Source organism: Crocodylus siamensis, chromosome 4, assembly GCF_052110815.1.
Source record: "Crocodylus siamensis isolate JL-2025a chromosome 4, ASM5211081v1, whole genome shotgun sequence".
Taxonomy (NCBI): domain Eukaryota; kingdom Metazoa; phylum Chordata; order Crocodylia; family Crocodylidae; genus Crocodylus; species Crocodylus siamensis.
Window position 1 is genome coordinate 138,922,215 of NC_143398.1, and position 144,179 is coordinate 139,066,393.

The 144,179-nt window shown below is 44.6% G+C and overlaps 1 protein-coding gene across 1 annotated transcript; it reads right to left on the bottom strand.

The window, feature by feature from the left end:
- Positions 1-8,050: 8,050 nt before the first annotated feature.
- PRMT8 (protein arginine methyltransferase 8) lies at positions 8,051-115,200 on the bottom strand. Its single transcript, XM_090041129.1, has 10 exons — positions 115,105-115,200; positions 68,178-68,363; positions 64,423-64,578; positions 52,421-52,484; positions 35,154-35,296; positions 34,641-34,728; positions 29,153-29,268; positions 21,223-21,373; positions 11,877-11,998; positions 8,051-9,656 (listed from the first exon to the last, which is right to left on the bottom strand). Exons 1-10 carry the CDS (start codon positions 115,177-115,179, stop codon positions 9,573-9,575), a joined length of 1,185 nt encoding a protein of 394 aa, XP_089897255.1. The 5' UTR covers positions 115,180-115,200; the 3' UTR covers positions 8,051-9,572.
- Positions 115,201-144,179: the final 28,979 nt, after the last annotated feature.

A 144,179-nucleotide genomic window follows, 5' to 3' on the forward strand; every position in this document is an offset into this window, starting at 1 on the left:
AATCAACTCTGCCTCTGCTTGGCTGCAGGAAAGCTGTGGAGGTGAGGCTGGGGCTGGCAAACCCTGGCTGTAGTCTGCAGTGTTTGCCAGCAGCAGGGTGGGGGAGAGGGGAAGGAGGGATGAATTTGCCTCGGGGGCCAGGGCAGGCCAGTGTCCAGCCACACCCCACCCCAGCTCTGGCTAGAGAGCAGAGGGGAGGGGCCAACCCAGCTCTCTGGAGCAGAGCCCAGCCTGGAGAGCATGCTGGGGGTCTCTGTTTTAACTGAAACCAGCAAGGGGCCTGGGACAGTTCGAGTGAAATCAGTTAAATCTGATGCTATGTTCAGCCAGGTTTATCTCAGACTGATTTCAGCCATTTTCAGACTGGTTTATATGCACTGAATGTTTGTTCTGTTACAGGTTTAAACCAGTTTCTGATCACTTAAACCGGTTTATGTGTAACGTCTGCCCCTAGCGGTTAGGGGAGGACTGCTCACCAATCCCCAGCTGTGGACCAATGTTCCCTCAGGAGCAGCGGTCAGTGAGGGCGCAGCCTTGGTCTGGCGTGGGACGCTTACTGAAGGGGGCTGGGGGCTGGATCTAAGAGGCGAGGGGATGGAGGCTGGGGCCGGGAGCCAGGGGCTGGAACAGGCTCTGCCGGCTCCGGGGAAGTGGCCCATTCCCTCGCATCAGGGCCGGGGAGCGGAGCACTTTCCTGAAGCCGGCGGAGCCCGCGGCACCCCCCGCGCCAGCCTCCATCTCTACCTTGCCTCACGTCGGGAAGGAGCCGCTGCCTGCCCCGAGTGAGGCTCCGCCGGCTCCGGGCCCTGCTCCGCTTCCCGGCCCTGACGCCACATGCCTCCTTGCTCCCCGAGGTGATGCGGGGCAGCGAAGCAGTGCCCCGGAGCCGGCGGAGCCTCACTCGGGGCGGGCAGCGGCTGCTCCCTGACGTGAGGCAAGGCAGGGATGGAGGCTGGCGCGGGCTCGGCCGGCTCCGGGGAAGTGCTGCCCTCCCCGGCCCTGATGCGGGGGAGCGGAGCGCCGTCTAGGACGCGGCTCCAGGCTCCAGTCCCACCTCTCCCGGCGCGCGGCCTTGACAGGGCTGTACGCGGCCGGACTTCTAGTTGTGCGCACGCGCGCCCCGTAGCGGGCCCCTTGCTGTGGAGTGGAACGACACTATCAGGTCTGATGCATTACAAAGCACTTCAGCTGGGAGGAGTCTACCTGTTGGTAGTGTATTAGTACTGTACTGTACTAAAGGATTTCAAATTAGAAGCACCTCAAAATGGAGTGGGATTTGAAGCACTTTGCAGGTAAATCTGCCCATATCCTCAGTTGTGCTAAGCAAAAGCTCTATGCCACCTTTGAGCTTCCTGTGATACTGGGGATAACCAGGAGCTGAACAAGGCCAAGACAGCCAAGATGCATTGCACCACAACCCTGCTGCCTTCTTTCTCGCTCCTACCCACTCCTCACCTCAGCAGGCTGTCTGGACAGAAATACCCCTTTCCTCAGAATTCCCAGTTACTCCTGATAGCACCTTAAACACTTGAACAGCACCCAGAAGCTCTTACCAAACTGAATTATCTTTATATGGTGACGCCATTTCATATATTGGCATTCTTTAAATAGCTGGGAAAGTATTTCAGTGGAAACCAGATACCATATAACATTTTTTCCTTAGTTACTAACATAATCTGCACCTTTCAAAAAGTCAATTTTTAGAAAGTCGAGTCATTTAAGGGATTCATTCAGTCCCCTTCCGCCTATATTTTATCACTCACTGTCATCACGTCTGATTTACACTACCCACCCATCCCTGGCAATACCCACTAAAATTTGAAAACAACGTATGCAAAGGTTAAGAGACCAAATTACTACAAAGCTATACAGTGTTTTCCAGTCAAGGGAAATAAATGCTATGACACTAACATGGATTGCAACATTGCACACAATTAAAAAAAACCTCTCTCCATACATACCTAATTACCTATGTTAGTTGCTGTGTGATATAATTAAATAATGATTGAATAGTATGCCAAATTATAAAAGAGAGGGGAAAGAATCAGTTCATGTTGAACCAAAAGAGAAATATTTCTGGTTTGTTTGTTTGTTGGGGGTTTTTTGTTTTGTTTCATTTTGGGGGTGTTTTTGGGTAGCTGAAATGTTTTGTTTTGGATCATCCTGAACATTTCTTTCTAGCCAAATTCAGAATGCTTGTTTTGCAGTCTGAACCCCTTCTTACTAATTTCTTATTTTAAAAAACTTGGCTTTTAAATAAAGCCAATGTAATTTCAAAGTTAGAGGCTGGGATTTCTTAGGGTGATATCTTTTATTGGACCAAGTATGTCGTTGGCACAGAGTTAGGCAAGCTTTAGAATGCAAGACTTGAGGAAGAATGTCTTGCATTTGCAAGCTTGCCTAACTATCCCAACTACATAGCTGGTCCACTAAAAGATATCACCCCACCCTAAGAAATCCCTGTTTCTCACACAATTTCTGGCCCATCATGGCTATACCATCACTCTTAGACTACAATTTCCAAGTGAAACATTGTAAAGTGTCTTTTTAAACATGTTGAACTGAAATATTTTGTCAATTCTACAATGAAACATTCACTTAAAAATGTGAACTAATGGAATGTTTTTCAACATTTCCCCCATTTTAAAATCAAAACTACCATATTTACTTGAATATAAGATGATCCTGGTTATAAGACAACTCCCTAATAATTGGATTCTATATACAGAAAATTCATATGTTTGTTATAACTTCCCAGGTATAGAATCTAATTATTGGAGGTTTGTCTTAAATTTGTCAACCTCCCACTGCTACAGCAGGGAAAATAAATCTGGGGAGTCAGGTAGCCCTTTTGCTCCTCCAACTTCTTTTCCCTGTACTTCTTTCTCCTCCCCCTTACTGTTAGACACTACTTTCCCTGAGCACAAGGAAGCGAGGAATACATTTGAAAAAACTGACCTTGAAAAAAACATAACTTTAGCGATTTTCATATATTAACCATAAATTTAGTTCACCCAGAAATTATGCATTTTACCTTTTTTTGAAACTGCTCCAAGTTTTAGCATGGGCACTGAATAATGCATTTTTAAATAGCACTTTAACAGTCACTTAATGAGAGTACAAACCATGCATGATATTAGTTTGAAGCTGAAAGATTCATTTTTATGCTATGGTTCATTGTGCTGGGCCCTACTAAAGTCAACAGGATTTTAAGCCTTGGTGACTCAGAGTGTGTGTGTGTGTGTGTGTGTGTGTGTGTGTGTGTGTGTGTGTGTGTGTATTTCAGATCCCCCCAACAAAGTTGCCATGTGATAATTAGTCCCCACTTATGACTGGAACCAGCTGTTCTTTTCATGAGTTCTGGGATCCTCCAAAAGTGGAGATGAGACATAGGGCAACCTGGTCTAGCTTCACTTCACGGAAGGTGGGGCCACACTAGTCATATGTGATAGACTGAGAGAGGAGCTGACAGAGGGATCCTGGGTAAACTTTTGGGTCCCCGTTTGGTAACGTTTGCCAGACATTTAAGGCTGGTGAAGAAACAGGAATCATTGGAAATGGGAAAGGCACAACTTAGCTGTAGGAGTGAAGAGGAAGTAAAAATGTATGCAGTGTAGTGGCTTACCATGACTTAAAGAGTTGATGCTGAGTGGGACTGTGCTTAATGGATACTGCCATATGTTTTACTCAGATGAGTTCCACTAATCTATACTTGTGGTAAGTACTATTTTATAGTCATAAATAGTTGAGTGTATTTAATTTACTTAGTTGGTTTTCATTATTCAGCACATGCTATTCTTAGCAGCAGTTCAAAGATAAACTGTATTTAATGTAGTTTCCTTGTATGCAAGTGCAACACAAGGGACTCTTCCACCCATGTTGGTTGGGGACAAAAAATTGTCTTCTATTTGAGTAAATATGGTATGCACAAAGTGAGCTTCGGGTCACAAAAAATTATTCATCTCTGACTTAACTAATCTATAATAGGCTGGGGACTGACTAGCTAAGCAACAGTTCTGCAGAAAAGGGCCTGGGGGGTTACAGTGGACAATAAGCTGACTACGAGTCAACAGTGTGGCCTTGTTGCCAAGATGGCTAACAACATACTGGGTAGTAGGAGCATTGCCAGCAGATTGAGGGAAGTGATTATTCCCTTCTGTTCAGCACTGGTGAGGCCACATCTGGAGTACTATGTCCAGGTTTGGGGCCCCTACTACAGAAAGGACGTCCACAAATTGGAGAGAGTCCAGCAGAGGGCAACAAAAATGGTTAGGGGGCTGAGGCACGTGCCTTATGAGGAAATGATGAGGGAACTGGGCTTATTCAGTCTGGAGAAGAGAAGACAGAGGGGATTTAATAGCAATGTTCAACTACCTGTTCTCAGTGGAGGCAAATAACAGAACAAAGAGCAATGATCTCAAGTTGCAGTAAGGGAAGCTTAGGTTAGATATTAGGAAAAAATTTCTCATAAGAAGGAAAGTAAAGCACTGGAACAGATTACCCAGGGAGGTGGTGGACTCTCCATCCTTGGAGGTTTTCAAGATCTGGCTAAATAAAGCCTTAACTGCGATCTAGTTGAGGATGGTCCTGCTTCAAGCAGGGGATTGGACTAGATAACTTCCTGCGGTTCCTTCCACCCCTAATTTTCTATGATTCTATAAGGTGTATCTCTGCTCTATTTTTATTATATATACATGCCAGCAAGGGCTGTTATACAATGACACAACCTATACCAATATATATATATATACACAACACCCTTCATACATCAACATAATGTACCATTGAACTGGTCCTGTGGCTGATTTCTTGGGTTTCATTTGTTGTAAAGTCCTTGATAAAGGAGATGTCCTTGATAAACGAAATTCAAGAGCTTGAATCCAGCAGCATAGTTCAGCACAGAAAACAAAGGGTCAGCTTAAGGTTCGGTGGGTGGTGACAGGTAAATGAGAGGAAGTTGAATAATTTCTACAGCTGGGGAGAATATTCAGGAAATGTTAAAGGTGGATTTCCAGACTTCCTAACATGTAGGATATTCTAAAGCTACACAATATTTTTAAAATAAATGTAACATTGGGTTATTTTGGTGACTATATAGCCTCTATTGAAATATATTTTCCTCTTAATTTTTTTTAAGGTCAGTTTCATTTGCAGTTTTGTTTTAATCTTTGTATTTTAGTCCTTTCTGATCAGGAAGAAAACGCTGTAAATTCCCATAATCCATAAACTTAATTATGGTATACGTGTGACAGAAATGATTTTCCTTTCTTACACATTCAGTTTATAGCCATATAACACCACAGGGTCTGATTTTTCATTTAATTAAAGTCCTTGTATATGGTAAATTGAGAATTGAACCCCACTGACTATAACTTATGCCAGGGTAAAAGAGCAGAATTAAATCCAGACTACTGGTGAAATTCCTTTTCATGGCATTTTCAAAAAGAATGCAGAAAATCTACAGGCATTTTATACACATGCTCCTGGAGCGTGTGTGTCGGGGAGAGAGTCAGTTTAATTAGAGCGGCTTCAATACCTGCTCTAATTAAAGTGCCCAGAGAATCACATGTATCAGCATCCCCACACATGAAAAATGGTAGTGGGGGCACTTTAGCTAAAGCTCGGGGAACAAGCATTACTTAAAGTGCCCCCACCACCATTTTTCAGTGCAGGGAAACTGATACACATGATGCTGGAGTCCGCTGGAGAGCGGTAATGCCCACGATCCAGCAGACTCAATTATTTGTGTCTGCTCTGGCACCCTGTAATAACAGCACATCAGAGCAATTCCCAAGTGCACCATAAATGAACTTGGGTGCCTGTGTGCGATTCTTTTCCACTCTGCTCAAGTTCCTGAAAAACTGAATACAAAAGGTGGGTAGGTTTTTCTCTTTCTCACTGTTTCTTTTCTCACAGACTCCTGATAGATGTTCACTTAAAGGTGCAATGATCCCAACAGTCATGCCTCCTGCTATGACGCCATGCATGCGTGGCAGGAAGCACAATTGTGTGAGATCAGATATCAGATCCCAATCGCACCATATACTGAATGCAGAGGAAGTCCATGATTGCGACTCTGGGTTCCCTGGCACTGGCAGATTGGGTGCTTTGACAATCAGCTGTCTCCAGGGAGACATGAGGCCATTTGAACTTCCCTGTGGCTCCCAGAACGAGCCAACATTCAGCTGGTTGTTAGCATATCAGTAGTGCCCCAGTTGAGTCCTGGAGCAGTCTTCATTTGCAGGTGGCTGGAAGGGACAACCCCAGGGGCTTGAGCCCTGCCAGCCACTGATCAACTGATCAGGATAGTCTAGGGGTTAAGCTGGCAGGGACTGCCCTGCGATTCAAAGCCAAGGCCTGTACCTGCCAGTCAACAATCAGGTGATCAAAATGGCCCTGGGGCCATTTCAATCTGCTGTCAGCTGGCAGGGGCTGCCCCAGGGCTCAAAACCCATGGCAGCCACTGCCAGCTGATGCTCAGCAGATTGGGACTACCCCAGAGTACCCCAGGGTTGTGGTATGGAATGCCACAAGTAATACCTTTATGGCTGGTTTGTGATTTTTATGGAGCCATAAATTCTATGAATGTGTGGCCAGTTGCTATTTCTGGTACAATTAACACCTTAATCACACCAGAGACATGATGTGTCCCAGGGGGTCTCGGTCTGAAGGGTCAGTTGATGGAGTGGTCTGTTACAAAACTAGATGGATTCATGGATTTTCCTGGTCTAGAACAGGATGGAATAGTGTCACACTTAAGCACCTAAATCCACTTAGATATCCAACAAGTAGAGTAGAATCTGATTCATAATGTATTTCTTCCAATCCTAATGCATTTGCTTTCTCACTAGAGATTCCTCAACTTTTAAGGATTGGTGAAAACTGCCAAAAGATTCCTTTTCTGGAATAGTAGGCATAATCTAGCTGGTGTTGTACTGGGTACCCTTAAGTTTCTTTGTATTCATTGTGACTTGGGGATGCTCAGCATTTCTCAGGAGATGCTCAGCACCTTGCATTAGAGAGCCCTAAAGAACCTTGAAAGCATGAGGTGGTTAAGATGCCTTTTGGGGCACCATTTCATTGAGTCAGCTTAATGGGACCCTGGCTGTATAGCCTTAGATTTATGCCATTACAGGATAGGAATATCATTAAAGGCTGATCCTGCAACAGTGCAACAACTAGAGATTTACCAGTGGTTTCCGTTGGAACAGAACCAGGCGGGAATAGCAGCATTAGAATAAGGAGGAACTTTTCCATGGTTAATAGTTGGAGAAGGTGGGCAGAAAGGGAAATATGCACCATTCATTAAATTCCATTTCAAAGGCTGCCTAATGGTGTGACTGTGACTAAGTCTTTACAGCTATAGCTGTTCCAATGAGGTCTACAAAGTGACGATGTCACATATTCAAGAGATGCAGGGGAAGTGTTATCAGAGGATTAAAATGTTGTTAGCTACATCACTGCATTTAGTCCACTTCAAAATAGTTCCAAATGCAACACCTGCATTTTAATTTTCTTGTTCATTTTTATTATTTTGCTATTTAAAAAGAAATCCTTCCTGTGTTTGCTTTATGAAACACCCAAATAAAAGGGGACACTGGTTTTGCATGAAGTACTGTCAAGTGCACAAAGGAAAGAAAGGGCAAAAGTATTTTCCCTTTCTATTCTAGTCAGCCCAGCAGTTACTTTTAAAAGAGTGGATTGAAACAATTTAGATAGGAGCATAATATTTATGTTGAGAGGAACTCTGTATATAATGGGAAAAGGGGACATTTTTTGCTATCTTTCCTGCATTCACACTGTAAATAGTCAGTCAGATAAATAGGATTATTTAAAGGGGTAAGGCCCTACCTATTTTGTGAGTAAAAGTATCAGCAACTGACCCAAAGATAACTATAAAAAATGTTTTAAAGGGATAATAATTAACCGCACAATAAAGTATTTGTTTTACTGCCAAATTACAGTTTAATTTCATTCTACATAGATACCATGTACCATGATCCCAAGACCATAATCTTTAGACCATAAGAAAACGGAAGTACTGTACATCTCTCTAACGAAGTGAAAATCAATAGAAATGTCTCTAAAAAGTGAAAGCTAACCATCGTTATATTGGCAAAACTAGAACCTTAAAAAAAAAAAAAAAAAGCTTATGGATGAGTGTACACCTTCAGCACTGTTAGCTTCTCATAACTTCAGGCCCATTTCATTTGCAGCTGAATAAAAAAAATCAGAGAGAAAGCTAATTAATTGTATCCAATCTGTGACAAGAACACAGTTTTGAGCCTAGTATCATTAGTGGTTGTAAGACACAAATAAGGGTGACACAACATTTAATTCATTACGGTATGATTAAATGCCCAACATTTATATATAGTAAAAAATGTTGATACATACATATCAAGGAATATAAATAGTTAAAATATTAACTATAAGCTGAATATATTTAAAGAAAAACGATGAGTGGAGTCAGGGAGGGGAACTACAGACATCTTCATAGTACCAGAAGCTACAGGATTTTTTAAAAAAGCATTGCTCCATTTCAGCAAACAGTTACCACTGCACTCTTGAGACTAAGATTTGCAAGTTAAAGTGACTTATCCAAAACATCACCAAAAAAGTAAACACCAATCCCCCTCCCCCGCTTTTTAGAGAGAAAATGATTTTGTATGATGTTGTTGAGAGGAGAACTAAACTGTGACACGGCCAAAAAGCATGAATTATCTACCATGTTAAAGGCCCTGCGCTCACCACATTCAAATACCAGATGTCAAATTTAAGAGGGTCTCATGCAAAATCCAGCTACAACAACTCATCACAAAATGTTTTAAGATGATGAAAGGTTAGACATTTTTTCCCTAAGTAACTGACAGACTGCCATCTCTGAATGAGATAGAAACAAATATTTAAAATTGAAGGTATATATTTTCCAACTCATACACTAAAAATAGCTGCTGATTTTTCTATTACCTTCTAGCTCACACTCACATTCAGCATGGAATATCCCATAAAGCTACAGTGGAGGGCAGTGAATGAAAGCCTGATCATCTGTCTAGCTAGATTAACACCAGAGCTAATACTGTTACCTTTCCATAGTTGTTTAATGGGAAATAAATACTAATCACAAAACAAATTCCTATTATGAAGCAACAGCATCCTTCTGATGTACAATATATAATTCCAGTAATGCCATCATGACAATGTGTTGTGGTCTTTTGTTGTAAGGAAATTGACCTAATTATCTGTAACATGCAAAGCTTGGAAGAACCAGAAATTCATAGTAAGTTGTACAATTTATATGGGTGTCTTCTGCCATCCTAAAGTTAACCAGCATACTCAAGACAGTTGCTTAGTTTGCCTATATGTTTAACAAAAGATACAGTTCTGTATACTGTACATTCGTTGTAGAGCTCCGTCTCTTGGTGCTACCAGCAGGAGGGATCAAGTTACCGACTTTCCAACCAAGTAAACATTCTAGGGTCTAAGGTAAGAGTCCTGCAAACAATTGTTCTTAGCTTGAAGCGCAGCAGGTCAAGATTTGATACAATTCTGTATTTCCAGAAGCTCTCGTGCTAGCGCATTTTGTAGTCATTAGATACTGACGTTTCACACAGCTGTCCTTTAAAATCCAAGTCTACTGTGAAATCCAGGTCACGCTGTAATGAAAATTTAGACATAAGAGGTAACTAGATAGGTCACTGTATGAATTCAGTTACCTTTATTCCACCTAAGAGAGAGTATAGACTCATCAGCAGATGCACACAGTGGAAATTTGTTTTGCTTTCACTGAAGTAGCAGAACAAATGTTGCCCAATATAATTTATGGTATAATCTACAACTGTGTCATCTTTGCATATGCTTTGTGGCTACTTCTTCATGGGTGGTGTTTACACACAGGAATTTATTGAAATAGCCATTCCAGAAGAATTTGTCTAGTTATTTCAGGCCAAGTCCCCCACTGATACTCGTATTATGCAATAAGAGTGACTGTGCAGGGAGCAATTCCAGAATAGCTGTTTCGCTAAATTTTCAAGTGTAGATAAACCTTTATTTATTATTCATTTTAACTTTTGAGGTTAGTTTCCTAATGGGGAAAGTTTGTGTCTTCCCAGCCATAGAATATGAAGTTCTTGGTCTACAAGCTTTCAAAAGGGTCTGAAGTTTTATAATCATTGAGCGCTTATAACTCCTACTATTGCCAAGAACAGTTAAAGTGCTGAACACTTCCGATAATCAACCCATTGTTCAGGTGCCTAAATTTTAGTGTAATTGACTGTTAGGCTGACATTTCCATTTCTTTCCATCATGAAGGTGCAGTCTCGTAATCTAAATGCATATGCTGACACAGTCCTGTTAACCTAGCTTTGAGGAAACTTATCTAATGATACAGTGCACAATGGTAGCAATTAAGTAGGTAGTGTGCCCTTTTTCTATTGATCTTCCTGTGAGGTATGAACTTCAGACCTTAATGGGATCATTTGAATGACAGTATTACTGAAGCACATATTACTTCTTCCTCCTTCCCCATCACCAGCCATACTATTTCTTTATATGTTGCAAGAAAGAAAGAAATTGCAGTAATTTAAAATATAACTATGTTAAGGATGAACTCTTAAAACTCGCAAAGTTGGAGAATAGAAAAGCTAAAATTCCAGCAGCTATGACAAAAAAAGTCACTGTAGTATAGATATGGACTATTTACTAGTTTGGCTTTTCTGCTTCAGGAACTTGTTGGAATTTATTTCCCCACTTGGAATATTTTATTTTATTTTATTTTCTGAAAATTCAAACTCCAAAATATTTCAGTTCAGAAATGACTTTGCTGAACTGTTGTTTGGGTGCTTCATGTTCCTCTATGAGGAGGGCTCTCTACTTAGATGACCTCTCTCATAATGCACCATGTTCTTCGTTCATAGTGAAGGGAAGCAGTTGCCTCCTGAGAATCCTTGGTTGGTGGCAATGTTGTTTGTGTCAAACTCAGCCTCTAAGGAGGATGGGATCCTGACAAAATGGAACTATAAGCACCACGGCATGTTATCCAAATCAAAATATTTCATTTTTCAGCTGGAATATTTCATTTTGAGGAGTTAGGGGGCCTTTTTTTTTTCCAACCAAATATCAGTGCTTTCTCTTGGAAAAAATAGCTCTGGCAAAAGGTTTTTAACAGCCCCTAGGCAGGGCTAACTCAAAGCCCACTGAATTCAATGGGAGCTTTTCCACTGCTTTTTATGGTTTTGTATTGGTCCCTACAGGGCATATCGAAGAGGCTCAGCATCTACAACTGGGGTCAGACTCCCTGAAAAAAAAGACAATTGTGTTTGTCTCTGAGAAAGAACATGGGAATCTATTTTTCTGAAAGCCTAGCAATTTTGTTAATTGTCTAAATAGGATGTAGATTATTTCTGAAGATGTACTCGCTTATCTGGGAGCTGATGTGGGAGCTGTAGTGCTGTACAGCTGCAGAGTTCTTTTGAAATCTGACCCCAAATATGCAACTGAAGTATTTATTCCTGATTGCCCCCTATTGAGGTCAGCGTACATTTTATCTCTGATTTCAATCATGGCAAAACAAATGGCTTTCCTGCATTTGTCACCAAATGTGAGCTATAAAGAGTGCAGGTTTTGCAGGACATCTGGCTTAATGCAGTAGCTGGAACACTTACTCTTTCCCATCCTAACATTTTTTGCAATTTCAGTCCTACAACAATTAGCATTGTATTAACATAGCCACTTGCATACACATTCACTGAGATTAGGAATGGATTCTGATGACTGAACCTGAGTTTAAGACCACTTAACAGACTTGCTCTGTTTACTGACATCTACAGTACTTCTTCCATTGTGGTTGCAAATGATAAACAGTGAAGTTGGCTCACCACATTTTTTGCATTTGGTTTCATGGATATAGTTCCATAGATTTCTTCACCTCTCCTCACTGTTAGGTAGTCCTCTAAATAGAAGACAGTTTGCTTCCAGTGGGTGTAGGGAGCATCAGGGGCTGCAAAAGAAATGTTGGCATTTATGTGTAGGAATTAGGCTTTGGGATGTATTTTAAAAACAGAACAGTAGGTTTAGAAAGTGCTTAGAAAAATTCTCTTTTCATGCCACATTTCAACTTGAATATTATAGCAACACTTACATGCTCTCATCTACAATGGTGTAATTTTATTGATTTCAGTGGTTTCTTTTCTAACTTACACTGGTATAAGTCAAGGCTGAACTTTTTGAGGGCTTTCATTTTTAAGATCTCAGAGCACTGCTTGAGAAGAGTAGATATCACTATACCCCTGGGTATAAGGAACCACCCTGTCTAAGAACCATTAATATAAGTTGAAACTTCTGGTGGATTTTTTTCCAAATAGAGGTCATTCAGCTACTGGCTCTGCTGTGGCAGAAGTGTATGTAAACATTTTGCTAACCTACTGCACACACATTCACAAACTGTGAAATTCTGGTGGCTGAAAAATGTGGCTGACCTGAAAATCTTCCAAGAGAGGGGCCACTGAGATCATTTCTGAAATCTGTCCCTAGGAATGTCGTTGGTGTCAATTTTGCTGCTTGGTTTTAAGAAGTCTATAATACTGTAGAGGGAATTACTAAGACAATTGCAACTACAGCAAGTAGAGAAACTTTTCATTAGACTAAATTGAAAAAAGCCTCCCTCCTCCCCCACCCCGAAGAAAACTCTTTGCAGGGTACCTAATACAGAGTGTTAGGCTTTTTAAAGGTTGAAGAGAGGCAGAGAAACTTTGAGCCCTCAATCCATTCCAAGTTCTGGCCCCCACTCCCTCCCCCCCATTTATATTCTGTGCCTGTATGCATGGACAACCCTTCGTGAACTCATCTGCATGGCCATATTCAGATCCTACCTAATGCCAGTAAGTAGAGTCTACAAGAATTTAGGCAACTAAAAGAGATGAAGGCGAGGAGTGAATGAGATAATCTATTGTTCAGCGTTTTTGCTGGTGTAATGTCATGTCAATGGATTTAATACCAGCAGGGAATCTGGCCTTTGGACTTATGTATCCCACTTCCAGGAAAAATTAACATGGAGCAAATAGATCATGAAAGAAGCAGTTGCCAAGTTGACCATGCTATGGCAAATCCTAAGATGAGGTATGAATGTATGCTTCTATGAAAGTCCATAGTGGTTTACACCTGCTAAGCATCTGCCCATCTTCCTGCCTACTGTATCACTTCCCCCATCTCTTTCTAATTATTCTTCCACTTCTGTTTGGAAGAATAAGACTGAACAGCATCTGGAGCAGGGATGTTGTTTTCTTTTAAATTAGTATAACAAACAGTATTGTGCATGCTCCTGGAAACAGGAAGGTTAATTATATTATAAACAAATAATTCTCACAGAGAGTAATGTTTTACTTCCCTATAACTTCTTACCTGGAAGAAGGTAAGAAGTTAAGGCTGAAAGAGAAAACTCCACCCAAGGGTGCTGAAAGAATTAGCCAGTGTCATAGCAGAGCCACTGGCATGACTGTTTGAGCACTCATGGTGCTCAGGGGATTTCCCAGAGGACTGGAAAAGGGCCAGTGTGGTCCCTATTTTCAAGAAGGGGAGGAAGGAGGATCCAGGTAACTATAGAACAGTTAGTCTCACATCTATCCTTGGGAAAACCCTTGAAAAAATTATCAAGGATCACATCTGTAGGAGTCCAGTGGATAATATAATGCTGAAGGGCAACCAGCACGGGTTCATAGCAGGTAAATCCTACCTGACTAACCTTAGATGCAGAAGTTGAGGTAGATGTCATCTACTTGGACTTTAAGGAGGCCCTTGATATGGTATCCCATCCTATTCTCATAAACAAATTGAATGGCTGTGCCATAGATGATTACACAGTCATGTGGGTGGCAAATTGGCTTAAGGGTCATACCCAGAGAGTGGTGGTGGATGGGTTGGTATCGACCTGGAAAGATGTGAGCAGTGGGGTCCCCCAAGGCTCGGTCCTTGGGCCGGTGCTGTTCAATACTTCATCAGTGACCTGGATGAGGGCATGGAAAGCACTCTGTCCAAATTTGCAGATGACACAAAACTACGGGGCCAAGTAAACACACTGATGGGAAGAAATCTGTGGCTGTGCACTTGAAGTGCCTGCCACTTTAAGGGCTGAATCAGGCAGCCAGCAGGTGGTTGATTGTAGCAGCCATTTTAGAAAGCTTGCTGCCTATATAAACAGAGCAGGTTGCTGTTGCCAGCCCAGGCAGAAACATCACCTGGCTGAGCTTCGTGGAACATCTAGCAGGTAGGAGTTGGAGGCACTTGGTCCTGGGCATGACCTAAAACTGCATCCTGCCAGGGAATGGTGGCCTAGTGGGGCTTCTGGTGTGGCCATGTCTCACTCCTTTGAATGTTCTCAGAAATTCAAAACACCCTCCCGGTGTCAGGGTAGTGTACACTGCAAGTGCGTCTCTGCCATGGCCTCACTATTCACAGGAAGCATTGCCATCTGGCATGCTCCACCAGCCTGTTCCTGCTCATCTGTGACAAGCCTGGAAATGAGGTTGTAAAGCTTCTCCAGAGGTTCCCCTGCTACTGCTCTTGATATCTGTGTCCCCAGTATGCTTCAGAATATCAGTGCACTTCATGAGTATATTCCTTACTAGGGCAGTAGGTATGTGATGGATTATTCTAGACATTTCAAAAGTTGTTCTTGGTGGTTGTAAGTGAGGGTTCACAGTGGTGATTTTTTTTGGGGGATGCCTTGGGTTAATAATTGCCTGTGAAAGGAGGGGCTGGAATTGATGGCTCAGGAAGTCCCTTTAAGTCCTGTGTTCCTATATAAGTGCTGGATAAGTCCCTTAGTGGAGTCTCTATGACTCAGTTCCCCATCTGTAAAAGGCTTCCTTTCTCTCTTGTCTATATATGTTGTAAAACTTGGAATAGAGATCATCCTTTACTGCCAATTAGTTGTGCAGACATATCCCAACTGAACTATTTTACATCACCTAATTTAATGGAGCCCTGGTCTCAGTTGTGCTACTACTGTAATACAAATAATAAATAAATTAATTCTATGGCTCTTCAGATATGCTACCACATAAAGACCCATTTTCCACTTCTTCCTGGCTAATAAAACAATCAAATCTTATGCTAGAAATCTTTTGTCAATCATGATATAATCTATTTTAGTCTCCCAGTTCTGTGGAACTATAATATAATACCTTGACATCTTCCCACTTAGTTTCCACAGATGATAGGTACTGATCTTTTATCTGGATCTATGAAAAACATGGAGCTGGCTCTTCTGTCTCATACTGCAGTAAACCAAAGTTTTCTAGGGATAGAAATAGACATCGACAAAAGACGAGGATCAGCTGTGCCAGGATGTATCTAAACATAGCTGATCTGCGTCATTAAGAGAAACACGTCACCATTAATGTTGTGGGACAATAGGCAGTGTGTTTTCCCAGGGCTTGAAGAGTCTGGTCCTGTGCACCCCAGAAATTCCCTGCATGATTGGGCCCTTCAAATCCCAGGAGTGCCTGCCTGACTTGCCCTGCTTACCAAGATACGTGCCTGGGATGTCTAGGGCATGTCCTGGGAAGGAAGAAACCCCAACTTTCCCCACACACCAAGATGCACCCCCGAGATCATCATAATCATAAAAACTTATGGTTGCAAGGGGCATCAGGAGGTCATCTAGTCCTACCTCCTGCTCAAAGCAGAGCTAACCCCAAATAGATCACCCCAGCAAAGGCTTTGTCTAGGCAGGTCTTAAAAACCTCCAAGGGTGGAGAGTCCACAACTTCTCTGGGTAACCTGTTGCAGTATTTTAGTACCCTCCTAGTGAGAGAGTTTTTCCTGAGATCTAATCTAAATTTCCCTTGCTGCAACTTGAGACCATTTCTCCTTGTTCTGCCATCTGCCACCACTGAGAACAGTCAAGCTCCATCCTTTTTGTCACCACCCTTCAGGTAGCTGAAGGCTGCTATTAAATCTCCCTCAGCCTTCTCTTCTCCAAACTCAGTAAGTCCCATCAGCCTTTCCTCGTAAATCATGTGCCCCAGCCCCCTAACCATTTTTGTTGCCCTCTACTGGACTCCCTCCAATTTGTGCACATCCTTTCTGCAGTGGGGAGTTCAAAACTGGACACAGCACTCCAGATGTGGCCTCACCAGTATCAAACAGGGAAATGAATACTTCCTGCAATCAGCTGGCAATGCTCCTACAAATGCAGCCCAGCATGCTGTTAGTCTTCTTGGCAGCAAGGGCACGCTGCTGGCTCATATTCAGCTTATTGTCCACTGTAACTCCCAGGTCCTTTTTCCACAGAGTTGCTGCTTAGCCTGTTGGTCCCCAGCCTGTACCAATCCCAGAGATGCATCTTGACAGGTAGGGAAAGCCATGCAGGCATTCTGTCCTAAGGGGATCAATCTAGCCTGGGAATTCACAGGGTGCACAGGATTGGGCCCCTCAAGCTGCTGGAGCATCTGTCTAGGGTGGCTGGAGAGCATGGGTAGATCCAGGCTGCAAATGCTCTCCTGCCATAAAGTAAACAAGTGTCCATTTCTAAATAGCAGCACAAATTGATACCACTTTCATTGGGGCCACAATTTGTGGTGCAACAAATGGTATGAAGACCTGTTTGCTTGGCTTGTGTGTCACCATAAAAAAAAAAAAAAAAGTGTACGTTAGCACAAAGGCAATGAAAGGCAATGCCTCCTCCCACCCTGATATCAGTGGAGATACATTGGTGAAAACTGGTCTGGAAGGACACCACCAGCCCAGGAATGCAAGCAATGAGCACAAATGGGTAAGAAAGTAGGATTAGAATCCAACACAATTCAAGGCTGGCACACTAAACCAAGTAATCTCTTCCTGTTCCTTAACTTTCTTGAGTAGTGTATCAGCAGATGCTACCCCTCAAACACTGACCCTATGCACACATGTTGTTGTTCCCTGTAGCGAGGAGGGCTGATTCCTCCTTCACTTGAACTGGTTTCACCTGGTATGACTCCAGTGATTTCAAACAAATCATTCCTTGTTTATCCTTGGGCAGAAGGATAGCTGGGGGCAGTGGCTTTAAGGAAGTATATAATTATTTTGGACAATGATTTTTCATAAATACTTTTATAATAAACATGGTTCTAGAAAAATGTTTTAAGACTTTTATACAATATTGTGTAGACAGAGAGATTCCCCAAACCTTTCTACTGAAATTCAAAAAACACAAGAATGCCAGAGGAACTATTTACAAATAAACAGATAAGTTTTCCTGCTCTGTTAATCTATCTTCATATTTGTTGGAGAGTCTGGGTCATCGACACCTGACAGAGATTTGAGTCACTTAAGAATTCGGGAGCCTCTTTGCATGTCTATCATTTGGTTTGTACATCCAACCTCTCTCTCCCTGTTACAGAGATCCAATTTAAATTGCTATCATCTGCAGACAGAGATCTGTATTCAGTGTGCTTTTCATAGTAAAAATGCAACAGGCTGTGACAAGCCAAATTGAGTTTCTTCCAATATTATGATCATGCATTCACTCCAATCACATCAATATAATCAGACCTACCGGATGGCAAGAATAATTCTGAGGCTCCATCCACATACAGATGTTGCAGCAATATAAAAATTTCAGTGACAGCTGTGGTATTTTTTCCTGAAACACTTACACTGTTATTTCCCTTGGTGTAGAGACAGTCATGCTAGTGTAAAACTACTTCATATCACCATGTATACTTACTTCCATTCCTTTTGGGAAATAAGGTGCGTGTAGTGGTATAACTGTCTATACAAGGACATTTATATATCTTAACTATTCTGGTAAAGTTTCAACTACAACTGGGTGCAGCAGGAAATCATTTTCCCATTGTATGAGAATTTTGGAGGTTTTGCAAGTTTTCAAGAGGCAAGGCTTTTTTGAAAGTTTTCCTCCTGAATTGGGGCAAAGTTGAATGTTGGAAGAATTTCCACAAGCATCTGGATTTTGGATCAGGTCAATCAAAATCATTAATTTTAATTTCAAACTCTTGAACATAAACTTTCCAAAAAAGATGTATTATTTCAAACCGAATAATCAAACTTTTCCAGTTTGACAATATGTTGAACCAAGATGTTTTGACAATTTTAAAACTTATATTTATTTTCTTTTTTTTTTTTTTAAATCAAGAGATTTATCTAAATTGCCTTTCTCTCTCAATCAAGTTTTGAATTTAGCACATTCTGATTTAAAAAAAAAATGCATTGTCTGAGAATTCCTGACTAGTCTGGTCCTTAAATTATATAATAACTTTCGAAAAGCTCCTGAAACTCAGACAACTAGCATCATACATAGTTTCAGATCCAGAATCCAAAACTGTGCCAAAGAATTTACATTAATCTCTACTTTCAGTTGTTTTCAGTAAAATTTTGAACTGGAAAAATCTTAGGGTCAAATTTAAGCCGAATTAAACCAAGACCAACACTGATGTGCTATGGATTCCAGACATCCCTAAATATGGATTCCAGACATCCCTAAATATTCAATCATAGGTCCTAACATCTGACTATCATCCAACTCTCAGCCTGTGCACTCATTAAAAATCTTATATTAATGATGGTGCCAGGTGTTTTATGGCTCCATTTAATAGAGCTCTGCCCCTTTATACCATATTTTTCACACCTGTGCATTAGGGCTGTGCAAAAGATTACCAGTCCACTTTGACTTCCGTTTCAATGGAACAGTGTTTTGTTTCAAGTCTGGGGTTTTTTTAAAGTACAGTTCTGATTTGTTTCATTGAAACCGTTTTACTGTTTCGATGCTGTTTTCCCCATAGACTGTTCTGCACCCAGCAGTAGCCAGGGCCGTCCCTGGGGGTGTGAATCAGGGTGACTGCCCCAAGCCCTGCGCGTTGGAGGTAGCCTGTGGTGCCAGGCAGAGTGGCTGTGTTGACTCTGCACCACCAGCTTCATATCTGGCCGCTTGCTACTCTTTCCCCCGCCTGCCCCCCCCCCCCAACTGGTGGCACCACCACTGGGCTGGGATCGGTGCTGGGCACAGCCCATGCCAGCAAGATCAGTGGGCCAGCAGCGCCGGTCTCCTGTTATCCAGCAGGCAGATCAAGGAATACCCCACACCCCCGGGAGGGCTGCGGGGGCTCTGCCAGACTCCTCCCTGGGGTGCAGACCCTCAATCTGCCTGCCAGATTACAGGAGGCTGGTGCTGCTGGCTGGGGCCAGTAGCAGCACCAGTCTTCCTGGTCATGGGTGCAGGCTGTGCCCAGTGCTGGTCCCAGCCAGCAGTGCCAGCCTCCTGTCATTCAGCAGGCAGATTGGGGGCCTGCACCCCCAGGAGGAGTCTAGCACAGCCCCACAACCCTCCCAGGAGTGTGGGCAGGCCCCCAATCTGCCTGCTGGATGACAGGAGGCTGTTGCTGCCAGCTGGAACCAGTGCTGAAGCCAACTAAGCGTGGTTTCAAAATTTGAAATGTTTTGAAACTTTTGGAATGTTTCGAGTGCCCTTTTTTTGTTTTGAAGCTGTTTTGGAGGCTCTTGTTTCATTTCAATTTTGCTGTTTTGAGCTTGAAATGCTTTGAAATGAAACACTGGGTGAAATTTCACACAGACCTACTACTGTGCATGCATGTACCCACCCCTCTTTCCTTATTGTTATTCTATTCTCTGTAGGGCTACATTCCCATTTGCATGAAGTCCCGTTTACACAGTTCAGGAATTTAAACATATTTTAAAGAGAATGTAAAAGGCATTTTGTTCACCAGAGTGCCTCAAGGGATGACGAGGTTGAACGGTCACAAACTCCTGCAAGACCATTTCAGGCTGGACATAAGGAAGAATTTCTTTACAGTCTGAGCCCCCAAGGTCTGGAACAGTCTGCCAGTGGAGGTGGTTCAAGCACCTACATTGAACACCTTCAAGAGTAAATTGGATGCTTATCTTGCTGGGATCCTATGACCCCAGCTGACTTCCTGCCCTTTGGGCAGGGGGCTGGACTTGATGATCTCCTGAGGTCCCTTCCAGCCCTAATGTCTATGAAATCTATGAAATTTTTATTATTGGCCAACTTCATGAACAGACAACATCTAACAAAATTGTTTTCTACTGAAAACTGGATTGTTGGCAACATGAAATTTGTAACTGTCTGCTTTCTGTCCAAAATTTCAGTTCTTTTGGGGGGAAAAAAGAGTCTCTAAATACCAAAGGGCACCTATATGCGTGCCTGATGCCTGGCCCAGCACATTCTAATTAGAACACGTCAGAGCAGACTCGATTAATCGAGTTTACTGGAGGCTGCTAATAGCACACTTCAGCAACCTCGGCATTATGTGTATTCAGCATCCCAATGCTTAAAAATGGCAGCCAGGGTGCTCTAACTAAAGGTTATTCAATGAGCTTTATTTAAGGCACCCCTGCTGCCACTTTTGAAGTACAGGATGCCGAATATATGAGACTCTCTCCAGGTGCTTTTAATTACAGTGGCTGTAAGAGCCACTGTAATTAAAGTGCCCCCCCCCCCCACCCTGGACCATGTGTAAAGATGCCCAAAGTGTCTTAGGCTTCAAAATAAAATATTTTGGCACAAGTCTGAAATATGCTAACTTGGATATTGCCATCTGGGCACCTCATGGTTGCTATGGTTTGGGTGCATCACACGTCTAGCCTCTTCTGCTTGGTAGCGTAATTAATTGGGGGTGAGCAGGGAACTAGCCCAAGATGCCAACTTGGACAGGCACAAAAATAACAGTAACTGCCAGTGGCCCGGCCACTGCTCTGCCTCATGTGCTGCTGCTACCCAGGGAGCAAAACTGCCCAGCTGTATCTCTGCCTCTGTTGGTCAAGCCCCTTCGTATCCCATGATGAGGCACCATGACCAGTACATTTCTCTGACATACTACCTCCCCTCCACAAGAGAGGAATCCAAGAGATTTAGGATGGCAAGGGAGCTAGGTTCTTGGGAAGTTCGGGGATCTGTAGCACCCAAATTACAACTCCCCAGAGGCTCTGTAGTGAGATTTCAGACTCAAACAAATTTTTCTGAACAAAACATTTTGATCTTTGATTATTTTTTCCATTGAAAAGGTGAATTTTTTTTTTTATGAAGAAAATAGTTACTCCCAGGAAGCTGATGACTCCATTACATGCCTGATTCTGCCCTTCTGCTTTATTTATCAGCATAAAAAAAAGGTTCACATGCTGGCCATCAGGATCACTAGACATAATTATATACCTGGCAATGTAAGACTAGGGAGAAGAGGTACTGATTACCTGTAGAAAATCCCATTTTCTTGTGGCACTTCGTAAATTCAATATTAAAATAGGTGACCAAGGCATGAATGTAATCGTTACGCTGAATTTGGAGGCAAAATGCAGATGTGAATGCCAGTTCTTCAGTCTTCACGGTATAAATATCCACTTCCTGTGTTTAGAGGGAAGACAAAGAACAAGCCCTTTTCATAACAAGTTTGCATGGATTTAGTAGATGAGGCGATCTGATCTGTTTATACATGCTAAGGGATGTATTTAAGCATATTATTTATTATTCAGCAATGTTGGTACCTTGTAGCTCTAAGACAGCAGTGGCATGTTCTAGAAAAGTAGCATCCATGTAATCGGCAAATAACCCAGATGAGTGATTTTAAAGTAGGCAGCCAGTCAATTAACTCTGTAGCTCAGCAGAGAACAATGGACGGGCCACTCATTAAAAGGGAAGTTTGCCTTTGAGAGTGACAGTCCTTAGAAATAAATTATAAAAATATACTTGATAACAGAGAGTAAAAGTAGAAGCGGAGTTAAAGACCAATTTTGGTGCGAGTAGGAAAGTAGAAACGGAGTTTAAGACCGATTCATAATTACTTACTTGAGTAACACCTACTCACATAAGTAACTATGGCAGAATCAGATACTTAATTACTAATCCAGGACAGTTAACATGGCTGCCTCTGGGGTTAGGCAGGAATGGATCCAGGGAGGGCAGTGTTGCAGACGGACTCCCATTTCAGTCGACCACATCAGGGAAGCAGCAGCTGGGGACTTTTATCTAAATCTCTGAAGCAAGTAAAAATCCATCCCTCCCTCCCTCTCTGTGCTCAGCACCACCTTACCCTGTCCCACTTCTCCTCTCCCCCACCCACTGCTGCCACTGTCTCTGGCTGCCCTGGGGGCAGGGACAGGGATGGGGGTGCAGGCAGGGATGGAGAGAGCTCTAGAGCCACTCCTGTCTACTCCAGCTGGTGTCTGCATGGAGCCAGGCTCAGCCCAGGACAGAAGCAGTAGTGGGATGGTTACTCCTCCTTCCTGGTCCTCCTGTGTTCCCTGCCAGCCCAGGAGCAGGCATGGGGGAAGGAAACCTGTCCACTGCCACTGCTGTCTCTAGCCAAGTCTGGCTCCACATGCAGCCCAGCCAGAGCAGGACAGGAGCGACTCTGGAGATCCCACCCCAGTTCAGCTGGGGACAGCAGCAGCAACAGATGGGGGAGCAGAGGGATGGGAGCATAAGGGAAGGAACATGCCACTGAGCACAGATGGGAAAGGAGTTGGGGGGAGGAAGGAAGGTTCTTACCTGCTTGAGGGAATTCAAAAAAGTCCCCCACTGTAGCCACCCTCACCTGCTCAGTACAGGTCACAGTTACTGCACCCCCTTTCTGAAATTCTGGATCCACCCACAGGAGAAATCAGATGCTGGACTGAAAGGAAGCAGGCCATGAAAGCTGGCAGCAGCAACAGTGAGAAAATTAAGGTGTAAGACATCTGTTTACCTGTGTCAGGCCTGATAGAAGATGTAGGGATTTTTCATCACTTGTATGAACTGCACACAGATATATAGCTGGATGAATAATGCAGAAATATGACATGAATATTCATTTGGATTTTTAAATTAGCTTGCTTCGGCCAGGTCTGGAAATATCGCAATGAATAACCCAGCCTTAGTAGCAATGAGGGTAAGATGAGTTCATAAACCTTTGTCTAATTTCTGGTTAAGAACATTTGTCAAGTTGGTTAATACCTAAGACCACTTCTGTCCACTTTGATTTATGTGGGCACTTCTTTTTTTCCCTCAGAAGAGAAAATGTAATATCTGTGTTGGGCTAAACAAACAGAACATTCAAAGTATGAAATGACCTCACGTCTCTTGGCCCTGCTTTCTGGTCTTGTATTAAATAATGGATTCCAAATATGAAGCAGAGGGATTTTTTTTTTTATGACCACAGAAGCAAATTATGTAGTTTCAATAAATCTTGAATATTGTGTTTAGCCACAGATGCAGACTCCAAGACAATTTACTTATGCTGATACTCAGCTCTCATGTTTCAGGGCATCAGTTTATAGACTTAAGAATTAGAAGACCTCTCCCCATCTATGTACAGCATTGCACAGTCGACAAGGTGGTGTAATATACATGTTATTAGCCTCAGAATACTGGACACTGTAAGAGGTGGGATACCAAGCTCATTCTTATCTGGATGGTATAGGTACTCTAACATTCCTAATGGTGCATTTCACGGTACAGTTTAAAATAAACCCATTTTCACTTCCTTTTATGTTGATAGCTAGGTGTAAGCACTGGGCAACAAACTGAATATACCATGTATTATTCTTTCTTTATCAAAAGCAGGAACACCAATTTTTAAAAAGCCCTGTTCTTGCCTAGTGTGGCATAAAAGTTTTATTCTATAGTACAGAAATCTAAAAATGAAACATGGGCCAGATGCTCCTCTTCATTAAACCGGTTTAAATCTGGAGTCATTCTACTGCAGTGGTTCTCAATCTTTTTAGATTCAAGACATCCCACCGAAAAGAACAGCTCTTAGCTTTCACTCATATTGACCACAGAAAAATAGAGCAATTCTTCTGTTGCAAAGAACTCAGAAAGGTCACAACAGGGCAGAATGTTATTTGACACTATGGCATCCCATTTGAAATTTCTGGGTTTATCTTGTGCATCATGTGTAGGAATGTAGGTAATGCTAATATTACATGGCACCCTTAAAAAGATCTCACAGCACCCAGGGGGTGTGGTTGAGAATCACTCTTTTACTGACTTCATTGGAGTCTCTCCAGAGCTATACCAGTGCAACAGAGATTAAAACATACATAAACATATAATACAATTCTAGATGTTGATAACTGCAGGCAATAATAAAAGACATACAAAGAGAAAAATAGACATGCAACTATAATCTGGCAGTTGATTTCCTTTCATAGATAACACAATTCATGTGTGTTTTGTTTTGTTTTTAGAAGATAAAGATATCGGGCAAGATGGCCTTATTTTTAACAAGAGTCTTGTTTTGGCATGAGATCGGAGATGTATTGTTCAAGAACAGTTTCCCATGATGAAAATGATTTTATTGTTGCCAAAGTCACCGTGCCTTACCTGTCATGCTGAGTCACTGAATTATCTGTTATACATTTATAAGTGGTCCAACTTAAAACCACTTGGATTGCTTTAAAGTGCTGTTCACTAGCAAAAAGTGATTCTGAATAAAAAGTGATGCAGGGGCTCTGTTTATTATTTTACAATGATATCCTAAAAAGTATGCACATTTTACAAGTAAAACAGAAAAAGATTACCTTATTTACTTGAATCTAAGACAAGGCCGTCCCCCCATCCAACATGGGGGAAGCACCCCTCATGTTAGATTCAAGTAAAAGCCAGGAGGGGAGGAGTAGCAAACCCAAACCTGAGGTCAAAGTTGCAGCTACAAGTGCTGCCCCCCTGCCACCTACCCCCCAGAGCCTTTGCTCCCCACTGCAACCTCAACCTATCTTCTCCTTGCAGCTCCAGCTTTGACTGGGGCCTACTTCAGCTGGGGGCAGGGAACATGCAAAACAAAATAAAAATAGTTACTTAGCCAAGATTTGGCAAGCCAAATCATATCTGTGGTAACAGCTGCACAATGCCATTGTCTTCAGTGCATTTTCACAGATGTCATTGAATCAAATATAAAGAATATATTTATATTTGATTCAATGAGAAGGTAAACTGGGGGGGGCAGCCACTTGAATACCCTGCTGCCTGCCGTCCCCACTTGCACAACTCCTGCCTGCTTCCCCTGGTGCCAGCATCTCCTGCTTGACCCTGACCCACCACTTGCCCCCCTTCTATCAGTACTCCTGAAGGTAGAAGAAGGAAATTTGTTGTTTTTGGGTTTTTTTGTTTTTTTTTTTTGGGGGGGGGCGGGGCAGGGAGGGGGCAGATTTAAGATGACCCTCCCTTAATTAGATTCTAGACATGGAGAACTATGAACAATTAAAAAGAATTGATAGTCCACATCTGGAATGTAATATTGGAGGCTCATCTTGGATTTTTTTTTAAAAAGTACTGTATTTATTCAACTCTATTGTACAAAATTAGCTTGAAATTTCCTTTTTTACCCCAAACAGTAAGAAGGACTTTCATGCAAAAGCAGCGATTTGGGGAGCTCCAAATGTGGATACATTTTGAAGGGGTCTGATTTCCACTGATCATGTGAAAAATCAAATTGCTTTATGATGATTCTAGTTAGGGGGACCCAAAGCAAAACAAAACAAAAACGGTTACTTAGTCAAGATTTGGCAAGCCAAATCATATCTCTGGTAACAGCTGCACAATGCCATTGTCTTCAGTGCATTTTCACAGATGTCATTGAATCAAATATAAAGAAAAAATCAGTTGGTGAGGCACTGTAGGGAAGAGAATCCAGCTCCCTCTTGCTGTAGGGAAGATAATTCAACTTCCTTGGGTTGGTTCTGCACAGTGATACAAAATCAAAAGCAGTAAAAAGTTCCTTTCACCAGCAAAGTCAGCAGGATAGTCTCAGGAAATGTATAGGGAGCAGCAGTGTTGGTCACAAAAGTAGCATTCTGTAGAGCAGAACCACTCTCTAATTTTCCTTCCCAAGAAGGAGATTAATTTTTTTTTATTGATTAAACAGTACATTTTCAGAACTGACTCAATCTTTGTTCCTAATGTTCCTCCATTCCATTTTGCCTGCTAGGCATTCCTATACCAGATATGTGTTCTGCTACTCAGTCAAAATCCCAGGTGGCTAAATGATAATTTTGCATAAAATTAGACAGAAAAGCCATGCTCCACCACATTTTTCTAAATTATGTAAAAATTGGGCATAATTGAGCATAAGTCTGGTCAAAATAGAGTCCCTAATTTAAAAAGAAGGAGAAAAAGAAAGTGTTAAGCTGAGAAACAATAAGAGTCGTAAAAATAGCAACTAAATACATAGGACCAGATTGCAAATGGAGCCTGAGCAGAAGCACAAAGTGGGATATGCATGTCGAGAGCCTCCCCCGCATGTACAGAGGCAGAGACAATGATGCTTTTTGTTGTTGGGGGAGTAGAGGGCCTGCCTCTGTCCTGGGCTCCAAGTGGTACTAGTCATTTTAAGAGTATATGAATGTCACAGGAGGGATTAAAGGAAGGGAATGGGACTTTTCCTCTCAAATTTCAACAGTGAGAGCAAAGGGATAGCAGCCTTACTTATGCTTAAGACTTTCCTGAATGATGGGATTTCATCCAGGGCTCAGGCCAGCTTGGTCTTGATAAGACAATCCCTAGTCCTCTCTCAAAAGTCTGCCTTGCCCAAAGCTCTCCAGTTGGCTGCCTGCCACAATTTCCTGCCTCTTTGGTTAAAGCAGGTGATCAGGGCCACTTAGGAAGCATTCACAGCTCACCTCCTTCTCCTTGCTACCCACTGTAAAACTCTGACAAGAGGGAATTGGGGAAGGGGAGTAGGAAGATACTTAATACTTGGAACAGCTCTGTCTCCTCTGGCCCATTCCTGTGAAGAACCAGGGAAGTTCTTCTGCTCCTTCCACCTATTCTCCCTGAAGCATCTGGCTGAGGATGGCAGACAGGAAGCAGGAAGGGAATAAGATGACCCTGCTGCAGTTGTGCTCCTGGTCCTTGAGAGGTGGTACAGAGCCCGAGGAGCAGCCCAAGCAAGATGGTGGAGGGGAGGCAGAACTGGTGGGGAACACAGCTGGGGAACACTGGGAAGACAAGTCTAGGGGCCAGTCAGAACTGGTATAGGTGGTGGTGTTGTCAGGAGTCGGCCTTGACTAGTCCTAGTTGTCCCTGATTTATCTAAGCGGACCTAACTGCCAGCAGCCAGCTACTTCAGTTGGCCCTAGTTACTTGCAGGGTTGTGGCTGTGCTTTTAACCAGCAGCCCTCTCAGTGTCCAGCAGGTTACTCAACAGGATATTCTTCTATCTAGTTCCTGGCACTTGGACCTGGCTTAAATCCTTGTTTCTAGTCTTTGACCACCCTTACTCTGCTGGTGGTCTCAGAATTATAGGAGTGGCCCCAAACTTTTTTATATTGCAACATGGAACTGGATTGTAGAGAACGATGTTTTTAGACTATTGGCTTTGTGTTGGCTTAGCTGGGCTTTCCTACAATTTTCTGTTGTACATTTTGTCTAGGGCAATGTGAATAAATTATTTGGGGGTCCACTGGTTGAGCCACAGCTTTTTAAAAAATGGGTTTGGATCGACCCAATACTGGATTTTAAAAAGATTTTTTTTTTTTTTGGTTAATTGAGAAAAAATATTTCAGGCATTTAACTCATGGGGTGTTGACTGTAGATAACTTGAGCTGAAGCAGCTCTGAAGACAAGTCCTGAAGTAGTGGACTTTATGCTAATACTTGGATTGCCTATTTTTTTGATGCTAGCTTGCATAGTGCATGGTAAGAATCATTTCTAAAGATTCAGTCCATGGATATGACTGAGAGTATTTTTTAATTTAATTTTTAGATGTGGACTATGTATTTTTAAAGGGACCAGGGAAATCAAACTATTCTACCATTTGTTCTTCCATTATCCATCTCTCTCTTGCTTACTCCATTTTTAAAGTATATTTAGAGTTATAGATCTGTTCAGCTATCCTATTTGTGTAGGGCATATTTAACTCTGGAACTGCTTGCTTTCTATGGACTCTGTGAGCTTTTAATCACAAAGGTATGAGGTCTCTCTAAAATCAGCCAGTCATTTTGTGTTCAGCTGAATATGAACAAAACTTATGCGCGCACATACTTTGTGGTGTCTCATAAAATGTCTACAGTTGTTTTTTCTTTTATAACCTGAAATAAGAATCGCTCATCGTGGAAGAATTTATTTGCTCTTTGGTTACTCATGTAGACACATGTTTTTATTTGTGGCTGGCAGGCACAAGTAAGAGTAGAACAGGCTTATTTGAAAAGAAAGGTACATTTCAGCTTCATGAATAAGATCCTACAAACCATTACACATGCAAATAGGCTTTTTCATGATGGCAATTCTGTTGACTTCAGTGGGATTATCCATGTAACTAATGGCTATACAATTTAGCTATGAAAGAAGGGAAATCTGTGAAGCCTCTCATGCTCTCTATGCCATGGCTTCTCAGCCTGGTGGTAAGAAGAGTTGTCAAGGCACAGTGAGCACCCTGTTGTTGGTTGTTTTTTTTTTGTTTTTTTTTTGTATATTGCTAAATAGGACCAAGGTCATATCTTGACCCTAGCTGGACAGAAGAAGGGCACTGAAGGATGCCAGAAAGGGAAAAGAATAGGTTACAAAAATCATGTTGAGGATTTAGGGCCAAATTCCGATCTCATATTTGAGAAGGAAGCTGAAGGCATTCCATCAGAATCAGAAGCTTATGGGTAAGTCTCTTTTGCTGTAACCAGAATTCATTTAACAACTCTCCCCAGTAACTTCCCATTATAAATCTGTAATGTCTGTTTGAAAGGAGGAAGAACAATAAAAATACATATCTAAATATACTGAGTCTTCATTTTCCAGTATTTGAACTGATTACTCAAAAAAAAAAAAAAAAAAAAAGATTTATTTTTAGTTTGTGAGTGTCTGAAATTGCATTTAGAAATCCACTTATAGCAGCAACCAGATGAGCACAAATTCCCACTCTTGGGTACCATCTTGCAGTTTGGGTATCACCATATGTGACCAAGGTATTAGTATTCATGTTTAGCAGAGAGGATAACATTTGACATGTGCAACATGCTAGAACTAGATGTTTTGAAAACAGAAATTATTTTCCTCCTTAATTTTACAGCAGTTTGTAATGATGTCTGTAGATTGAAAGGCACAGAAGGACCGTGCTAAAGAAAAAAACCCCCAGCCCATCTTCAAAAAGTGCCACAGTAAATGTAAATATTCCTATTTAGGCACATTCCAAACCTTAATCAAGAATTGCCAAACCTTAATCAAGCAGGAGTTGGTCACCACTTGCTTTGGATCTACTATGTCGACCAAGGGCTCCTTCATGGCCACGTCTCTAATACAGGTCATGTCAAAGCCGTACACATTCTCCCACCCTGTCAATGCAAAAAAAACATGTCAAAGGGTAGTAGTAACAAAAATGCACACAAGATTTTTTTCCAGGTCTTAAACAACTCACTTTTACCTCCCCCCCCGACCTCATTCCCAGTGAAAAAGGCAAGTGGTCCATCCCTATGTTAAAGATGATATAACCTGGGCACCTTAGGAATAAGACCCACAGTTTCAAAAGCAGGTTCTAAGTTTGAGTATCTCACTTTTTGCCTCATTCATAAACTAGGATGCCTGACTTAAGTTGACACTTTTGAAGACTTTGGTTGAAGGTACCTGAAGTAAATACATGGGGTAATTGACACTGATTTGCAGATCGTTGTAAATTACAGTGGTGTCTGGATAGGACAAAAACCAGCTCTTCAGCTGTCCCTAGTAGGTGTTTTATAGTGCCTCCTCACTGGGTGGAACAGGATTGGTAATATCCTTTGTGTGTTAAGAAAATGGCTACCATAGGATGACATTTACTGGAACTATGCATACATGACCCCCACACCTGCATAACTTACACTGGAGTATAGTTACTCCTGACTTCCTGACTTAATCCTAGAGTGGTGTGATTGACACTGATGCATCCTGTGTCCACTCTGCATTTTACACCTGTGTAAAGGCAGTATAAATGTGTTTTGTCCACACCTTTTAGGTATTTAAGTGAACTGCTCAAAATCAGATGGCAAATCAGCCTAACTCTTGAAGTTCTTTCCAACCCTGTAGTATAATGATTGTATAAGACAGAGGTTCTCGATCTTTCTTTTTTTTTTTTTTCTTGCTCTGACCTCTAGATTCCACTTCCAGGCAACATGTTCTCCTTCTCAAAGGCTTGCAAACTGAGTTGAGCATCCTGGGTATTACAACTCTTCTGATGATTGTACCAGTAAGTGCCTTTTGTCTTGCTGAGTTTCTTTTCTTGAACAAGCAGTCCCCTAGGGAAAAGTACACTGGCTGTGCTCTTGTGCTTGACATTTCTTTGTGATAAAGCGCCAGGAACTGTTAGCTTAAAAAGGGGGGAAAAAAGCCCTCCAAAAAAGTAAAATCTTTTACATGCTCCTGAACTGGATGAGTCAAATCCCATTAAACCTGAGTGCCCTATTTTAAAAAAAAAAAAAAAAAAAATCTAATCTGAAAGTTAGAAGTTATGTAGGCTACAGTATGTGCTGAGGAGAAGAATGGTTAGAAAAGTACTATGAGCATTTAAAAAATCTTATTATGCATGAGAACAAACAAGGTAAATTGACAAAATACAGTAGGGAGCAAATTTGCAAATGCTTTTTCTTCTCAGAACACAGTGGTTGAGTTCTTGGCGTCCCCAGCAGGGTCAAAATTGCCGGCAGTAACAAAAGGTCACTGTTTCTAAACTGAATGTATTCAGCAAAGATTTGTTCTTTGCTAATATTATCCATTGCCTGGGTTGTCAGCTCACACACATTTGATGGGAGGGAGGTGACTCTCAACATAATGTTTTTATCCCAGGTTATCCAATCTTTGGGGTGTTTTTTTGTTTCCCTGAAAGCCCCAATTCCTGGGGTTCTGTGACTTGCAAGAGAATCTCAGCTTTCATTTTTAAACAGCCAAGTTCTCAATCCTTTATGGAGAGAAAAGAGAGAAAAGAAAAGAGCTAAAATAAAAGCACCTAAAAGGGAATATTTACCCCAGGGAGCAGTGGGATCTCCATCATATGAAGTATTTAAATTGACATAGGATGCCTTTCTAAAAGAATATACTGGAGCTCGGCCATAAGATAAGAGCTTAACGCAAGTAGTACTAGATGAAATTCTATGGCGGTATTATGCAGGGGGTCACACTAGATGAGTACAATGGTCTTTTCTGGATGCAAAGCTATGTGAATCTATTGAAAATCTTAAGACTTATTTCAAAACACTGTATATTTCATAATGCTTTGAAACAGTCTCATGCATTTTGAGTATCCTCTAGAATAGCCTTGCATTTGGAATGTGAACAACGTTCTTGTACCCCCTCCCAAGAGGAATGAGAGAGGAAGAATGAAATAGCAGGATGGAATAGGAGTGAAAGAAATAGAGGGCAAAGAAGGACAAATGCCAAAGGTGCAAATAGTTTGGGGAAAATATGAAATTAACAAAAAAAAAGAACATCCTGCAAGAAAACAGTAAGGTTGGAATGTTGTTGTTCCCCTGGCAGTCCCTTCGCTTCTTCTTAAATTAAATATAGGTGTATCAATTTGCATATTGTACCCATGCACTTAGTTCCCTTCAAGGTTATTGTTTGCAGATTTACTCCTCACTTTCATGGGCTCAGGAAGAGCAGGGTCCAACAGTAGGAAGAAGGGAAAGGGGTTGTTGCCAGAGGATTAATGTGGGGAGAAGCTAAGAGCAAAGGGGCTATCTGACCCCCACACACACATTTATTTTCCCTGCTGTAGCAGTAGGAGGGGGGGAAATTCAAGGCAAACCTCCAATAATTAGATTCTATACCTAGGAAATTACAACAAATTTATCAGTTTTCCATATATAGAATCTAATTATTGTTGGGGGGGGGGAGGTTGTCTTATAATCAGGGTTGTCTTCTATTTGAATAAAGATGGTAATTGGGGAAAATACATGCATGGAATATAATGGAAGGAAAGTAATCAAGATATAGGAGGGTAAGTAGAAAACAGCCAGGGAAAGAGAGTGAAAAGATACAAGTGTGCGCTTCTTCAGTGCAGGAAGTGGGATGTGTTACTCTGAGAAACGTGCTTCATAAAACATTACGGCTCTCTGATGATTTCTTTGTAAGAGACCGGCTGTTTCTGACACACAGGAAATAGGTGGACATATTCCTGATTATGGACAAGAGGAAGACACAATTTCCTGTAGATATTATAGACGACCTTTATAATTATCCTAAACTGGGGCCAAAGTATTCCCTTGAATGTTGCGGGGGAGGGGGGTGCTTTTATCTTCTAATGGAATAGCAAAGCTAATATTGACTCCAATTGGAGTAGGATCAAGCCTTTTCTTATTGTGAAATTGTCAAGTCCTTAGGCTGAAACTAGCTGCTTGAGAAAAGGGAAACTGAGCTTGTGCCTGAAGAGAGACTGACCCCAGGATTTGTGTTCCAAGCCCATGCCGACCATCATAGCATATGTTCGTAATAAGAAGAGTTGCTTGAATTTTTTTTTAATGAAGCTTTTATTTACACAGAAAATGCCTTGTCTTTTCTATACCTTTTTGAGTCAAAACATTTTTGTGTAACTCCTGGAAAAGCATTGTTTTGATCAAGTAAACATTCTATCGAGTGAGGGGAGAGGGGCATTTAAAAAAAGAAAAGAGACAGTAGTTCTTTTCCCACCAAAGGGAATTAAGAAAAAACATATAAAATTTTTACTGAAAAAAAAAAAAAAATTCAGAGAAAATGTTGAAGAAAACTAATAAAGGTTAATGATGTCAAATTTTAAGGAGTTGCCATTTTGACAAGTTCTATTAATAAACTATGGTACGGTTAAAGTGATGTTGGAGTCATGGTGATCTAGGACAGTGATTCTCAAAGAGGCTGCCAACAACCCCCTGGGGTGTCTTCAGATCCTTTGAAGGGTGTTGTGTAGGGTGCCACACAATGTTAGCACTGTTAGGTCTGCAAACATGATTCACAGCACAAACCTAGAAATTTTAAATAGGAGTCCATAGTGTCAAAACCAGTTTGACATTCATATGGTTTTTCTGAGTTCTTTGCAACAGAAGAATTGTTCCCTTATTTTTATGTAGCCAAAAAACAAGTAAAAACTAACAGCTGATGCTTTCCGAGGGGTACCTTGAATCTAAAGAGGTTGAGAGCCACACGTCTGGGAATTACACAAAAGGCAAGGATTACTTTAGGTGATTATCTTTGGGTACAGTTGGTGCAATAAAAGGTATCATGCAAAGAAATCATTGCATCTAATAATAAACTATTGCACTTCACTGCTTAACCTCTTGACAGTATCTTTTGTAACCTGCGTAAATTCAGTAGTACAGCTAAGGTGGGGTGACAAGAGTATCAGTCCTGGGCCTGTGTTGAAGTGGCTAGTATTCGCTTTGGATTTGGATTTGAATCACTGTCCCAAATTGATTCGGCCAAATCTCCAAATTAGCCAGGCCCATCCCCCACCTGCTCTCCCAGCCCTGGTAATGGCTGCCCTGCCTGCCCCAGCTCCTGGCACTTTGAAAAAAAAAAAAAGCCTCGACTCACCGGGTGCTGCTGGGCGGTGGGGGGAGCAATCCCCACAGCCCCAGACTGCATGGGGGGGCTCTGCATGAGGCCCCCCCCCGCTGCCCCAACCCCCCCCATGGCTTTCCACCCTTCCCAGCTCTGGTCCTTTAAGAAAAAAAGAGTGGACGATCCCCGTGCCACATGGGGAGCTCTCTACAAGCCCTCCAGAGCCCAAAGGCTGCTGCAAGAGTTGGTGAATCCAAGAGTTTTTTTGGTTTTGGGGGAGCAGGTGGGGGTTGGAAGGTGCTCAGGGGGCCTGGGGGAGCAAGTGGGGGATGGGGCCTGCAACGGTCCCCTCCATGGTCCCCTCCCCCATCCTCCAGTCCCTCCCCTCCCCCTACTTACCAGCTCCACATCTGGCTCCAGCTCCCTGCTGCAGTGGGCAGGGACTGCCTGAATCGTTGAAGCTTTCCAAATCTTTTCCCAATTGATTCGGAGAGCTTCAAATCAATTTGGACCTTTTTTATTGGTCCCGATTCAATTCAGATTCAGAGATTCGGCCACCAAATCAGGCTGAATCTCCTCCGAATCAAATCAGCACCCGAAGCTTTGCATAGCCCTACTGGGCAACAACATAAGGAGGCTGCAAAAACAGCAGCTGCTACCATTGCCCTCTCAGCCAGTGCACAGGGCACAAAACTGCCAGTTATGCCTCTACTCAAATTACTGCTATACTTGCTGGTTTAAAAACAGAAAATAGTACAAATGCCATCTGAATGCTTTCTCTATGCAAAGTAAAAAGTATAGACTTTTATGCTATCCATTCCAAATAGCACTAAGGAATGATGCAGTAAATGAAAACTCTCTCTAACATGCATGGAATTCCACGTTTAGGTTAGCATTAAAAAATTATTTAGGGTGCAACAGTTTGTTTAAAAAAAAAAAAAATCTACCACACATTCATGAATATTCCCGGAACAGTTGTCTTGTCCAACTATTTGATTTCATAATGAACAAGACTGATTCTCTCCTCAGCTATACCATTGTAAATCAGAACTAAGGGCATAAAAGTTGCTCTGGTATAAAACCAGGCTTTATGACTCAAACCCAAAGCATCCAGTAGGAATAACCTGGGAGACCACTCTCTTGCAACAAATCAAATATCTTCATGGAGATGATTACATAGGAGGAATGCTATTAAACACATACTTACAGTGAATTTTGAAGTCCTTATACTGTCTGTCTTCAATTGCTATCACGTACAAAGCAGCCCGGTCTGGAAACATAAGCCCTCCAGGTTTCTGTTGATGAATTGTGGGGAAATGGATCTCGTAATCTATTCACCTGACAAAGACATCACATTTTGAACTGCACATACAAAAACCAGACAAGCACCCCCTTGCATGCCTTTATTGTTTTCCTTCAGAGTGTCACATCAGCTTTAATATCTCAGAAATTTTGGCATCCTGTGGCAATGTCATTAGATAAATGGTGTCTATCTGAATTGCACCAGCTGTCACTCAAAGGCAAAGCTTTTTAAAATGCGAGGCCTCTCAGATTACTGAAATGCCCATGCTAATCTTTCCATTTAAAGCCTACAACACAGCACTTGGAGGTGTCACTGTGTTGGGCAGTAGTGGTGATGATGCGGGGGGAAGGGAAAGCTTGCAGTCAGGAAATAAACAACCATTCCTCCAGTGAGGAGTGTGACATGCAGAGCACCTACCAGCCACTTGTCCCGGGCAAAGATGACCGTGTTTAACATTGATTCATAGAAAAGACAGTAACCCATCCATTCGCTGATGATGATGTCTACTTTATCCACAGGCAATTCAACTTCTTCCACTTTACCCTTAAATATTGTGATTACTGAAAAAAGAACCCAAAAGATACACATTTCACATAATAAAATGCCCGACTGGATGCACCTCACTGATGAATATTAGTATAATTCAATTGTCGTTCTCCTGTAGCTCTCAAGTGACTCCACACAAGCCAGTGGAGTTAAACAAGTATAAAACCAGGATCAGTCAGAAGAAGATTCTGTCTATACTGCATATAGCAGTGAAAAAGCCTTATCAGCTGTTTAAAGTGATAGCGATACTATCAAGATAAAAAAAAAAAAGAAAAACCATGTTTAAAAACCATTCCTTACCTGATCGCTTGCAGCATCTTAGATTATGAACTCTTTGGGACCTGGCATCTCTCTAGATATTCAATAGAGGGATGCAAAGTATTTAGATAATACCCTGAGCCCACCTAACTTGGTACTTTGTTCAGATTCCAGAACTATTCAAGAACTTAACAGGAACATCTCCTAATGTATTTGGTGTGTGTGTGAAAGCTCAGTTGTGCAAAACACAGGTTGCACCACCTAAGACCATACTCTGTGCCTTCTCTGAATTCATTGCTTATTCCAATGCCAGTCTTTCCCTAGCTGCCTCCTCCCAAAACCTTCCCAGGTTTTTCATGACTGGTTTAGAGATACACAAGAAGCCTTCTACACTTGTACACTTACACTTGTATCTTTAGGTAGACTAGTAGGTCACTTCTTCTTTCCCCTCCAAATTTCCCTTTTTGATGGATAGATCCCCTCCTGATTTCCCTTGACCCATTTTGCATTTTTGTAATTTCATTGAATTCAGTAGGCTTAACTGATGTGAAATTTTTCCCAGTGCCAATGAGAATTGAACAAATTAGCACTTTTTTCTGATGAAGAAATATGAAAAATGCATTCTGGGCACTACAGTGCCTCATTGCAATGAAACAAATTTGCTGCAGAACAAATTCTTTGAGGATTTTTTGTCCCCACATACAACAGTTTAAAGGTCTGAAATACTAGTCTTTTTTCTGGAAAAAAAACTTTTAATTTTTATTAATAACTTAAATCATTCAGCCTGTAGCCTAGAGCTTCTAGGCTGAGCTGTCTGCATCATATTTTCATGGCATCAGGCCAAATTCTGATGTCATTTAGATGAGTATAATTTTGAAGTCATATCAATGACTTTCTCCACTTAACCATGTATGCACCTAATATCTCTCGATGCATGAACAGTGCATGCTCCTGCCAGCTGGAGGGGTATGGCTGTGCTGCCGGTGGCAGGAGCCCGGCGGCAGTAAGCAGGGAGTTCCCACAGATGCTGCCAGCACTGTTGGCAGTGGGGGGTGGGGTGGGGAGCACCAACCACGGGTTAACAACCACCTGCAGGCACTGCCGGCAGCAGATAGGAGCAATCATGGACTGCCTGCCAACACTGCCAGTGGTGCCAGCAGTGGAGTGGTGAGCAGCAACCACCCATGGGTGCTGTGAAGTGTCGGCAGTGCCTTTTTGCAGGGTGTGTACCGCCACGCGCAGGAGGTGCGCTTGCACCCACGTGTAGCCCCTACACATCACCCCTGTCTCAATACCTACATTTTTTGCTGGTAAAGTCCCCAAGACAAGTAGGTCCCATGTATCCTGGTGCATCCTACTGGTTTATTCAGGCAATTCCTCACTAGATTTTGTAAATCCCATTCTTAAGGATCTGACTGTCCCTAGGCATTGCTTATAGGTGCTGAGGAGTCTAACTCAGCATAGCCATCTCCATCTGACAACATGGCACCAACGTTGTTGTTGCTGAGATCTGCTTGTTGACCTATGCCATTGTGTTCTCACTAGTTTTGCCCCTACCTCCACACCAGTTTGTTCTCTTGGTTTCCTATTAGTTTATTCAATTTATTCTCAGCTTGCCTGTCCTCGAGCAACTAACCAACAAGATATAGCAGGTCATGCAGGGGCTGGAAAATGATGCAGGAGATCAAAATGTGGAAAGTGTGTAGGTTAATCTGAGGGGTAAATGTTGTAGCTGTGTTGGTCTAAAAAGCAAAAATAGTAAGTGTGGTAGAGGCAATATCTTTTATTAGACCAACTAGATAGTTGCAAAAGAAAATTCTTTATTTGCAAGGTTTTGGGCTCAGATGTAGGGCTGTGCAAAACAGGCCCTATTCAATTCAGATTTGGTCTGAATTGGGGACAGTGATTCGATCCATTGCTTTGGATCACTTCCCCTGATTTGATTTGACTGAATCCAGATCTGAAGCTTTGATGCTGATTTGGTGAATCGGCAATTCGGACACAGGCACAGCTTTAAAAGTCTTTTTCTACATGCCTTGAGGTAGCAGGCACAGCTCATGATCACTCTGGTGCTGGGGTGGATGGAGCATCCCACAGGAGCACGGGAGGCTCTCCAGCATGCTCAGCAGTGAACCCAGAAGTAGACCGGAAGTACTTCTGGTCCACTAACAGTTGGTTCTGCCAGGGACCGCATAGGCCTCCCCATCATGCCCCCCGGCTCAGTGATTGGCCACAGGGGGACCCTGGGTACATCCCCAGACCCAGGAGGCACCAGTTGCCAAGCCAGGGGATGTGGGGAGGCCCCCGCCTGTGTGCTCCCTGGTGGACCAGGAAGTGGACTGTAAGTGCTTCTGGTCCACTTCCGAGTCTGCTGCTGAGCACGCTGGGGAGCCCCCCATGCTCCTGTAGGATGCTGCATCTGCCCCAGCACTGCAGTATTCAGAGCCTCTGCTACCTAGGGTTATGTAGAAAAAACTTTTAAAGCTGTGTCTATGTCCAAATTGCCAAATCTGTCCAAACCTCTCTGAATCGATTTGGAGGGTTCCAAATCAATTCAGAGAAAATAAAGAGTCCTCTGATTCAGTTTGGATTCAGAGATTCGGCCACCAAATCGGGCTGAATCTCCACTGAATTGAATCAGAGACCAAAGCTTCGCACAGCCCTACTCACGTGTCCTTCTTCAGGCAAAGGGGACTACAAAGATTGTAAAAATTTTCCCATGTAGAAATGAAGATGAATATTGCACAGGAGAGCTGGAGCATTGTGTAATTTCTCTTGGCTGGAAAAGTTCATTTTATGGAAATTAGGCTCAGATAAAAGTTGGAGCAGTCTATTTACCTCAAAGGTGTCTGATAGTGAGCATAGTGTTGAATTATGCTTCTTTCTTGTTAAGATGGTTCATATTTCACAGGAGTACTGGTAGTGGAAAAGTTCTCCTGAGCAAGGCTCTTGTGTTCAGGCTACAAGCATGCAAATTTAGCTTGAAACAAAAGGCTGGAGGAGGAGTGTTAGCTTCCATGTCTCAGGGTGTTGAATTTTGCTTTCTTCTTGTAAAATTATGAAGTTTTCATTTCAAAATGGCTAATTACAATACCTTCCATGTTTCAGGGATAAAGGTTGTGGTCGTGTTGGTCTAAAAAGCAAAAGCAGGCAGTGGTAGAGGTGGTATCTTTTATTAGACCAACTAGATAGTTGCAAAAGAAGCATAATTCAACATCCTGCTTGCCATCAGACACCTTTGAGGTAAACAGACTGCTCCAACTTTTATCTGAACCTAATTTGCATAAAATGAACGTTTCCAGCCAGGAGAACTTATACCACCCTCCATCTCTCCTGTGCAATATGAAGTTTCATTTCTACCTGGGAAAAAATGTTAGAATCTTTGCATTCTCCTTTGCTTGAGGAAGGGTGTGTGAGCCTTAAAGCTTGCAAATAAAGACATTTTTTTTTTACAACTATTACTTGGTCTAATAAAAGATATTGCCTGTACCACACTGACTGCTTACATTAATCTGATGGATGTGGCACAGGAAAAGACATGTTAGGATGTCAGTTTCTCTTTTTAATGGAAGCCCTTTGGCCTGAAGGCCTGAGGCTCTAGAGGAACAGCTTTCAAACTAGGGGTCACAAACTATTGGTAAATTCCAAGCCACCATAAATGGGAGTTGCAACAAAAAATGATAGTGAGCTGCTTCTCTAGAAAGTATCCAGTTCACTATTGACACTTACTGTAGAACAGGGGAAAAGCAGACCAGTGCCGCTGTTTCAGAGTGCCAGAAAAACAGAGGCCCCAGAAGTAGGAAACTGTGCTGGCATCTGCTAGTGGGCAAGGAGAAATACATGAATGGGCCAGACCTTATTTCCATTTCATTTGTATGAAGCAGGATGTGGGGGGGATTTTTGTTAAAATGTGGTTAAGCTTTGTGTGGCAGGGCACTGTGTGCCTGCCACTTTAAGGGCCTGAAGCTAGGAGCCGGCAGGTGTCTGATGAGGGCAGCCATTTTGGATCCAGGGCTGCCCATATAAACAGGGCATTTTTGCTGCTGAAGGGGTAGGTAATAATACTGTCTGGCTGCAGGTATCATCTGGAGGTAAGAGAGGAGCTTTAGGGGATGGTCTGGAGGTTCCTGGTCCTTGGCATGACCTAAAACTGCACCCTGCTGGGAGTGGGTGGCCTGGTGGGGCTCTCAGTGGTGCAGGAGCCCCCTAGGAAATGCAAGGCCAGTTACCACCCCAGTGAAAGGCAGGTAGGGGTGTCTTAACCCTAACCCTCACCTTCGGGTGGGTTTATGTACCATCAGAGCTACTTGGGGCCAGGCATGGCTGAGGCCAGCTGAGCCCTGAAGGGGTTTAAGACCTGAGAAATCTGGGGACAGGCACAGCTATAGCCACCTGAGCCCACTGGAGAGCAAACCCCTGTGGCCCTGAGGGAGGAGGTGGTCTAGAGCCCCAAATGAGGGGCCAGAAATTAGGACCTCAGTGAAGGAGGCCAAGATATGGGGCCACCATACCACACCTCACTTGGGGCTACAAGTGAGAGGGCAGAGTTGGGGCTCCAGATCTCTGCCCCTTACTTGGGGCTACCCCCCCTCACTGGGGCTCCACAAATGAGGGGGGAAATGTGGAGCCCCAAGCAAGGGAAGTAGGTCCAGGTAAGTCTTTGGATGCCTGAGGCCAAGGTTTTTGCCAGGGGTTGAGTCAAAGGGGCTTAGCCCTAGAGTGAGAGAAGTGAATCCTGACCTTGGTAAGTCCTCCACTGCTGGGAGGCCGGGTGTGGGTTGAATGTAAGATTTGAAGTAATGCCATGACCTGCTGCCCCAGAGTGGGGGAGTGAGAGTCCCCTGTGAGACCCTTGGGGCACTATTTGCGGTGTGAGGTACCCCAGCTCCCTATATCCAGGAAAGTACTCCCAGCCTCACTAGCCCCCCCACAATCTCTCCCTCTCCCTCTCTCTCCAGACTGCCCCCCTCGGGCTAGGACCAAGTGGGCACCTGGAGTCACAGGCCTGGAACCCCACCTGGCCTTGGAGGCAAGGCCAGGGCCTGTATATGGCCAAAGGGCCTGAGTGGGGACCATGCCTGAGAGGGGAGCCAGCTGCAAGGAGCTCAGCAGCCCAGATGAAGGCAGCGTAGGCTGAGCAGAGGGATTAAAGGAGGGTCCTACCAGAAAGATTCTGGACCCTAGTGTGGGGCTGGTGTGACAGTTAATATCTGGATGCCATCTGTGAGGCTTGGGCTGCAGTGTAGGGGGCAACAGAGCCACAGATAGTGCCCCCAGGCATTGGGGCAAGAAATGGGCAGCCCTCCCACCTTTATTTAACAAGTTATTGACTCCCCCCCCACCAAGTCATTGTGGGCAAAACAGGCGAGCAGCATGCCCGGAGGCAGGTGGGAGGCTGGCATCGGCTGGCCTGAGGAAAACCCACTTTGTCACACTTTGACTTGAAATGTAATGGAACTCGATTACCTGTGGTAGGCCCATTTAGGAAAAGCAAACAAGACAAAATGTGCCCAGGGCAATGGTTCACCCTAAAAAGAACCATTGTCTACCATGGTTGGGTAAGGGAGACTGGACAAAAGAAAGAGAGTTTCCATTAAGTGTGCCTGTCTGATGGTAAGAATTCTTGTCAAAGTCCTGCAAGCTTTTCATTCTTCTCTTACAATATAAGGTGGAGCTGGAATGGCTTGGGCTGAAGCTGCCAAGAAGAACAGCCTAGCAGAGGGGATCTAACAGTGGCTGTCTCTTCAGCTGGGAAGGGTGGCAGAGCTCTTGGAGGACCCCAAGCAGTGCTTCCCTCAGGGGCTAGATGAACCTTCCTGTTCATAGATCAAAGTGGACAGAGGGAGAAGTAATATAGAGTTCACCCTTAGGGACAAGACAGCGACTGAAAATGGAGTACAAGTGTAACAACTTTTTAAGGAAGTTCTTCAGATAACAGTGAATCTGATTTCTTTCTGAGCAGTATGCACTTTCCTAGAGTGGGTTGTTTATCCTTCTCCTTTAGCCAGGTTCTTTCACTCTGAACTCAGTTTCTTTGCATTTATTGTATCTAACATAATGTTTTCTGCGTTTTAGCTTCTAGGAAATGCAAGAAATAAAACTTGAAAATTACTAGAGATGTACTTGGAGTGCATACAGCCACTTCCCTCTTAAAGTATGTCTACGTGACAAAATGCAGTGGCATGAAGAGATACCTGAACTGGCTCAAAGCCCTGTTCATCAAACAGGCCAACTAGCCTAGGGAAACGTGGTTAGATTACTTCGAATGGACTTCCAGTGCGCACAGAACTAGCTTGTATATTTTACATAGCATAGCATAGTGCCAGGTAGACCTACCATAATGCTATCTTCTATATCAAGAGTGCTCAATCTCTGGCCCACAGGCCAAATGTGGGTGTGGAGGTATGGCATCTGGCCTGCAGGACTCCCCAGAGGTCAGAAGACTTGGTGGCAGGGGAGCAGTGGTCATTAATACCACCATCTTCCCTGGCTGCCAAATTTCTACATCTCCTCTCCCTGCACAGCCAGTTGAGGTGGGGCCAGGTCCCTTTCTCCTCACATGGTTGAATTGGGGCCAGGCCATGCCTCCTCAACCCCATGTGGCTTAGTTGGGGCTGAACCAAGCCACCTTCTCCCATGCACGGCTGAATCAGGGCCAGGAGGCCCCCTCTGCACAGTTAGATGGGGCCTCGCTGCACCTGCTGCAGACATTGGATTGAGGCCACAGACTGCATCTAACCTGCAAAGGGACCAGGCACTGCCCATCTGGCCTGCTGTTTTTTGTTTTTAAAGAAAAGTTGAGCATCGCTGCTCTAGATCATATCTCTTCTTTCTGATTTGTAGGCCTGACCTACAGAAAATTGGTCAGGGAAGATAAAGTTCATCTGTCTTTTGTTGACAAACTCCCTAGTTCCTTTCAGGAGAACCTATTCATGCTTTCTAATCCCTACAAAAGACATGTTTTAATTCCGTGTTGATTTCAGCTTCCAAGGTATATGTATATATTTTTAAATAAACAGTATGAAAACCTCTTTTGACAACACTGGTGGACAACTTCAGGGTGTGCAGAATTTTAGGCTGAATTACTTGCAGCAAAAAAAAAAAATTAAGGATCTACAAAAGCAATATGAATCAAGGTTATCAGGCTTAATTCTCCACCTACTGAGGCAACACATTTTCTCTTTTTCTCCCCCCCCCCCCCCCCCCCCCCATACAGCTCACTTTTTTTAAAATGGTAATTAAGACTTGAGTCTGCACAGGCAGCCCTGGCATAGGTATGTTTTGTAGCTTCTTTTCTGCAGTATACTTCATTCTGTTTCATGTATTCTCTCACCCTTGCTGTATAGACTACTTTATTACTTTTTGAGTTGAGGAGGACTGCAAGATAACCAAGTGAGAAGATTGATTTATCAGTATATGTGTCCCTTATTCCTTCTCCAGGATGGAGTCCTCTACAGGCAGAAAAATGATTTCTGTTGCCTGCTAATGGGTAGAAGGTCACAGTGGGCACATCTACACATGAAATTTAATGCACCCAAATAAACTTCAGGACAGTTTGCACCTGAATGTATTGCTTCTGGGTGCTGCATTTACATGTGCATTGGAGTTCGCAACACATTGAGCCAGGGCAGTGCAGCCCCAGCTGGCAGGGGGCCTAGGGAGTCAGTCTACCAGCCCAGAGCAGCTCCCCCCTGGCTCAACATGCTGTGGAGGGGCTGGCTGGGGTACAAGGGTGCTATACTGTGGGGACAGCTGGCAGGCAGCTCCTGCACTGTAGCATCTCTGTACCCCAGCCAGCCCCAGTCACTGACTATGCATGCAGTGGAGTAAATAACTTCTCCATAGGATAGTACTGTTATGCCTCACTTTTTAGGTTTAATTCTTCAAAGCATAACTGGGGGAGAGCCAGCAGCTAGGAGGCAAGCTAAGTAGTATGAATAACTTCTAGACCAGGAAAGTTTAGAGATTGGAGATCCAAGTTTACATTCACTTTCTGTCTAATTCAGAGCAACTGTCTGAAGCAAGGTCTTCTACAGAGTTACCCTGATCTTAAACTGTGTTGTGGTGACTCTTTTCTTGCCTTTTGATTTCCTGACTTGGATCACTTGTGGACTCCACTCATTTGTCGGTTTACTGGTTTTCTGATCTGGCTCATCCCTCAACTTTGGCTTGTCCTCTCCACCTCTGGCTTGGACCCCAGTCCAGTACCCTGACTCCCTGGTTTGGCTACCCACATCCTGGCACTGACATCTACTTTGCAGACAATCTGAAAATACTCTCTATTGAGTGAGAGAGTGGTAGGCTGTGTAGCTGGGGTTGTGAGCACCTGGGTTCCTGTCCCCACTCCAGTGAATGACTGCTTATGCAGAGTGGAACATTATTGGCAGGAATGAGGAAAAGTATTTGACTCTCAGGTAACCTGTTGCCTAGAAGTTAAGACACTGAAGGCTAAGAGATGTTCCTGTCAATCACTTCAGGCACAGGAGATGGATGAACCTGGGTCATCTCTTTCTTGGGTGAATGTCCTAATTCCTTGGGTCTTTGGATGAAAAAGAGACACTATCATCATTTCTGCTTCCTACTCTGCTCATTTTAGAATCTAGCCCAGTGATTCTCAAATGTGTTATGGCACCCTGGGGTGCCTTGCACCTTTCAAGGGTGCTACGGGGTGCTGCACAGTGTTGGTACTATTGGGTGTGCAAACAGGATTTACAAGATGAACCCAGAGACTTTAAATAGGAATCCATAGTGTCAAAAACAGCCTGTGTGTGGTCTTTCTAAGTTCTTTGCAATAGTGAAATTGCTCTATTTTTCTGTACTCAAAAATGAGCGAGAGAGAGAGAAGAGCTGGCATCTCCTGGAGGGGTGCCTTGAGTTCAAACAAGGGGTGTCTTGAGTCTAAGAAGACTGAGAACTACTGATCTATCCCTTCATTTTAATTTTTTTTTTTTTTTTTTTCCATTCCATTCCCCAGTCCTTCCTGTAACACAGACAGATGCCACCTAATGGTGCCCTTGCTTGCATCAGCTATACAGTGGCTTAACTCTGACTGTAGTGGAGCTGTTTCTGGTCTGCCCTGGTGGAACTGCAGTTGTTTCAACTGCAGCCTGCCAGGTTCACCCAGAGGAGAATCGGGCTCATTTGCTTTATAAATTCTGGACACATCACTTAAGGGAGGGGGGGAGAGAGAATTTTATCTTGCTGGTACACAAACATGAAAGTAGGCAGACACCTGCTCGCCTTTCAAAGATTGCATTTTTTTTTTTTTTTTTTTTTTTCCCCTTCTGCTTCTTGACTGGAGATTTCACAACATGCTGGCACCCTCCACTCAATCTGTTATCAGTTTTGAACCCGGATGCCTCTTCCCTAGTTACCTTAAACAACCATGTTGAAAAGCATTTGTCAGGTAATTTGTCAGCACATTGGTTTCAAGGAGCTGAAAAGGCTGCTAGGTTTAGTATAGCTGTAGACTTGACTCACAGATGACATACAGCTTAATAAATGTCTGGCAATGTTACATGCTAGACACTGAAACTTAAAAAAAAAAAAAAAAAAAAAAAAGGCTCGCCTGGATTAACAAAGAATGCTGATAACAGGCCTATCCTTCCTGTGGAGCAGTCTGTGAAGAGAGAGAGAGTTGCCTTCAGGAGATACCTATGTTTGTCCTCGTGACGGTACTAGCTGCAGGTTGCACAAACTCCACACATATATGAGAAGTTAGGTCAATCTGAATGGAGACTCCATGAGCATGTCTACATCACCTCTGTACCATGCAAGGGAGCACTGTGGGGAACTGGCATGGCCACCCCAAACATATCAAACTCTGAAAAATACCTAATATAGTCATCCTTAAGACCTCACTGGAGACGTGCCACAACACAAGCTTATGATGCATGCCCAGAGCTGCTCAAAAAGCAACATTATGCTACATTTACAAGCATGTGACAGACCTAACTTAGGCAAGCTGTGGTAGGTGGCTGTTCTCTATAGTGCAGTCCAGAGGTGGTGTATGCCTGTGTCTCCACATGAGTATGAATGAAGAATGGCACCAATCTAGTAATTCACATGAAGAGAAAAACCAGTTTCTGTGGACTTAAAACCAAGGCTAATATTTATGTACAGAGCTTGTTCTCCTTTTGTGTACACTGGGATGAGTAAAGTGGCCCCTTTATACTGTCATACATGCTTTGCACAGTCACCACAAGCAAAATCAGTTGAAGTAGTCCTACATTTCCAATTATGGTACTTACACTACCTTGTAAGTGAGTTTAAAAAAAAAAAAGGGGGTGTAAGTTGCATGTAGTGTAAGTCATGTTCTGTAATGAGCACAGTACAAGGATTGGGTTTTGCTCCTGCAAGGTATTCAAGGCACAAAGAACATGCATGGACCATGTCTAGTTTAGGACAAATATATTCCCTGCACAGTCCTTCCGTCATATCTTCCTTTTACTGTCATCACTATAGGGAACCTCAGGGAGCTGCACTCACTCATATGAGCTCTTCATGTGACCCCATTTTTGCAAGTTGGTGGCATTCAGTCTGGTAGAAAATCATGTCATTTTTTTTTAATGCAGGCTGAACTTTAAATCTTAAGAAACAATTAGGGAGATATCATGTAGAAATACATATTAAGTACATTTTCCACCTAAGCTTATGGTTTAATATACCTACCTCCATGTATGAGTGCTAAAAAACCAAAATAACTTGTTCATTTTTTCCCACTGTACCTTCTAATTTGAAGGTCTTCTCTTGTCTAAATACTGTCTCCCACTCTCTCTTACTTTTTTTAACCAAGGAGGGAAACAACTAGATGTTATGAAGTGAATAACACTTCATATCATCTGGGGGATGAAGATCAAAGCCCTGAGGTAAGTGGGGAAGCAGATGACCTGGAGGAAGAGAAGCAGGAGGGGACAACAGGGGAGGTGTTCTCATTCTTCCTGAGAAATCTGAACAATTGACTAGTTACCTGAGGTGCCTGTACAAGAATGCACAGAGCCTGGGAAATGAACAGGAAGAATTGGAAGTCCTTGCACAATTATGGAACTATGAAGTGATTGGGATAACAGAGACTTGGTGGAATAGCTCATATGACTGAAGCATGGTCATGGATGGGCACAAACTGTTCAGAAAGGTCAGGCAGGGGAGAAGAGAAGGGGAAGTTGCACTTTATGTAAAAGAAGCATATGATTGCTCAGAGCTCCAGTATGAAACTGAATATAGACCTGTTGAAAGTCCCTGGGTTAAGGTTAGAGGGGAGAGTAATAAGGGTGATGATGTGGTGGGTGTCTGCTGAAGACCACCAGACCACGAGGAAGTGGTGGATGAGGCTTTCTTCAAACAGCTAGCACAAGGTTCCCCATCACAAGCCCTGGTTCTCATGGGGGACTTCAATCACCCTGACATCTGCTGGGAGGGCAATACAGCAGTGTGCAAGAAATCCAGGAAGCTTTTGGAGAGTTTTGGGGATAACTTCCTGGTGCAAGTGCTGGAGAGGCTAACTAGGGGCTGTGCTCTTCTTGACTTGCTGCTCGCAAACAGTGATGAATTGGTGGGGAATGTAGTAGTGGATGGCAACCTAGGCAGCCGTGACCATGAGGATCCTGAGGAAAGAAAGGATAGAGAGCAGCAGAGTCAGGATCCTGGACTTTGACTTGCTTAGGGACCTCTTGGGCAGGATCTCCTGGGAGGCCAGACTGAGGGGGAGAGGAGTCCAGGAGAGCTGGCTATGCTTTAAAGAAGCCTTACTGAGAGCATGAGCACAAACCATCCTTATATGCAGGAAGACTAACAAGTATGGCAGAAGACCAGCTTGGCTTAGTAGGGAACTCTTCAGTAAACTAAGTCACAAAAAGGAAGCTTATAAGAAGTGAAAACTTGGACAAATAAATAGGGAGGAGTATAAGATCATTGCTCAGGCATGGAGGAATGAAGCCAGGAAGGTCAAAGCACAATTGGAGTTGCAGCTAACAAGGGACATGAAGGGTTTCTGCAAGTATGTTGGTAGCAAGAGGAGGATCAAGGAAAGTGTGGGTCCCTTACTGAATAGGGGAGGCAACCTAGTGACACAGGATGCAGAAAAGGCTGAAGCGCTCAATACCTTCTTTGCCTCAGTTTTCACAGGCAAGATCAGTTCCCAGACTACTGCACCAGGCAGCACAGTTTGGGAAGGAGGTGAGCAGCCAACAGTGTCAAAAGAACAGGTTAGGGATTATTTAGAAAAGTGGGCATATAATAGTAATATATGGATGCACCCAAGCATGAAAGATGCGTGTCCCTGGAGGCTGGGGGCGCACAGCAACTGCCCATACGCACTACTGCCAGCATCGGCGGCATTTCTTTCAGGAAGTTCACCGCTAATCTCAGGGGGTTAACGTATGCCTGCATGCACCCCCTATGCATCACCAATGCACCCAAGGGTGCTGAAAGAGTTGGCTGGTGAGATTGCAGAGCCATTGGCCATCACCTTTTAAAATTCATGGCAATCAGAAGGGGTCCTGGATGATTGGAAAAAGGCAAACATAGTGCCCAGATTTAATAAAAGGAAAAAGGAGGATCCAGGGAACTACAGGCCAGTCATCCTCACCTCAGTCCCTGGAAAAACCATGGAGCAGGTTATTGAGGAATCCATTTCTAAGTACTTGGAGGAGAAGAAGGTGATTAGGAACAGTCAGCATGGATTCATCAAGGGCAAGTCATGACTGAGCAATCTGATTGCCTTCTATGATGAGATGACTGGCTCCCTGGATGCGGGGAGACCAGTGGATGTAGTAGACCTTGATTTTTAGCAAGGCTTTTGATATGGTCTCCCACAACATTTTCACAGGCTAGCTAAATGAATAGACTGTAAGGTTGATAGAAAACTGAGAGGAGCATTGGGCTTAGAGGGTGGTAATCAGTGGCTTGATGTCTAGTTGGCAGCTGGTATCAAGTGGAGTGCCCCTGGGGTCAGTCTTGGGGCCAGTTTTGTTAAATGTCTTCATCAGTGACCTGGAGGTTGGCATAGAATGCACCCTCAGCAAATTTGCAGATGGCCCCAAGCTGGGGAGAGTAGTAGATATACTAGAGAGTGGGGCTAGGATTCAAAGTTACCTAGAAAAATTGGAGGATTGGGCCAAAAGAACTTTCATGAAGTTCTACAAGGACAAGTACAAAGCCCTGCACTTAGGACAGAACAATCCCATGCACCAGTACAGGCTGGGGGCTGACTGCCTGGGCAGCAGCTCTGCAGAAAAGGACTTGGGAAGCTTTATAGGAACCAAGAGTGTACTCTTGTTGCAAAGAACACTAATGGCATACTGAGCTGCATTGGTAAGAGTGTTGCTAGTAGGTTAGGGGAAGTGGTTATTTCCCTCTATTCAGCACTGGTGAGGCCACACCTGGAGTACTGTATTCAGTTTTGGGCCCCCCACTACAGAAAGGATGTGGACAAATTGGAGAGAGTCCAGCAGAGGGCAACAAAATGGTGAGGGGGTTGTGGGACATGACTTATGAGGAAAGACTGAGGAAACTGGGCTTATTTAGTTTAGAGAAGAGGAGACTGAGGGGATTTAATAGCAGCCTTCAACTACCTGAACTGTGGTTCAAAAGAAGATGGAGCTGGACTGTACTCAGTGGTGGCAAATGACAGAACAAGGTGCAGTGGTCTCAAGTTGCAGCAAGGGAAGTTTAGGTTAAATATTAGGAAGAATTTTCTCACCAAGAGAATAGTAAAACACTGGAGCAGGTTACCCAGGGAGGTGGTGGAATATCCATCCTTGGAGGTTTTTAAGACTCGGCTACACAAACTTTGGCTGGGATCATCTAGTTGGGGATGGTCCTGCCTTGAGCAGGGGGTTGGACTAGGTAAGCTCCTGAGGTCCCTTCCAACCCTAATTTTCTATGAATCACAGAAAATAATTTATTTTTTTTAGCACCAAGTGGATTAAGTAACCCATTTCATTTGAAAGTGCCAGATTTATAGCATAGCCCAGTCTTGATATGTACAATCTATAATACAAGGTACTCATGAAGTGATTTCAATGCTTTGTGATAGTTCTGTGGAGGAATACAATGTATAGTCTGAGCTTCCTTCTACACTCACAAGGGTCAATCAAGAGTTAAACAGTTAAAAACCATGGAATAACACCACAATGCAACTGTTATAAACAAAAACAGATATTTTAGTTACAGAGGTTCTTCTAAAACCAGTTTGGTTATTTGTTCCAAATAATATTTACCACCCCCCCTTTGAGATTACTAAACCAACCATAAATCAGTCTTGACTTTCTTCAGCTGTATCCTTTATTTGTAAGCCCGTGTCCATATTGTTTGGGTAAATCATTTTCAAACTGTAGGCTGCTGGCCAACTGTTCACTTTCCTGCATGTGTCCCTTTCGTTTTTGTGGGTGATTTACTAAAGCCACATGTTGCAGGGCATGCTTCCTTGATTAGCTAACTGAAATATTTAAAACGGGAGAATAAAACTGTGACTAGGGAACAATGCACAGGGTAGTTTTGGGACAAATCATTACAGGTGCCTCACCATGTGCTATGTTTAAGGCTCATGGATATTTTCATGGATACCTGGTGTCTGTATAAATACTTGTGAATAATGGATAATACAACCCTGAAAAATCTTAGCAGCATAAAGTACTGCTTCTATTCACAAAAATTATCGTGGCTTAATTAGACTTAGTTTTTTAGTTTGACCAGACTGGATTAGAACTCTGGGTTAAAGGAACTTAAAAATTTTTTTCAGTGGATAATTAAGCTCTGAAACATATTTTTTTTCCCCTGAGTTCTCTGAGACAATGTCATATTTGCTAAAATTCCACCCAGTTGAAGCCTTAATGTGCCACTTATCTCTATTAGGATTTAAATGGAACTCAGGGTCTGAACTGACCTTCTGCAGAGAAGTGAATTGCACCCTTCCAGAATATGCTTGTTATGATCCTTCCTTTAACCAGCACACAGCTATCTTGCTCTTAGAGCAAGTCAAAACAGTCCTGCTGATTCTTTTGGGGTGACTTTTAGCACTGCTGACAGCTGCCAGAATTACAGGCCTGGAGACTGAAGCCCTCTATTTATACACAGAGCAGTTACAGTGCAGACAGTGACATGGTGGCAGTCTTTCATACCACTTCACCTATGTGATGCACATTAGGAAGTCACTGTGTGGGGGATGCATGCATTGCCAGTTTTGTTTCTGTTCTTTGGGTGTACTGTGGTTGGCAATTCAGCACCTTTTGCTGGCTCTAAATTCACTTAAAAAAAAATTGCATGAGTTACAGGATCTTTGGAGTCAAGGTAACTCTCCTTAACTTAAGTGTAAATCTGGGATAATTTCATTAAATTCAGTGGAGTGACCCTTAAGTTTGCAACTTTGTAGCCAAATGTAGACTGGCTCTTGGATTCTTTAGAGAATGGCGTGCCTTGGCCAATAGAGGAGAAGTACGAGATTTTCCCCTAGTATGACCCGATTGATTTCAGTAGTGTTACTCTGGAAATCTACCCTGATGGTGAGAGCAAAAAACAGGTCCAAATCCTTCACAATGATGAGTTATAGATGCCCTGACTAGAGGTGGAGCAATCTGCAAAGACAGATTTTTTTCAAGTCGTGTAAAGCTCATAGGTAGCTTACAGGAGTCCTGTAAAACCAGACATAGGTATGAATCAGTATTTCAGGGTCAGAGCTAAGCACTTCCTGAGTGGCACTGCAATCTGAATCCAAGTGAATGAGCTCCAGATCAGAATTCTTAAAATAGCATCCATCCTTACATAATGGGCGTTTGAAGCTTCGGTTTTGGTTCAACCCATGAATTCTTCAGACTTTAAATTCCAATTTAATCCAATAGGAATTTTGCTTGAGACAAGTCTGATTGGCATGGAGGAAACAGCACTGCTAGCAGCACATCCTCTGGACGTATCTTTTCTACAGTTAGCCTGATTTTTAAGGTACTGTTTCCTGAACTGCCAGCCACACAACAACACTTTTCACCCAGGAGTGAGGGCACTTGAAGCCTGAGGTAGCATTCATGGTTCTGGATATACACTTAAGCATGTTCCTGGTCTCAGGACAGGCTGGGAACACCCCTCCTTTACAGGGAGGATTCAAGATAACCAATCTTCAAATGCCTTACCCAACTCTACCCTGGCTGTGTTTTCTTGCCCTCTACTATTTCCATTCCTTTCAGCCAGAAGTCATATATACCAGTTTCACATTTAAACCTCATGTTTGTCTGCTACATTTCTTCTATGTTTTCCCACTCTTTAAACAGACAGACTGGCTAACAATCCTCTTCCCAAAGTGCTGAAGGCCAGCTAGAACCTGCCAGATGTACCAGTGCAGTTTGGAGCAGCACTGACAGCCATGGGATGTCCTGCCAAATATACAGCCCAGCTGACGGGCTAATGCATTGTCACTGTGGATGCAGTTACAGAGGTCTGGCATGGGATAGAGCTTTGCCAGCCAATACTGGGCTGGCTCTGCAGTAAAGAAATACCCTCCAGACCCTTTGCTGTAGAATTGCCACTACTATAGTTTCAGGACAGGGAAAAATACAGCTGCAGAATTTCCTGTGCGATGTAATAGAACTTTGGTCTGTTTAGCCGCATTGAATTACTATCCACTCCAGTTGTGTTCATTTACTTCGGTTGCTTATAAGCACTACTGGGCTGGTCATTATTTTTGGGTGGACTGTGATTTTCAGTGGTGTTCAGGAGGCCCAGGGCTATGAATGGCTGTCTTTGAAAAAACAAACAACTAAATAAATACATAAAGTGGGTATGCCAAACTATCATTTATACATAAGCTACACAACAGAAATCAACCACAAAGAGCAGGAGCCATTCAGCTCTTTTTTTTTTTTCTGCAGAAATTATTCTGAGATATGTCTTACTGTTGTCCAAGTGGTTCGCCTTGATAATTTTTTCTGAGTAGTCAGATATACTGGAGCATTCAATCTAAAGAAAAACAGGACAAAGAAGAGCTTTGTGTTAGACTTCAGAGGCGCTGAATAGCAGTACAATTTAGTGAAGACCGCAGAGCCTGGATGAAATGTGGAGTCACTGACAGCGGATCAGATCAAAGGTTTATGTGTAATCCAACCATAAAGGGGTGATATCTTAATAGGAGAACTGTGAAGTGTACACATTATAGGTGACCCTTTTTAAAAAAAAAAAAAAGCTTGTACAGTAAGATTTTTTCTAAATGTTAAGTGGAAATATGAGTGAAAGTAGTCCTGTGTCATACTTCATTACTCACCTGCAATATACCTTAATTTACCCCAATTAATTCAGACTATGTTGCAAAGAAGCAGCTGGCCATTAGAAGTACTGCAAAGGATAAATAGCAGGTTGCATCAACATCTGAACCATTTCAGCAGTGGTGCTCCACCTGTTTGGCTGGTAGGCCATATGGGCAGAGCCTGAGCCATCCACAGGCTGGATCCAGCTGGTGAGCTTGATCCAGCATGGAGTGATCATACCAGGGCCCCATCTGGTTGTGTAGTGGGACTCAGGGGTGCACCCTGGCTTCACCCTGGCCCTGTGGGGGGCAGGGGGCATGGCCCAGCTCTAAAGTGGGGAAAGGGGCATGGTCAGGCCCCATCCATTCCGGGGGGAGAGGCATGCCCTAGCCTCATCCAGCTGTGGAGTCAGAGGGAAGGAGCATGACCTGGCCCCAATGTGTTGCATGGGGTTTGGGGCTTAGGAATTTGACAGTGGAGGAGGGAGGCCATAATTATTAACACTTCTCCCTTGCTGCTAAAATTCCCAATCTGTAGGGAGCCCCATGGGTGGGATACCTATGGCTCTATGGGCTGCATTTGGCTTGTGGGCCAGAGGATGAGCACCCCTGCATTTCAGTATCAGTTTATTTGGGAAAATTACTGTTTATCATTACTAGAGACCAGGGGTGCTTAACTTCTAGCCCATAAGCCAAATGCAGTCTGCAGAGCCATGGTACATGGCCTGGCCTGCGGAGCTCCCCATGGGTCAGAAAATTTGGAAGCAGGGGAGCACTGGTCATTAATGCCGTCACCCTCCCTGGCTGCCAAATTTCCACCTGTCCTCCACCTGCACAGTCAGATGGAACTGGTCCAGGCCTTTTTCTCCCCACACAGGTAAATTGGGGCCAGGCCACACTTCTTTGCCACACATTGCATGGGTTGGGACTGGGCCAAGCTCCCTTCTCCCCATGCAGCTAAATTGGGACCAGGCTATCCTCTCTGCACCACTGCATGGAGTCCTGCTGCACCTGCTCTGGGCATTGGACTGGAGTCATGGGCCACATTTGGCCCATGGGGGGCCAGGCACTGCACATCCAGCCCATTGATGCAAAAGATTGAGGACCACTGCTACAGACCATCTCTGACAGCAGCATGTATCGTTGGAATTCTAAACATTTCCATATGAGAAATTAACTAACCGCTTCCCCTTGGTGCAGTTGCAGGGCATCGGCAGTGTCCTCATCTTGTCAGCTTTTACCTGTGGCATATTCTTGATGTTTCAAATATAGTTCTTTGTAATTGTGAAGGAGGTTTTGTAGTGCTGAGTTGGTGGCTTCCTTTGGTTGGCAGTAACCTTGAGCACAAAGGGGTTGTGAGCCCTCCTACGTTTCTGTGTACTCTGATATTATTTTACATAACATCCAGAATCCTCAGTTCAGGACTTTGTTTCGGTCATCTCCTATGGTAAGCACTGTGCTGTTTCCCAGACCTCTTTGAGAGGCTCAGAATTTTGTTCTGCTCTTGTGCTACTGTTGCACTCAGGTAATTTCATTCAACCTGATTTCCCTTTACTTATAGTGCAAAGATAATGAGAAGAGTATTGAGCACATTGGCTTTGACAGAGTTGCTTCTGATTTCATGTGATGTAAAGGGGTTCAATATTAATCACTTGCTCCTCCTTGACTTGAAATATATGTATATTACTGGGCCCAGATCTTCAATAGTATCTGAGCTATGTCTACTGTAGCTGGCATATGGGGCTTTCTTTCAGGTTTTCATTCCATATAGCTGTTTTTCCATTACCTGTCATGCCCTTCCCCAAACATGAAAGCAGCTGACAGCCAAGCTGCCTAAGCTCAGTGGAGCACAACATACACTGGTTTTACTCCCTGCTTCCCACGGTATGTCCCTGTGCTGTAAGGATGAAGGATGGCTTTAACCACATAGAAGTTCCCCTCTGCAAACAAATCCCCAGCTATGCCAGCAGGGCAGAATTCTGGCTATTTTGTACAGCACAAAGAAGCTGGAAATAAGGTTTGGGGGAATCCAGTTCCCAGTTTTCAAACGTCACATGATCCTCTTTCCCTTTTGGAAGGTTTCTTTGTGACTGGACACGAGGACAAGCAGAGGAGGTTATTAAGAATGTAAAGAAAATACAAAGAGGTAGACAGGTTTATTCAACAGCTCGTCACTGTGCTACCCTGGAAACATTGTTATAGTACTCAAGTCCTCTAAGAAAAAGGTCACCATTTACCAGCAGCCCCTTTTCAACTGACTCTATTTTCATATCTTTGAAAATGCTACAACCCACCTATGCTGTTTGATCAACTCTATACCCAGAGCTTTGATTTCATCCTGTGAAAGTGGGATATATCTGGATCAGTAAGTTGATTTAATTTTCTATGGTAACTTCTGTTTTGTATCAGGCTGTCCATGTTGTTTGAGTCTGAACATATGTCTAGCCTTGCCCATGACAAAGTTATTAGAATACATTCTGGTAAGTCCCTGCCCAGGAAGGATTCTTGTCACAGGTGAATGACAGGAACTGAGAAGTTATCACAGGGCAATCTAAAGTCACCAGTGTGCCTGTCTTACTACTGGTCTCTCCATGTGGAACAATGAATCCAAGACCCAAGGCCCACACTGACTGTGTCTGCATGAAGCCTGACAGAGGTGAGATGGGATGGTGGGGACGGGAGGGGAGGGAAGAGCCTGGAGTTTCTCAGCTTTGCCACCTGGCCAAAGAGAAAAGAGTATATCTAAGAAGAAGTGAAGGAGTGATTCTCTGGGGATCCACTGACACATGGAAAAAGACTGGGCTAAAGAGAGAGGAAGGGTAGGACTTTCTCTAGACTGAAATGATTAACATATTTGGTTACCCAAGTAATATGATCATACTTGGAGAAGGGCCATACTTGAGCAGGACCTTTGTTATTTTGCAAGGGTTTGTAATTGTCTAATACTTTATGGGCAATTTCTTCACTAAGCCTGTGCTGCTTGTTCTCCTGTCCCATTATGTCACTAGAGAGGTTGAATTGGAAGCCAGAGTACCCAGAGCTTGCTTCAGTTGTGGAAGAGCATGTGTAAGCTACCAGAGGTCAGGAGGTTCATGGGTTCATAGGAAAGTAGGTCTGGAAGGGACATACTGGTTATGTAGTCCAGCCCCCTGCTCAAGCCAGGATCATCCTTGACTAAACCATCCCAGCCAAGTGTCTGTCCGTCTAACCTGCTTTTGAAAGTTTCTCCGTTCTTGGATTCCACAACTCCTCTAGCCAGCCTGACCACCCTCATCATCAGAAAGTCCTCCTAATATCCATCTTAAATTTTCCTTGCTGCAGCTTGAGTCCATTGCTTCTAGTCCTGCCCCCTACAGCCACAGAAAAAACCGCCATCTTCTCTATAATCCTCCTTCAGGGATTTGAAGACTGTTATTAAATTCCCTTTCCATCTTCTCTTCTCCTAACCCTAATTCTTTTAGCCTTTCCTCATAAGTCTTGTTTCCCAAGCCCCTGATCACTTTTGTTACCCTGCACTGGATTTCCAAACTGTCCACATCCTTCTTGAAGTGCAGGGCCCAAAACTGGACATAGTTTTCCAGGTGAGGTCTCACCAGTGCTGAATACAGTAAAAGAATCACTTCCCTTGATTAGGCAGTGACACTCACGTTACTACAGGATGTCTGAGCTACTGATGTTAAGTATTAGGGTACTGGACTTCAGAGATCCATAGAAAGGCTCAGTGAAGAGACCAGTTCCTTGAAATGCACCCTTGAGCAAGGGACTGAGGGGACTTGCAGACACTCAGCTGCTGTGTCCACTTGTATCAGAATTGTGACAATACAGAAGGTGACTGGTTTGTAACACAGACCATAAGGTGTTCTGGAGTCCTTAAAGACTTAAACCTGCAAAGGTGACACCTGTAGCTTGAGAGGGCCAGCAGAGCTTTTATATTCTTTAGCTCTCTACTGGAGAGTTAAGTTCTGCAGAAGAAATTCTGAAACCTTTCTTTCTCCAGAAGTGGGGGTGCTTCCAGGCCCAGCAGCTCCCCGGTATCTGAAACAGCTGATTATTCAATGGAATTGATTCTCTGGATGAATTTTAATGCCCCCCAGTATGCACAGATAATCATCTAAGAAATGGCACAGCAGTAAAACAAGAAAATAACCTCATTACGCCAAAAGTTATGTTTGGAGTAATGGATTTCTTTGGGTTAGCAGGGACCTATAAGTAGGTCAGCTAGTCCATCCCCCAGTATTATGGCAGGATTAAATTAATTAGTAATTAATTAACCATCTCCCCAGGCAGCTTGTTCCATTGTCTGGAATGCTCTGAGTGTTGTAATAGTTTTCCAGATATTTTACCTAATTTTCACAGGCTGCAGCTTCGAGAGAGAGTTGATTCAAAACCCATGTGTGTTAGAAGATATACCTGCTATTAGAATTAATGTCTAAAATGACATGAAAGGCTCAGTGAAGAGACCGATTTGTTTAGACCAATTTGAAAACATTTTCATAACTACTGGTTTAACTGAAGCCTCTCTACCGTGGTTTGTTTAGTGATTTTCTGCTTTACATGGCGTGTTTTACCTGGGAAAGGTTGGGGGGGAGTCTTATTTTGTTGAAATAAGAAAGTGCACATAAGAAATAGGAAAGTACAGATATAAAGTGACAGAAAACTGACAGAAGGAAAGAGGAATAGGCATCACCCTTGAAATGACTAGATTTCATTGTTTTCAGCTGACTAGATTTCAAGCTGAAGGTATTCCTTGTTTTTTCCTCACCAGCGGGAACTATTGGCCCTTGTCATCTTTTAAATTCCCCTTTGTGATATTTATTTATAGGTTTCAACTATATCGTATTTGAACTGGATGGTACATATTCAGTTTTCTCCAACTTTCCTTGTGAGGTTTTTTTTATTTTAAATCTTTTTATAGGCCTGGAATAAGTAGTTAGGCCACGTGGCTTCTGTTCCCAGCTCTGCCATTAGCTCTTGTACTTTATGTAAGCACTCTGTGCCTTAGCTCCTTCACTGCACCAGCCATGTGTACTTAAATGTGCATGGCTTAATCTCTGAGACGGGCATTGGGAATGATGGCATTCATCTATTGTTGTAAAGTATTTTATTATCTAGGGAAAAATATCTTACCCAACCTCTGAAATCCCTCCATTTTTAAAAAATGTGTAGCCCATAACCCTGTGCAGTATTCTTAACTCATCTCTGAACATCGGTAGGCAATAAGGACGGATGCTGAAGTGGTGGGGTACAGCAATGCAGCCTGCCCCCACCCCCTTTGGCAGTGCACTGCATACGCAGTGACTTCTCTGAGCTCATCCAGCCGATCAGTACAGGCTCTCGCTACAGCTCCTGTTTTCGTGTAGGTCTGAATCCAGGGGGTGAGCAATACTGACATTTGTCCTTCCCCTCCCCACGTTCAGTGAACAGGGGAAAAGAAGGGAGGAGCAACAGTGCTCAGCCCCTGGGCTCCAGAGCTGAGTGTTGCCATTGCTCATCCCCTCCTTTCCTCAGCTCACAGAGGGGAAGGGTGCATTGTCAGGCTATGTCCTCAAACCTAGAGCCTCAGCCTAGCCAAGACAGCCATTCATCCCTACTCGGACTGATCCAGGATGGTCTGGAGCTTCCAGCAGGACCTAAACATCTGCCCACTCCCTGTTACTGAAGTGGCTGGCTGGGGTCAGTTGATCCTCTGCTTCACTATATAAACTCCTGTACAGGACAGGAAGTGTCTGGGCACGGGGCTCAACCCAACCCAAGACTGCTTTGTCATTCCCTCCAGCTTGCTCCTTGACTCCATTCTCTGCCAGATCTCCTGGCTTCTCAACCTGGTCTCTCCTAGATCCTGCTCTCAGATTGACCTCCTGGCTTTCAGACCCAGTCTGTCTTCCAGTTCTGCTCTCCATCCTGACTCTGCTTGGTACCTGGATCTCTGAGTAGCCCCAGACCAGATGCCTATGTCCCGGTGGGACATGAACAGCAGTGCCACTCTTTCCCTGGGCCCCAGAGCTGTGCTGACAGGGACTCTGAGCAGACCCCACCTTAAACAGCTGATGAGATCAGAAGGGTCCGAGTTCACTGGCATTGGCACTCCCTTTGGCAGTATAGTATGTGTAGTGATCTCTCTTCACTGCACTTACAACACATCCCTGAAGGGGGTATGGCTACCCCCACCTAACCCTCCGTAATAGGCAGTGCACAATAATTAGCTTGATTGATTTACACCCTTCTTATTACTATGACCCAAGTTGTTTTGTGGCTGTCTTGACTTGTTGACAAGAATTCCATTTGCTTTCCTGGCAGCACTGCTGCCCTGCCAAGATCCCTCTATTTAAAACGTGCTTTTAATTATTTCTTCCTGGAGGAAACACTTTCCATTTTCCTTTAATGAGCTGTCGTTGATTTTTTCTATCCATGATGCCAGCACACTTCTGATGGTGGAACTCTGTCAGTGGTGGAGCTTAAAAGCTTTCCAGTTTCCTTAGGTACCTTGACAATATTACCTCAATATTTGGAGTAAATAGAGCAGCAATAATGCCTACCAAGGTGTTTGTGATTCTGTTGAAGCCTTGTTTTACCTACTAGTGTGGTTAGTCTTATCTTTGCTGTCTTCCAAGCTGTACATGAAAACAGTGGTGTCATACCTGTGAACAAATCATTTGAGAGACCCCTTATAATATTACTTTCAGATAAACTGTCAGTAATGCTCTGCATTCTTCTTTTATCTAATTTTCCTATGGGATTTACCTAAAGCCTTGCAGGGTATTTTCTGCAGCTCTATATTTGCCCAGTGACTTTTCACAATCCATTGAAAGCTGAAACGTTGTTGGTCTGCATGACATTTAGTGGAGGATGAGGTGGGATGGGTATTAGGGCTGTGTGAAGCTCCGGTAGCTGATTGGATTCGGAGGAGATTCAGCTCAATTCAGCGACTGAATCTCCAAATCTGAATCGAATCGGGAGACCCATTAGAAGCTCCGAGTCAAATTGGAAGCCTCTGAATCAATTCAGAGAAGATTTGGCACCACTTTGGAGATTCAGCCATAGACTAAACAGGCAGCAGGACATAGCCCACCGCTTGCCAAGATTGGAGTGGGGGGTTTGTTGTATGCAGGCACTGCCACTGCTTGCCCAGATGGGGTGAGGGAGGGTCATGGGATGTGGATGTGTCAGCGCTAGGACTGGGGGCTATGCCCTGCTCCTGCTTGCCCAGCTGCGATGGAGGGAGGGAACACAATGCAGGCACACCTCACTCTAGGTGGAAGGGGACAAGCAGCAGCAAGGGATATCCCACCACTTGTCCAGCCAGGGTGGTGGGGCACAGGATACGGGCACTGCCACCACTTGCCCAGCTGGGGGGGAGAGGTGGTGCAGGATGTGGACACAGCAGTGCTGGGAGTGAAAGCTCTGCCCTGCTGCTGCTGCTTGCCCCCTTCTGCCCGGAGCAAGCAATGCCTGCATCATGCCCCTGCCGCCCTGGTTAGGCAAGGAGCAGAAGGGCAAAGCCCCCATTCCCAGTACTGCCACGTCCACATCAACACAAGCAGCACCTGCATCCTGTGCACCCCCACCCCGGCTGGGCAAGCAGCGGGTTATGCCCTGCTCCCGCTTGCTCCCTTCTGCCTGGAGCGAGGTATGCCTGCATCCTGCGCCCCCCCCCCCCCATCCCAGCTGGGCAAGTGGCAGCAGGGCATAGCCTCTGCCTCGAGCACTGCTGCACCTGTGCCCCCCTTCCCTCTTCCCTGAGTCCTGCACCCCCCACCCCAGCTGGGCAGCTTGCCTGAACTCCAATCCCTTCCTCCCTCATGCCCCTTCCCTCCCCCCTTCGCCAACCACAACAGACTTACCAGCTGGAGGTAGCTGTGTCCAGCATGGTGAGGACTGCTGCCTGTTTAGTCTGTGGCCGAATCTCCAAAGCAGCATCAAATCTTTGGATTCAACTTGCCTGGATCAAATCAGGACAGTGATTTGAATCCCTGAATTGAATCACTGTCCCTGCGAATTGGCCGCATCCAAATCTGAAGTGAATACTTGCCACTTCACACAGGCCTAAGAGGTATGCCCATGAAAAGGTCAAGTCACATTTGATGTCCGGTCTTCAGGGGAGCACAAGCTTTGCTCCATTTCGGCACTTTCGTGGGTGTAAACCCACCCCCCAAAATGGATGGGAGAGTCATGACCTTACTCCCACTACCTACCTTCAAACATGCTGCAGGACTAGCTTGCAGAGTGAACACTGAAGCACTATAACAGGCACATCCCAAAGAACCTGTCCTGGGGAAGAATACTGGCTCCCTTAAGTACAATTCATTTCCTTAGCTGTATCAAATCCCACTGCACCCTGCTGTGTGGAGTTTGCTGAATCTAACTCTCTAAGATCATTTAAAAAGCTCCTGTTTCATTGCCCTGACTCACATTTTTCCCTGCCTTGGGTATTTAAGTACACGTCTTTTCTTTTCTTTAACTTTGTGTTCCTAATACTTTCAGAATTGGAACATAGATATCTCCCCAACTTTTCTAGCTAGATTTATGTTTAAGAGGGCATTCTGTTTCATGAAAAATTTTGAGATTTAAAAAATCTGCCTCCATTCCAATGAGGAACAAAAGTCCCCAAATTCTTATACTTGTGAAGAAGGGGAATACACACACACATGCACACACCACACAATTACAGATAATCAAGTCCTTTTGTTTCAATGTTGACTGACTTTTCTGTCGTATCATAGAAAATCTAAAACATAAAAAAAGTTTGAAAACAAACACTCGGAACATTTTATTCTGAAAATGCTGAAAAAGAATATTTTGACATTGTCAGCTCTTCTCCTGTAGTTTTCTTCCAGCATATACAGTACCAGTGAAATCCACCTGACTCCACAAGTGCTTAGATTTTGATGCAACAACATCTTCTGACAGGGTATGGTTCTGTCTCAATTTCTCTTGCTGGTTGTGGTTCTAACTCCCTCAGACTTTTCCCACTTCTACATGAGATTTGCCTCCTGTGTCAGCTTGATGCCCTGAAGCTTTCTTCTTTTTACATTGACCATCCACTTGCATCTCCAGATTTTTTTCTGCTCACTGTGTTCTTATTGCTTCCTTTTAATGATCTCCACTCTTGCTAGCCCAGCACATAGGGAACTATTTCCCCTTATGTTTCAAAGAAACCCATACGACCAGTTCTGCCCCAACTTTACACAGAATGGGGACCAGTGTTTCATGAATACTACAACTACTTCAGAGGCCTGTGGTAAAAAGCCCAACAAAGCTAACTATGCCATTGCACCCTGGAATTGATATCTAGGTCACTGGCTCAGAGAGAGGTATAGCATATAACCTTGTGCTGCTTTACAATCTGAATGTATCCATCATACTAATTTGCTGTAGCTCTGTAACATTCCCTGTATTGTGTTTTATCTTCTAATTTAATTACTCCTCAGTTCAGTTTACGTCAACCGTATGTCTTCATGTCATAATGTGTCAGTTTAACTCATAATTACCTTTGCTGCCAGGTTTAACTAAAAACACCCTAGAATTCATATACATTTGTTGAGGGAGCCTATTCTTTTGTTAATTTATTGTGTATTGAGTGCCAGAAGTGACCACAAGTGCAAAGGTCATCTAAAGTATCTAGTAGTCCCTCATGGTTTCACCCCCTCTAGGAACAAGCACTCCCTTTCCTATATCTTAGGTTCTTACAACAGGCATCTCCCAAAGAAGATCTTGCCTGGTTAAGAATTTTACTGTTTCTGTCTCCATGTTGGCCCTCTTCTACTGGTAGACTCACAGTGCTGCTAGAAGATGGTGGAGCAAGTACTCAATGACAAGGAAATATATTCAGGAACATGAATTGGGAAACGAGAACACCAAGAGAAGAAGAAAAGTGAACTGGGTCTTGGATTAGAAGAGACGTGGATCACAGATTAATAAGAAATGAGAGGGTGTTGTTTATGACACTCCAGCTGGTAGATCAGGTGTGGACCATAGCTATCATTAGAAAAGCTGCTTTTGCCAGCAGCTCCTAAATGGTCCAATCTGGTACCAACATTTTTTTGTAATCTAGAGAAAAACTGGGGCATCTCAACACTGCTTGATAATGTGTGACAAATGTTGGTATTTTAACATGCTCTGAAATCCAGGATGGGCTGAGGATATTTGCCCTGATTTGATGACCTAGAGTTCTGTTCTGTCCTGCATGGGGATCTAGGTCTACTGTCACAGAGACCTCAAGTGAAATATGCTGCTCATATAAAAAGAGCTGGTTCTTTCTTTCTCCCAACCCAGTCTGGCCTCTAAATCTAAAGCATTTAATAATAGTTTCTCCATCTCCATTTTGCAGTTGTGAATTTGATGCAGCTGAGGTTTCGGATTAAGCATCCAAACATTATGGGATCAAAGTCAATGCCCACTTTAGAATATTTGGGCCTAAAACTTGCTTTAGCTTCTTTGCATTTCATGCCTCCTGACTCATAATAAAGACCCTCCAATCTGGCCCTTGGTGACTTCAGCACAATCCCTTTGCTTTCAGTGCACAGCTGTAGCTGACTGGAATTTAGACAATTATTTTGTCGAGGAGGCACAAAAAGAAATAGAATCCCACTCTCCTCCTCTGAGCTGTGTTAGTTCTGCAGAGGAAACAGGAGTGGAAAGCAATAAGGACTTGCATCTGTCATTTTAAAGTCAGCAGAAATAACTCTGAATGCACACGGGGACCAGATCTGTGTAGTAAGAAGATGCAATTTCTATATAATAACCTCTCAAGAGTAGAACTACACTTTAATGGTCCTAATGTTCAGTGCATTTAAGGTAATCATTCTTTGCCTCTCCCCAAGTGCAGTAATAGATACCAGAAAGCTTGCAGATGCTTTTTTTGTTTGGGCTCCTCTGGTTGTTATACACAGGGACTCTATTGGAAGAATCTGCTCCTGATGATTTGAAAGTGCTGAGAACATAAGTCAAATTAGAAAAATCAACACGTTCCCTCTTGCTGAAAAGAGGAGCCATTCTCTTTAAATTTTTGTATCAAAAAATGAATGCAGATGTTTTTGAGTAAGATCACTGCAGATTACACAAACAGCTTAATGTAGCTGTGTCAAACACATTTGAGTTGGCAGCTACATCTGCTGCTGCTGCTTGCCTCACTGCCACAGATTTACATGGCCAATAGGGTTCACAAACCAGAAACTCAGTGGCCAGGACAGTAGTAGCATTAACCTCCTGGGTGCTGGGTCCACCAGCGCAGCTGCTCTGAAAAGCTCTACAGGCTGGATCCGGTGGTGCGTCATCCAGTCTACAGGAAACCCTGCAGACTACAAGACTTGCTTTCCTGGGCTTGGTCCAGCCTGTGGGCCATATAGTTGACTTAATGCAAGGAGAACTGAAAGAGTGGAAGGAGGAACCCCTTCATTTCTTAGCGAGAACACCATGGGCCAACAGCATCTTAATTGTTGCAAATGGGTATAGTTCCATTGGAGTCATTACAGGTGCTGCATCCAGCTACATCAGGGAAGGGCTGTGCCCAGAATGTAAAAGGGAATTTTGAACTAAAATATGGAAACACACGCAAAAATGAAACACCAAGCTGGAAAAACAAAATCAAGCCCTACTCCCCTCCCCCGCTCTTCAACAACAACCACCACAATAAAAGTTATGGAAAATTCTTCTTACCCCATATACCTTCTTGGCTCCTGCCTTGGCAGCAAACATGGAGAGGATCCCTGTGCCACTTCCAACATCCAATACAATCTTATCCTTAAAAACATGCTTGTTGTGATACATGGAATTTCGATAAGTTAGTGTACGCACCTCATCCTTTAACATTTCCTGTATCAGGGAGAGGAAAAGGCATTGTGTGTTTACTTCTGGCACAGGATTTGCAGCATCATTACAATTCAACATTAACACATCATTAAAATTCAACCTGAATAGTTTTTTTGAGTTCTTTGGACCAAAAACAGGATTCATTATACATCAAAGCAACTTTAAAATGCAAACCACTCATAAGTGAATTATTAACAATGAGCACCATCTCATTTGTATATCTCCTCTTAGATACTATTTTACTGGTTAAAATGGCCAACCAAAAGGATAAACTAGTCAGAGAAATGGACCGCGATGGACATATGCAAAAGCTGTGCAAACCTTCATGCTTTCTCACACAAGCCATTCATGCAATTGTTGGACTATCTCCTGAGGCTCTGCCTCAGATTCCCAGATAAGCACCTCAAAACAGAGGCAATTTTGTTCAGTAGACACTTATGAAAAAACAGACCTGCCCAAAGTCACAGAGAGTGTGTCTACACATATGTCATAAGGGGCCAGCAATAAACTGCTCCACAATTTATTGCTTCCTGAAAGCTCTTGGGCACGTGGGGCTGCTCTGATTGGGCTGAGTGTGCTGCAGAGGGGCTGGCTGGGGCACAAGGGTGTCTCAATGTGGAGGTCACTGGCAGGCAGCTCCCAGCCAGCTGGTCAGCATCTACACTTGCACTGCTGCACATGAAAAAACTTTGGAGCAGGGGAGTACTTGAATTTACAAGACATTTACTGTGCAGTTAATTAGTCAACTATGCAGTAAACATCTCAGGTAGACATACCCACAGTGAGTCAATTCCAAAGCTTGGAGTAACACTTGCATCTCCTTACTCCTACCCTACGTTTAGCCAGAGCCTTATATTATCTCATTGGAATAGGAGTCTTTATCTGGTTACTAGTGGATATGCATGTCACATTCGGAGGTTGGATCCCTATCTTTCCCTTCAGGTGCCAGATTTCTAAAGTTGCCGCTGCTGGGCCCCTGATTCTTGTTTTGTACTAGTGTGGGGAAAGTTGGTCAAATCACATCAGTCAAAAACATTTAACTGGGCTACATGCCCTTTTTAAAAGCAACTTCAAGCACGTAGTTGTTTTTGAAAATGTTACATATTACATCTGAGTGGCTAGACCTTTCATTACATTGCTGTCATCACTGAATAATTTAGGCAGTAGGATAAATGGATCTTTGAATGTCAATAGGTAGGAAAGCAGCAGTACCCATCAGATGGAAGCCCAAGTGTGGAAGATCACTATACACTGACTGCTCATCCATCTGCCTGTACTGGAGGCTGTGTACAGCCATAGCTTGTGATATGTAAGAAGATATTTTGTCCTTGTGAAGTATGGTCCAATATCAAACATTGAAGTGGGTAAAGAATGGAAGGGATAGTTCTGGTGTGATCAAACCTTGTGTTAAGTCAGTGTTTCCACTGGGGACTGTGATAAGTCTGGTCCAGTTCCTCTTCCTCTGCTCTGAATCCCATTCCTCAGTGTTCCTTGGTCCTTGCTACTGCCATCATAGCACCAAAGACATTTGCCTGATTTTTCACAGGTAAATTATATTATGAAGGCAAACCAAATAAAACATTTGCCTGATTTTTCACAGGTAAATTATCTGATGTTAAGGCTGAGATCTTCAAAGATGCTTAAGGAGTTTGGATGTCCAGCTCACATTATTTGAATGGGAACTGAAAAGTCTTAATCTCAGGTTGTTTGGAAAAATCTCAATCTAAGTGCATAAATATAGATTGAATGGCTTCACTTTAGGCAGTCAAATTTGAAAGTAGCCCAAGAACTCTCAAAAGTCAGTTGAACTCAAGTGGCTTTGAACGTCACTTCACAGAGACATGCCACCATGTAAAACCATTAGGCCTGTGTGAAGCAGCTAGTATTCACTTCGGATTCGGTTCGGGGGATAGTGATTCGATTCACTGATTCAAATCACTGTCCCGAATCAATTTGGCTGCTGCCGAATTTCTGAATCTCTGAATCACTCAGGCCCATCCCCGCAAGCCCGGCAATGGCTACCCCCAGCTCCGGCACTTGGAAAAAAACAAAGCCCCAACTCAGCAGGTGCCAGCCACTGCCCCATGCTGCATGGGGGATTCTGCACAAGGCCCCCGCTCCCCCGCCCCGCTGCTGCCCCAACCCCCCCATGGCTGCCCCGCCCACTGTGGCTCTGGCCCTTTAAGGAAAAAAAAACCAAACGGAAAACCCCAGACTTACCATTCCTGCCATCAGGGGGTGATCCCCACTGCCCCCTGCTGCCCCACACCACATGGGGGTCTTTGCCATGAGCCCCCTGAAGCCCCGAGGCTGCTGCAGGAACAGTGAGGCCTGGGGGGTTTTTTCCATTTCTTTTTCTTAAAAGGCTAGAGCTGGGGCAGGCAGGACAGCCATGGGGGGGCTGGGGCAGTGGGGGGGCATCAAGGGGCTTGTGCAGAGCCCCCCATCCAGCGTGGGGCAGTAGGGAGCAGCAGGGATCACCCCCCGCCCAGCAGCAACCAGTGAGCACTGGGGCTTTTCTTTAAAGAGCTGGGAGATGGGGCTAGTGGGGCAGCTATGCGGCGGCTGGGGGAACAGGCCGGGGTTGGAGGGGCTGGAGAAGCAGGCAGAAGCTGGGGGCTGGCAGGGGCCCCTCATGGTCCCCTCCCCCATTCCTAATACTTAGCAGCTCAGAGTCTGGCTGCAGCTCCTTGCTGCAGCCGCCAGGGACTGCCCAAATCATCAAAGCTCTCCAGATCTTTTCCAAAGATTCAGAGAGCTTTGAATCAATTCAGACATTTTAATTGGCCCCTGATTCGATTTAGATTCCGAGATTCGGCCACCGAATCGAGCCAAATCTCCTCCAAATCAAATCACCACCCGAAACTTTGCACAGCCCAAAACCATGCATATTTGGGTTGCAGTTAGGTTGGGGGTACTTAGGTTGGGGAAGAATGGTGTCAATAACCCTGTACCAAATTTGATCAATGTATTTGCTGATATAATTATATTATATGCCACTGATGCTCAAAACATTTCTGTGTTCATCAAAGATCCCATATTGTGTCATGTAAACATAAGAGATTGTCCTGGTGTCCTTGCCATATTTGCCCTGAGGGAAATGCTTGCATCTCCTGTTGAAGTCAGCAGGAGTTAGACGCTCATGTTTGAAGGCCAAATATGGTCCATTGTGTATTGTGTGCAGCATCTATGTTTAAATGCTTGAGCATAGAATGATTTTAGCTTAATGAATAGGCCCTTTAATTGCCTGGTGGGCCCAGTTCCCCAACCTGTATAGTCACGCTAAGTAGTACTTTGGGAGAAATACACAGCTGTGCAGAGAGACAACACAAGATCTATGCACCACTGAAGTCCTAATGAAGCCATGCTTTGAAGATTTAAATAGGCCAGAGGCCTTGAGCCTGTCCTCTGTGGAGGAATGTGTTTTATCTGTTACCACTTAATCAAAGGCACCATTGGCCTAAATGAAGATTGAAACATCAGATCCTGGCAAAATTAGTGTGTCCAACAGCCGAGGGAAAGAAATCAGCTATGAACTCATTTCACTGAAAGTAACAGTGCCCTTCCTCAGTATTAATGAGATACAAGACAAAAGGCTTTACCTCATGGATTCCAAAGTGAGCGTAAGAGTCAAAATAATAATCCCTGGATGTCATTTCTTCTGGATTCAGGAGCTTTGCCATCTTGCCTCGGCCTGGACAGCTTGGTTGCAAAGGTACATGGATAACAGATTGAACAGGCTTTGGAATAACAATAGGTTGAGGAGGCTGCGAAGGGCCACTGCACACCTAGAAGGATATGGAGTATTATTACAGGAGAAGCCATTATTTATACAACCTTTCTCTGCCTGTTCCAAGTTCATCTCTGTCTTATTGGGGAGAGTAGGGTTTAGTGTTGGGGGGCAGGGAGTGGGGCTTGGTTAGCCAGAACAGAGGGGGCATGGTCCAGACTGCACTGGAGGCCAACCTTTATGGCTGACCTGCCACAAATTAGCCCCACACCTCACTGAGTGACACTCCAATCCCTTTCCCCCAGCATGATCTGCTGCTCTGATTTCTGCTCCCTGCCCTGTGCTCGCTACTCCATCTGCTGCTGCTCTTTCTGCTTCCTGCCCTATCTGCTGCTGTGTGACTTGTCCCCTCCTCAGTCTGCCTGTGCTACTTGTGGGACGTACAATACAGGTTGCCCACCGCTGGTCTAGAGAATGGGATTTCAGAATAAGAACAAAATGCTCAAAGGTATTTTGGCATCTCATTCCTACTGAGGATCTGAGCCTGAGTGACCTCGCATCATCTGAAAGTCCCTAGACATGCATAGAAAAAAAGTCTTGGGATTTAAGCAGGATATATCATCCCTTAGTTCTACTCTTCTGCTGCTGTTAGCAGGTCAGCAAAGTAGTAGGTGTATGTATTTGCCATTCCTGCCCTTCCCATTTCTTGTAAAAGCTCATCTCCGTTAACATGATTTAAGTAGTGACCTGAAGGCATGGGCAGATACAGGATCATAGCAAGAGGGGTGCAGTCACATCCTTTTCAAGGTAGGGCACATGGCACTGAAGAGAGATCTCTGTACATGTGAGTCATGCAGCTGAAGGGGTTGTGGCTGCAGCCCCTCGCTGTGATCCTGGCTGCTAGTGAGCTCTCACCAGCTCCTGCTAGATCTCTGCATGTGAGATCTGAGCTCACTGGTGTGGGGTCTGCCCAGAGTCCCTCCTTTCAAGCAGCTCTGGAAAGCCTACTGCTCTTCGCTCTCACCACCCCCACCCTGCTTCCCTCCCCAGAAAATACAGCAGTAGGGAAAGGAGGAGTTGGGACAATCAATGCAGTGTCTCAAGAACTAGATGAATGCAGCGGCTGCACGTAACTAACAGCTGCTCCTCCCCTGCTGCTGAATTTGTTGGGTGGAGGGCGGGGAAGGGCCCACATTGACTAGCAGAGGGGCTTATAGAGCTCTTAGCAAGTGGAGCTCCCAGCGGGAGCTGTGCAGGTGGGCAGTGAGAGCTCCCTGGGCATGTGGCATAGAGCAAAACTGCAACACTGGTCAGGCCACAGCTGGAGTACTGCATCCAGTTCTGGGCACTGCACTTCAGGAGGTATGTGGCCAGCATTGAGAGGGTCCAGAGGAGGGCCACTTGCATGATCCAGGGACAGCAGGGCAGACCCTACGAGGAGAGGCTACAGGATCTGAACCTGTTCAGCCTCCATAAGAGAAGGCTGAAAGGGGACCCGGTGGCCGTCTACAAACTTACAAGGGGGGACCAGCGGGGAATGGGAGAGACCCTGTTCAGCTGTGCACCTCCCAGGGTAACAAGGAATAACGGCCATAAGTTGTTTGAGAGTAGGGTCAGACTGGAAATTAGAAGACACTACTTCACAGTCAGGGCAGCTCGATTCTGGAACCAACTTCCAAGGGAAGTGGTGCCGGCTCCTACCCTGGGGGTCTTTAAGAGGAGGCTTGAAAATTATCTAGCTGGAGTCATACGAGCCCAGTATTCTCTCCTGCCCAGGGCAGGTAGTTGGACTTGATGATCTACTTCTACCCCTTCCGACCCTACAACTATGAAACTATGAAAAGGAAGGGAGGGAGGTGCTATGGCACCACTGCACCACTCCTGAATCTGCCCCTGCCTAAAGGCAGGCAGCACCCTAAAGGTCAGTCCTGATAGCAACTAGGAGTAGAAAGGTGGTCAGTCCATTAGCAAATGTAGAATGCTGTGTGAAAACTACTGGTGGAAATGTTGCAAGGGATGTGTGGGTTTATAACTGTCTGAATCTCTTAATTACTAGCATGACAGAAAAAGCTGAAGTTAAATTAGAAGAGGCATCAAATTCTCAAAGGAATATGAAAGCTGTCCTATCCTTTATGGATCATCACTGTTACTTTATTTGTAGAGAAAGCATGAGCTACTTCTCCACCTAAAATATTCCAACCCTATCCTACATGTTCTCTGGCTTTAAATTTAATAATTTCCCAGGTGGAATAGAATTTGCCACAACCTTTCCTAGATATTTTTTCTGAAGTTTGCATATCATTTGTAGTTTGGTACAGCAAGAGATCAGTCACTTGTAGTGTCCCTGAATAGCATCAATTAGCCTAGTTTAGCTTACTTTGATATAAAAAATTACTTTAACCTTTCTTTCCTTGCTCATGTTTAATTTTAAATGTGTCATCTTTTGATGGTTTCTTTGGTCCATCAGTGTAGAATGAATAATAATAACTTACATTTCTGCAACACCTTTCATCTTGACAGATCCAGAAATGCTTTAATCATTGAATCACAGAGGATGATTAGCTCATCTAGTTTGTCTCCTAACTAGTATGAAATTGTTCCCTGTTAGTTTGGTTCAATTTTAAGTTTTGAGACCAAACTACAGTCTGATGCATATCATGTTGGTGAAATGTTTTTCATGATATTTATCCAGTTTTTCATCCTTTTTAAAGTCACCTTGTTCCCCCTATTCCCCTAAATAATTCCTTTCCCATTTGATGTTAACACCCATCAAATATTATCAGTGTTAACGAATTCCACCAGTGCCTTCAGTGTTTCTTCACTGAACTATAAGTATTTAAATGCATATACTTAATCTTTCCTCCTAAACCGTATTACTGGTATCAGTTCCCAAATCATTCTGTACCTGCTCTCTGGACACCTCCACCTCTATTCTGATAGGAGGTACTGGGACAGAACACAACATGCCACGCACAAGTGTGATGGGATCTGATATTTGATCCCACCAATTGCACCTCCTGCCCTGCCACATGATCCCAGGCTTCCCCTGTACTGGCAAGTAGCAAGCTGGGTGCCCAGAGTGCCAGTCAGCTGATTGGCACTCCTAGCCTTGGGAGCACACAGGAGCCTTGAAGGGTGTCAGTGCACTCCCAAGGTGGGGAGCACCAATCAGCTGATCAAAACTGGCCGCAGGTTTAATTTAAGGCACGGTGGAAACCAGCCATGAAGTTCTTTAATACATTTATTTTTTCTCATTGCCCTGTTTTAACATGTCATTACTGTATTTACTAGAATATAAGATGACCCCCCACAATAATTAATTATTATATATGGAAAATTTGTAAATGTGTTATAATTTGCCAGGTATAGAATCTAATTTATTGGAGGTTTGCCTTTAATTTGTCCCTCTTCTACTGCTGCAGCATAGAAAATAAATCTTGGGGGGGTCAGGTGGCTGGCTCCCTTGCCCTCTGCCCCCCCCACTTCTTTCCCCTGGAGCCCCCCCCTTACTGTCAGACCCTGCTCTTCCTGGACACATGGAAGTGAGGGGCAAATTTGAAAACACAGGGCACATCTACATAAGACGTTTACTGTGATGCTGCCTGATTAGCTCCACAGTCAATGTCTGTGTCTACACATGCATCCCTATTAGGGCACACAAAACTAACAAACTCCACAGCAGGATAGTACTTATAAATATAAGTACTAGCCTGCTACAGATTTTTTATGTGGAGCAGTGCACATGTAGATACTGCCCAGCTGGCTGGAGCACGAGGGTGCTTCAGTGCAGGGGCTGCCTGCTGGCTAGCCCTGCATAAAGCACCCTTATTCCCCAGCCAGTCCTTCCATGGCATATTGAACCCAGTTAGAGCAATCCTGGGCTGCTGCTAGCCAGGACTGCTCTGACCGGGCTCCATGTGCTGTGCACAAATGAACTCCAGAGTGAAAAACTTTATTTATGCACATTAATTGCATGTGTAGACATGCTCACTGACTTTGAAATAAACATGCCTGTAGTAATTTAGTTTATCCAGAATTGAAGCATTTTCCATTTTGTGAAACCACTGCAGCTTTTAGCATAGGTACTCCATTAGCACACATTTAAACAGCACTTTTGTACCTACTGATATGTAGCACAAATGATGCATGATATTAGTCCAAAGCCAAAAGGCTCATAATTTACCATCTAGTTCACTGGACTGTGCCCCAGCAGAGTCAACAGTGTTTCAGCCCCACAGCTCAGCACTTAGCTAGAAAGCAACTGCTTCTGCCAGCTGGTAGGGAGCAAGCACAGCCTTGCAGAGGGGCTGCCATTGGCACAGGAGCAAATTACAACAAATTAAAAGGAAGGGAGACTGCCTTTGTACACACCCTTATCTAAAGCATGGTACTTTACCCATTAATGAAACAAGGCTAAGTTAACATGATTTAGCTTCCACTTACTACAAAGCAAGAGCAAGTACATAGCGATTTACCCTGGAATAGCCCGTATACAATAAATCCCTGCATATTACTGACTGGAATTTGTTCATTTGTCTGGAGCCATAATTTTGCTTTAAATGCTGCAGTTGGGTTTTGGTGGATTCCTGTGTATCCAGACAGTGCCAAATTAATAACTTTAATCAAGTCATTGCGACAATATTATTTCTGCAGGACTTCATTTTGCATTACTAGTGCACTAGAGGTCTTCCATTTGAAAATGATATAGGTATTGCAGCACCTGGATATAGGTGTAATCAGTTCTAGTGGTGATATTCTATCGTGTGTCTACAGAGAAATGGGCATGGAGAAAAAGAATAATCTTGTGATTGGGACTCAAGAGATCTCAGTTCTGTTCTCATAAACACTCTGAGAAACTTGAGTCAAGTGAGCTAAAGTCTCCAAGTCTCAGTCCTTCCCCCCCCGAAAACAGGAATAATAGTAATTTCATGCCTTGTAGGAGTTATGTGAAGACATTTACTTCTGCGTGTGAAGCACTTGCATTGTATGACAAGCATCACCACAGGAAAATGCATAGCTATTGTAGACTGCTATAACATGAAGAGGAGCGTGGTGCTAAAATGGCAGTGGCCTTGGAAACAATAACTTCAGTGAGTTGAAAGCAAGAGCAGAGAGGTGCTTGCTGAACCAGAACCAGCTAGATTTCTTGAGACATGGAATAAACGCTTGAGGTAAAAGCCTGCCTCTAGAGTCAAGCCATTCAAGAAAGGCAGCTTTCTGAATCCGTTCCAAAACTGAAATGATCCTATATATGATTTACCAGCATGGCAGATACATGCCTAACCTGTCAGAAATAATACATCCTTTGTATAGGTTCAGACAAGGGAAAGCACCTGGAGTTGGAGCAAACTCAAGCACAGGCATCCAGCAGTGTAGCAGCTTCTATCCAAGGCATTAATATTTATTCTCCAGGTTGTCCATAAGCCAACAAACACCATTATGAATGCTGCTGACTTATGAATTAGGGGAATAGTACTGCAGTCTTTACAGTCTATGAAAGCCACTTGTGTGCTCCTTCACAGCACAGACTAATGCAGAGACCCATTAATGTTTAAAAGAAAGTAAGCAGTTATCCCATCATCCATGCAAGTCCAGCTAGTGACAGGCTATGGTTGAGATAAAAGAAAGATCCCATAGACTGGGGTGAAGAAGCAATCCTTTTCTGTCACTATTATGTTCTTTGAATCTTGTTGTATTGTTACGTTCTAACTTTTGCATTAGTTCACATATTAAGGAATGATTTCCTTTCTTTGAACTATTTCCTTTAAAATTTTTCCTGAGTTATATTTCTTCATGGAGGAAGGAAAAAACAGGATTTCTAGGGTGTCAGAGATTTGTGAGAGGTGTTTTATAACCTTTTACCAATACATTTTAAAGCAGTAAAATTGACATTTTGAAGTCAGCTAAGGAAATTTGCTTCATGTCTCCCATTAATATGAAAAATCTTAAGTTCTTTTTGAAAATCTCAACCGTCTGTCAAAAGAAATGCTCCTAAATTCATAGGTGGGAACATATGTGTCTTGATTTTCAAAAGCACAAAGCACCTGTAGAAGCCAGTGTAAGCTCCTAGATGTTCCATAACTTTGAAAATCAAGCCATTGATTTAGTTGCTTAAACATTAATTTTAGAGCCCAAATTGAGTATCCCAGGAGGCAGCTTTGAAAATCTCTGCCTTTTTGTGTCTCCCTCTAATTACAGTGCAACAACATGGAGTTGGATAAGGCAAATAAATATGCATAACTTTGTTAATGATCATCCTAAGTGCTTGTGAAAAAATGTGGGGCTTCAGTACTAAAGAGCATTAATTTTCAAGGTCACACAAACCTCAGTATTTCATGACATTACCATGTAGACACTGGTTTGTAAACTAAAATTCAAATCTGTAATGGAGAACTACAAAAATTGATACTCAGAGTCTGATTTTCTTCTTTTTTTTTTTCAAACTGTTGTTTATGAATATAAACCATATATTTTTGGATGTGGAAGAGGCTAGAGCTCTTATTTTAAAAATTCCATATCCATCCTTGAGAGAGTCATGCTGTTAAGAGAGTTAATTTGTCTACATTCAAACAGAAAATCTATTTGCCACTGACCTTCTAATGAAGCCCTGTTTAGTAGCATTAAGTGGGCTATAGGCTTTAACTTTGTCCTCTATGAACAAGTAGTTTAAATCTGTTAGCGCTTATCAAAGAATAAGGTTAGAAATAGACATTGCCAAATGAAGCAGATCAGCTGTGTGGGGATGTGCCCTGGCCCAACTAATCTGCTTCACTGGGTGAAATACATGTCGCCTGTTGTCCCATGTGTTGATCTTCTGGAACAATATGGGGACATGTTTCTTATTTCCAGAGATGTATCCCTGGCAATTTCTGGGGTGCATCCCTGGAAGCAGGGAAAGTCAAGGTTTCCTGCTTCTAAAGAAGCACTCTAGAGATCCCAGGGGCATGTCTCTGGAAGCAGGAAAATCTGTGTGGGTACTCCTGAGGTAACCGGAGAATAAGGGCAGCTCTGGCAACCTTTCAAGCCATGACCCAGAACAACCCAGCTCCAGTCCAGTGCAGGCCGGGTGGCTTCTGCAGCACGTCAGTGGTAGGGGCCTCTGCCTACATCCACAATGGGGCCAGGCAGCTGGGAGCTGTGCCTGTGCCGTTATCATTTCTCCCAGCTCCCTGGTCCTCAGCTAGGGTTTAAGCACAGCTTCTAGCTGATGGGCAGCTGCACTGGCACTGGGTAGCTAGAAGCTGCATCAAAACTACTGTCACTTCTGCACCAAAGCTGGGAGATGATGGAGGCAGGGGGAACAAGGAAGAAGGGGAGCACAGGGTAGAAAAGTGGCAGAAGCTTGGATACAGCTTCCAGACTTCTGGGCCTGGCACAGCACCCCTCTCCTTGCAGGTTGAAAGCTCCATTCATGCTTCGGCTGTATAGTCTCTGCATGGGTGTGAGCATAGGCAATGTCTTGGAGCTCCATGTGCCAGATCCAGCCTGTGAGCTGTATATTACCAATGTCTGCATTAAGTCTTCTGGTTTACACCAGATAAAGATCTGGTTCCATAAATGTATTAAAGATTGTAACCAACCATAAATAATTGTCAGCAAATGTGAAGCAGCTCAGCTTAAAGAACTGTTAGAAATTTCTCAGTCAGACAGGTAGTTGGAGAAGACAACTGAGATTTACAAGCACTTACTTACAGATTACTGCTTTCCTATGCACTTTGAGATCACATAGTTTTGTGACCTTTCTCACTGGCATGCCAAACAATCTGAAGTGTATGCTTGTACCACGTCAAGATGAACTTGTTGTGGACAAAAAAAATCTACAGTTTGTCGGAAAGAAATGCCTCGTTTATGGACAATTATAGCTTTGACTGCATTGCGAATACTTCATTTTACATTCCAAAGCTAATGCTTAGGCTGGGAGCTGCATGTGCATGTTCTGGCACAAGATGAAATTTTTTAGTTTTCAGGAGAAGTAAATGGCTACAAACAGTCATCATATTTGTCCTGGAATAAACCATTTTATCTGGGACAAAATGCATTTGTTCAGATATCCATGTCCTTTGTCATGGGATAAACCTTAAAGGTTCACGAGATAAAAAGTACTAACCATTCATCCCAGGGCACCGCAAAGTGCGTCTGAACAGCTATCCCAGGATTGCATCATTGAATCAATGGAAGTAAAGCAGCCATGCATTCCTATACTCAGTAAATCCTGATTAGAAGGACAATGTGTGTAGATGCCAATCTGGGGATATTTCTGATCTGGGACAAACACAGGCACCTGTGCTTAGCACCAAGTCCCACTCAAGGCTAAGCAACTGGCGCAAACACTGCAGTTTGATAAGGGATTGGTACGTGCATGAGGAATTGAATGTAATTGAAAAAGATGTTGGGAGAATGGATGGTGCTTTCCACTGTGCAAGATTCAAAGGTCCTACATTATGTGGCCAACACAAGAACCTGGGCTGATACTGACAGGGCAAACTTTTTTGCAAACTTGCCCAGATTATCAAGAACCAATGACGATTTGAGTCTTTTTTGAGTCTTTATATCAAAACCGCCTGGAGGAGAGTGATCAGAAAACTGAGACTGATAGAGACTATATATCAGATTGCATCCAGCCCCCAATTACTTGCATAAAGGAGAAAAAGACATAAAGGAAAGGAGATCGAAAGATTGGGCAGTACAGGAATGACCAGTGGGTGATTCTGAGGCTCTACCTACAACTGTGCTAGTAGGTGGTGGCTGCAAATGAGATGAGGTGAGATTAGTACGGGGGCGAGCAGCCTTCAGTTGAACCAAATGTTGGTACAGTTAATAAAAGCGCTGTGCTTGCAGCCTCCTCTCCTGAGTGCTTACTGCATATTACAGTGATGACAGCCTCAGGTAAAGTGGCTGAATAATTGTTCCGAAGGCTGAGGTTTAACTCCAGTTACTTCTCTTTTCATAAAAGAAAGAGGGTCCTATGTCACATTAGCACAGAATGTGCAGCATCAGGGATGGACAGCAGGTTCATTTAACCCTTAATAGAGTATGTGAGAGAAGGAAGGATAACAGGCGAGTACTTGTATCAACAGTTTTGCCCTGATGGCTGTGAAACTTGCAAACGGATGGCAAGGTATACGCTGTGCATATTGGCACCTTAGGTAGAAGGTCAGTGTCACTTTCTGCTAGTTCATAAGACCCTCTGCTATAATGCACAGGTAGAGAAATTTCTTGGGTGTTGCATCCAAAGTATCCTTTTACGTGAGGGTAAACTATTATGTCTTGGCTGAGTTGATATGGTGGATTGGTTAACTGCAAGCGTTCAGGTGGCTACTCAGTGTGCAAGCTTCTACTTAACAGTGTGAAATCATGATATGGCTTCTTCTCACTGTTTGGATGACATATTTATGGAAAGCAGAGGGCAACAGAAATCATTAGAGGGATGGAAAGGCTTCCAGGATAGCTTATAAAGATTAGGATTGCATTACTTAGCTAGATCGTATTTATCACTTTCATAATACTAGATCAATTAAATTAAAAGGCAAAAAAAATTTGTAAACCAGATAAGTACTCTCTCACACAATGCATAATTAACTCTTTGGACTCACTGCAATAAGAAAAGGTTGATGCAAAGAGTTTACAAGATTTCAGAAATACGTTCTACATTAGTATGAATAAAAAGAGCAATATGTAGGAATAAAAAGGCATAAAAGAGATTAAATTATTAAGTGTTGGGATATAACTCAACCACTAATGCTGAGATATGGAAGAAATTTATTTCTGTCCAGTCTCAGAAACTACACATTTGCTCAGTCAAATATTTGGGACTTAAAAGAGTCACAAATAGCAGCAAAGCAAATCAGTAGGTTGAATTCAGCCCACTGCACAAATACTGCTTCTTGTATCCACCCACTTACAAGTCTGGGTTCTTTCCTCTCTGATCAAAATGTCTGCGGGTTTTGATCTTTGTCTGACGTTGGTGAATAAGTAATATTTTGACTAGGTTCCCCATTCCCACTTCCATTGAAGTCAACAGGAGTTCACAGTTGTTTAGCTCAGTGGAAGCAGGATCTGTGATTATGATGCCTTCTAGTGGATAGTATTAGAACCTATAGACAAAACTTTTCTTAGATATGGGCAGGAGAGGCTTGAGGTGTAGTAATCCATAATCCAGAAATTAATCTCTGCTGACAACCAGGTGCCTCTCTCTGTGTATGTACACCATATGGATTTCTTACAGTCTAATGATTCTGGTCACATGATGCAGAGGCCCAAATGCAGATGCAGGGAAAATAAAATAACTGTGCAGTGAAAAAAAGTTTGAAGGAGTCCAGCTGCATTTTTGTAGTGCTTTGGCTCTGTGCTCCAGTATGTTCAGGAAGGTGTGTCTTAGGTATGTGTAAATCAATGTGAAGAGGTTTTCCAAATTTGGGAATGTGTGGGCTGCCTCTGAGTAGCATGTAGTCTCCTCCTATAAAAGACTCAGTGGTATGGGGCTAAGTTTGCACAGCCTAGTGGTTAGTTTATTTTGATGTCAAACTGGAGCACTTGAAAGTCAAGCAAGCATACACCAAACAAAGGAGGTGATTACATAGATGGAAGAAAGGGGTTGATTGCTTGATATAGCAGCACCCATCCTTGCAAAGATTGATTTGTGTTCACAGGTAGAAAACACTAACTTTGAAGCTACATTTGCTGTTACACTGGCCTCAGGCACACAACAGCTCCCATGCTGGGGCCATCCTGGGGAATGCAGAGGTGCTTAAAAGTGGCCACTGTTTGCCACCTTTGTAGCATTCTGTAGTTATGCTGAGAAACTACTAGACTAATTTTAATCGCACACCACAAGTGCCATCTGGAACTCTTGCTGCAAGTTGGCAGAGGCCAGGGGGAGGTTGTGCCGGCTGGCTTCTTGCAGAGCTAAACTGTTGCCCAACATGATAAAGCAACTCTTAGCCCCCACATTTTCACTGAGGATGTGCTGTCCCACTTTAAAGGCCCCTTTGAAAGCAAACAAAAACAGTGCAAAAAAAAAAGACATTTCCTACTCTCCTCCTTTTCAAGCTACTTGTTTCAGACAATGGGGGGTGCAAATGTGGTGCCCTGTCATTCATTTTAATTGGCATAATTTGGGAGAAGCTGAAAAAGTGAAGTGCCAAGGACTGTATAAATATGTGGAGAGATTGATTGGTCACTAAGGAAATGCATTCCCTTTTCTCTTGTCTCCCTCCCCACCCGACCACCAGAACGCACCAGGAAAAAAACTATTTTGTGCATTTCACAGAAACCAGCTTTCCCCTGAGATTACTGGTGCTTCAAGGTTTTGACAGGGCCAGAAATGATAGAAGCCCTCATGGGGCATTTCAAACTAAACTTAGTAGTGCTGAGGTAATTGAGAGGCACCAGCGTCAGAAGGGGAAAATATCTGAAGTTCTGACAGGGTGCTAAAGTTCAGTTTCCACTTAAGTTCAGACAGGAGGTGTGAGTGAGTCTGGGGTATTTTTCAGAATGTCTTTGCCTGTCCCTAGAAAGTGAGAAAGAAAGAAAGATGATAGCATAGTTTTCTGTGTGAATCTAGGCTATGGCCTCTGGGAAATAAAGAACATTTCCAAATTTAGCATCATTTTATTTCTGATTTGCGTTTCAGAGACTAACATGGGGGAAAAAATGTCTCTGCTTTATTAAAATGCATCAGGTGTTCCAGCTGATTTTAAAATGTTGGTCACGGTCTCAGGGAGTCTAAAAATAAACCATATCAATTGCATTCCCAGGCTTTCGCTGCCGAGTCACCTCTAAATCGGGTACAGACAATTGTTAACATTAAATGTATATTACTTGCACTGATATTGACTTTTTAATGTCCCATCTGGCCTGATTCCTGCTGATCTTTCAAGGACAAGGGCTGCTCTATTGCCAAGTAATTATACCATACTACCCCAGGCTCTATGGGGGCCAAGCCCTTGTAGCCTGTCTTGATATAGCTACATGAGAAGGTCTTGGAGGTGTTCTGTTACCCCAGAGAAGGGTGCAGGAGGAAGGGTCTTTCTCATCTCACCATTAAACATAAGCAAAGTCAACCTAGTTACTATCACAGCCTTGGAGGCACAGTAGCTTAGACCACTGATCTGCTCCTGCTTGCCTAGGGACAATTAATAAAAACAGATCCACCAGCCTCCAGTCCCATTCCTGTCCTAGCCCTTGAGTCCCAAAGCATGAGGACCAATTTGGGGGGGAGGGAAGGGCAGGGCATGCTACGAACTCAGCACTTTGTAGCACTACAAAAATAAAGCGCTGTGGGGGCATGTGTACATGAGCAGTCTGCTGGTTGGAGCATTATGAAGTGTGTACTGCTGCAGCCTGCTGCTCCCAGAAGAGGAGCAGGAGAGTTTCCCCAGCATAGTTCCTGCTTGGGACACAGGAGGGGAGAAGAAAAGGTCTGTTCATAGCTTCTCTGCCTTCCACAATGTGGGTAGTCTGTCTCTCCTTGTTACATGACCGTACAGCTATATGGTCTGTCTTATGACTGAGTCCTTAAGAAGGAACTCTTGTAGTCATGGTGATCGGTTGCTGTGTCCCTGCTGCATTGGTCCTCTAATCCAGGGGTATCAAAAGCGTCTGGCCCTGTGGGTCAGATGAGTAATGCGGGGCCAGTTTATGTGCCCTGTGCAGCACCTGGGGCCAATATGGTGTATGCTGCATGTGGCACACATGTCCTATCTGAGACCCAAGTGCAGCACCGTGAGCCAGAGAATAGGGCACCGTGGGCCAGATCTTTGACACCCCTGTTAATGCATACACAAAACCAAATCTGCCCAAACCCCAGTTCCACAACTGACAGAGTGTCTCGAACTCCACTGACCACTGATAAATACCACTGTGCAGGGTGTCATAGGAAACACCTGGTAACCTGAAAAGTTGTTTGCCAAGTTTGGGAAACCTGCAGATTAGCCTGCCAGACTTTTTATCCTCCTGGAGTCTAGCTCCATGAATAGCCCAGATAATTCAACGCTCGGAGCTTTAGCCATATGCTAACAGATCAGTGTTGCATGGAGGGCTTCGGAAGCCATGGCTTTCTTTGTGAAAACATAAAGATACTTAAAAACAAAGTCACTCCAGAGTTGTCAGCAACAACAACAAAGCCTTGGATTTAGATTTTTTAGCATTTGCTTTCACCTTGTGATACACAACCAGCCAGAGATGACATTTTGCTCTTATCTGGAGACAGTGAGGAGAGATGTTAATGGGAGTGATGTTTTTTATTCACCTCCAAGGTAAGGGGGACCTTTCATGTGTCAGATTATTTTAAAGCTCCTCACTTCGCCCGGCACTGATGGCTGTGGAAATGGCAATAAAGGTTATAAGAACATGTAGTTACAAGGTTGAACACATAAAAAGAATACTGTGCTATGCTGTGTAAACAGCTAGGAAGCTGCAAGTGAAAAACAAAGGTAGGGATATTTAACAGAGACAAAAATATACATTTGGATCTTAGAATTATAGAATAGTAGGGTTGGAAGAGACTCAGGAGATCATCTACTTCAACCCTCTGTTCAAGGCAGGATCATCTCTGACTATATTATCCTAGTCAAGTGTCTTTATAACCTGCTCTTAAAAAGGTCCAAAGATGGAGACTCCACAACTTCTCTGGCTAGCCTGTTTCAATGGTTAACTCAGTGATTCCCAAAAGGGTCTCTTGACACCTCAGGGTGCCTTGAGATCCTTTCAAGGGTGTCACAAGGCGAGTCCCGGGGTTTTTCTCCATTTTTTAAATTAAAGGGCCAGAGCTGGCCCAGGTGGGGCACCTGTGTGGAGGCTGGGGGAGCAAGGGGGGGATCAGAGGGCTCGTGGCAGAGCCCCCCATGCAGCATGGGACAGTGGGGGGCAGCAGGGATCACCTCCCACCTGGCAGCACCCAGTGAAAACCAGGGCTTTTTTTTAAAAGTACTGAGCTGGGGTGGGCAGGGTGGCCATGGAGGGGCAGGGCTGGGGAAGCAGTGGGGTCGGTGGGGCTGGCAGGGGTCCCCCCATTTTTACCACCCTCCCTTTTCTGCCAACCCTGGCCACTCCCACACCTAGGGGACACAATGGGGCACAGTGTTTCATTTTTTTCCCTTTAGTATTTTCCCTAGTTTATAATCCTGTCTTTGTGGTTTCCTGTTAGGACAGATGAGAGGATTTTGAATTGGCATAGTGATTTAAAGAAAATTGTTCCCTATTTAACAGGGTGACTGTTGCATGGTTATAAACTGCATGAATAAGAATTGTAATTTGTGGACATGCAGGTGCAGCCACCATGTCCTCAGAACCTCAGGAAGGTGGTCACAGGCTCTGTGTCACCGTGCTCCACCTAACCATATCCCAGCTGCAGCGGCAGCCCTCAGAAGCCTGCTTGGAGTCCCCACCTGCCAGCAGCAGCACAGCATGAAGTCCCCCACCACAGTCCCACGAAACCATGGCTTATAGGGTGCATTATCTCCCAGGCTGATGTGGAGGTTCCTGCTCTCCTTCACGCTGTCTCCATCCAGCACCTACCTATGCTCCAGCCTGCTCTGCTGCTGCTGCAGCTTCATGCTGAGCCTGGTCCTGGCTAAGCGTATGTGCTGCCTGTTCACCCAGAGCACCTTTTTACCACTCCTTACAAATTGCTGTCCCAGGGAACCACCAGTGCTGCCTGTATGGTTATGCTGGCCCTGCCCGCACCCGGCTTTACAAAATCCTGGTTTTCCCATGTCCACCTTACAGTATTTTCAGCTTGCCTGTAATTCTGTATTGTACTTATGAGAATGTCATGGGAGGTGGTGACAAAAGCCTTGCTAAAGTCAAAGCATATCATAGCCACTGCTCTTCCCCTATCTACAGAAGCTGTCACTTTGTTATGGAAGGAAATCAAGTTGGTCAGGCATCTTGCATAATAGCTTTCTTATTCATTGCAATTACTGGTGCTGCTGCTGTAACACCTGGTGTGCTGTACAAGTTCAGGGTCCTATTGTGCTGGCATAGAAGAAAAGCCCCGTCAGAGATATTCCCTGCCCTGACGTAAAATGGAAAGGAAACCCCAGCGGTCTGAGTCTCACCTGCACAAAAGTCATTTTACAGCATGCCATCAGAGTAAAGACTTCTTCAACTGAGCACAAATTATTTCAAGACTCCTTTTTACTTCTGGAGCAGTATAAACTAGCACCAAGGTAAAGAGAATAGGGTCCTAATTTTTAATGAGCTAAATATGAATCATTATTAAAAACTACCAGAGTAATCTAACAGTACAAGTATTTTTTTCTTACATAAAGACGAAGCGCCTAATCAAAGTCCAGTCTAAGTCAATAGAAGCCTTTCTGTTTCCTTTCATGGAAAATGGATAGAGCTCTTAAAGAATGTTGGATAAAGAAAAGAGAATATAGCCGAACTGAAACACCCTTGTTATTTATTTTAACCAGTCTGTCCAGAGCTGGCCTTAGGGGTGAGCAATGTGGGCAGTGGGGGCACCACACACGCACACATGAGCAGCCTGCACTTACAGCAGCGCTCTACCTCCTCCCTTTCCCCTGCCCGCTGCTGATCCCTGCCCCAGGCAGGAGAGCAGTGCTCAGCTCAGCCCGCCCCCCAACACCAGCCACTGCTCAGGAGGACCTGGGCTGGGCAGTGCGGATAGCAGCAATGGCACCTGCCCACCTGCCTGGCGTACCATGCCACTCCACCTTCCTGCCAGACTGTGCCCTGCACCGCTGCCTGCCTCTGCCTGCAGCAGTGCCACTGACTTGGAGGTGAGTACCAGGGGCAGGGAGGGGCACAACATACAAATTCACCCAGGGTGCCCTTTTCCCTAGGATCGACTCTGAGTGTGGCGCATGTTATTTGATTAAGTTAAGCATCTATTGCAAACCCTAGCTGCTTTCACAAACTTTAAACCACAAACTACAACAGAAAGAAAATTACGAATAACTGATTTAGCAAAGCACTTAAAGTTAAACACATGCTCTAAAGTTAAACATGTGCTTAAATCTCACTGACTTCAGTAGGACTTAAGTATTTCCTTAAGTGCCTTGTTGATTTACAGATAGGCAGATAATGGAAAGAAAGCTTCAAGGCTGAGGAATTGTAGAATATTCTTTAACAATGTAGGCATCAATTCTCTTCTATGTTTTCTTAATATTTTTATTCTCAATTTCCATTCCATTTTTCATTTCAAGATGAAGTTTACTCCTTGTGAAAGGCATCAGATCAATAGACACAGAGGATAAAGGCTTTGGCTTATCCATATAACAAACAGTTGCGGAAGTGCTCGCCATTCCACTACACCAAAGTACCTCAATCTGCTTGAAGGAAAATCATTTGGAGGGAGAGGAGAGCTCAGACTGGCATTCACTCCTTGATCTACATTGAGATACCAAAGGATGGTGACTTTGTATCAGCCTACCACCCTCATTTCAATCAGCAGCCTTTCCTCATGCAAACAGTCTCTCTTTTGTTTCTGGTATTACTTTACGAGCTAGGAAGACTTACATGCAGACCTGAGCCTTCCTCATGCCGGTATTTTGTATGAAGGAACACAGAGCTAGGAGACTATAGAAAAAAATATATTACAGTACCTGAGTTAGAGACTCTATGTCTGTTTAAAGTTCCCGGATAAGATCCCAGAAGCAGAGCACGCCGTCCGCAAACTGGATTACTCCAGTGTGGAGGGCTGTTGTCTACAGGCGGGGACTAATGTGAAGTAAGTCAAGGTGTGAATTTAAAGTATAATAGCTATGCTGCACTTTTCCCCCACATGCACACTCTTATTCTGCAGTAAAATGTATGCTTCGTGGGGAATAAGCATGCCCATGAGGAGAGCTACCGGTACTCTACTGTAGTTATTTCAGGCTGTTTCCCCAAGATAAAGTGCAGTGGAATTCTATTATGAAGAACAAAGTGACTCTTAACCCAATGGTGACTCTGGATATGGACCTGTAAAGCAACAGTATTCCCAAATCAGGTGTACACAAATGTCTGTGTAAGCAAAATGCAGGAGATTTATTCCAAGGCAGGCTGGATAGGCTCTGACTCCCCACAAACCATTACGTTTGTTTTAACCTGCAGGCAAAAACTACTTAGAAAGGTACACGGTTCTTCCTGGCACTTGTAAACTACAAAGAAAATAATTGTGAAACTATTCCATACACCTGCAAATGGGACTGATCCATGTACATATGGGTATAGTAACCTGCCCTCTGAGAATTTCTAGCTATGTTGTACTGCAGGATGTAAGCTGTGTTAAAAAGGTGGCTGCTTCTGCTTAGCTGTTGTGACGTCTTGGAGTATCAAACTCCCCATATCTCCTATGTCTCTCACTGTCTGTAACCATTCTGTCTGTGAAGATGGAGCCAAGGCAAACTGCTTCATTTTTAATGGGCTTCCTGTATATAATCCTCTGTGCACTTAGCAAAGCTTTTCAGCACAGGCCTGTGAAAGTCACTCTGCATCTGATATCCCATCCTCCCTCTTCCCATATCATTGAGATTCAGACACTTTGGGATGACAGCTCTAGGCAGTAGGAAGTAATATCTCCTGTAGGCCTGTAGCAAGCGATAGGACGGGGGGAGGGGCAGGGACTTCCAATCATTTAATTTACCTGCCATGTTCCCCAACAAGGCACATGATTTCTTTTAACTTCACCTTCTGCATCTGATGTAGATTCCCCACATACACGGCATCTAAGGGGAGCCTGGATTCAGTCACTGTTATTTCTCAACTGATGCTGGATGAATGAGGACAAAGAAGAAGAGGGTTGAGGAATGAAAGCTCTTGAGCCCCCGTCCAGGAGGAAATCAGCATGCTGATTTATAGAGCTCACTGAAATTTCAGTAGACACTAGCACTGACTCCAGAAGGCCCACTCATGGCACCTTCGATTCTCAGCTGGGGTCTGAAGAAAGCATCAGCTCCCATATTCGGAGCAAGAACAGTGAGAGCGGTGATGCTTTCCCCACCGCTACAGGACTGTTGCTCACCACATCCAAATCATGTGTCCTGGTCTCCTATTATAACTACTACAAACACCCCTCAGAGTTTCATTTAGGCTCTAACACTGATTCAGCCACAGGCCCTTAAAGATGATCTCCTCCTCTTTGTGGTAGCATAATGAAGGGTAGGTAACTGGGACTGGGGCACTCCTAAGGCACTCAGAGGGAGTGGAAGAATGGCAGCCACTGCTGCTACCAGCTTGTTCCTTGCTGCTGTTGCTGTTAGGCAGGGTACAGATCCTGGTAGTCATGCAGCTGCCACTCTGTGCTTCATTGTTCCTACCTGTGTTGGATATAATGATACCTGATGGAGTCCTGAGGCTTAATGCATTCCTGTTTGTAAAAGCCAGATGGTAACACACCCTCTGGGGAGTATGAAGAAGAGAATGGAGAGGGTGAGGTGCTCCCTCACCTTGGGCTGAAGTGAGAACTGGTTGCATTTGCAGCCCCTTCCACTGATGCTGAGAAGGGGCATGAGAGCCATGCTGGGAGGATGGTAGACTCGTAGTCTCTTGGGCACAGGGTGGTTTGGGAAGGCACTTGTCCTCCATGGGGTTCCTATGGGGTAATGCAGCTCCATGCTCTCCCCTTGCTTGGACTGCTGTCTAAATGGCTTGATGTGGGCTCAAATGCTGTGAAACCCCATATGTAATCCCAAGTAGAAATAAGCTTGGCCTCTGACCATTTAGCAGTTCAGTCATCCCTATTTATTAGAAAGCTTTTTTCACCTTGGGCTTTGTTGTTACCACTTGCCTTTGTTTTCTCATTATTCCTTTTTATAGGGGGCCGGGTGCTTTGCCTCAGACAGCTTTCTCATTGATGCTGATTCATTAGGCAGCATATGTTGTTGCATGCTGACAAAGAGCGTACACTTGGCTGGGTCTGAATGGGAACTCCTTGCCTGATTTATAGAGGCAATGCAGAATTCCATGTCCCCTGCTTAAGTCCCCAAATTGCAATCTGTGCCTGCCCTGATAGGAGACAAGTTTGTTTTATTGCACTTTCCTGCTGAGATGAAGAGGGGAATACTCAAATACCAGCCAAAAAAGCTATTAATGAAGCATAAAGCAAAGATAAAGCATGAAATGCACCTGCACAGGTGAAGTGAATTTCATTTGAGAAGTTGTCTCTTGAGATGTCCTTGTTCATCCATTTGACAAGGATCACAAATGACTTACGGCACAGGTGAAGAGTTAGGCTGACTTTATTTTTTCTGACCTCCTTCACGAGGTCTTTGATATAATAAAAAACTTAACCAGCTTGCTCCTACTTTCAAGATGTAAATGGATGCATCAGCAAAGTGATGACACCGATAGATGGGCTCCATGGGTGGTCATCCATAGCCCCACATTGGGCATGTTAAGCAGGTGTGTAGGCCCAGCAGGAACAAGGGGAGAGTGTTTTCCGAAAAAAATAACAATCCCTCCTGTAGCATCCAGGCCTGTTTATTGCCACATCATTACAGAAGCCGTTGCACCTCCTGGCCTGCAGGTTCTGTAATCCCTGTTGACTGTTGTGGAGTGCACAGGTCCGTATTCCTGTTTCTTTCATGTTGTTTAGAGTGGCTGGCCATGACTAGCACATTCATGAGAATGCAGGGACAGTAACTGGAGGAGGACAGGATGTTCCTCTACCGTGGGAGGCTCATTAAGTGTGCTTCCTTGCAATTTTTCCCTGTGCTGTGCACTCATGTAGAATTCACCCATATTAATGCTCTAAGAATTGCTGCAAACTCCAGAAAGAACATCTCAGATATACCTGCCTGAAACAAAAGCACAAAGCTCAGAAGAAGGAAGTTAGGGGAAAAGATCGTAGGAGAATGCAATTAGTTGCAGAAAAGTCTGGGTAACAGGGCTTCAATTAACATGCATTCAGCACTGAAACTTGTGTAAACAGAAGGACAGGCTTGATGACCGAAGTGCCCCATTACTGTGTTTCTAACACTTCTGATTTGGGGATTTTTTCTTATCCTGACCCCATGTGCGGGACTTATTACTTGGGCATCTCAGCTTTAAGTTTTAAAGTTAAAGTTATGAAGAAAACCTTGAACATGCGTCTAATCACACTTCTGCAGTGTTAGGAGGCAAATACAAAGAACCTAACATACATTTTTTTTTTAAATCCCTTGATTTTTTAAGCCAATCAGAATTTTGGGGCCATGCTCGTGAGCTTGAGGTTAGCATGGCTGTGCTTATCCAAAGAACTAGTCCAGCCTGGATAACAGCAATATGAAGTTTCTCTACACACCACCCCCAGCAATGAACAAGCTAAAGGATTTTATTATTTCTTTCCCATTCAGCCTTTGGCCTCTCTGAAGAAAGGCCAGTGGAAGTCCACTGAGAGCTAAGGGTAAGGTCACTGCAAAGAGATGACAAAGAGCAGTCTCTTTGGACTGATGCTGGAATGGAAGTTCCATTTACCAGCCCTCTGAGCCACTAACTCAGCTGTGAAATCACACTTGATAGGAACTATATAGAAGAGGAAAAAAAAGGAAAAGCAAAATAATAGAGCTAAAAATAATTTCTCCCCTTAGCCTGCTGCCAGCCATATCAGTGAGTTTTAATCTGCCAAATTTGATTTCTCAATATTGTATATAGCAGGACCCCGAGAATATCATTTGGGTCACCCCCGTGCTGCTCATGCATTATTCCCACTAACACATTACCTAACCTGTTCCCAAATCTCCACAATGATGGTTGTTATGCCGTGTGGGAAGCTACAGCAAATTGACACAGGGAATGGGAGAAGAGTAAAGATGTTATTGAGGTTGAAGGTTGTTTTTGGAAACTTCATGGACCTCTTGGGATCTTGTCTCTTGAAATGTTTCTCCCAGTCTGAGAATGACTGGCAGCTGTGTGGGGCAGAGGAGAAGAAGCATCAGTCAGGCATTCTGGACTGATTGCACAGTGAGAATTAAGCAGGAGGGAGATACAAGGTGAGGTACTCTCTTGTGGGAATAAGATACAGAAACCAAATAGAAAAATAATAGAAGAATGGATTTGCCATAGAGGTTTGGGTTGGGTAATATATTTTACAAAATGATCACACAAGTAAAAAACTGCAGTGTGTTAATATTAATGGAACAACCATAGAAGCTGACCCAAATCAGCATTCCCCCATACAAAGAGGCATTCCAGAGTCACTATACAAGCTTAACTGAAAGGTAACAGAGCTTTCTGTTTTCTGAATTACAACAGAGGAGAATTAAGAGGAACAACAGGCTGGCATCTCCACAGGTACATCCACAGCTAAAGAACAAAAAGTCTAGTAGAATGGGAGCTTTCACTCTCCAGTATGGTGGAAACTCTGCCTTGAGCTTCACAACATGATCGGAAAAGCTTACTTTTTACAGTGAACTCGGGTAAGGGCAGACATATAAGAGAGCAAGTTACAGGCACCAGAACCATGGATCCCTCCACCCAAGCAGTTGCAGAACAAATACATCCTGGAGAGGTTGTCTACATGCAGATATGTGGTTATTTAGTACAACCTAAAAGGAGTGTTCCTTGTTTTCAGACTATAGAGGACTTCAGGAACCTCTCAAAGAAATTATGCATCTTTTCTGAATTAGATTTGGACATAATCTATTATCAGCTTGAACAGGAGCTGAAGTGAAGGTACTAAAGACTTTGAGATCCATTTTTTTTCCTCCAGCCATTGAAATGCTTGAGGGAAAGCCATTCAACATCTAATGAAACATGAGCTTTGCTTTTTCATTTTAGTGATGAGACACTGGTTTTCATCAGAACAATTATGAAGCATGAAGAAGCACAAAGAAAAGTATCTGGATATTCTGCTGGCAGAAGTCTGACTTGCAACACAGTGGAGTGTGAATCGCACAAGGGATATACACAGAAGGTTAGACATTTTTTCATAGGATGTTACTGAAAATGATCCAAAGACTGTTCATGCCACAAAAGAAGCAGCTGCACTGGAAACTGCTAGTTCATGAAAATATGTTCTTGGCCTGCTTAGCCTGATTTATTACAGAGTTTCCACATGAGATAGCCTAGCTAAGGGAACAACAAAAATCACACTGCCTTAGAAAGATTCAAATTATCTCAGCTGAACTCCACCAAGGATTTCCTCAGTGAAGACAAAGTTATGTCAGATTTTGATTTTAAACTGGCATCCAAAGTAGTGCACACAGTCAGCAGGGTCCAGAAGCTAACCTGAGCCAATGTCATGGCACAAAGGACAACTGGGTACATGATCATTAGCCAGAATCTCATGAATTTGTTTCCTTGCTTCATCTACCCCAGTTTCACACTAGTGAAATGGTGTGAAATAATTGTATTATTTTCAGGACCAAATTCTGTGAGATAGTGAGTACAGTGAATTCCCACTGAAGTGAATGGTGTTGCAGCACCATGTAATCATTTATCTATTTAATTTGCTCTAGATTCACACTGGTGTATCTGAGAGAAAAATTTGGTCAGTAGATTGTTGGGGATACCCGGTAGTTCACAGGATTGAGCCCTCAGGTAAACATAAGGGCTATGTCCATGTTTTATAGATATTAGACTTCTTCCATATTGACTCCTCTTCCAGCAAAAATACAGAATGGACAGAATTTATATTTCAAGTTTTCACATTTCAAGTTGTATTAAAAAATAATATTTGATTTAATTAGCCAAATCAATTGCCATATAAAAGCAGTGTTTGAATATTCTCTGGCTTTCTTCAAATTTTGTGATAAGAAAGCAGAGGAGATGAATCAAAAATAGAAATCGCATTGAAAATTCCCCCTCTCCAATCCATATGGCAGTTTTCTGTGGGCTGATATTCTTCTCCTCTCCTATATGCATAATTCCTCCAGATGATCGTACTGCCATATACAATATGTAGCTATTTAAATTTAAGAGAAATGCTATGATTCTGATTTTTGCTTACTGTACCTTTAAAAATAGTGGGCCTGATGTGCCACTGACATTCATTCATTTCCACCTGTGCAAAGTTAGTATAAAACATTACCGTTCCATCCCATTGACTTTATTCGAGCTACCAGAGCTGGGTTGCTTTGCAATAAAACCAAGATCTGGTGGCCATAGTCTTTGGCTGATGGTTTTATTGTCATGTCACCAAAACTCATATGGTAGCTGACAGCATCAGATTCCATAAAGCAGCCCTAAATATCATCAGTTTGGCACAGATCACACACAATGTGTGTTACAGAATGTGATGAATATTTATGTGCATTACCATGACATATATTACAAGAAAATAGACTGGTACTGACTCAGTAAAAACAAGAAGCTAGAGGACTATTCTCATCTTTATACAAAAGATGCTGTGGGTGTCCAACATTACATTAAAATAATGTTAACTTGTCAAATCGATTAAAACGCTCATCATAAGTGGATAAGTGTTGTATTTCTATCTGTCCTTGTAAAAGCAGGCTGACCATGGATTTATGAAAGGATGCGCTTCTGACTACAAGAAATGAATAATATAGCCAAAGCTCTGAGTGTACATTATGGAAAAGTGTGAAGTGATTCCATAATTATCATTGCACTGCGATTTCCGTGTAAAGAAGAAATTAAATCTGTCTTTCTTATACTTTAATGATTTTATTTAATGTCCACATTTGGTACAGTAGCTTTTCAAGGGACAATTGACCTTATCTGTAATTGGTTTTCAGTAAGTGATGGAGATAGTAAAACTATCAAATGCATCTTGCCAGTGTTTAATATGCTGAATCGCCTTAGTGCTAGATTTGCCAAAATATTTAGATGCCTACATTTTCAGAAACCCATTTCTGGAGATTTTTAGAACTGCCAAAGTGGGTTATGCACCTAACTCGTATTAAAATCAGTGGAATTTGGTGCCTAAATACCTTGAATACTCCTGGAAATTCCACTGCATGATTTCAGGCATACCCACACATTTGAAAATGTCTTCCTTAACACTTTGAAAACTTTATTTATAGGCCATAACTTTCAAATTGATTACTTTAAATTTGGCTCTTAGGGGCCAGGTTCTTTTCGATCCCTTGGGCATTTAAGTGGCCCAGGGTACCCAAGTGTGATTCTTTTCCATCCTATTCAGTTCCTGAAAATCCATGAATACATCTACTTTTGTAACACACTAGTATCTTACCATTAAGTTTGAGTCCCAGAAAGGCAATGAGAAGGAGAACCCAGTCACCTTTTGTATTAACAGTTCTTCAGGAACTTGAACAGAGTAGGATACAGAGTTGCCAACTGTCCATAAATTTATGGACAGTCTATAAAAATAAAGGCTACAAACACTTTTCTGAAAGGTCTGTAAAAATAAATGAGCTATCCTTAAAATCCTAAGAATCGTTGAGCTTGATTGAAGACCCATTGTCAGAATGAGAGTGGATGCAGGTGTTGATGGCAGGACAGCAGTGCTACCTTGTAGCTGAGAGGGAATGCAGCTCAGCACCCTACAGTGGACTTTCCATCAGGGCTTCATGGCTCATGGGAGCCTCTGTAGGCTCCTCTCCCAGCCATGTGGTTCTGTTGCATCCCATCGACCATCACTTGCAAGTAATGGCTGCTCTCCTCAAAGGTAGGCAGGGCTGCATGGCCCTAGGCAATCTGAAGCAATGGGTGGGACTGAGGAGTGGCAATGCAAACAGGAGAGAGCAGTGAGGCAGAGCCAGATTTAGAAAATTGGTGTTAAACCCCTAAATTTGAACCTGGATCTTGTTACTGCCATTCAAGTTCTGGCAGAAGGGTTACATATACATTATGGACCACAAATGTCAGTAAAAGCATATGACAGTAAAAGAATCTGCTTGTCAGTAAAAAGTTTGTAGAATATAAATTGCACATTGGTGCTAAGGTGCACTAACAGACCAAATAGATGCAGGGGTGGATCCACACTGGGTGTGGCAATGTGGTTGCACCCTCCTTCGACTAGATTGCACATGATCTCTCAATGCAGGGTCTGCTGGGAGTTCTTGCTTTTATGAAGCTCTACAGCCCAGACGCTTCTGTTTTGCTGCTGCTGAATTGAACAGGGAGGGGGCAGGGAGGTCAGGGGAAAAGAGGGAAGGGAAGGACAGACAGCAGCAGTATTCATCCCTGGGCTCTAGATCAACATGAAAGTAGCGTTTCCAACCAAACCCCCACCGCAAGCAGCTGATGAACTCAGAACTTGCTGCTCACATAAAGTTCTGACAGGAGCCTGTGCTGACCAGATGGTGAACTCATAGCTCCCTGCATGTGCACGGCACAGCCAAAGTGCAGGTCTGCACTCCAGTCCTGTCCTGTTTCTGGATCCACTACTGAATAAGCAGAATAGAAACTTGCCCTTAATCCATATTCAGATGCTAAAGTAAAACTATCCTTATCTGTAAGGGTTCTGAATACCTGAGGTTTCCATTCACATTAGTAGTGTCTACAAGCCATTCCGCACACCTGGAAATAAGACCACTTATATTTAGATGTTTAAACAAAGCCTTAAGACCCTCACATTTAGTACCAAGGCTTGAAAATTTTGGTCCTAACTCAGCCAGAAGAAACATTTTAAAATACTCCCTTTTTAAAATATGGATGTGTGTTTCTGAGACAAAATTAAAGTTGCATTGGCTTTAAACTACATTTCAAAGTTAGTTTTCATTATGTCTTGGACGTATGGTAGTTATTCAACTTAAAATAGAAAAAAAGTCTTGTTGTCACTTCCCTTACCCAAATTTTGTTTGAGCAAAGAAAGTGATACACATTAGAAAGGCTGATGAATATGCTATCCTGTCACCTTTTTAGAAAATAAGTATTGGCTGTTTTCACATTAAAAACTTTAAATTAAAAGTTATAGACACTCAAATGTATTTAAATATACAGCACAACTATTAGAAAACAGGGTAATTGTACATAAAGTTTAAATTCACCTTCAGTCTAACAGTTTATAATTTCTAACCTGTTAGTCCATAACATTGCACTCTTCAAAGAACTGATAATCACACTGCAGTGAATCACTTTAATTTCCATCTATTACATGTATCATAACATCTTATGCATGTACATGTGAAGAACACATATGAATGATTTTGTTAAATAGCATCTATTATAGATTTGACTTAAAAATATATTTTAATATATATCCAGGATAATTTTGTAATTTGGTCAGCTAAGAAAAAAACAATCTAAAGAATTTTGCACCTTGGTTGAAATAGCAAATGATTATAGTTATTATTACATCATAATTATTAACTTATGTAATAATGCAGTCTTGGAAAATCAAACCTAAGGTTCTGCATTGCAGTTTCAATTTCAGCTCTAGGGGGTGAGGATGATAGTCTGTTGATTTGAAATGGAGAAGAAAATAAGATGTCAGTGGGACTGTATAGCATATTAGCAGTATATTTTAATGAAATTGTGTTGGGTGTGACTGTTACCCTATGACTCATATTTTAGTGAAATATATACTTAAGTAATCTAAACTTTCAGTGAACAAATGCTTTTGTACAGTAATATATAGCTTTTTATAAGCTGTATGTTTCTACCAGGTACACGAGCTAAATGGTTTTTCTTTAGATTGTTAAAGTAATAATGCATGATCTTCTGGAGTGCTTTAACCCTCAGTTGCTAAAAAGGAAAGGGGTATATCTCCTTCAACAGTATGCTCATTAAATTCTGTAGGCTTAGCCAAAAGAAATAGGCTTACTTATATTTGATCATTAAAGTATATTTAGTTTTGTTTTACCAAGTCCAAAAACCTTTATATAAAAAGATCTTTTTAAAAGACGTTGAGAGTTAGAGGTGTGTTACTGTTGTTATACTAAACAGAAATCTCTTATGAAGAGACTTGAGATCAGCAACCATTGACTTCAAGGCTAAGGAGTATATTTCATTCTCAACTTGCATGCATAACTGCAGTTAATGCTGACTTAGTGCCTGTTCCAATGGCCAGTTAAGTCAATGGAAACACTGCAGTTGACTTTAAATTGCCTTTAGATCAAAATTTTTTTTTGGCCCTGATTCAGCAAGGTAATTAATAATGTGCCTACTTTCTTAATGTGAGCAGTCCTCTTGATTCTAGTAGTATTACTTGTGTTTAAAATTAGGCAAAGGCTTATATGTGTTGCTGACCTAACTACTTAACTGAACAACTTGAGTAGTACAGGTCCTGCAGGTTCAATGGGATTTCTTACACAAGTAAGAGCTACTCATAGGTGTGTCTACACATGCCTTCAGGTGTTTTTTCTAATGTGTATTCAATTTAGTACCTCCAATGTGAGGTACTAAAGAAATGTGCATTAGGCTACTGTAATGCACAGTAATGAATGCAAACAGTTTTTAAGTGAATCTTAATGCATGGTTGCTTATATTATTGCACATTAGCGTAATCACACAGGTTTTTTTACGTGACACTTGAATGCACAGTAAAATAGGTTACTGCTCATTAAAGCACACATGTAGATGTGGCCAGTAAGAGTTTAAAGTATTAACACTTAGGGAGGAATTCTGTTTCACTCAGTGGAAGAACAACTTGCACCCAACTGAGTTACCCATCTAAAGTATAGGAGCAAGGCTGTTACTCACTCTGTACATGTAAGTGCTCCCATTATAGGACTAGGAAGATTTCTCTGTGTCACTTGGGGGGGATCTTATTCCAACAATGGGGGCACTTATACAGCCCGAAACAGTAATAGAATCACCATTCAGAGGATCATAGGAAAGTAGGGCTACAAGTGACCTAACAAAGTCATCCAGTCAGGGCCAGCCCATCCTACCCTGCGGAACCTGCAGCCACAGGGGGCCCCGTAGCCAAGGGGCCGTGCCCCGCTCGTCCCTTGCTACCTGTGTCATGTTTAAAGGGCTTAGCAGGGGAGGAGTTCCCGGCTCTGTTCCTGCCTTGGCCCGGGCCTCGGCGAGGAAACCAAGGCATTCCCAGCGCCTGCTGCCCCTATCCTGTACCCCCTGCAGTGCAGCCCACATGCGCGCAGCCACGCCCAACTATTTTATTTTATTTCAGTGAGTTTATACCACAGTTAACTGCAATTTTGATTTTTCAATGGATCAGAGAGCTCCAAAACTATATCTTGCAGGGGGGCCCCAAAATTGGGAGCCAGCCCTGCATCTAGTGCAGCCCTCTGTTCATCATCCTTGACTAAACCATCGCAGCCAAGTGTCTGTCTAACTCTCTTGAAAGCTTCTAAGGGTGAAGATTCTACAACTTCTCTAGATAGCCTCCTGCTTCCTCCTCATCTCCAATATACATTTTCCCTGGTGAAGCTTGAGGCCATTTCTCCTAGTTCTCTCTCCTACGGCCACATGTGCTATGGACACAGAGAAAAGCCCATCTTCATCCTCTCTGTAATCACCCTTGAGGTATTTGAAGACTGTTGTCAAATCCCCCCTCATCATTTTCTTCTCTGACTAAATAACTCTAGTTCTTTTAGCCCTTCCTCAGTGCTCTGCACTGGACTCTTTCCAAACTGTTCACATTCTTCTTAAAGTGTAGGGCTCAAAACTGGACACAGTACTCCAGGTGAGGCCTCACCAATGCTGAATAAAGTGGAAGAATCCCTAGTTTTACACCATAGCTGGATAACTCACAGTTAGTCTCAGGCTGCACTTTGGTTGTCCACTAAATGAAATAGAATTCTGCCCTTACTGAAGTACTCGTAGATCTCCAAGGCTTTAAAAAATGTTGCCTGGTCTCAAGGGACGTATTTGGTAGCATGCAAAAGAAGATCTTTTTTTGCAATTTCTTAGTTGTTCTAATAAAAGGTATCATCTCTGAACCAAGAGTTCTAGAGTTTTGCATTTCTTTTTGCCTGGCCTCAACCATTCAAGTCAATGGAAACCTTTCCAGGAAGTCCAGTCAGTTTTGGATTAGGCCCAGTCAGTTTTGGATAGTATCTTGTGATACTATCTTATTGTATATGACAATCCATTCTTGAAAGCAGTTTTAACAAAAGGATACAACAAAATGTGTGGCTTCATATTAATAGATAAGTCAGCACTTGATATTTCAGGAATGTCTTTCAACAAGTTTAAGAAAGGTATTAAAAGAATCGTAGCACAAATAGTTTTAAACACCAATAAAATCCTATATCATAATCATTAAAGTCAATTCTATAGAATACATCCATCTATAATTTAATATGACACTTGCATTCCTAAGTAGAAACATAGGGATATCACATTTATTTTATTGTATACTACAGACCTGATTTTCACTATGCATAAGTCAGGAAAAATTGTACTGAAATTGATGGATTTATACTAGCATAAAACTGGTGTGGCATCAGAACATCTACATTTATGACAGAAACAGTGAGAACGCCCAGTTATACCAGACAGAAACAGAACTTGCCGCAAAAAATATTAAACTGAATACATTTTTCTTCTACTACATGAGACAGCAGCTTCCACAAATATATTATGGGTGCTTGGAAGCATTATTGGCTCTCTGCTGAGGAAAGGAACAGAGAGCTTGCAGGTAGAGAAATGACATGAAGGATATACAGAGATTTTTTCCCCAGTGAAATAATTGCCTAAGGGCAGTCTAAATGTATGGCTTTTGTAAAAGAAAAGATCTTTGAAGAACACAGTTCCATATTTTCAATAAAATCCTCACGGCCCCAAATCCTTACCAACAATCTTAGCCTCCCATTACATTCATTTGTTTGAAAAGGGAGGCTTTATTTGAGAAAGTAGGAGAAAAATTGAATATGAAATAAAAATTAAAAAGGCTGAAATACAAGAAGCTCTTTTGAATCATCGTATTTCTGTTATCCAAGCTCAGCTGCTCAAAAACCATGCTCATAAAAACACTTCACTGACCTTAGACGTGCTTAAGGGACTGAATTGCATGCAACAAAGTAGATAAGGAAGACACATGTAAGGAAGACAAATTAGGTGACATATAATCCATTTTTGTGTGCAAATACATTATTATTACTAGTACTACAACTACTACTATTTCTACTTCTTCTTCTATCTCTATTATAGAGTTTAGGAAACTCAGCCACAGACCAGGGCTTGTTTGTGCCGGGTCCTGAGTCCCAAAGTGCTTACAATCAGTGGTGCCACATAGGGCGTGCATGGGGGTACACATGCACCCCCTGAGAGTGCCAGTGCACTCACTGACTGTCCACACTCGCCGCTTAGGTGATGGGCAGGGGGGGCAGGCAGGAATGCTGGTGCCCCCCCCGGCGCTAATGCCAGCCAATCACTGAAATCACTTCAGCTGCTTCCAGGAGTGGCTGCGGCTGCTTCTGGGAGCAACTGCAATGATCGCCCAGCTCTTGCTCCCAGAAGTGGCCACAGCCACTCCTGGAAGTGGCTGAAGTGATCGCGGTGACTGGCTGTCTCAGGATTGCCCGCAGGGGGACCCCTCCCTCCCCAGGTCATCAGAATCAGCTACGGGGTGGGACACCAGTTACCCATGCTTACAATCTAATTATAAAACAAGAGGCTCTAAATGGATGCAGACAGATGGAGAAATCTAAAGAAACCATGAGACAATAATAGTTGGCACTATCTAGGTACACCTGGAGGTAATCACTGTCAGGTGTTTTTGTAAGCATCATGGCAAAGGACAGTGTTAAGGAGGGTGATGAAATTGTTTTACAGTTGTTCATAAGAAGATTTTCCAAAGAGTGAGGGCAGCATGTGGCAAAGAAGAAGGGTGGCTGTTTGAATATCTAATAGTAGATGATGGAGGCTGACATCAAGGGTTGATTGGATGTAGGAGTCAACATCTTGATACTGCATTAGAGATCATGGGTAGTATAGGGAAAGGCCATGAAGGGTCCTGAGAGTAGTGACTAGTAGCTTTGGTTTGACGAGATTGAGAAGGGTTGAAAAAAGATGGGTCAAAATAACAGACAAGGAAAATAATCTTTGCAGCTGTATTCTGGGTCATTATGAGGGAGATGAAGTTGTATTTTTCAAGATCAGAGGAAAGGATGTTATGGTAACTGAAGCATGAAATGCTGAGTGTATGAACAAATGTTTGGCTATGTGGATCCATTGTATTGGTCATATTTTAGAGGTATTATGCAGAAATAATCTGTGACTTAGCCTAGGCTGTCTTGGAGGATTGTTAAAAATGATACCCAGGCTTTAGGCCTGAGTGACAGGCAGGATGCTGGTGGTGTCTTCAGTAATATATAAAGGAAGTAGCAGGGAGGGCTTGAGGGGAAGATAAAGAGCTCTGTTTTAGCCACATGAGCAACCACAAGAAGATACAGGAGACAGTGAAGCTGAGGGGCACCATGTCACCTGTGGACCTGCTCCCAGGTGACAGGTGCCAAGCCATGTGGGAGTGTATCGACCAGAAGGACCTGTACAAAGATCACAAGGACCTGAACTGGCTAACAGCTCATTGAGCCCTGCCAGTGAGGGCCCGGAGGCATAAAGAGGGTCAGCTGGGGAGACCCAGCAGCCCATGACCCAACTGCCACGGAGCCACCAAGATGATCGACCACCTCCTTTGGTTCTGCACCTGTGCCAAGGAGGTATGGGAAAGGGTGAAACAGCTCTGTGAAGTGGTGACTGGCATCAACCAGCTAACCAGAGAAGTGGTGCTGTAGGGGCACCTCGCCAAACACCAGGGGAACCTGTTGGCCTGTTTCAACCAGTTTGCATCCTGCATCAGGAGCACCCTGTGGAAGGCCAGGAACTTCCTTTTGTACAGGTGCATGGGTGTAGAGGTAGTAGGCTGTGTGAAAATGGCTCTGAGCATTGAGTTTGAGCTGCTAGCTAGACATCCATGTCAGAGGCAAGATTAAATTTTTGTTTGGATGGAAGGATACAGATTTAAGTCAGAGACAAATCTGCAAATCTGTGTCTGTGCTTATGGATGAGATTACTCAGAAATAAGGCATATAGGGAAAAATCAAAAGGATCAAGGGCACAGCCTCATGGGACCGCTGTGGAAAGCTGGAAGACAGGTAGGAGTATCCTTCAAAAGAAACAGATGGGGAGTCATTGGTGGGAGGGGGAAAGAAGTCCAAGAGAAGAGAATCGCAGAAGACAAAGCAGTGCAACATTTCAAGAGTATGCTTACCTGTGTCAAAAGTGGCTGATAAGCCAAGGAAGATGTAGACAAAGTATTCCCTCTAAGCTTTGGCTGGGAAGAAATCACTAGAAACTTTGATGAGAGCTGTTTTTTTGAGTGCAAGAGAGGAAAGCCATTTTCAAAAGGTGATATTCTGGAACTGGAGAAACTACAGAAAGTCATTGTAAGCACATTCAGTGAGGAGAGATATGGAAAAGAGTAAGTTGTTGGAGCAGCAGATGGAAATGAGTGTTATTTTTTTTAATGGAAGAGACTAACACATGCCCATTTTGTGAGAAGAAACAGCCAGAGAAGAATTAGAGGCTATAAAAAAAAGTAAGCATAATACATAGCTTTGTTATGCTATCGAGATATGCTGTAAAAAATTGACCAGAAATTTTTTTAAGAAGTAAAAACATTTATGTTGTGCCTCATGGGAGTTGTATTCCTGCATTCCCATTTTCCTCCACAGGGAGCGTGTCTACATGTGCAAATAATTCGGGAGCATTTTAGTCTTGAGTAAAGTATTTGAGAGTAAACTTTCCCGGGCACGTGTCTATATGTGCAGCTCCACAGTCACAGGGCCAGCACTGGGAGATCCGTCTCTCCTAGTCAGAGTCCTATGATCATGGGACCTGGGCTGAGAGATCCTTCTCTCCCAGTGCCAGCTCCGTGGTTGCAGAGCTGATGCTGGAAGGGAAGGATCTCCCAGCACTGGACCCACAACCGCAGAACTGGTGCTGGGAGAGAAGGACCTCCTAGCTTGGGTCCTTCAACCATGGGGCTCAGACTGGGAGATAAGGATCTCCCGGCCTGGGCCCCACAGTTGCGAAGTGGGTGGTGGGAGCTCCCTGCTTCCAGGGCAGGGGGACATTGTCCCTTCCCGGGCTCCAGTAGCGGAGCCCACTCCAGCAGCAGGCAGCTTCCAGGAGCAGGGAGCAATCTCCTGTCCCCTGCTGCCTGGCTGACCGGGAACACAGTTGCTTCTAGTCAGGTATCAACATGTGCGCTTCCGTGCAGTAAGTAATCTTGAGTAAATTTATGACTTGCATTTGCAGGTAGCAAATTTACTCACGATTAGAGTCAACTATGGTGCAGTAAGTGTCTGCACATGTAGACATGGATGCTTATTGGGCAGTAATTAGGTCTGCTGTGCATTAAAGCATCTCATGTAGATGTGTAAGGATAGGTTTCTTGTTCAGACTGCATCTCTCTGGAGGATCCTACCTCTCAGACAGCCTTGCTACACTTTATTTGAACCCCTTTAAAGAAGACATCTGAATTTTTTTTCAGTATCTGTGACCCAGTATCTGTGATCTGAGTCCCATTGGCTTTCCCTGTGAATATTTTACTGTTCTCTAGCTAGGTTCTGTCCTTAGCTTACCCAGCTATACTTAAGCTTGGCTTAGATGGGAGAACACTGTGTGATCAAATAGTCTATATTGGCTGCAATACTTAAGAAATAAGTCTAGTAGAACGCCAACCTTAATTTTGAGTATCTTCACTTCTGACAACATATAACTCTGTCATGCCAACTGCTGAAATGTGGAGTCAAACCTTAGGACTTAGATTTTGCTCTGTGGCTGGGCAGAGAATCTTCCATCTGGTGCTCAGAAATGTATGCAGAGCTCAACAAAAGGAGCAAATGTGAAATTTGCCCTAAAATGACCAGTGCTGAACAGCCAGGGAAGACCAAATGGGAAAGGCAGGGAACAGCTACAGAAAAGGTCCTTTTAGGCATCTGCACACAAATGGCACAATGGGTGGCCATTTTCTACATATCTACACATTACTTCTAGAAGCTAGGTACAGTAGCTACTTGCACCTAGAAAAACTGTGAGCAGGAGCAGCCATGAGGGCCAGGCACTAACTCAGGAATATATTGTAATAAAACAGTATCTCTCCCAGACAGCTGTTGAATGTTCATGACATCTCCTGTGCACACTGTTCCTGCCAGTTTGTCAGCCTGTAGCACCTGCTGCCCTCAGCTTTCTTTGCTTTGTTGGATCACAAGTAACAAAGCTTAATGCTCAAGCCACAATATGGTAACTGGGTCATATGAAACCTACCAAGATTAGATTTGGTTAATTGTTTGCAAAAAAGAGCTAGATCCAGCAAAATGTAAAATTATTTTAAAGGAAGATTTGAAAGGCATTCTAAATAAAATTCACTTTGCCACCTGTGCTTTTCTTCCCTGATCTTGGGTTGTCTGGGATGGATCACACAACTAGGATCACATGGTATGTATTCTACTTCCAAAACTGAGTAATCTTGCCTTATGTGGTCGAAGCCTACCAGAAGCTATTTTCATTCTGGTTTACAGACAGAAAGAATGTATTTTGCAAGCTGTTGTAAAAAGCCATTATTTCTTTATTTACAAGTTGCAAATAAAATAAAATAAAGTACAGATTCAATGTTCTTGCAGCCCAGTCTGTCACCCAGTACTTCAGCTCCCTGGGTCCTGACATTTCTGACAGGAAACTACAGAGGAGAATGCTTTCTTTGTTTCTGCTTCTACAGATGATAATGCCTTCGTGGCAAGTTGGCAAGGATATGAACATATCTCCTGCTCTTTTGTCTGATATCTTGATTCTCCCACTCCAGTTCTCAATCCTCTAAAAAATAGTCTCCACTACTATACATGTACAGGAAAAAATAGTTAATAATTAAATATATTTTTTCTCACTATGCAATTATACTACACTTCAGAGAAACTTCAGTTTCACTATTTTTAATTCCAGCAACATCAAGATCAAACCAGAATTACCCAGTGATGAAAATGGTTGGAATGAAACAAGATGAATACACAATATTTTCTGCCCAATGAAATGTGTCTGTTCCTCCTTTCTGCTCAGCAGTCATGCTGGCAACTTGATGATTCACTTTCAACATCCTCCATCCGCAAGCTGGCAACATCATTCTGTCAGCCAAAGAAGACAGGATTGTCTAGTGGTTATAGCAATTAGCAGCTGGAACGTATTCAGATCTCAGCTGAATTGCTCACTTGTGGGACTACTGCCTCATATGTTACTCTCAATAATGCTGGCAATAACTTATGCTCACAAAAAGGCTCAATTCTGCAATGTGCTGAGAGGTGCTAGGCATCCTCAGTGATTTATAAAACCAAGGAAAGTTGATCACAACTACTATCTCACAGAAACAGTTCCACAAAGAGGCAACTAAATCCCTGTGTGTCTCAAGGCATCTCATTTGACCACTTTGTGCATCAGTCAGCCCAGCTAGACAATTTGGCAAGAAGCAAAATCTGATGGGGATTGAAAAATAGATACAGCTTCTGAGCTGACCTTCTCTTTCTTGGGTAAATAAATACTTATCTGAAAGCATTACTTAAATGGTGGTCTGTGTATACTAGTGCTTTGGAAAAACTCTTCTATTTTTAAAATTTCAACGTCTGTAGACGTGGCAAGAAAATCACCAGAGCATGCAGAAGGTAATATAAGAATGCATATACTCAGCAGGGGTCTGCTCACATGGGCTTCAGTGGGCTGTGCTGACACTCACCAGCTGTAAATCTAAGTAGAAATTCTCTCTTATAGTCCTGTTTCAATGCAGAAAATGTTCTCTCTTTCCTTTCTCACCACTTGAGAAGACTGATTTAAAGCTCTCCAAAGCTTTAATAAAGAGATCCCTGGCTTGAATGAAGGGGAAGAAAGGTAATATCTAATGGATTTAAGTCTGAGCTCCATTTACAGCCCTGTAATGCCTTCAGTGGAGTTACTCATGATCTATGAGAGAGACCTGTAAGTGAGATCAAGGCATGTGTGTCCCATACTCAAATGTCATGTGATCTAATAATAGGTCTCTGTGCTAGAGAGAGACCCCCATACAACAGCAGTCTCAAATGGTTAAAGTAGGATCTAATTACGTCCCCATCTGTAACTAAGAAGTGGATTAGAAACAGCTGCTATTGGAGACTGCAGCCAGGCAGAATGCAGTAGGAGAGGAAGATGCTAGAGACTGCTCTGATGACACATCTTGGAAGATGCAGTAGGAGGACTGAGGAAATGAGAAAAGCAGGTGAACAGAGGTAAGGGGTCTGGTGGACACCGACTGAGCCCTTTAACTGGCTACCATTTTTATAGTATGGGGTGCTCAGCATTTTTAATTTATTTACCACATATGAGATAACAATGCAGTTATTTCTATTTATAGAGGTGAAGTCAAGGCCCAGAAAGTGAAGTATGCTAAAAAAAATGGGACTGGATTCGGCAATACACTTAATACCTATATGCCTGGTCCTGTAATAGAAAGCAGCATCCTGAGTACCTGCAGCCCATGGCGAAAGTTAGGCACCTTCAGAATGATCTCCATGGTCTGTAGTATTTCAAGCAGAGTGCTGTAAAGAGCTAGCCAACCGGAAATGCTGAGGCCAGGGGCATGTTTTAAGATGTGTCTTTCACTGGAGCTCAGAGGCTTTAACGTTACTGACAGACTGATCCCTGCATTTGAGTTATAGGTGGGCCCCCTCTTGAAGGTGGACTTCCTTATGAAAATCAAGCAGGGGTCACTACTGTTTTAAAATGGGGCTGTAGAAGGTGATGGTTATGCCCCCATTCATGGAAGTCACCCAGAAAGTGGGAGGTTCAAGTTCAATGCCTCCCTCTGCCTGAGAGGTGTCAGATCTGCACCTTTTGCCCCTAGGAGGGTGCCCCAACAGGCTGTTTTGGTATGGAATCACATTCCATCCCCAGGTCTCGAAGCTTTTCAACTTCAAAACTGGCTCAGCCAAAAAGAAGGAACAAGTGGGAGTGTGTGTTGTTAGTGAAGCAGTTAAGGTACTTATCTTACACTGGGGCATCCCAGCTTGTCGTCCCTGTTCCACAGACAGTTGATATGTTTGAGCAATAATGGTTTCATGTAAATATGTGAACACTCCACCCACATAAAAACTATAACCAGTGGAGACCTATCCCATCCTAGCCCTCCCTGGTTCAATTAATCTTTAATTTTCACCAAAGCATCATAGATTTCATAGACATTAGGGTTGGAAGGGACCTTGCAAGATCATAAGGTCCAGCCCCCTGCCCAAGGGGCAGGAAGTCAACTGGGGTCAGATCATCCCAGCAAGATAAGCAGCCAAACATTTCTTAAAATAGTTTCTTCAATAGTAGGGTTGAAGAGTGCCCATGCTCAGAATAGGCTGTAACTTGGTGGTTGAGATCTGCCAATGGAATGGGGAAATGTGGCCAGGTACAGGAGTGAATTGAACCTGTTTCCCATGTCCCCAGCAAGTGCTGTACTTATCACATTACTACATACAGAGTGGGTATTGGTAGCCATGTTCTAACAAGAAGTCAGTGGCTGGCACTTTGCCATGGAGCCCAGTTCTTTGGGCACATGGTAGGCATGCTATGATAATACCTACAGAGTTAGATGCTCTCAGGAAATGTTTAAAGGAATACTAAGGTTTGGGATCCTGAGCTAGGCATATAGTTGTTCAGTCAAGTCAAGAATCACACATTTTGCTATGACACATGCAAAATGTAATGCTTCCTGGGCACCTAAAAAGTAAAACCAAAGCCAAACTTGGATACCTACAATATTCAGCCACCTATAATGTTAGGCACCAGTGTTGGGCCCAAGGAAAGACAGTATTCAGGGTCACAACTTTTTGGACTGAGATATCTACTATGGGATTCTAGTCTTGGAAGACCTAGAGCTAGTGCCCTGCTTTACCATAGAATTCTGTACAAGTCACTTCTTAGGATCTGACCCTAGCACCCTGACCCCAGCCTCATGTACTTGGTGCCCCATAACTGAGAATTTGGTCTCTTTGCAAATACACGGTTACTGGAATCATTGCTGTTGGTTGGAAAGCCAGGACATTAAGATTTTATTTATTATGATGTAATTTTGCACACTCTGAGTACAAAACTAAATTATCTTTCATCTCTGTACTTAACAGAGTATTCACCAAAGCCATGTTGGCAATGAATGACAGCCTGAATCTTCCTTCTTTCCAGTTCTGATGTCTAAATTGCCCAGTTCTTGATTCAATGAAATCCAAATAAATCCATTTTTCAGCCCCGCTTCTCAAAATAAGACTCCATTTTTTGTTTTGCAGACTGAAAATAGGACAGTTTTAGCTGTTTATATATAATACCTGTCTCTCAAGAGCCTCTCAGCTAAGGAACTGGAAAGTGTGGCTTTTGGGGGTGGGTTGGAGGGAACTCCTGGATCAATGGGTTCAATTCTCCTTCCACCTCAAAGCCCAGATGACTTTAAATTTAATTCTTATGGATTGAATTGTAGCTGCCATTGTGCAAGTACTGATGGGTGAGGAAACTGCTGGAGGCATTTTTCTACTTTGTATCCCTGCACAGCACCTGGATGTGTTTCCTGGATTTGGTATTCATCACTTCCTGTGAGCCAAGCCAGGCAGTTCTGTCCCTGTCCAGAGGCATGGGAGTGCCTGCTACATTCCAGTTAGTGTCATACTTCTCTGAAGGGTTGTTACAGAGGTGCCAGCCCAGTTCATGGTGGAGAGAAGTCCCATCTCACCCTTAGGACTCTTGAGTTCCCTTTCTCCTAGACAGGGATGTCTTGTTTTATTAAATTCAAAGATCCTTCCCAGAACCTGGGAAATTAGGTTATTACAACCTCATTTTTATTACAACAACAGAATCCAAGCCGACCCTGCCCTTCAGCCCAGACAGCACAGACCTGAAGGAAGGGCTGTGTCTCCAACACTCCCAGAGCTATCAATGGGAGCCGGCAACACAAAACGGTTCATTCACTTGTGCTTCCAGCTTCAGGAAATGGGCTATAATGAGTCTGCTGAATAACAGCCAGCACCTCTGCCCAGGCTCTCTAGATGAAGTATTTCTGGCACTGCTCTCTGGAGTGGTGTGCCTAGAATATTGCTTAGCTTCTCCATGCGCTGAAGCCAGTGCTGGCAGCTCTGGAGGGAAAGAAAGTCTAAATCAAAGTCAGGCTAGTGGGCAGCAGACCAAATGGCAGAGTTCTGTGAAATTGAAGCTGGGGGTAAACGACTTCTCTGGCTGCCACCACCTTTGCCAGCAGTGAGCTGAAAGCTCCTTAAGTCAGAGGAAGGATTGTTCCCTACTTTCTTTCTGGCACCACTGGGGCCTGGAGGGTAACAGCTTTGTACCCTCCATTGTCCCACATGGAGCAAGAAGGACTAGAAGAGGAGATGAGACACAAATGGGAACAGGTTGAACCAAAAACAAGGCTAAACTTATCCTTTGCAGTGTTTCTTGGAACTACCCCTCCACCCCCCCAAAAAAATTTCGTCTTGGCCATGGGGATCCAGGATTTTTAAAAGGAGAGTGCACCAGGAACCAGTATTGCAGGGTTGGCTGCACCCTCCACTTGCAACCTCTCTCCCTGCCCCACAGGTAGATCATGCCATAGAAGCAGTAGACATCAGCTGGGTTTTAAGTCCCCAGTGCATTAAGAATCTCCCCCATCCCCTGCTGTCAGCACCCCTCCCTTCCTGTCTGTGCTTGAGGCACATTCCCTCCTCTCCCATTCCCCCCTTTCCCTTGACATTTACTCAGCTAGGCACAGAAAGAGGTTGAGAAGATTTCCCTGTCATCACTGCTGCTGCTGTCCTAGCCACCCCTGCCCCACCCCAGCCAGGGCTGCTGGAATTGGCTGCGTGGAGAGCTGTTCCATCTCCCTGCCCCTGCTCCCAGGATGTCGGGAACCAAGGGGACTGGGCAGGGAAGGGGAACCTGTCCCCACCACTGTCCCCACTGAGGCTGGCTCCCCTTAGCCCAGCTGGAGTGGGGCCACAGAAGCTCTGGAGCTTCCTCCCCCACCCCAGCCAAAGACAGCAACAGCAGCAGGCAGGAGAGAGGGAAACTGGAGGAGAGGGGAGGGGAGGGGAAATGCTCCAGGACAATGGAGAGAGTGCAAAGGGCATGGGAGGGGGTTGGATTGTGACTACTTTCAGGGCTTAAAATCCTCAGCTGCTGCTCTTGTGATCACTATGATGAGAAAGGGGTCAGTCACTATGATAAGAAAGTGGGGGTGCAACTGTGCCACTGCACCCCCTCTGGATCGGCCCCTGTAGTTAGTTACTTCCAACACAAGATTGGACTACATGACTAGAAGGTGCGATTAAATGTGGTGATTGCTAGGTCTCTCAAGGGAGTACATGGTCTCGGTTTTAAAGTGTGGGTTCTACCACAAACCCCCCAGAGCAGACATTGCACAGCATCCTTTGGCCCATAAAAATCCCCTCAGGGAAAATCGTGCATAATGTACTGCAAAATCTTGTAGGTGTAATTATTCTGGACACTGACAACTGTGCTGTTAGTGCACAGCCCAGTGCTGTCTGGGAAACGGATTGGACAAGCTAGTTGACATTTTCTCTAACTTCCACATTATACACTGTTTTCTATTATTCTCTTCCTTATTATTAAATTAAAGTATCTTGCTTTATATTATTAATGCAAACCCAAAATATGCATGTTATTCAATGGCGTCAAGCGAATATTGTAGGAGATGCCTACACTTTGGGAATGCCCTGACATTTTAATGTTTGACTTCACAATCTGAACAGTGTATTAATTGAGTGGAGATGGAGTGCATTTAACTCCACTCTTACAGTTTTCCACTGAGCTAAATTTATGTTCTGCACAGCTGATGTGAGGGGAGAGCTGGCGCTCAGCCATATTTCAGTTTTCTCTTAATCTTGGATTTGGTTAGAAACTGAAAAGTCCCCCCGCCCCACAACATTGAACTAGAGCTGCCTAGAGGTTTCCCTTAAGTTACAGAAGCAGCAGTGGTCCTAGTGGAGGCAGGTTAAGTGAAATGTCATATACTTTGTGCTGCTGCATAGACAAACTGGGGATCTTTAAGAAGAGGCTTGATGCCTACCTGGCTGGACTCATTTGAGTCCAGTTTTTTTTCTCCCGCCCAGGCGGGGGGTCGGACTTGAAGATCTACAAGGTCCCTTCCAACCCTACTTCTATGATTCTATATGATTCTATGAAACTCAGCACCACCTGAGGAATCTTTGTTTGTGTGTCCAAGGGATGACTCTGGTGCTATTTAAGGCACAGGCTAGCTGTTTTGCATTGGATCACAGCTGGAGCATAGACCAAGGACCTAGTCAGAGACCTATTGTGCATTTATTTAGTACTTGATTATGCAAATACTAAATAAATGTTCAATAACCATTGCACAATAGCATCTTGTGTAGATGTATCCAAATATAGGCAGATTAACACACAGGCCATCTGGGCCTGGGCCCAGGGGCCCCTGCTAACAAAGACTCCTGGATGCCCCATGCCTGGATTCAGTGTTGGCAAGTATGTGATAATTATGCTTCACTTTTGACCCAGTTCTCATAAGTCATCTTCTTATTTACTTTATATTGCTCACTGTAACTTGCCAGTGAGTGAGTGTAAACTGAGCTTCTCACCTCTGCAGCAGCAGCACTAGAAGAGGAAAAGAGGAAGGGGTTCCTTCCCCTGCTGGAGCCCAGCTCCTGTGGGGGTGGGGAAGGCCCCCCCCCCAGTCCTCTTCTTGCCTAGGGCCCCAAAAAGTCTTCATCTACCTCTGCACCCAATGGCCTTGTCCAGACAAGTCCAGATGCTTGATTCCCTGTGGACAAATAGCAGTGGTGCACCTTGTGCAATAGCTACTTTTCCCTGGGGAATACCCATGCCATGCATGCTTTGCAGGGAAGCAAGTTCCCCCAGGGGTGGTAAGGGAGGCTGGGGACAGCACTGTGTTGGCCCCAGCAGCCTTACTTGGGGGCCTCCCAGGGCTGCAGCTGAAGCAATCCTGCCACACAGAGCCTGGCTAGCGGCCAGAGTACGGCTCTGGCTGGCCTGGCTCTGCTTTTCATCTGTGCACCTGCCTGGGCATGTGCTGTGTTTTATTTTCCTATGGGGTTTTTTGGGTTTTTTTTTTTTGACCCTGGATATCCAGGGGTCAAAAAAAACATGGAACCCCTCCCCCCCCAAGCGGTGCATTCATGGGCAGTGTGTCCTGGCAACACGGAGAACAGCTGACTGTGCGGTACATGGCACTGCGGACATGTTTGCAGCGCCACATACTGCACGGCCATGCTCATCTGGACGCGCCTAATGAAACCAAGAATCCTCCTTTTCTTAGTGCTTTTCATCAATAGATCTTAGAGAAAATTATGACGGAGGAAGTGATATTGCTGGTGGAGAAATTGAGACACAGGATGCATCTACATGAGATGCTTACTGCAGAGCGGCCTAGTTAGCTCTGCAGTAAACATCTCAGTGTCTACACATGCAGCTTTATTAGGCCACAGTAAACTAATAAACTCCACCTCAGATTAGCACTTTTTTAGTGTACAGCAGTGCATGTGTAGATGCTGATGGGGCTAGCTGGAGCATGAGCTTCAGTGCACGGGCTGCCTGCAAGATAGCCTGACACTGGAGCACCTTCATGTGCCAGCCAGTTCCTTTGCAACATGTTGAGCTGGGTCAAAGCAGCCCTGGGCCATCAGGCTGACCTCCCCAGGCCCCCTGCCAGCTAGGACTGCTCTAACCCGTCTCAATATGCTGTGTTCCTGGGCACATATTCAAGTGTGGTGCCTGGGAGCAATAAACTTCAGCATGATATGCACCAGAGTTTATTGCTTTGAATTAATTGCACGTATAGAGGTGCCCACAGAGTCGTTAAGTGGCTTTTCCAAAATCACCTTGTGGCAGAAGCAGGAATAGAACCAAGGACTCATGAGCCTCTAACCAGTGTTGTGTAAGTGAGAAAATGCTACATCTTACACTTACAAGGGAGGTTCCTAGAATGTTTCTTGCTTATGGTAAGTTTATTAGATGCTAAAGGGGCAAACCCTATCCTACTTTAGAGAGAGAAACTCCTAGTCATAGGCCAGGGATGGGTTCTGGTTCAAAGCTACAGCAGCTCACACAGATATTGTACCCTTTCATCCATTTTGGGGAGGGTGGCCAGTGGATTAGTATGTCTCTAGATCCCTAGGTTGTCCTGTTCACACTACACTCACCCTCTTCATTTCAGGTAACAGAAAATGAGACCACAGATCTGAGATCTGTAGTACACAAGGAGCTCATATCCACCTGTGTTGTCTTCTAGTTTCCTGTCTACCAAGGACAGGTAAAAAAAGGGGTTTTCCTGGCTATAGAAGAAGGCTGGGGAAGTGGTTAAGCTATTACACCAGGGGTGCAGGGATCAAGGTTTATTTCTTGGGATTCCACAGATATCCCATAAGTCTTGGAGCAAGTCACCTAATCTCTCTCTACTCTCCACTTTTTCTCCCCTCTTTCCCCCCCTCAATAAAATAGGGATGATATCTACTTCCTTTCTCTCTAGGTGTCATATGTTTAGATTGTATGTTTCCAGTGCAGGGGTTTCACTTTTGCTGCATGCTTCTACAGCAATTAGTGAAACAGGAGCCTGATTTCAACTGATACATCTAGGTTCTGCAGTAATAAGAATGAGTCTGTTACATCAACCAGAGATAAAACTCCTCCATATGGCTGAGTATAACCACTGGTTCCATAAATCACCCAGGTTACCCAGTTATGTGTATGACCTGGCTCTGACAATGATGGGAGTTATAAGCTCCTTTATGCCTTTTCTTTTTTTTCCACATTACTCCCTTCACCTGAAACAGCCTTCTGCTCCCATGTACTGTACATGTACTCTCTCCACTTGAAATCCCTTCTTTTGACTTGTTTTCCACTGATCAATTTCTCTGTGGTACCAAACATCCCTTTCCTTTGTGCCCAGTGACTTAAAAATTATAATCCAAGCAATCCACATAAGCGCAGCATCATGAACTTTTGGGACACTTTACATAACTGCTTTCTCAAGAGCATTTTCCCTTTTCACTCTGCTTTTTGTCTGATTACTTTCCATTCCAGAGGACCCTGTGCTGAAACAATTGCTATGCAAGTAGTCCGCTCAAAGGATATGGCACTTTCTCCATGAACAGACAGTGGTAAAGTTAGCCCTATTGGCACGAACACCTCCCTCCTCCCCCTCCCCCCACGTGTGCATGAAAGTAAAAAGCTACAGGGTTTTTTTTAATACTGCATGCTCCTCAGGCAGGCATTATGGACCAGGCCTGACAAACCTACTTGAGTCCCACCCCCCATCTGCCCCTGTCAGCTTCAGTGAGGGGTCTGTAAAACACTATGCAGAACATGTCCAGGATTGTGCAGAAATATAAAAGGACTCCTTGAAAATATAGCTCTGTCTATACGTACTGGCAGCCAGGACTCTAATAAACTTTGCATACATATGGGTGTGTGAGAGACAGATTTGCAGGGCCTGATCCAAAGTTTACAGAAGTCAAAGGCAAGACTTTTTTATTTGCATGAGCCTTGCATCAGGTTCACAGTGCGCATAAAAGTAAGGTAGTGGTATGATTGTCCACATCCATGAAGCTGAAAATTTATGAGCTTAATACTGTTGACTGGGGTGCAGTAGTAGGGCAGTTAAGTTTTCTTGCTACAGAAGCAGAGGTGCTAATTCAAACCTTGGTCTGACTTTGTGTGGAAGGTCACCCTCACTTGATACAGCTACTCAGGGTAGGTTTGTCAGGCTTGGTCCATGGTGTCATGCCATATATCTTCACATGGCTCACTCCTGTAAGCAAAGGGTTTCTCATAATGGGTCTGTATTTTTATTGATTTCTTTTTTTAAGCGCATGAGCAAAATATTTGACATATTTTAGATTTCACTGTCTTTGGTGATGCTCTTTCCATGGGGTGGAGGGGGGTGGGGTAGATCTCTCCATAGAAAGGCCAAGTTAAACAGCTCTCATTGCCTCATAAGGAATTTTTAGTCCATCTGAGTGAGATCCAGAAGGCTTTAGAATAATTTGGCAGAGGGGTGCTTTGGCCATTTGGTAAATGTTTTCACTGTTCATCTGTGTGTTCATCTAACGTTTTGATATAGTGCCTGTCACCATGGTACCCAAGTGTTGCAGCGAATCTGAGAGCTGAGGCCAGACCATCAGTTGGTGTAAATTCAGTGAAACTGCATTGGCTTCTGTGAAAGTCAGTTTATAGCAGCTGAGAATTTAGCCCTACACAGACTCTTCATTCAGAGAAGAGGGCAAGTGATGAGTTGGGGTCCCACTGCACCTTCATGTCTCCAAAACCTCCATTAACTTAGGCAGACCTAAGGGCAGAGGTGAGAGCACACTAGGCAGCTAGGTTTAGGGCCCACCTTGGCATGTTATCCTTTCCTGTGTGAAGATGCCAGACTAGTTTCAAAAGTCTGGTATATTTTTATCTGTTGCGTCCCCTTCCTGCGTGGGTTTCACTTTCATTTAGAAAAAAAGGAGATGTTAGCAGCTGAGAGCAAATAAGTTTAGGAAATATTTAGGGAGGTGTTTATCCCAGGTAGGTTTAGGAAATATTTAGGTAGGTGCCCTTCTTAGATCTCTGCATAGACCAGTGCAGCAGAAAAATGTCTAACCGCAAGGCTGGAGGCTATAATTTTTCTCTCCTTTCACAGATCTGGCTCTTGCGTGTATGATAAGGAGTGAAAACACAGCAGTTTGATTTCCCCCCACCCCCGTAACTAGGATACAATTGCTCTCGGAGTGGAATTGTTCTGGGTAAGAAAAGCTTTGCATTGCTGTGCTATGATTTTGCAGGCACAAGGCAGCACAGACACACGCACGCACACACATGCTTATCCATATCCAGTTTCCATAGAAGGCAAAAGTGACAGGGCTGCGATGCCCACATTTCAGGACAATCTCGAGCCCAGCTAGTCACCAGCTGTGCCTCTTCACTGCTGCCTCCAGCGCTGCCTGGGACCCTGGGACCCCTGGCACAAGCCGTGGCATGAGGACTCTGACAGTTTACAGATGTGCAGCCTGACTCCTTGCTATTTATAGACGCCTTTCCTGCAAACGTGACTGGAGGGGGCCGGAGCGCGGCAGCAGGCGTGCTCCGAGCTGGATCGCTTCCATGCTGTACGGGGAGGGGGAAGAGAACTCGGTTCTGCTGGGGGCAGAGCCCCGGGGAAGGACCTGGGACATGTCCCCGTCCCCCGCTTTTGCACAGATCGGGGTGCACCAGTGTGGGCGCAGCGTGGAGGGTGCACAGGCAGTTGGGAGCCCCCGCCAGGCAAGCGACCTCCCTAAGTCCTTGGCAGACGCCCTGCAAGGAGCCAGCCTGGTGTGCGCTCAGCAAAGTGCTCCGGAGGGCTGCCCGCGGGAGCTCTCCGGGCTCCTGAAGGGCCCCGATCGCGTCCCCTCCCGGGGCAGGAGCTGGCCAGGGTGCTGCACCCCCCCCCCCACCTCCCACCTTATCCCCTCTGGAGGTCGGGAGCGGCGCTGCCACGCCGGAGCCCCGCTTCCCGGGCTGCACACGGGGCAGCCGCCTGCTCCGCATTCAGCAGGAGCGCCGGGCTATTAATAGAAACCGGGAGTTTGGCGCGCGCTCAGCCCGGCTGGGGCCGCGTCCTGTCTCCTGCCTTGCCCGAATGCCCCTCGCAGGGCAAGGAAGGGGCTCGGGCAGGGCGGGGGCAGGGGCAGGCGCCGCTCAGCCCGCCCCAGGGCCGCAGGGGCGCGAGGCGGAGGTCACTGTCCCCTCTCTGCAGCACCGGGAGGAGCTCTCCGGGGTGCTGGCGGGCCCGCCGGCGGCTCCTCCCGGCAGGCGCTGGCCATGGTGCTGCAGCCCCGCCAGTGCCTGGACGGCACCGAGCAGCCCGGGGCCGGCCGGGCCGGGCTCCCCCGGGAGGGGCCGGCCACACTCCGCGGGGGCCGCCGGGCAGTGCCGGCGCACGGGAAGGCGCCGGGAAAGTTTGGCTCCGGCTGCCGCGGGGCAGTGGCCGTGTGGCCGGGCCGCGCCTGCCTTACCTCCGTGCTCTCGGCCGCGTTCTCCGCCATCTTCCTCCGGAGGAGCAGGCAGCGGGAGGAGTGTTTCATGCCCATAAGAGCCAGCCGGGGGGTCGGGGCTTGGGGCCGGGGGAAGCAAGGTGCAGGCGCCCGGCGCGGCGCGGCGCGGTGCTGTGAGGCCGGCCCCCGCCGGGGGCTGTCGGCATCCGAGGGCGGCTCGCGTCCCCTCCTGGCCCGGCTCACAGGCAGGCTCGGGCTCGGGCTCCGGCTCCGGCTCCGGCTCCGGCCGCGGCGCTGGCGGCGGCTGCCCCCGGGCCGGGCACGGCGCTACAAGGGGCAGAGGCGCCAAGTGCGGGGAAGTTGGGCGGGCAGCGGCCCGCTGGGCATCGCGCTGCCCTGGGGCAGAGCCAGCCGCGGGGCAAGGAGACCATAGCCCCTTGCTCGCCCCCCCGGCCGCTCTGGTCCCCGCGAGGGCTGCCGAGAAACTTGCTCGTCGGGCGCTCGCCGCCGCCTCCCCGCGCCCGGCTCGAGGCGGGAGCTGCCGTGTCCGCCTCCCCCCGCCCCTGCCCTGCACCAGGACTTGCTCTCCCGGATCCTTCTGGGGAGGCGCGGTTATATGGACCCCCCCGCGCCGCTCCGCCGCCCCCGGCTCTGCCCCCTCCCTCTGGGCCCGCGCCTCCACCCCCCGCCCGCCCGTGTGTGTATCTCTGCGTGTGTCTGTGCCTATATGTATGAATGTGCCCGCGCGTGTGTGAGCGGGTGTCTGTGTGTGTGCGTGCGTGCTCCCAGCTGCCTCCTCCTGGCTCGTGTGTTCCAGCCCGAGCCAGGCTCCCCGGCAGAGATCTCCCGGGCCGCAGCAAGACCTCCCTGCTACAAGGGCTGCAGCTCTGGATCCAGAGAGCGGGCGAGAGAGGGTGCTGAGGGCGAGTTTTGAGCCCTTGCCTGTTTCCATACGTCCCGCTCCTGACCCACCTCCCCGCAGGCTGCCCTTGCTCTGACTCCCGGCTCCCCACACACGCGCCCGGTCCCTTGGCTGTGCGGGTAGGGGCTGGGGGGAGGAAGCAGGGGGGGTCACACAGTGTGTCCCGCACTTGCCCGGGCTGTTGCCGGCGCTGTGCGGTGTGGGGGTTAGACTGGAAGTGAGGGAGATTTGAAAGGGAGAAGGTTGCGTTTCCTCCAGCAACTTCTCTGCCATCCCCACAGCCGCCCGATTCCCTACTGCTGGACCACCGGAGCAGTTCTTTCGGGGACCTATTTTCAGCCCTTCATCGGCATCTTCCGCCCATCCACCTCCTCTGTCCTCCGCGTCTGCGAGATCCCTTCTGCGCGTCCTATTTTGAGCGCCTTCCTGAATCTCCGCTAACAAGGGAGTGCAGGGGATGTCCTCAGTCGACCTCGGCAAGACTGGTTGCATGCCAAGTGCTGTGTGAGCAACAGGAGTCCATCCAGGAATGGTCCTGGGAGGAGCGGGGGAGGGGGAGAGCTGGCAAAACTAGCTATCTGCTCCCCACAGGTAGGCGCCGAGCAGGGAGACACAGGAGAGGAACATAAATCAAGAACATACACGTTGGAGTTTATTTTATTCTTAAGTGCACTCATGTACAGAGACTCCTCTTCTGCGGAGCTGGCAGCCATGCCGTACATTTCCAGGACATGTGGTAAATGCAATAGGTAGTGGCATGCCAGGAAGGGGAATGTGACAGCCATGTGCTGAATCGAAAAGGCATGTGACAGAAAAATATATGGCCCACACGAGGGGGGTAGGGAGGAGAGATGCCATGAGATGAACTGCACAGTAGTGTATTAGACACTCACCAGCTCATGGAAGGCTTATGGCCACCTGATGCATTGCTAAGTTGATCAATCTTTTTTCTGGTTCATTTTCTTTGTAGATCCTTAACTGCTTAGTAATCCATCCCCTCCCCCACATTAGTTAAACTTTCCAAACCTTGCGTTAGCTTCCAAGAATTCCCGAAATGACCCAGTAGAAAAAATGTTTCTTATATGCAGAATGTTGTCCCTTTATTTCCACTACTCCGTGTCAGTCAGCAGAACAGCGATGGTGTCTCCCTGCAGCACCAGAGGTGGGACTTGAAGCCTGCCCCTGACTTGTGTTGCTGGCCCTCCACTAATCTGACCCAGGGTAAATGGTTGTTCAGCATAAGGAGTCAAAGGCAGGTGGATGTGATGCTCACCTCATTTACTCCCTTGACTAAAAAAGCTTCTGTATCTTAACTGGGCAAATCTGATGGGTTGCTAGGTTCAGATGGACTTTTAACCCTTACTTTTGTGAGCACCATCACCCCAATCACACTGGCTGGTGTCCCAGAATATGCACCAGTGCCAGGCTGAAGTAACTGGAGAGTTAGAAACAGGAAGACTAGGGACTAGAAATAGCCTTTTTCCCTTGGGGGACACATGGAGCATTGGAAGGTCCTAAGAATGGCAGGCCTTTCAACTGTGATCATTTCTTGCCTAGAAAAGCTATTTTAGACCATTTTGGCAGTTGCTTCCCCCCCCCCCCAGCTTTTCAGTTGTGCACCACTGAACTTTTAGTAAACTAAATTCTTTGCTTTCCAATAGGAGCTACACAACTAACAAATTCATCTCTCTCCACACCATTTGGCAGGTGTTCTCTGAGCAGCCTGATGGAGTCTGAATGAACACAAAGTTGGGCTCACTCACACAGCTCTATTGAAGCTTTCCTATTCATCAGTGAAATTTATCCTAAGGGAACCCCTCCCACACCTCCCACCCCCTCCCACCCCATACCTTCTGCCCAGCCTGTTCTCTTACATAAAATACAGACCAGTTGTTTAGAGAGCACACAGGGACAGCTTCTCCAGTTCTCAGAACCCACAGCTGGGACCAGACTTTCAGAAATAGTTCAGCTACAATTTACAATGAAATCATAGACCAGTGGGTCTCAACCATTTTAGACCTGAGGCACCCCTTGATGGACTCAAGGCAGCCTCCTCAAAAAATGCCAGCTCTTACTTTTTACTTTGTTTTAACCACAGAAAAAAAAATAGAGGAATTCTGCTGCAAAGAACTGAAAAAGACCATAGCAGGCCAGCATGTTTTAACACTATGGGTTCCTATGTGAAAACTCTGGGTTTATCTTGTGAACCATGTTTGCACACCTAATAGTACTAACACTGGGTGTTAGTACTATGTGCCACTATATTAAGCACTATGTGCCACCCCTGGAAGGATTTCAAGGGACCCCAGGGTGCCACACATGTCTCATGCCATCTTGGGGCTCTTGGCAGGCCCCAGACACTGTTAGGGACCCAGGCATCCAGAGCCAAGGGGAGCTGGAGCCACAGGGAGGTACACTGTGGAAGGGGAGAGTGACTGCACCACTGCATTCTCCTCCACCCCCCAGTCTGCCCCGTCCAAGATGGTAGGTGCCCTGCTTGCCATGACACTGCTATTGACTGAGTGTCACACCATGGCTACAGCACACTGGGTGGAGATTTGGGAAAATCTGGATTCTGCTCCTGGCTCTGCCACTGACTTGTTGGATGTCACTGTGCAATTCGCTTCAGCTCTTTGTGCCTCATGGTGATACTGACCTTTACTACCTAGTATTTTAAGACCTATTAATGATGCTCTGCATCAGTGTTATTTATTTACAGAGCCCTCATTACATGAGATGAAGGACCTCCTGTCCATATGTAACAACAGTATGAAAAACCTAAGCCAGGTAGGAGAGGAAAGAGGCGCCTCTTTAAAATGAAAAAAAAAACCCTCTAAAAAACAAAAAGTTCAGAAAGGGCAAGAGAAAAGGGAACTGTAGAGAAGGGACAGAGGAAGCACAGAATAGCCACAAGAGAATGGATATGTGAGGGGAGTGCACCTGGGGATATCAGAAGAGAAAATTAGCTATTTATTTCTTTATCCATTATATGAATGATATGCGCTAAAAAGGACTGATCTGCAGAAGACCAATCGCACTCCTACTGCAGTAGAGTACATTGGGTGTCAGCCATCACCATCCCACTTCACCTCAAACCTGTGAGTGAAAACTTGGATCCTTATATGCTGCAAGGCACCACCTTTTTTTAAAGACACAAAAGCAGCTCCTACTCCAGTGTAAACACATGGTAAGAAACAAAGGGAAGATTAGACTTGAGAAATAAGAGTGTCCCAGTCAAAATTAAATTTGATTGGGATAAATTAGACAGGGATGTTCCTGCCTCAAGCAGGGGGTTGGAGTAGATAACCTCTTGACATCCCTTCCAGCCATACTTTTCTATGATTCTGTAAAACAGTATGTCAATCTTGTCCTTCAGCTGCTACAATTTTGTTAGAACTTGGTAAAAAATAGTTTCTGCTAAAAGAATTTTTTTAAATGTCCAATTTTTTTTCTCACCCCAAATCTAGACAACAAAGTCAAAATCTTGAAATTCATGCAAACTGAAATGCTCTCCCCCTCCCACAAAAAATAACTGGGTCAGTTCAAAAGTCTTGTTCTGATAATTTTGCAATGCTTAATTTTGCTTTCAATTCCTTTTTTTAAATTATTCTTTTCTTGCATTTTAACTGTAAATTAACTAGACATTTCTAAAAGAAGTTATTTCAAACCAAGAAATAGAGTTTACTGTTATGTTTTAAAAACATCAAAATTACAACAATTTCAAAGCTTCAATTTAAATAAAGTTTTGAAAGGAAACTCTTCAAAATTGCCCCTTTCCTGCAAAAGAGTTTTGGTTTTAATGAACTGGCATTTTTCAACAAAAAACATTTCATCAGAAAATTCCCAATGTGTTCTACCTGCTGTCAGACCAAAAAAAAAAGACACTGGGCCAGACCATCAGTTCAAATACAGCAATGGATGGTGCTGATTTACACTTGCTGAGAATTTTGCCTTAAACGTGCATTTGGAATGATTTGCTATTGATTTGCCCGTGCTGACTAATGTTTATCACTGTTTTCTTCTGAAATATGCAGAGATGGACTGCTCACTACTGAGTATTTGGTGTAGACATTTACCAGTTACTGAAGTTAATATTATTGGTCAGTAGTCCCCAGTGACTTCCTCTGCCTAAAAATAGGTGTTCTATTCGGTTGCCTCTTCGGTCCCCTGATACTTCACCTGTCCTCGCTGTGTTCTCAGAAATGTTGATAGTTCAGACACCTCTCTTCTTCTTCTTCACAGCTCTGAGGTGAATTATATTGGATTTAAATATCTTCATTTTTACACTGTTCCTTCCTGGGTCTTTAACTTAACTCTTATTGGTTAAGTTCCTCTTATCCTTATGCTTCTTAGTGAAGACTGAGCCAAAGCAACTGATAATCACTTTAGGCCTTTCCTGGGCATGGATTGTCTGTTCTCTCAGACTATACTTTCCTTTGCAATTATTTTTTAAAATATATAACACCTCCCTGGTTTTTTGTTACTTCCTTTCCCAGCAGATCCTCATTCTCTGTCCTTTCTTTCCCTTCTGATTTTACAACTGTCTCTTAGTATTCTTTCCACTTGGTCCTGATTTCATGTTTGGGTCATTAAAAATAGGCAGCTGCAGACACTATAAAATGCAGCAGTGGATTGAGCCAGCCATTTCCTGATAAGCCTTTGCATGTTTTCTTCCCATCCAATTGGTGCTACCAATTGTCACCTTTTTGACCTTTACCAGTTGTCATCTCTTTGACCTTGCTAGTCTGTATTCAGTCACACCTGAATTCTAGGTATATTGTGCAGCAATTAAATAACATTTGCATTTGTCTGGCAAGAAGTAATATTATAGTCCAGGTTACTGGTATGGCATTGACTAAACTAGTCCTAGAGCATTATGGGGATGGGTGTTGATGACCCAGAACACGATTTCCAGTCTTATATTCCTAAAATGATACTATGATTTTATCATCTCCTAGTAATGTGTGTGTTGCCTTTATATTTTTTTTGCAATTTTTTAGTGACTGGGGTCAAGTTTGAGGGAGCAAAGCAACCTGCATGGGGAGACAGCAAATAATGAGGAATGACACGACAGTGGGGGAACTGGCAAGATCCCTTGCAGATTCATTTATGCATCTTTAGCATTTTTTAAAGTGATAGAGTCTCTTTTTTTTATTTAAGGAAATTGTATTTGGGGTGGGGGGGAGGATTTAGTTGGACTGGACTGAAATGCACCTTGTCACTTATAAGGTACTTTTTTAAAATTTCCCTTTTTATAATGAGTACTAAAAATCAGAATTGGGTTAATGCAAACGATCATCTGGAAGAAATCCTGCTCATATGAGGGCCACCACAGCGGGCCTCCCATGGCCAATTAGCAAGTCCACAGGAAATGTGTGTGTTGCTGAGTTCAACTGGCTGAAATAGTGGAGGAGTGGACAGAGAATTGTCATATTGTTGCCTGTATAAAAACAGACCTATTTATACATATAATTTGCTTGTGTATATCTAAATATAGCTCTACTTAGCTTCCCAACTAACTTCCTGAAATACTGCAAAGCACTTTTTATCAGAAAGTCTAAGCAAATGCACCTGGAGTTTGAAGGCAAAATCACTTTGGAAATAAGATGAATCAAAGACATATTAAGAAAATATTTAAAAACTGAAAAATGGTAATTTTTTTATATACCACAGTTGATTTTTTCTCTCCTCAAAATGATCAGAATAACTCTTCTCTGTGATGGTAGACAACATCTGTCATTTCTAAGGGATCAATTTCCTTTTGGTGAAATTAAAAGGGTTGGGGTTGAAAATCTACCCTATAGGATCTATTCCAAAGCCCATGAAAGTTAGCAGGATGGTTCCCATTGATTTCCAGGAGCTTTGAATCAGGCATTTAATGTGAGGCTTCCTATTAATTCTAGACTGGGCTGATGAGTATTCTTATTTCCATTATCTTCTATATGCTTAGTGACTTTTATTCCTCTTCTATTAGTTTAGTAGAGAAAGGCTGACATAACAGGCTGGGATTATCCTTCTGTCTCTGGAAACTGGAGCTATGTTTATGCTTTCTTGGCACCCGCTCATTTTATATTCTTTTTCAAGAATAATCACTCTTGGGACACAAAGTTCATTAACTGATATCCTTCATTCTCTATGTCATCTGATTCATATACATTTCCATTTGCCTAGGGTTCTTTCACTTGAACTTTATCACAAGCTAGATTTCCAACACCTTCCTTTCTTATTCATTCAGATCTTATCAAGTGGTTTTTCTATGGTCTTGTGTTGAGGCTGGATCTTAGAAGTGTTTAGTGTCTCTGCCATTTGAGGGCAGGTTGTATTTCTAAGCATCAAAACTTCCAGTAACTCCTTATGAAGCCACATCAGCTGTTCTTAGCCCTTGCACTGAGAATTCAAGGGAACTGGTTTTTCTCCGTGTTTGAGGTTTTTTATTTCAGTTACTTAAAACTTTATCCTAAGGCCTTAGATATCACACTGTAACTCCTTTGTATTGTTAACTTGCTGCACTACTCTCCCTCTTTTCTTTCCTTTTTTTTTTCTTACCTATAGATTGTACCTTTTAACAGGGAGCAAATGCTGCTGTTTTGCTTTTTATTAGTGAAGAAGAATTCTGGGAGATGTAGTTTGCAGAGTGGCCATGGGGAGATGTTGTTTCAGGTCATATGATAGTGTATTATGGGATGGCCACTATAAATAGAGTCACTTTTGGCTCATTGGTAGGTAAGGTTTGGAATACAGTGGGAAAATATAGGTGTAGGTCTTTGTTGTTGGACTTGCTTTTCATTGATGAGAACTAGGCTGGAAGCTTCTAAAGAAGGAAGAGAAAAGCAGTTTCTTTCCACTGCATCCCTATACCATCAAGGTAAGCAACTGTATAGTATAATAATAGTAAACAGCTACTGGATGAAGTTTGAGGGGACAGATTGTTACTCCTGAAGCCTAGGAAAGGAGAAACCTATAGAGTTATTTGCTTAGTGTCACCAGGGTAACCTAGTAGCTATAGTTGTGGCTGGGTGTTTCCATCAAGGAATATGGGAAGCTGTAGTGCTTTTGATCTTTTTTAAAATTATGATCTCTAACTGGGGTTCTTTGAAAGGTAAACTCCCAAAGAAAGCAAACTGTGAGAAGAACTGGAAGCAGTAATACTTTGAATGTAGGAATGTATTATAACGCCAAGCAATTCCTGCAATTAAATTAAGAGCCTAATTCTCCTATATCAGTCTCCATAACTTATTACCACTTTCAAGTCTTCTTGCATGTTTCCTTTTAATCCTGCCTTTATGGGTCATAGTCAACTTCAACTGCTAAACTATTTTACCTTCTGCCTTATCTTGTGTGTTGGAATGACATATATGGAATTGCTTGCGTGAAATGAAAGATCCTCCTCTTTCACCCCTCTTCCCGCTTCATTAATTCTTTCTCTACTAAATTAAAGCTCTCTGTCAAGTTTCTTGAGTTCTGAAATGGAGAAATGCCTAGCATTTCTGTTTCAGTGAAGAACATGTGAAGTCAAAAGGCTGCAATCTCCGTCACAGATAATATTATATTGCTCTGTGAATGTGAAGTTAGAGTTGCTCTCTACCTTCCCTCACAAACTGTGATTAGCATTCTAAGGGTATTTAGGACTGTAACAGAGCTCCTGGGGCTCCCTGTTACTTTAGGATAATAGCAGCTCAACCAGGGAGCACTGCAGGCTAAGCAGCAGCTGCAGGTCACCAGGGCAACAGGCTAATGGGGTAATTAGCAGACACCTGCAGGTGATCAGCTGACCAGATGAAGACAGGGCCCTGGGAACATGTATAAGCCCAAGGCTGGGGCTAGCAAGGGAGCCTCTCCCTGGCAGCTGCAGTGGAAGGAGTGCCTACCTAGGGGAGCCACTTAGGGATGCAGGGCTGGTCATTTCACTGCCTGCAGGAGCAGTGGGGCTCAGGGAGCTCAGAAGGAGCCTAGGATGCTGTATTACTGAGTGAAGGTTTACACTCTTAAGGTGGAAGAGGGCTGTTATTCCTTTATGTTATGTTGCAGTCCAGGGGCTTATTGTGTTTTAAACCCGAGGTTTGGGTTGGTACTGTAAGGGGAGGAAGTTCTGTTCCATTAGTGCCCAAGGGGCACATGACCACCTTGAGCTGGGCCAGGGCAGGGCAGAGCAAGCTAGGCAGCAGCCACACAGGGGCCTGGCACCAGAGCAGGGCACAGCCATATAGAGTCCAGGGGTGGCTGCACCCCTCTCTGGCAAACAGCGGCCTAGTGACCAGAGGGGATAGATTGAAGCTAGTGCCTCAGAGCCAGGTCCAACACAGTGGGCCTAGACTAGAAGGCCTAGTGAGATTAAAGGGGTGGAGGCCAAGGAGGTGAAGCCCCAACAGGAGGAACACTGTTACAGTAACATCTGCAAGGCATGGGGTGTGGTATAGAGGAGGATTTGGAGCCATGCAATTAGCCCTTGAAGCTGGCAGTGCCATCCAATGGTACAGTTACTAAGGCCCAGTGAGGGGCCTGTGGACCAGTGGGGTGCTGGGGACCCTAGCAGGGGTTTGGGTCTGTGGGCAGCCTGCCTATCTGTTATTATTTCCATCTAGGTGTGACGGGTGAAACAGGATGGTATCCTAAGGGTGGAGTGGGCATGGTTGCAGTTACCAGGGGGTGACACAACCGTGCCTGTGACCCTGACATTTTATAAGGATCTTTACTGTTTCATCATATATTACAGGACTTAAGTGCTGGGACCTCAACTTGTTTTTCCTTTTCTGGATCACAGTTGGCTGAGTGTGAGGGTCTCAGTGATTAGGATTACATGTCTCTTCTTTATGCCCAGTGACCCTTTCACCTCAGATGCTTCAGTTTCTGACTTCCGTTACTGTCTGCCTTTTATGCATTCTCAGTCGTCTCTTCATTCCACTTCATAGCTGAAATGGTCATGGCTGTTGACTAGGCTGGAATACGCTATGGATATTCTTATCTTTTGTACTACTTAGGCAGCTGAGACTCAGTGCTGTCTAAAAAAATAATTCTGAATGGAAAATGAGTTTTGGTCCCTGAGATGATTGTGAAAACTCCAACCTGTGTTCTGGCACCTGCTTTCTTGCTCTTCACTAACAATTTTGCACATGTATGAACGTTGGCTTTACCTTTTTGTGTTATTTCTGATGCATTCTGTGGTTGGGGATAACAAACCAAAGACAGCTTCTGAAATTACTGGAACGATCAGTCTATCCTGTGACTTCAGGATATTCTGAGAAGTTTGTTGTTATTTTTACTATTTTCTCTTCCAATAATGGCCAAGATTTAGTTGTATTCTATTAAAGCATGAAAAACTGGGAGAGCTTTGCCTAGTATTGCAGGTACTCACTGAGCTACAAAGAACTTGAAGCAATTCCCAGATCGGTCGAGATTCATAGAGTTGGAAGGGACCTCAGTGGCCATCTAGTCTGACCCCTTGCCCCTGGCAGGCAAGAAAAGGGTCACCACACTGGGGTCATGTGAACCCAGCCAGGTTCCTGTCCAGTCTCCTCTTGAAGACGCACAAGAATGGGGAGAGCACCACCTCCCTTGGAAGCCCATTCCAGATCCTGGCCACCCTGACCATGAAGAACTTTTTTTTCTAATGTCCGGTCTAAACCTTCTCTCCAGTAGCTTATGGCCATTGTTCCTTGTTGTTCCAGGGGGTGCCTTGGTACACAGATTATGGTCTACTTCATGTTGCTTTCCCCTTATGAATTTGTATGCCACCACAAGGTTCCCCTCTCAGCCTTCTCTTGGAGAGGCTGAAGAGGTTAAGGTCCCTTAGCCTTTCCTCATGGGACGGTCCCTGCAGGCCTCTAATCAGGTGAGTGGCCCTTCTTTGGACCCTCTTCAGGTTGTCTGCATCCTGCTTGACTTGAGGCATCCAGACCTGGGCTTAGTACTCCAGCTGCAGCCTGATCAGTGCCGCATAGAGGGGGAGAATCACCTCCCTGGACCTATTTGAAGCACCTACAGATGCATGATAAGGTGCGATTGGCTTTACCAACTATTTCATCGGACTGATGACTCATGTTCATCCTGGAGTCAACAGTGACTCCAAGATCTCTTTCTGCCTCGGTGGTGCTGAGAAGGTTGCCTCCTAGCTTACAGGTATGATGTCAGGTCTTTCTCCCTAGATGCAGCACCTTGCACTTGTCCTTATTGAATTGCATCCTGTTGCTCTCTGCCCACTTTCCCCAACCTGTCCAGGTCAGCCTGGATCTGGTTCCTCCTCTCCAGGGTGTTAGCTTCACCCCATATTTTTGTCGTCTGAGAATTTGGATAGAATGCTTCCTACCCTCTCATCCAGATCACTGATGAAGATGCTCAACAGCACCGGCCCCAGAACTGAGTCCTGAGGGACTCCACTGCACACATCTTTCCAGACTGACACTGACCCGTCCCCCACTACTCTCTGAGTGCAACCCTTCAGCCAGTTTGCTACCCAGTCTACCATATAATCATCCAAGGCAAATCCCCCCAGTTTATTTACAAGGATGGTATGGGATACTGTGTCAAAGGCCTTCTTGAAGTCCAGATAGATAACATCCACCTCGACTCCTGCATCTAAACATTTGGTGGCCTTGTCACAAAGAAACTAGGTTAGTCAGGCAGGACCTGCCTGCTATAAATCCATGTTGGTTACCCCTCTGCATCGCATTAGCCAGTGGTCTCGCACAGATGTGCTCCTTGATAATTTTTCTAGGTCTGTAGTTCCCTGGATCCTCCTTCCTCCCCTTCTTAAAGATTGGGGTGACATTGGCCCTCTTCCAATCCTCTGGGACCTGATGACCTGAGCACCATGAGTGCTGATATATCCTTGCCAGTGGTTCAGCTATGACACTCGCTAATTTCTTCATTACCTGTGGGTGGAGTCCCTCTGGTCCTGGTAACTTAAACATGACCAGTCTCTCCAAGTGTCTTTTTACCATGTTGGCACTGACCACTGGCTGGCTGATGTTTCCCTTGTTGGTGGCTGATGCATACTGAAGGTTCATCTAGGTTCCTATTTAAGAAGATGGAGGCAAAAAACTCATGAAAGAGCTCTGCCTTGTCCCTGCTGTCTATCACTAAGCCCATCTGCCCATCCTGTAGGAGTCCTATGCTACCCTGCACCCTCTTTTTTTGCTCTCAAAATACCTAAAGAACTTCTTATTGTCCTTAATCCCTGCCACTAGCCTGAGGTCTATATCTGCCTTGGCCTTCCTGACTGACCCCCTGCAGGGGCAGGCCAAGGACGTGTACTCCTTCTTGCTAGCTACTCCCTGCCTCCACTTCCTGTATACTTCTTTTTTTGCCTTTAAGGTATCCTGGATGACCCTGGTTAGCCAAAGGGGCTTCCTGGCCCCTTTGCTCCCTTTTCTCTGTCATGGGATGGTCTTACTCTGAGCTCAAAGGGTGGTTTCCTTGAGGAATGACCACCCATCCTGGACCCCCAGAGCACTTAGCCTCTTGGTTCCTAGTACCCTGCTAACCAGTCCCCTGAGCCTATTAAAGTCAGCCTTTTTAAAGTATAGAACCTGTGTCCTGCTGGGTATAATGTCCACCCTTCTCTGAATAGTGAATTGTATGATTTGATGATCACTGTCCCCTAGGTTGCCCTGAATCTGCAGGTCCCACACCAGGTCATCCCCTGTGGCCAACACAAAGTCGAGCAAGGCGTTACCCCTGGTGGGACTCCTTACCTCCTGTCTTAGGCGAAGGTCCTGGATACAGGTTAAGAACCTGCGTGAGCAGATAGATCTAGCTGACTGTTCCTCCCAGCATATATCTGGGTAGTTAAGGTCCCCCCATGATTACCATACCTCTAGATCGCACAGCCTCTGAGAGCTGCCTGGAAAATTCCCAGTCTAGCTCATCCTCCTGGTGCAGAGGCCTGCAGTAGACCCCCACCACCAGGTCCCTTTCCCCCTGACCCCCTTGGATCCTAACCCACAGAGTCTTTGCTTGTGCATCCTCTGATCCCAATTATGCTCTGATCCAAAGAACTAACTTGTGCACAACTTCCTTGATTACAGAAGTGCCTGATGTTCTTCAGTACTGTAAATTCAATCAGGCTTCAAGCCAGATTATGATATGGAGTCAGCATTTGTCATACCTAGAGATGATGGTCTCTTGGCATCAGTCCCTCATCCTATTGATCTGCCATGGCCTTTGACACTGATCAAGAGATTCTGCAAGCACCACGATGGCACCTAGCAAAGGGAGCTGAGCTTATGTTAAAGCTGTCTCAGTTCTTTCCTCTTTCAAAGTGCTAGTGTAGCTGTCCATCCTTGCCAAGGAGTCTTAACTTGAACATTCCCAAAGGAGTCAGCCTTGTCTTTTTTTTCATTGAGTATCTATCCAAGGACACTTTTTTAAATGCTGTGATCTTTCCATTGCTATATATTTTTTGTTGTCAGGTACAGATGTTCCAGAATCTGGAAGGAATAAGCAGGGTAGATTCAGTTCAATTCAAAAAACATAAAAATTGGTAAAAGACCTACTTTTGGAAGGAAGGGGGAAATCTGGAACCATCTCCTGAACTGAAGTCATATGTCTCCCAGTTGTCAAGATGGCATGCTCCTCTTTTTTCTTTTTCCTGGATTCCCATTGGTGACTAGTGTAAGTTTATCGCTAAGAGCTGGCAAGGAGCCCCTTGCTGCTGTTTCAGGGCCTTGCCACAATGCTCCACACCTTTCCCAGTTCCTGTCTAAGATGCATTTTATTTGGGTGCAACCACGATGTTCCACTTAAAAATTAAACTGTATATGTTATGCAGAGACCCACTGGCTAAGTACCACAAACCACTGACAACATACATCAGGGGTCATACTTTTCACTAGCACAGTGATTCTCAGCCACAGTGCTAGGGAACCCTGGGGTGCCAACAAGTCCTTTGAGGAGTGCCAGCAAGGTGTGAGGAGATTACCTAAGCAGATAAGTACAGACTTGGGTTTATTCCTGCCTCCGCCCCATTCCCCAGCACCCTTGCAAGGAGGTAAGGACTGTCATACATAAATTAGTTTTTGATATTGGGTCCCAGGCAGTTAACACATGTTATAGAAATTAAGTTGAATACCTTGTGCAGAGACCCACTAACTAAGCACCACAAACCACCGTGACAGAATATTGTATCGGGGTCATGCTGTTCACTAGCTGTCTGTTTAGTGCAGTAATTCTCAACCAGGTTGCCAGGGCACTCTGGGGTGCCTCGAGTCTGAGGAGTGTCTTGAGTCAGAAAAGGTTGAGAACCACTGATCTGGTGTTGAATTCAACCTGAGGTGCATCATCTTGATGGATCTGAGCAAGTCTGAAACTTTAAATCTCAGTGATGGTCTCTGCCTCCCCACTGTAAAATAACAGCTGAGTTTGGGATGGAAACCAGGTTGTGCCCTACCTGTAACACAGAGACTTTTCTTAACATAGTGCCTATGAAATGAACCAGTTTCTGCTGGGATTCAGGATCAGGTTGAGCCATATCTTCTGGGACCTCTGTTGGATAGAAGGCCCTTACACTGCCCACTTCCAGGATGCTACCGTGAATCTTAAATCTCTTGGGGAAACTGATCTTTTTTTTTTTTTTAACAGGAGGCAGAGCAGAAGACCCATGCTCTCTCAGTGAGAGGCAATAGGGATATCATGGAGCTCTGTGCCAGGACATCCACCCAAGCATTTACCCAGCTTCTCGGGCAGGTTTTGTAGCCCCTGATGGTTCTGTGCTGCCCAGTTACCTACAATAACTCTCACTTTCTTAACTATCATTCTGAGGTCAAGATGAAGGATGTCTTGGATTCAGATGAGCTTCTGAATACATCTCAACCATGGAGTTGGCCCAGTGAAAGATATTGTCCACAGAAATCTTTGCTTTCACAGCACATAATAGGCATACAAGATTCTTCATGTGTATGCTGTGCACTTTATTTCCTCTCTGGCTGATGAGAGCAGTTTTGGCAACAGTAATGCATAATTTTTTGCCTTCAGAGTTTAGTAATCTGCTACTTGACATGATTAAGACTTGACAGGTATAATGGCAAAGTTCTTCTGCCCTACATGGAGTTTAAAGGAAATTAAATGTAGGTTTTGTTTTTTCAGTGTTCACTTCCAAACTATTGGTTAGAGGTGCCATGACGTGGTAGAGAAGGTTGCAGGGTTATGTTGCAGATATCCTTCTACTATTCTTGGGTGTAAAGGGAAACCAAATTTTGGGGAAAGAAGTAACTTTTAATGCTTGCCACCTGTCTTTCAACTGCTACATGAGGACTCAGTCAAGAACCTCATTGTCCTGGGCCAGTGGTTCCTTGCCTTTTCATCCCTACAACACAGATATATAGTGCAAGGTTGGCCCACAGATAGCATCCAGTTTATGGTCCTGATCTTGCCTATGGGGCTGAGTCCTGATCAGGGGCCTTTGGAGTGTGGTTCGTACCCTGTACCCCAAATCTTGCAAGTGGCCCTAGTCCCATATGTTGGACTTCTGCGGCCCTGGCCCCAGGGTCCCAATTGTGCCCTGCAATGTCATCTGGCCTCCAGAGCCTGGAAATTTGGCAGTTGCGGGGAAGTGGCAGCATCAGTGCCACCACTCCCCCAGACCCCTGGGCAGTCTTGCAGGCTGGATGACGCACATCCATGGGCCAGATCTCATCCACAGGCTGCAGGTTGAGCACCACCATTTTAGGTACTGAACATACCCCAACAGTTCTTTTCCCGTTTCTTTAGATGACAACCTAAGTGTGGGAGAGAGAAAAATAAACCTGCTTTTACAGCTGGAGACCTGAGGTGCAGTATTTAAATGAGTTATCCAGTATCACATAGGAGTCTGTCTCACTACCAATAATTGTCTCTGGATCACCTCTCAGAGTGGTCAGGATCTGAACCACAACACCAGCTTTTAGACGTATAAAGCTGTGAACAACTTGCTGATCTCTCTCCTGCTGAGCTAGAAAAATCTTCCTTTGTCAAAATCGCAACTTTGCTGATCATTAAAAGCAAGAAATTCCACAGTGCTACTGACAAATTGGTGCTCAGCTCATCTGCGGTACCAGAGGACTTGGACTGATTTACAGTGTAATCATCATTTTCATTGCCATTCAGAACCATTCTACTCCCACACCCAACAGAATATTGTGGAAGGGGTGATTATGGAGCGTAGAGTCACATAAGCATAAAGTCTGTAACCCCAAATAATGACACCTTTAAAGTTTACTCAACTGTACTGTAGTCTTGCTTCCAGTCCTGAGAGTTACTGAAAGCCTTTGGGAAAAAAAAATCTGTAGATAACATAAAACATGAATACTTCTTACAAGAAACACATACCCTTGTATACAGTTTGCACGACAGGAAAATACACGTTACTATTCACAAGAAGCAAAGTTGTCTGTGTATCAATCTCATACTCTTTTAAACTTCCAAAAATTACTAGTCAGATAAACAGGCATCTTCTCTGCTATTCAGCTGGCCTGGGTTATCAGCCAGGTTTCATAGATTTCATAGACACGAGGGCTAGAAGGGACCTCAGAAGATCATCAAGTCCAGCCCCCTGCCCCAGGGGCAGGAAGTCAGCTTGGGTCACAGGATCCCAGCAAGATAAACATGTAAATTTCTCTTGAAGGTGTTCAATGTAGGTGCTTGAACCACCTCCGGTGGCAGGCTATTCTAGACCTTGGGGGCTCGGACAGTAAAGAACTTCTTCCTTACGTCCAGTCTGACATGGTCTTGCAGGATTTTATAACCATTAGACCATGTTCCCCCAGATCCTGGTGAGCACCCCTGATAAACGTATAGGTCACTTAAACAAGTTTTATAAAGCTGATCATAAAAGATCACAGGTTGCCTTTGTTCAACACATCTGGCTTCTGTGAGGATGTAGGGCATAAACAACTTGGTAGATTTGGGACAAGTCATTCTCACAAAATGGTAAGCCACCCTTTGTATTTTTGCTGCCAGAATAAGGATAAAACACAGCTCTGGACATGCAGTAGCCCTTATAACTATGTGGTTCTGGGCAGAACAATTAAAATTTAGGGATCTTAAAAGTGGAAAGCTTATTAAACCTTCCAGTGTTTAGTATAGCAGAAAGAGCAGATCAATAGGAATCCAAAACAGTAGCATAACTACAGGTAGGCAAGCAGGGCACAAGCCCAAGGTCCTGAGTGCATGGGGCCAGGGGGGGCTGGAATGGAGGTAGCAAGGTTGGAGGTTCCAGCTGCAAGGTGTGGAGGCAGGAATCTCTTCATAAGCCTCCCCCTACCCCCAAAGGAGATGATGCTGGTGTGGGTGTGGCCAGCAGTCCAGATGTAATACATATGAGTGCAGAGACCCTCTCACGTCCTCACAGCTGCTGAATTCAGTGTTTCACACCACTGCCTGGGTTGGGAAGCAATGATGGCAGCTGCAGGGCATGAGAGTGTTCAAACACTTGGCAGCTGCTGTGTTAATCCCATTGCTGCTGGCAGTGCTGAAACGTGGCCCTGCAGCTGCAGCTGTTTTCTGCTGGCCCAGGGCACAAACCCTGTCAGATCTACCTTTGGTCAAATGCTAACACTGTTTTGGCTCCTTTCTTCTGAGAGAGCTTTCTCTCTGTCCGATTCCTCAGTCTGTGAGTGAGGTTGTTTACTCACTTGCCTTCTGGGGATGCTGGGGATTAATTAGTTGATATTTGTACAATGCTTGGAATATCTAAAACCCTATATCCTGGATGCTAGGTATTATTATTTGAAAGCCTCCTTAAATAGATAGCAGATGTCAGAGGTGCTTCCTTGCAATTAATGTGTTCAAGGTGGGGTTGTTGGGTTTTTTTGCCTCTCTGGGCAGTTCCTTGAAGTGCCTGAAGGCAGTTTTACCTTTAACATAATGTATTGCTATATGGGAAAGTGACCAGATTTCCCCTTCAGGCCTTAGCCTGAAGGCAACTGAGAATGCCTCATCCGTAAGCGTAAGCGGTCGCAGTACTCATTATCAGGACTCACAACTGAAAAAATCGGGATTCTTGGTTTGGAAAGGTTGCCCCTTCACTTAGTCCACATTCTCATGTCTGCTGACTGACTGGCTCAAAGCTGCAAGATTTAGCAGGATGATGCAGTTGACTTGTTGGAGACAGAACTGTTGGAGCAGCTGTTTGCTTATTGGCTCAAGTGGAAGATTTCTACCCCAAAGAAACATCTGCAAGTGCAGAGTTCATTCTCCCATTTCAGCATTTCAAGATCTGAGTTCATTATTTCCTCTGATGGTTCAAAGGCTTGTCAGTAGAGTCTCTTATCTTTCAGGTCCTGGGTTCAGATTTAGCTCAGGTTGGTTGGAACTGGCAAGCTATTGCCCTCTAATGGTTACTTGGGATGTTATGTGAAATGGGTTGATCATCTTAGATCTGCTACTGTGGGAGAAGTGTTTGCAGCTACTTAACCTGATTAGCAGAACAACCGATTAGCAGTACAACAATAGATACTATTCCAATGCTGATATGAACTACACTTCGGTACTTAGTGATATTTTCAGCAGTCCCTGCACTTAGAAGAGAATACGCCATGTGAGAAATGAATGGAAAAAGGATTTCAGTCTCTACTGATCATCCTTTGGGGACATTAAAACTCACTTGTAAATGGTGGGGAGAAAAATCCAAATAATTCTCTAGTTTTCCTAAAAAGAGAGGCTTAACAACTTGATACTACTTCTGATGCTCCCTAGGGGCTAAATCCTGTTCCGCCAGATATCTAAGAATAACTTAGAGATCTGAGGACACATCCATAGCCTGATGTTAGCTTGTATCAGCCAGGCCCTTCCCAACTATGCCCCATAAACATACTTGCATGCCCCAAACCCAGAAATACACTGGGGAGCCCATTGTAGGGCCATCCTGAGGACCGCTGTCAACACTTGGAATGACTACAGAGTAACACCCTAGAGTGGCTTCCCAGGAATACTTTAGGTTTGGAGCGTAAGAGGAAGAGTGGGTAAATGGACGATGCTCAGGAGCTTTCTAGGCAAGCCATGTTGCCCTAGTGATGGAGAAATAACCCAAGTGAAACCTTATTCCATTCTGCTCAAAACCCTGAAAACCAGTAATGCAAAAAGTGGGAGAGCTTTCTTCCTCCTCACTGCCTTTTGTGACTTACTTTCATCTTTGCCTGAAAACTATTTTACCAAAGTAGACACATTAACAGGTTTTCAGGGACTTAAGCACAGTGGAATTGGATCACATTTATCTGTGTTATAGAATCTAGTTGTACATTTCTGATGCTGAATTTAAAGGGCAAGTGAAAAGAGGTAGCATTTTTGGTTTTGACCAGCCAAAGAAGAAAAACTAAACGTTGACAACTTATGGGACAGTAACAACTGGGACTGCATATAAAACATGTAGATTCTTCTATAGGGAACATAGTTTTTCACAGTGGCAAATGCACAAGATACCATCCTCATTACAGGTTTCAAGTAAGTGGCTCAACATCAAAATCTAACAAAGGTGTCAACAGGGAATAAACCTTTTGGTTCCTTTTGCCAAGCTAAAATAATGGGATGCATTTAACCAATGACATTAGCACTGGCAAATGGGACTGAGCTAGAGGAGAGTGAATCATTTACTCTGATAATTTACTCTATGAATTCAGCCTGCCTATCTGTTCATATAATGTCCACATGCAGTTGTGGTTTCTTTAGATCTATTCAGGGCCAGATGTGTCTTATCTGTTTAGAAAAATTAAATCCTTCTGCCTGCAACTGCAGTGGATTGGGGGCTGAGGGGGAGGGGGGGAGGAGGGTTATTCCTAGTATATCCTCTTCCCACTTCTGGGGCACCAGGACATTAATAGGGGAAGAATCTACATGGGGAGGGTGCATGGCACTGGGAAGGGCTGTAGGTGAATGGAAGGGACCACTCCCAATCATTGCCAGCCTCATGGAGGTTTGGAGGAGAAACTCAGGCAGCCTAGGAATACTTAATTCTTTCTGTACCCTTTGTTCTATGCTTTAACATGGAGCAAGTGGTAGCTATAGTCATAGGGAGTTGTTAGCGTGCTGGCTGAAGCTCCCTGAACATCTGTCCAGCCCTGAACGTACATTCTTCGGTTCCCATGTGCTTGCTGGCAATCCATTCCTGTCAGCATTACCCTCTGTCACTAGGTTATGGAAGTCCTACCAGCACAAAGTCAGTGGAGTGAGGACAGGAATCTTGCCCGGAGAGTAGAATTAAAGCTGATCTCCTCTTATGCTATGTGTCTGATTCAGCCATGAAGTGATTGGCTGTAATATGATAACCCTTATACTTTTACAATAAACTTTGAGGATTACTTCCTTAAATACAACACATTTTATTTAATAATATTTCTCTACTGCTTGAGCATTAGAGCACAGAACTTACACTGGAAGGCTGTGGATTGGAAAGTAATTCATATGTCTCTAACTAAACAAGTACAACTAAAGTAAAAACGAAATTATCAATAAGTGGACAAAATAATAATTTCTCATCTCAAGCTTCCTCAGATTAAGCCCTGAAATGTCTATGTAGGCAGGTGTCAGATCTTCAAAATTGCTGAGCACCAAACAGGTCCAATTTCTGCTTATTTCTTAGTCTTGGCTAATATGTTAGCATGCTTCCAGATGCAAAATAGGTAACTGTCTGAGTTTAATAACAATGCAAATGCTCTGGGGGTGAGAAGTATATGTGAAATCCAGGAGAGAGAAGGTGGATGTCATCAAGAGCATGGCTGGCATCTGTTACAAAGCCTTGTAGAAACTAATATTCATCACTGTACGCAAGAAGACTAGAGGAACTTGGCTTGTTGAGCCAAACAAAACAAAGGCTTAGAGGAGACACGATTGTTTTCTCTAACTACATTGGGGGTAAACGCCTGGAAGGGAGAAGGAGTATTTGAGCTAAAGGGCAATGTTGGCACAAGAGCAAACAAGCATATACTGGCCATGAATAAATATGGGCTGTAAGTTAAAAGGCAGCTTCCAAGCATTAGAAAAGTGAGGTCCTGGAACAGCTTGTCATTGGAGGTAAAAAAAAATCTCCCAGGCTAAGATGGGATAGCTAAGATGAGCTTGTGAAATAACTTAAAACAACTCTAGTGACCCTGTTGTCTCTGGTTCCCTGCACGTCCCAAGATATCTGTCTGCATCCACCTATTGTCATTACCTTTATTGGGTTTCTAAGTCCAAAGAGTCCTTTAACACAATGATTCTCAACCTTTTTTATATTCAAGACACTCCTTGTTAGACACAAGGCTTCCCTCAGAAAATGCCTGCTTTAAGCTTTCACTCGCTCTTTTGACTACAGAAAAGTGATACTGCAATTCTTCTTTTGCAAAGAACTCAGAAAGATCACACCTAGTCAGACTGTTTTTTGATACTGCAAATTCCTATTTGAAACCTCTGGCTGGATCCAGACATGTAGGCACATGTGGTTTGTGGTGCTGTGAACCTCTTTGCGGTGCCACATGAGTTGCACACTAACGATTGCATGGTGCTGCTAATTCGCAGTGCCAAGGCAAAAATTGCTAATGGGATTTCCCAGTAGCAAAAATCAAACCTGGACAAAAAGTGATGCAAACCACGCCAATGTGATGGGCACTGGGACAAAAACAGAGACAGAGTAGCAGGCAGCCCAGGGCTGCCTTTTCTCCTGTCTCCATGTGCTGTGAAGCCCTCATTGCTTCCTGGCTAGCTAGGCTGTAAGGTGCCTCGAGATGGGAGAGCAGCAGCCCTGGGCTGGCTGCTCCCGTCTTCTCATGCCTCAGCACGGAGCAGCTGACTGGAGTGCAGTGTGCCTTGAGACACGGGGACAGGCTGCCTGCTCCCTTGCCTCAAGACACTGCGTCCCAGCCAGCTGCTCTGTGGCTAGCTGGTGCACAGGGTGCCTCAGTGCAGGGCCTCAACAGCATGCAGAGATGGGGGAGCAGGCAGCCCTGGACCTTGAACCATCCTTAGGGTCCCTGGGCTGCTGCTTCCCCATTTCCACATGCCACTCCCTGGTTGGCCGGAGCACAGGGTGCCTCAGCACAGGGGATGGCTTCCCTTGCTGAGACACTGTGTACCTCAGTGTAACAGGAAGCTGTCTCTGTTAGCATTTTTTTAAAGGCTGGTGAGTGGGGCACCCTTCAAGTCCTGCTATATACTTCTCCTCCTCTGGGGACCCGCTTCCCCACTTTGCTCTCCTGCCACACACACCTTGATGTCACTTGGTTCTTAAAGAGGGAGGCTGACCCAAAGGTTCCTAGATGGGTACTAAGGCTCACCACCTGGAGGATGATGAGCAAAATGCATGCTCCGATCTCCCCTTGATGTGGCCCATGCCTCGCAGATGTGGTTTATAATTTTCTCTTGATGTTGGGGTCTCAGGTGCTGTGGGCTCACCCCGTCTCTCTCTAGCTAGGCCTGTCAGCCAAAACCCACTAAGCAGAGCTTGACTCCAAGGCTCTAGATTTTTAACCCACTTGAACTAACAGCCCTCTGTTTCATACTTTCCACAATGCCAGGCCTACTGGCCCTTCTACACTGCACCCCTGTGGTGCTAGGCTGTTGGGGCCTCAGCCCCCTCTGGCTTTGCCCCTTTCTCTGTAGCTAGGGCTGTTCACCTAAATCCACCCACTAGGACCCAGCTTCAAAGCTCCTAGGTTTCCTTCAAGTGACTCTGGGCTCTTGGCCCTAGTGCTGCCCCTCTAGTACACAGGGCTTCTTGAGCTCTCCATCACAGTGATTCATAGCACTGATAAGGCCTCCTCCTCCCATACAGCCTCAGCCAGAAACCAACGGCCTTAATGTTAAATGTAAACAATAGGCCCTTGTGGCCATATAAAGTGGTGCAGGGACTGGGGACTCCTGCACCTGTCCTGTAGGTATCCGCCTTAGGACCCTGGAGGAGCGGGTGCAGGAGCTCCTGGAGGAGGTTAGCAGGCTGAGGGGAATCCGTGAGGCAGAGGAGGAAATTGATAGGTATTTTCTTTCTCTGCAGGGTGATACAACAGAGGAGAGGGCAGACCGGGATGAGCCCTCCACCGCTGAGTGGCAGACAGTCTCCCGCGCCAGAGCTATTAACCATGTTGCGGCACCAGTTCCTCCTGTCCATCTGGAGAACAGATATGAGGTCCTGGCAGCCCTGGAGGAGGAGGGAGCAGTGGAAGATTCCAGGGAGGAGACTTTGTGCACACAATGTCCTGTGCGGGCGGCGGGAGTCAAGAGGCCTAAGAGGAGGAAGCGTCGTGTCATCGTGATTGGTGACTCCATCCTGAGAGGTACGGAGGGCCCCATCTGTCGCCAGGATCCCTCAGCACGTGAGGTATACTGCCTGCCCGGAGCGAAGATTCAGGATGTGAAGGGGATGCTCCAGTCCATCATCCAGCCCTCCGATTATTACCCCATGGTCCTTGTCCATGTGGGTACTAACGATGCGGCCAGGAGAGCCCCTGATCGCCTGATGGAGGACTACCATGCTCTGGGAGGCGTGCTGAGGGAGATGGGCGCACAGGCGGTCTTCTCTTCCATCCTGCCAGTGAGCGGACGCGGCAGACGTCACGAGATGTGCATTGCGGAGACCAACTGGAGGCTACAGGAATGGTGCTTCGAGGCGGGCTTTGGCTTCCTCAGCCATGACCGGCACATCGTGATGAGAGACATGCTGGGATGGGATGGGCTCCACCTTTCCCCTAAAGGTAAGCGTGTGTTCTCTTCCAGGTTGGTGAACCTCCTTCGGCGGGCTTTAAACTAGGCTCGTCGGGGGAGGGGGAAGATGAGGGCGGAGGAGACGATGAGATACCAGGCCCAGCAACAGCCAGCGAGCCCAGACCAATGGTCAAAACGGAGAAACAGGTAAGCGTTGGGGGACGGGGCATTGCTGAGACTAGGGGGTCAGTGGGCACACCGCTGAAGGCCTCAAATGCCTCTACACGAATGCTCGAAGTATGGGGAAGAAGCAGGAGGAACTCGCCCTCCTCCTAGCTGTCACCAGCCCTGACATAGTAGGGATCACAGAAACGTGGTGGGACTCATCGCATGACTGGGCGGTGAGTGTCAAGGGCTATAGGCTATACAGGAAGGACAGGATAGGAAGGAAAGGTGGAGGAGTAGCACTCTACATCAAGGAGGAATATACTTCCTCGTTAATTAGCATGGGGGTAGAGGGGGGGCACTCTGAGGTGCTCTGGGTTAGAGTAAAAGGCAGTCCAGGGGAGAGAGACTTAACGGTGGGAGTCTACTATAGACCTCCCAACCAGGGAGAAGAGCTCGACCTGGAATTCTTAGGTCAGCTTACAGAGGCAGTGAGGGCTAAGGATGTGGTCATCATGGGGGACCTGAACTTCCCAGACATCTGCTGGGAGGAGCAGTCAGCCAAGTCTGATCGCTCACGTCGGTTCTTAGCCAGACTACAGGACCTCCATCTAACCCAGGAGGTGCACAGTCCCACCAGGGGAGACGCCTTGTTGGACCTAGTGCTGGCCACGGGTGATGACCTGGTGAGGGGGCTGCGGGTGATGGGCCACCTGGGAGACAGTGATCATCGCTTGCTGGAATTCACCATCCAGCGTAAGGTGGCAAAGGGCTGCAGCAAGGCAACAGCCCTAGACTTTAGGAGGGCTGACTTCAACAAGCTGAGGAGGATAGTTGGGGAAGCGCTGAGGACCCAGAGGGGAAGGGAATCAGATGTCGAAGGTGAGTGGTTGCTCCTTAAGGAGACGATCCTCCATGCCCAAAGGGAGGTAATCCCAACAAGGGTCAAAGGGAGCAGGAGGGCACATAAACCCCCATGGCTCACTAAGAGCATCCGGGAATGTCTCCTTGCTAAAAGGGAGGCATATACCCAATGGAGAGATGGGGTCATCGCCAAGAAGGACTATGTTATAGTCGCCCGAGGATGTAGGGGGGCAGTCAGGAGGGCCAAGGCAGAGTTGGAGATAGGACTAGCTTCCCGGATTAAGGACAATAAGAAGTCCTTCTTCAAATACATAGGGGGTAAAAAGAGGGTCCCGGGTAATGTGGGGCCCCTGCAGGACACGATGGGCAACTTAGTCATCACGCCAGATGACAAAGCTAACATATTTAACGATTTCTTTGCCTCTGTCTTCCTAAGTAGGGACCAGTTCAGCCACCTCCCTGCTGGGCCCCCCTCGGGCCCCGAGAGAGACACGCCTGGGCCAAGGGTTAGCGAGGAGTTAGTTAGGGTACTTCTGGAGAAGCTGGACGTGTTCAAGTCCGCTGGTCCGGACGATCTTCACCCTAGGGTTCTACAGGAACTGGCTGAGGTCATTGCGGGACCCCTGGCACGGCTCTATGAGCACTCGTGGTGCTCTGGCGAGGTGCCGGAGGACTGGAAGAGGGCCAATGTGGTCCCTATCTTCAAAAAGGGAAAAAAAGAGGACCCGGGAAATTACAGGCCAGTTAGTCTGACCTCAATCCCGGGTAAGCTCTTTGAAAAAATTATCCTGGCACACATCCAGGAGGGCCTTGCGGGGGAATGCATGCTCAGGGGCAACCAACATGGGTTTATCAGTGGCAGGTCTTGTCAGACCAACCTGGTGGCCTTTTACGATCAGGTCACCAAATCATTAGACGCAGGGGTTGCTGTGGATGTAGTCTTTTTGGACTTCCGGAAGGCTTTCGACACTGTCTCTCACCCTGTCCTCATCAAAAAGCTGGGAGACTGTGGTGTCGATGCCCACACGGTCAAATGGGTCGCCAACTGGTTGGAGGGCCGCACCCAGAGGGTGGTAGTGGATGGGTTCTTCTCGACCTGGAAGGATGTGGGCAGTGGGGTTCCGCAGGGCTCGGTCCTCGGGCCTGCACTGTTCAACATCTTCATCAGTGACTTGGATGAGGGGGTAGAAAGCACCCTGTTCAAGTTTGCTGATGACACTAAGATGTGGGGGGATGTGGGTGCACTAGAAGGGTGCAATAGGCTACAAGCTGACCTTGACAGGTTGCAACGGTGGGCGGATGAGAATAAGATGGGGTTTAACACTGATAAGTGCAAGGTGTTGCACATGGGGAGGAAGAACCGGCACCACACTTACAGGTTGGGGAACTCTCCTCTTGCCAGCACGGAGACGGAAAAGGATCTTGGAGTCGTCATTGACTCCACGATGAACATGGGCCGGCAGTGTGGGGAGGCAGTCAAGAAGGCCAATCGTACCCTATCATGCATCCACAGATGCATCTCGAGCAGGTCCAGGGAGGTGATCCTCCCCCTCTATGCGGCACTGGTCAGGCCGCAGCTGGAGTACTGCGTCCAGTTCTGGGCGCCACACTTCAAGAGGGACGTGGACAATATGGAAAGAGTTCAGAGGAGGGCCACTCGTATGATCAGGGGTCAGCAGGGCAGGCCTTATGAGGATAGGCTACGGGACCTGAACCTGTTTAGCCTCCACAAGAGAAGGCTAAGGGGGGACCTTGTGGCCTGCTACAAACTGGTCAGGGGGGATCAGCAGGTATTGGGGGAGTCCCTGTTCCCCCGTGCGCTGCCAGGAGTGACCAGGAATAACGGTCGCAAACTGGCGGAGGGTAAGTTTAGATTAGATATTAGGAGGCGCTGCTTCACAGTCAGGGTGGCTAGGGCCTGGAACCAGCTTCCAGGGGAAGTGGTGCAGGCTCCTAGCCTGGGGATTTTTAAAAGGAAGTTAGATGAGCACCTTGCCGGGGTCATCTGACCCCGGTGCTCTTTCCTGCTAAGGCAGGGGGTTGGACTAGATGATCTACCTAGGTCCCTTCCGACTCTAGCTACTATGAAACTATGAAAGAAAATAAAGGAAGGAGAGGCAAACTGCCTGCTTACATGTGTGATGGGCTGGCTGGCAGTGACCTAGCCCAGGGGTTTTGAAGGGGTAAAAGATGATTGGAGGACTTGGGATTCCCTTTCCGCACCAATCAGGTCCCAGAGACTAACCCTCCATGTCCCGATTGGCCCCTTGGGTCACCTGGAGGGGGATAAAAGGGGCAGCATGGGCTGACTCAGGGGAGAGACCAGTGAGGGACAACAAGGAAGGAGCTTCACAGAGCTGGCAAGAGCTGAGCCAGCAGGCCAGGAACAGTGCCCTAGAAGAGCCTGAAAGAGCAGGACCCTGCGGGCAGCAGCGGGACCCTCAGCAGTGTGGCATGTGGCTGGCAGGAGAGGCTCCCCACTGGGCTCCAGGATCCCCTACCAGAGGCTGCAGCCAGCAAGAGAGGCTCCCCTGCTCCAGGAAGGATCTGAGCAGCACCTGAGGGGTTCCCAGCTGTACTTCCAGCTTCTCCAATCAGAGGCCAGGCCAGTGTGAGGCCGGGGCTCCGGGAAGGTCAAGACCCCTAGCAGGCTAGAGTACTGTTACCAGTGGGGGCTGTATGGCAGTGTTCCTGCCCACAACATGGGAGCTCTGGGTTCAAGTCCCAGCTGAGAGGACTTGGGGTGAGTGAGATAACAAGAAGCAAATCTCCTTGCAGTAGAAAGGGGCCATTGTCCCCCCTCCAGGTACCAAGGCCCTATATTTCCTTGTCATTTTGCATTTTGTGCCTTTTTTATATTTCACCAACCCATATTGTTTGTTATGCTGTTTGTGTTTTATATTTTGTTAACCCTGTTTTTTGTCAATGATTGTAAGTGTCTAACCTGTGTTGAATCCAGCCCCCTTGGGGCATTGTAGTGTCCACTATACCCTCTGATTTATGCCTGTTATGTTCCCAGTATTTAGACTTACATGGTTAAGTCCCCATTGGTGGTCTGGCTCTGCTCTATAGGGGGAGGAGAGTCCCTACACTTCCCACAGCGCTTGTGCACCTGCTTTGATCCCTTCAGTTGGAGAGGGGGTACCTCTTGGAGTACCGCCTGGGTTACACATGCGATTGGGCTTCTGTCTCCCAGTTTGTCGAATTCTTTCTGAGGAGGCTGCTGCAGCTTCTCCATAGTCATTGCAAGTCTCCCTCTCTGCCGCCTTCTCTGCCTGAGGTATATATAGTTACTATTTGTGCTTCTGCCAAGGGATATCCCTGTTCATGTGGACCCATCCTCTGAGTTTTCCTTATGATCCATGGGTAGCTGTTTGCACACCAAACACAGCTAATATTGCATGGCACCCTTAAAAGAATCTCACATCAATCCAGGGTGCTGTGGCACTCTGATTGAGAATCACTGCCCTAACAAAATGTGAATCTAAGGCTGGGCTTCCAAGTTGCTAGACAATTAATAGCTTCAAAATGTGACTGCAAACTTTACCTTTCATTTACCATTAGGGTTCTCCATAAAAAGGAGAATAATGTAAAAGTTTGGCATTGTTGTTGGCAAACCAGGACCTGCACGGCTCCATCATCGATGGCTTGCTTAAGACAAATTGCTAAAACCCTCTTCAGTAATTCATCATTTAGCACTGACTTCCCTTTGCTGATCCCCAACCAAAGGTTTTTTTCAGGGTGTTAGGCAGGCAAGGATTGTGCTTGTAGACTGGAAGCTGAGAGGGCAGTGCATTTGCTGAGATAATATAAATAGCCTTTTGAGTATGAGACTTGTTGTAGTTAACAGTGATAAAATAATACTGGAATACACTATATCAGATCTAAGCATCAAAAAGATGCTCAAATTGTGGGCTGAGCAACTTATCCTTTTTTTTTTTACAAGGAAAAAACATGAAAAAAATAGATGATGGGTTGTAGACTCAGGTAGCACACGTTGGTAGGCTGGAGGGGGTCGGGGCAACCATGTTTGCAATTCTGTCATTGTAGTACATGAGAGCAGTTTCACTGAGCCCACAAGAATAGCTGTTAATGTGATATTAATCCACATACTGGCTGAGATGCGGCATTTCTCAGATTCCTTTCTTTTTAAACCCATGACATCACTGATGGACTGGGTGCTTTCAGAGGTCTATCAGTGTATTAATAACAGGTTGAGTGGAGAATGCCTGTCCTGATGGCTATCTTGTTGTTTTCTGAAAATGAAAATTGCATTGAGTAGCATGCCAGGACCTGGATCAAGCCATGAAGCCAGCCCAACTGGACAAGTGACAATTGGGCAAAATTATATAAGCCCAGACAGCTGGAGCGGTCAAGAAAGAATGTGTGCTACTAACACCTGTTAATGTGGCTTACTGTCCTTAAACTCATTGTTTCCCACTGCAGTGAATGGCAGACTCTTAGATACTTGCTACTAACCCCTACATGTAAAAAAAAAAAAAAAAAAAAAATTAGATGGTTGGTTATAGTATGCAGAAGAATTTTGTTGTTATAAGTATTTATGTGG

Coding starts and splice junctions, on each gene's coding strand:
- PRMT8 (XM_090041129.1), bottom strand. CDS start 115,179: ATGGGCATGAAACACTCCTCCCGCTGCCTGCTCCTCCGGAGGAAGATG. Junction 64,579..68,177: donor CTCACTTTGGAATCCATGAG/GTAAAGCCTTTT, acceptor TCCCTGATACAG/GAAATGTTAAAGGATGAGGT. Junction 11,999..21,222: donor GAAAATGGGATTTTCTACAG/GTAATCAGTACC, acceptor TTTCTTTTGCAG/CCCCTGATGCTCCCTACACC.